Raw genomic sequence first — 129,288 nt, 5'->3', positions numbered from 1 at the left:
ATTCTGAATCCACTTGGCCAAACTTCCCTGGATCCCATGCCTTCTGACTTTCTGAATAATCCTACAGTGTGGAACCTTGTCAAATGCCTTACTAAAATCCATATAGATCACATCCACTGCACTACCCTCATCTACATGCCTGGTCACCTCCTCAAAGAACACGATCTGCCCTTCACAAAGCCATGATCACTGTCGCTGATCAGACCATGATTCTCTAAATGCCCAGATATCCTAACTCTAAGATCTTTTCCAACAGCTTTCCCGCCACAGGCGTAAGGCTCACTGGTCTATAATTACCCGGACTATCCCTACTACCTTTTTTGAACAAGGGGACAACATTCGCCTCCCTCCAATCCTTCAGTACCATTCCCGTGGAAAACGAGGACATAAAGATCCTATCCAGAGACTCAGCAATCTCTTCCCTCGCCTCGTGGAGCAGCCTGGGGAATATTCCGTCAGGCCCCGGGGACTTATCCGTCCTAATCTATTTTAACAATTCCAACACCTCCTCTCCCTTAATATCAACATGCTCCAGAACATCAACCTTACTCATATTGTCCTCTCCATCATCAAGTTCTCTCTCATTGGTGAATACCGAAGAGAAGTATTATTTGAGGAGCTCGCTCACTTCCACAGCCTCCAGGCACATCTTCCCACCTTTATCTCTGATCGGTCCTACCTTCACTCCTGTCATCCTTTTTTTCTTCACATAATTGAAGAATGCCTTGGGGTTTTCCTTTACCCTATCCGCCAAGGCCTTCTCATGCCCCCTTCTTGCTCTTCTCAGCCCTTTCTTAAGCTCCTTTCTTGCTTCCCTATATTCCTCAATAGACCCATCTGATCCTTGCTTCCTAAACCTAATGTATGCTGCCTTCTTCCACCTGACTAGATTTTCCACCTCACTTGTCACCCATGGTTCCTTCACCCTACCATTCTTTATCTTCCGTACGGGGACAAATTTATCCCTAACATCCTGCAAGAGATCTCTAAACATCGACCACATGTCTGTAGTACATTTGCCAGCAAAAACATCATCCCAATTCACACCCGCAAGTTCTAGCCTTATAGCCTCATAATTTGCCCTTCCCCAATTAAAGATTTTCTTGTCCACTCTGGTTCTATCCTTTTCCATGATAATGCTAAAGGTCAGGGAGCGGTGGTCACCCACTCCCAGATGCATACCCACTGAGAGATCTGTGACCTGACCCGGTTCATTACCTAGTACTAGATCTAGTATGGCATTCCCCCTAGTCAGCCTGTCCATACACTGTGACAGGAATCCGTCCTGGACACACTTAACAAACTCTGCCGAATCTAAATTCTTGGAACTAATCAGGTGCCAATCAATATTAGGGAAGGTAAAGTCACCCATGATAACAACCCTGTTATTTTTGCACATTTCTAAAATCTGCCTCCCAATCTGCCCCTCTGTATCTCTGCTGCTACCTGGGGGCCAATAGAATACCCCCAATAGAGTAACTGCTCCCTTCCTGTTCCTGACTTCCACCCATACTGACTCAAAAGAGAATCCTGCTACATTACCCATCCTTTCTGTAGCTGCAATAGTATCCCTGACCAGTAATGCCACCCCTCCTCCCCTTTTTCCGCCCTCTCTATCCCTTTTAAAGCACTGAAATCCAGGAATATTGAGAATCCATTCCTGCCCTGGTGTCAGCCAAGTCTCTGTAATGGCCACTACATCATACTTCCATGTATGTATCGAAGCATCACCTTTGTTCCTGATGCTTCTTGCATTGAGGTACACACAGTTTAGCCCTTCTACCTTACTCTCTTTACACCGTTTATTCTGTTTCTCTTTCCTCAAAGCCTCTCTGTAAGTTATATCTGGCTTTACTACATGCACTTCTTTCACTGCTCTATCATTCTGGGTCCCATCCCCCTTGCAAATTAGTTTAAACCCTCCCGATCCATGCCAGCGAACCTACATGCAAGAATAATGCTCTCCCTCGAGTTCAGGTGCAATCCATCCAATCTGTACAGGTCCCACCTTCCCCAGAAGAGATCCCAGTGATCCAATAATCTAAAACCCTGCTCCCTGCACCAACTCCTCAGCCAAGCATTCAACTGCCATCTCCTCCAATTCTTACCATCACTGTCACGTAGCACTGGTAGGAATCCTGAGAAGGCCACCCTTGAGGTCCTGTTCTTCAGCCTTCTGCCTAGTTCCCGAAACTCACACTTCAGGACCTCATCCCTCTTCTTGCCTATGTCGTTGGTCCCAACAGGTATCACGACTTCTGGTTGCTTTCCCTCTCGTACCAGGATGTCGTGCACCCAGTCAGAGACATCCCGGTCCCTGGCACCCGGGAGACAACAAACCGTACTGGTGTCCTTCTCACGTCCACAAAATCTCCTGTCTGCTCCCCTGACTATAGAGTCCCCAATGACGACAGCTCTCCTCTTCTCCGTCCCACCCTTCTGCACCACAGGATCAGACTCAGTGCTGGAGGCCCTGCCGCCGTGGCTCACACCTGATCAGTCGTCCCCGCCAACAGTATCCAGGACGGTAAACTTATTATTCAGGGGAATGGCTACAGGGGTGCTCTGCACTACCTGTGTTCTCACCTTCGCTTTCCCCCCCTCTGACTGTCACCCAACGACCTGCTTCCGACAGCCTAGGTGTGACTACCTTCCTGTAGCTCTCATCTATGACTGCCTCATTCTCCCTTATGAGTCGAAGCTCATCGAGCTGCTGTTCCAGATTCCTTCCACGGTCTTCCAGATCGCCCCGCCGTACGCACTTCTGGTAGATGTGACTCTGGGAGAGGGGCATTCCCGCAAGACTGCCACATCTCACATGACAGGCACATCACCGTTTCAGGAGACATTGTAAAGACCAACTGCGAGCTAGCTTGTCCTCTGCCTCTTCTTGTCGAAGCCTCTCAAGTTAAAGCCTCAAAGCTCCACTCCTTCACTGGCCCACTCACTCACTGGCCGCTTCGCTTGAGCTGTCTCTCCATTTATCTGTTTGAGCTTTTCAAAATGCTTGGTCACCTGACTTCGATTGCCCAATCAGCTGCTTTCTGCTGAGTCTGAGCTATTTAAATCTTGATTGTCTAATCAACGGCGTTCTGCTGATCTGTTCAAATCTTGATTGACCAACTGTCAAAACTGACAGAGTCTCTCGAGTCAAAGCCTCAAAGCTCCGCTACTTCACTGGCCCACTCACTCACTGGCCGCTTTCCACCTATCACCTATGTCACCTGGTTTCACTTTGTAGGAGATGTTAGAATTCAAGCCCCAGCTGTCGAGGAAGCTTCAACGAGTCAAATGTAGTGTGGAATGTCCACTTCGCACGTACGCTGGCTTTCCGGAGATCGTACCTGGATCTCTTGTATCTTACTTGGCCTCCAGAGCCGAATGTCGCTGATCTCGGCAGATTGCGGATTTCATGTTTCATCCAGGGCTTCTGGTTAGGGAAGACACTGATGGAATTTGAGGGTGCATCTCTTCTACAACCTAGGTATATTCATTCAGATCACAGATAACTCATTCAACACGGTGCAATCCTCCGACTCGAAGCAGATAACCATTTCATTGCCTCCCACGACCACTGGCAACAAACAAAGGCAGAACGTACGCCAAATTTAGTAGGAATCTATGGAGTGTTGCAGAGCTGAGGGTACTTTGGACATAAGTGGATAGAATCCTGAAAATGGCAGCGTCAGTTGACAGTGTGGATTTTGGGATGCTTGCCATCATTGCTGTGTCATTCTTTATAACAGTTGTGTCGTCAGGTTACAGCTTCTTCAAACATTGTCAGCGGTTTTAGTCCCCACATTATAGGAAGAATACGATTAAATTAGGAGGGAAAGAATGGTATATGGCGACAATGTTTACTACATGGATGGTTTGTCTGAGTTAAGTCGTCATTTACCGATGTGCACGTCTACCGTCAAACGAGACAACATCTCTCCGAAGCAGGGTTTAAAGCGCTTGAGTATACATATCACACATACATATAATACCTTATGAAAGCACAGATGGCATCTGCAGATGGATTGCACATAAATAAACAAACTCAAGTGCATAAATTAAATACTGTAAGGTACAGAGCAGATTAACCAGTGACATTTTGAATGCGATGCGGCAGAGAGTTCAGAAGCCTAATGGCCCGAGGGAAGAAAATGTTTCCGATGCTGACCGGTCTTTTATTCTGCATCGGAGTTTCCTGCCTAATTGTAGAAAGTCAAAGAGGATGCTGGATGGATAATAAGGAGCGCTGCGTACGCAGGCACCTAACACTAAGGGCCCTGTGTACGCAGCGCTCCTGATGCATTTCCTCTTTGGATGGCAGGGAGACCCCGATGATCCTCTCAGCCGTTCCCACAGTCCTTTACGGAGATTTCTGGTCCGATGCTCGGTTGCTCCCTTACGAGATGGAGATGCAACTAGTCAGTAAGAGAAATGATTTGGGAAGTTTTCAGTATCTGAGGGGATCTTTTTCAGACAGAGGACGGTTAGAAAATGGAGAGTACTGCCTGAAGAGTTGGTGGAGACAGGTACTTTAAGAAGCATCGAATACTTTAATCACCACAGCATAGAAGCCTTTGGACCAAATGCGGGTAAATGAGATCAGCGTAGCTATGCGCAACTGGTGGTTTTGACATATTGGGCCGAAAGGAAGATACGAGACAATGAGATTATTTCTGGTTACAGGATCTACAAGAACTAACGGAGTAATCAAACAATCGCCAGAGCAAATCACGGTTACTGAAGGGGGCACGGCGCAGCTGAATTGTAGTTATATCAGTAAAATAAACGATACAAGGAAGATGATCGGAGCCATCGCCTGGTACAAAGACGAGGAAAACCGTACCGTTTGCAACTGGTGCCGCGGGTTTCATGGTCGCGTAAGGACCAACAGTTCAATGGGCATTTTAAGCCAATCTGTACAACTCGTCGACGTCAGAAAGAACGATACAGGGAAGTATTACTGCAGAGCACATCTTCTCGGGAGGGGAGTTTATCTTGGAAAAGGGACACAAGTTACAGTCATACGTAAGTTAGTCTTATATTGCATTTATCTTCGACGTTCTATGCGTATTTCTCAACTTCTGCAATAAAGTGTACCTCAGTGCAAATTTAGACAAAGAAATTATGAATATCATTGACATAGTGATGGTGAATTACATGTTGATAAAATAGTGAAAGGTAAATTAACATTGCAATCGACATAATCAAGTTAATTCCCAGAATCAGTCACACACCACCAGAAAGAAATCAAATAAGCAAACAGAAGAAAATGCCGGGATTGCTCAGCATTATCTTGGAAACGGGCAGAAGTTTGCATTATCTTACCTTCACGTTCAGTGTTTTACCACCCTCATCAAAAAATCGTATTTAAGCGTCAGAGCTTTGGAATATATGACTATAAGACCATAAGATGTAGGAACAGAATTAGGCCATCTGGCAATCAATGCCTTTTATAAATCTGTATCAGATCTCGCCTTAGCCTTCATCGCTCCAGAGAACACAGCACAGATTTTCCAGCCTCTCGTTGTTCCAGATATCCTAGTCTAAGTCAAACAATATCCATATTTAGTTGAAAATGGCGTCGCAGATAGGGTAATCAGGGTGAATAGGGTAACTGCAAGCATGGTGAAAGGTGAAATATTTAAGGGGAATATAAGGGAAACATGAGGACCAGGAAAGTGTAGAACGAGTTACTAGCACAAGTGGTGCATATAAGCTCGATTCCAACGTTTAAGTGAAGTTCGGATGGTAGGGTTCTGGAGGGCAATGGACTGGCGCAGCTTGATGGGAGTAGGCCTATTAAATATGTCGACACGGGCGGAATGGCCTGTTTCTGTGCTGTACTTTTCTATGACTTCATACCGGAATTCCGGGATATCTCTCGTACACCATTTCCAAAGCCTCAACGTCCTTACCATAATCGGGCAAACAGACCTGTCTGGGATACTCCAGATGCGGCCTAACTAGAGTTTTGTGAAGTTACAACACAGCTTACTGACTTTTGAGCTCAATGCCCCGACTTGTAAGGACAATGCCTTCTCAACCACTGTTTGGAAAGCATTTGAAAGCAACTGATCAAAATCACAAACGTGAGACAATGAATTGGTGGCGAAGATGCTGACTAAAGAGGAAGGGCGCCAGGGAATCATAAAACCATTATGATAATTGTTACTTGTGGGCTAGATTTCCAAGGCCATTAAAGTAGATCCAGTGGGTTGAATTTCACCCCGGTAGTTGAACAATTTACTTTCGGACAGTTTAATATGAAGGAAATAAATTGCTACATGGTGCAAAATTTAAGACTTTCATGTCAGGTTAATTTTGCTTTATGCAACACACATCAAAGTTGCTGGTGAACGCAGCAGGCCAGGCAGCATCTCTAGGAAGAGGTACAGTCGACGTTTCGGGCCGAGACTCTTCGTCAGGACTAACTGAAGGAAGGGCTAGTAAGAGATTTATTTGCTTTATTGTTGTTTTCAACCCCGCTGCGCGAAAAACAGACTTAAACTGTAAGTCAATAAGGCATAGTAAGAGAATTAATCCTTCACCATTGCATCGTAGCTAATTGATTATCCCTCTCAAACCCATTCTACTGCGGAAAGTCAAACCCCATATATGATCCGGAATGAATAGCTGCTGCCCAAATGGAACAAAATTGTAAATTAAACGTTACAATAAAGCGTTACATCCACCCCGTGCGCAAGTGTATATCAATATCTCAATAGGTCCAATTCGTTAAGGTGGTGATTTGGGAACGGTATACTTTAACAAAAACAAACTGCTGGAGGAAGTTACAGGGATAGGCAGCATTTGTGTAGACATAGTGGATGGTGTGGGTTGAGGCCGTGTATTAGGACTCTAAACGTTTCTATATTTGGTATAGATGCATCCTACCACAATTCATGGCACTCTCCACCAGCCATAACTCCTTTCTGTGAAAGACAGGTCGCCTACAAATTCAATCAACCAATTTAACAGAATTCAGGGATGCAGCTGCCGATTGACCGTTCGCTGAGAAATCTGTAGATCAGGAATATTATTAACGGTTAATCCTCACAGAGTAGAAAGAGACAGATAAATCGAAAAATGAAAGATAGTTTGATAAGAGATGAGCAAATCAATGGCGGAATGTGGATATCTCACGATATTAGATGGCACGTGACCACATAACGGTATAACCAAATCAGCGAAGGCCTTCATGACGATTGTCTTTATTTCACTGCGTACAAGTTGCCTCCATTGTGTTGAACACTTGAATGGTAAATTGACTGAAAACTTTAAAAAGTAAACATTCAGTCGCCATGCTTATTCAGTTAAATATCAAAAGGACTCGATATTCACGAATAAAATTATAATACAATTGTAGAAGTCAAATCGTATCAAACTGGAGAAATAACTTATTCCACTTTGCATGGGATTAGCAAATTATAAAGGAAAACAAGGCAAAATGATACTTTTACACAGAGACCGAAAACATTTGATGCAAGTCTAAGCCTTTTAAAAGAGCAATCAATTTCCATACCAGCTTCTCTCTGTAACCTACTTTCTTCACATTTCCATCAACTCCACTACAGAGAAAGAGTGATTAATAGATGTCATTTGTCAAGGTCAGGGTGGAAAATGAAGCACCCGGAGCAAAGCCAGGCAGTAACAAAAAGAACGTGCGAACTCCGCACTGACGTCACCAAAACGAGGATTGAACACCCGCTGCTGGAACTGTGACACAGCATCTCCTCTAGCTGCACTGCTAGGCCTCCATAATAGTTAGCGATGATAGTACCTGTCTATTTAAACCAAAACAAGCAACATTTCCATGCACAAAACCGAGATGAAATCGATAGGACTTGGACGTGATTTGTTGGTGAATGTGATTTATTTTTATTCTCAACAGCTCGGAACCCAAGGAGCTTGCGTTGGCAGCTGACTGAAATAGGACTGAAACTTGCAGTGTTTGCTTTGATCAACATTGTAACAGTTTTCGGCATCTGCACCTGGGGGACATCTAGAGCTCTCATAGCAACAAACCTAGCCAACAGGCAAGTATTCATGGAAACACAGTTTAAAAAATTACCGACATGAATAGAAGTCTGCATTTGGCGCAGGATTTAAAAGTAATAGTTGTGCGCAACGTTTAATAGTTCAATACAGAAGTCTATTCTGGTCAATTAATACAATAAAACCAAAAGACATAGCAGTACAATTAGGCCAATCGGCCTATGGAGTCTGCTCCGCCATTCGATCATGGCTGATTTATTATCCCTCTCAACACCATTCTCCTGTCTTCTCCCCGTAACCTTTGCCGCTCTTACTAATCAAGATCCTATCAACCTCTGTTTTAAATAAACTCAATGAATGGGCCGCCACCACTGTCTGTGCCAATAAGCTCCAGAGATTCACAGGTTCTAGCTAAAGATGCTAAGATCTACTCTGCTCCGCAGTTTCGTGTGTCACAAACAATTCTCGAGAAACATATCTTAGGGGTGCTTTGCAGTTAATGGTGTTTATGTCTTGGTAATAATTATTTAAGACATTTTACTGAAAAATTGAACAGATAATAAATTTGAAAATCCTGCTTTGCCTGTCTGATCCATTATGGCTATTGGTAGTTGTTCAGCCAAGATACTCAAATCAAACTCTTCCTTTTCTTGTGGAAGAAATGTTTCGACGGACGGTGACAAACAAAAACCGTGACAGATAATCGGAAAACGAACAGAAAAAGCCATTGATTAGCCTTACCCCTAAAACGCTAATTGAATCTACACATTTCGCACGAATGAGTATGTAGCACTAAAATTTAAATGGGCATTCAAAATATAAACGTATTGAGAATGTCTGCTTACTTAACAAATTTCGCTTTAAAGAGAAATATTCTCCTAAGTTCCAATCTAATGTAATCTCTGATCATATTATAGTTATTTTCACGATCAAATGCTGTTTATGAAAGTGGTAACCGATCAATTATGATGGAATAAGTACGAAGGGCCATATGACCTATTGATACGTTAATATCTTATGCTCTTGGGGTTTTCAGGAGGATTGAGGGAAATATTCAACTTGTTTAGATATTAGTATTCACAGAAATGAGAAGATGGAGTTCACTATGCATTACCTTGCTCCATCTGGAATTACAAAAGCATGGAAATTTAGCACGGCTTTTTGATCAGCTATTTTGAATAAAAATGACACAGATGCTGGAAATGAAATAATAAAGAAAAAGAAATGCTGACTACATTCAATAGGGCAGGCAGCGCCAGTGCTTACAACACAGGATTATATTTGATAGCGAGGGAAATGCTTTGATTGTATTTAAACCTGAATCGGGGATGTTGGAAACGTCTGGTTTTCTGGCTTAAATTGTCCTGTTATGAAATCAAATGTCATCATTGCTCAATTTTCATGAAAAAAACATATAGGCATTCTATAAGTGTGGCGGAGAATAACAAAATTGCAGAAATAAAATGCAACTTCATTGTGAAAAATAGAATATTACTCACATTTGTAATAGGATAAGAGACTAAAACTTAAGGCAACATCCGAAATTCATTAATACATTATCTGATAGATTATTTCTCATTCATTGTCACTATGTTCAATCACGAGCCATACCTGCCTATCTTTATTCCTTATGTGGAGTTCTGATTCCAGCTCATAGAGTCTAATAAAGCAGTCGGTGCAGGTTAATATAATTTCACTCGTTATAAAAATGCTGGGCGGAAAGGTGATGTTGAGATGAATATTACAATCCAGTCTGAATACTGAGAGGTTACTCCTTTGCAAGTGCCCATTAACTGCTTCATAAATAGAATGGTGGTATTTGATTCTACTATCCTTTCTGTCAGCGAATTCTTTATCAGCACACCCGCCCAACACCCCTGACTATTTGGCTTAATAATATTAGCAACTTCACTGTACTTTTCGTGCCCATGACGCTATTCAATTCTGGCAGATACTTATTCAGTTGCTTAGGAAATGCAGGCTTCCAGTCTATCTTTTTTGGCCATCTCATAATTGCATACATACAGTGGCATGCAAAAGTTTGGGCACCCCTAGTCAAAATTTCTGCTACTGCGAATAACTAAGCGAGTAAAAGATGACCTGATTTCCAAAAGGGATAAAGTTAAAGATGACACATTTCTTTAATATTTTAATCAAGACTAATTTTTTTATTTCCATCTTTTACAGTTTCAAAATAACAAGAAAGGAAAAGGGTCCGAAGAAAAGTTTGGGCAACCTGCAAGGTCTGTACTTAGGAACACCCCCTTTGGCAAGTATCGCAGCTTGTAAACACTTCCTGTAGCCAGCTAAGAGACTTTCAATTCTTATTTGGGGGACTTTCGCCCATTCTTCCTTGCAAAAAGCTTCTAGTTCTGTAAGATTCTTCAGCCGTCTTGCATGCACTGCTCTTTTGAGGTCTATCCACAGATTCTCGATTATGTTTAGGTCGGGGGACTGTAAGGACCATGGCAAAACCTTCAGCTTGCGCCTCTTGGGGTAGTCCATTATGGATTTCGAGGTGTGTTTAGGATCATTATCGTGCTGTAGAAACCATCCCCTTTTCATTTTTTTACAGATGGTGTGATGTTTGCTTCCAGAATTTGCTGGTATTTAATTGAATTCATTCTTCCCTCTACGAGTGAAATGTTACCCGTGCCACTGGCTGCAACACAAGCCCAAAGCATGATAAATCCACCCCCGTGTTTAACAGTTGGAGAGGTGTTCTTTTCATGAAATTATGCACCTTTTCTCTCCAAACATACCTCTGCTCATTGCGGCCAAAAAGTTCTATTTCAACTTCATTAGTCCACAGGACTTGTCTCCAAAATGCATCAGGCATGTTTAGATGTTCCTTTGCAAACTTCTGACGATGAATTTTGTGGTAACGACGCAGGAAAGGTTTTCTTCTGATAACTCTTCCATGAAGGTCATATTTGTGCAGGTGTCGCTGCACAGTAGAACAGTGCGCCACCACTCCAGAGTCTGCTAAATTTTCCGGAAGGTCTTTTGCAGTCAAACGGGGGTTTTAATTTAACTTTCTAGCAATCCTACGAGCAGTTCTCTCGGAAAGTTTTCTTGGTCTTCCAGACCTCAACTTGACTTCCACCGTTCCTGTTAACTGCCATTTCTTAATTACATTACGAATTGAGGAAACGGCTACCTGAAAACGCTTTGCTGTCTTCTTATAGCCTTCTCCTGCTTTGTGGGCATCATTTATTTTAATTTTCAGAGTTCTAGGCAGCTGTTTAGAGGAGCCCATGGCTGCTGATTTTTGGGACAAGGTTAGAGGAGTCAGGGTATTTATAAAGCTTTGAAATTTGCATCACCTGGCCTTTCCTAACGATTGATGTGAACAAGCCAAAGCCCTAACAAGCTAATTAAGGTCTGAGACCTTGGTAAAAGTTATCTGAGAGCTCAAATCTCTTGGAGTGCCCAAACCTTTGCATGGTGCGCCTTTCCTTTTTTCACTCTAAAATTGTACAAAACAAAAATAATACACTAATCATGCTTAAAATGTTGAAAAGAATGTTTCATCTTTTACTTTTTGACTTTTGGAGATCAGTTCATCTTCTACTCACTTAACTATTCACAGTAACAGAAAATTTGACCAGGGGCCCAAACTTTTGCATGCCACTGTATCAGTTAAATTTCTCAGCTGTACCTAAAATGAAAACATACGCGGGCCAGCTAGAATTTTTCCTCATAATTATCACGTGACAGCGTTGGCACCATATTTGGTAGGCAGCAAATATGGAATGGAATAAAGTGTCAACGTTTTGAGCCAAGAGACTTTTGATTAGGACTGGAAGGAAGAGGGAAGCATCAGAATAATAAGATATGTAAGGGGGACGTGTACAAGCTAGAAGTTGATAGGTGAAGCCAGGTGAGAGGGATGGTAAGTCGGTGGGGGGAGTGGGGGCGTGAAGTAAGAGGTGGAAGATGAAAGGTGGAAGCGGTGAAGTCCGAAGGAGCCGGAATCTCTCAGAGGAGGTCGGTGGACCATGGAAGAATGGGAATAAGGAGGACACCAGCGGGTGACGGAGTATGGTAGGGCAGTTGAGTGGGCGATGGAAGGATGGCAATGAAAAGGGGCGCAAGAGGGAGATGCTAGGCAGGCGAAAAATTGTAATTGTAATTAATTTTGTTCCATGCTGCTTCCATTTGTTGCTGAATTAATTTATGTATTTTATTTTCTCAGCTAATAATACTGAAACTTTCCTGCGTGTTTGAATAAACACATCCAACAATTGGAAACCAAGAAGAACAAATACTTTGCTGAAGCTGTATTAGCAAGACATCAATATGTAGTCTCATATGCTTACAAAATCGATTCCTTATGACTGTTGATGATAGAGCAATTCGTTAAATGGTGAAATAATACAAAATCAACACCGTGTTCAGAGTTTGCTGATTCCTGGTCACATCAGATTGTAGTTATATTATCTAAGTTTCAGTAGCCTTGAAAGTGACTTTGGATGAACTGGTTATTATTACTTTCGTCTCAGGCTGTTTCCACATACGGCTGAAAGGCTTAAACTGGTAAATAAAAGCATAACAAGCTGGAAACACCTCACAGAATCAATGTTCTGAGAAAAGGTCAATCTTTGGTCTCCGGAAGGGTTCAGAGCATCTTCCAATTAAACAGTTTCTAGTTTATATATATATATATATATATATATATATACACACACACACACATACACACACACACACACACACACACACACACACACACACACACACACACACACACATTATATATATATATATATATACAGCCTAACTCAAATTTGCTGTTGTTATCGACATTTGCAACACCTGTATTTATTTACTATAGGTCTGGAAATGCGAACTCGCCATCCACTGATGCTGCCTGACCTGTTGGGTCTTTGGAGCATTTATGATTTTCTACATCACTCCAACTGACGCATGGGCCTCTGAAAGCAGCTCACCAGAGTCATCCGTTCTGATAATTCTTTCAAATTGTCCCCAGGTTTAGCCTGTCTTCGAAGATCCTTCCTCTCTTGGGATGAGGTCTTTGGAGTTTCTGTTGGCATAGAACTGAGTTTTGGCCACATACCAGACACGCCCACTATCGCCCATGTAGGAGTTAGGCTTTTTTCTTTAAATTACATAACATATTGTGGGCTATTACTGTGATCTTTGAAATATTAGAACTGTAGTTTATAGGGCGGAGCTTAAAAATAATCATATTTAATATTTCCGTTAATATCACCGGGCTTTTAAGTTGTTAGTAATGGTATTAACTGAAATACTGTTTATTCATGATTGAAGTAAAAGTTTTTCCAGAATAATAACTTCTATACATAACTTGCGCCCGCAAGATGCTGGAGGAACTTATCAGGTCAAGCAGCATCAATGGTGAAGAATATAATGACGTTGTTTTGGCCCGATTTTCTTCATCGGGAAGCCCCTTTATTCCTTTCCATAAATGCTGCCTGATCTGCTGACTTCCTCCAGCATTCCGTGTGTTACGCTGGATTTCCAGCGGCTGCAGAATCTCTTACCTGCTAGTGAAACGAACTCCGATTGGCAACTGTCCGCATTTATTACTTGAATTAGATAAAGGACCATCAGTCATTGAAAGTGCACATTAATCACACCATCAATGTTACAACATCAAAAGAGACACTATATTTCATATTTCGTTCACAGCATTTTAGTTTTTGTGGGTGACATACAAGATTTAATTTACCTTCGACACTCCAGTAAATTCAGTATACGTTTTGCGGCGAGCTTGAATACAGTGTTGGATGATATCCATACCGCTCAACACATAGAAACATAGAAGCACAGAAGACCTATAGAAGAATACAGGCCCTTGGGCCCACAATGATGTAATGAACATATACTTACTTTAGAAATTACCTCGGGTTACCCATAGCCATCTATTTTTCTAAGCTCCATGTACCTAATCAGGAGCCTCGTAAAAGACCCTAACGTAGTCACATCCACCACCGTCACCGGCAGCCCATTCCACACACTCACCACTTTCTGCATAAACAGCGTACCTCTGACATCTCCTCTGTACCTTAAAAGTGTTCCCTTTCGTGTTAGCCATTTCAGACCTGAAAAAAAACCTCTGACTATCCACACGATCAATGCCTCTTATCATCTTATACACCTCTATCAGGTCACCTCTCATCCTCCGTCGCTCCAAAGAGAAGAGATCGAGTTCACCTAATCTATTCTCATAAGGCTTGCTCAACAATCAAGGCAACATCCTTGTAAATCTTCTCTGCACCCTTTCTATTGTTTCCGCATCCTTCCTGTAGTGAGACGACCAGAACTGAGCACAGTACTCCAAGTGGGGTCTGACCAGGGTCCTATATAGCTGCAACATTATCTCTAGGCTTTTAAACTTTTGATGAAGATTGATGCACGGTTGATGAAGGCAAATGCACCATATGCCTTCTTAACCACAGGATCCATCTGCATAGCAGCTTTGAGTGTCCTATGGACTCGGACGCCAAGAACCCACTGATCCTCCACACTGCCAAGAGTCTTACCATTAATGCCATATTCTGCTATCATATTTGACCTACCAAAGTGAAACACCTCAGACTTATCTTCACAAGATCACAGGATCACAGGACAAAGGAGTAGAAGTAGGCCAATCGGCCCATCGAGTCTGCCCCGCAGCTCCCCCATGATCTAAACTATTCTCCCATCTCGTTCCAATTTCCGGCTTTTTCCCCATATCCCTTGATACCCTGACATCTTGGTTGAGCTTAATCTGCCACTTCTAAGCCCAGTTTTGCATCCTATCGATGTCCCGCTGTAAATTCTGACAACTCTACACGATATCCAAAACACCCCCAACTTTGGTGTCAGCAGAAAATTTACTAACCTATCCCTCCACTTCGTCATCCAGGTCATTTATAAAAATCTCGACGAGAAAGGGTCCCAGAATAGATCTCTGAGGCACACCTCTGGCTACTGACCTCCATACAGAATATGACCCATCTACAGCCATTCTTTTCCTTCTGTAGGCAAGCCTATTCTGGATCCACAAAGCAAGGGCCCCGTGGATCCCATGCTTCCTTACTTTCTCAATAAGCCTTGCATGGAGTACTGACAAATCAAGTTAGGGAACTGGAGCTGGAGCTGGATGAACTTCGGATCATTCGGGAGGCAGAGGCAGAAATAGAGAGGAGTTACAGGGAGATAGTCACCCCTAAGAATCAGGAGACAGGTAGCTGGGTGACTGTCAGGGGAGGGAAGAGGAAGGGACAGAATGAGCAGAGCACCACTGTGGCCTTTTCCACCAATAATAAATACATCTTTTTGGATACTGTTGGTGGTGCCGACCTACCAGGGACAAGTTGCAGTGGTTGCGTCTCTGGTACCGAGATGGGGTCCTCAACTCAGAAGGGAAAGAGCGAAAAGAGGAGAGCAGTAGTGATAGGGGATTCGATAGTTAGGGGGACAGATAAGAGGTTCTGTGGAAGAGATCGAGAATCGCGGATGGTCTGTTTCCTCCCTGGTGCCAAGGTCCGCGATATCGCGGATAGAGTTCTCGGTATTCTCAAGAGGGAGGGTGAGCAGCCGGACGTCGTGGTCCAATGACGTGGGTAGGAAGAGTGAGGAGGTCCTGAAAGGTGAGTTTAGGGAGTTATGTGCCAAGTTAAAGAACAGGACCTACAGGATAGCAATCTCAGGATTGCTACCAGTGCCACGTGCAGCCTGGTTTAGAAATAGTAAGATAGCGCAGATCAACACGTGGCTGAAGGCATGGTGCAGGAGGGAGGGCTTCAGATTTATAGATAATTGGGCAGTTTTCCAGGGAAGGTGGGACCTGTTCCGGCGGGACGGTCTACATCTGAACTGGAGGGGGACAAATATTCTTGCGGGTAGGTTTGCTGGAGAGGCCCCGGTGGATTTATACTAGATACGAGGGGGGAAGGGGAACCAGAGTGTAGGTACAGATGTAGAGAAGAAGGAAGAAAAAGAAAATAGTAGAACTGTTTCCAGATTTAGTGATAATCAGAGAATAAGATGTGGAAAATTTCTTAAATGCATTTATTTTAATGCTAGGAGCATTGTAAAAAAGGTGGATGAGCTTAAACCATGGATTGATACCTGGAAGTATGATGTGGTAGCTATTAGTGAAACATGGTTACAGGAGGGGTGAGACTGGCAACTAAAGATTCCTGGATTTAATTGCTTCAGGTGTGATAGAATCATAGAAACACAGAAACATAGAAAATAGGTGCAGGAGTAGGCCATTCTGCCCTTCGAGCCTGCACCGCCATTTATTATGATCATGGTTGATCATCCAACTCAGAACCCAGCCTTCCCTCCATACCCCCTGACCCCTGTAGCCACAAGGGCCATACCTAACTCCCTCTTAAGCATAGCCAATGAACTGGCCTCAACAGTTTGCTGTGGCAGAGAATTCCACAGATTCACCACTCTCTGTGTGAAGATGTTTTTCCTAATCTCGGTCCTAAAAGGCTTCCCCTCTATCCTCAAACTGTGACCCCTCGTTCTGGACCTCCCCAACATCGGGAACAATCTTCCCGCATCTAGTCTGTCCAATCCCTTTAGGATCTTATACGTTTCAATCAGATCCCCCCTCAATCTTCTAAATTCCAACGAGTACAAGCCCAGTTCATCCAGTCTTTCATCATATGAAAGACCTGCCATCCCAGGAATCAATCTGGTGAACCTTCTTTGTACTCCCTCTATGGCAAAGATGTCTTTCCTCAGATTAGGGGACCCAAAACTGCACACAATACTCCAGGTGTGGTCTCACCAAGGCCTTGTACAACTGCAGTAGTACCTCCCTGCTCCTGTACTCGAATCCTCTCGCTATAAATGCCAGCATACCGTTCGCCTTTTTCACCGCCTGCTGTACCTGCATGCCCACTTTCAATGACTGGTGTATAATGACACCCAGGTCTCGTTGCACCTCCCCTTTTCCTAATCGGCGACCATTCAGATAATAATCTGTTTTCCTATTTTTGCCACCAAAGTGGATAACTTCACATTTATCCACATTAAAATGCATCTGCCATGAGTTTGCCCACTCACCCAACCTATCCAAGTCACCCTGCATCCTCTTAGCATCCTCCTCACTGCTAACACTGCCACCCAGCTTCGTGTCATCCGCAAACTTGGAGATGCTGCATTTAATTCCCTCATCCAAGTCATTAATATATATTGTAAACAACTGGGGTCCCAGCACTGAGCCTTGCGGTACCCCACTAGTCACCGCCTGCCATTCTGAAAAGGTCCCGTTTATTCCCACTCTTTGCTTCCTGTCTGCTAACCAATTCTCCACCCACACCAATACCTTACCCCCAATACCGTGTGCTTTAAGTTTGCACACTAATCTCCTGTGTGGGACCTTGTCAAAAGCCTTTTGAAAATCCAAATATACCACATCCACTGGTTCTCCCCTATCCACTCTACTAGTTACATCCTCAAAAAATTCTATGAGATTCGTCAGACATGATTTTCCTTTCACAAATCCATGCTGACTTTGTCCGATCATTTCACCGCTTTCCAAATGTGCTGTTATCACATCCTTGATAACTGACTCCAGCAGTTTCCCCACCACCGACGTTAGGCTAACCGGCCTATAATTCCCCGGTTTCTCTCTCCCTCCTTTTTTAAAAAGTGGGGTTACATTAGCCACCCTCCAATCCTCAGGAACTAGTCCAGAATCTAACGAGTTTTGAAAAATTATCACTAATGCATCCACTATTTCTTGGGCTACTTCCTTAAGCACTCTAGGATGCAGACCATCTGGCCCTGGGGATTTATCTGCCTTCAATCCCTTCAATTTACCTAACACCACTTCCCTACTAACATGTATTTCACTCAGTTCCTCCATCTCACTCGACCCTCTGTCCCTTACTATTTCTGGAAGATTATTTATGTCCTCCTTAGTGAAGACAGAACCAAAGTAATTATTCAATTGGTCTGCCATGTCCTTGCTCCCCATAATCAATTCACCTGTTTCTGTCTGCAGGGGACCTACATTTGTCTTTACCAGTCTTTTCCTTTTTACATATCTATAAAAGCTTTTACAGTCAGTTTTTATGTTCATTGCCAGTTTTCTCTCATAATCTTTTTTCCCCTTCCTAATTAAGCCCTTTGTCCTCCTCTGCTGAACTCTGAATTTCTCCCAGTCCTCCGGTGAGCCACTTTCTCTGGCTAATTTGTATGCTACTTCTTTGGAATTGATACGATCCCAAATTTCTCTTGTCAGCCACGGGTGCACTACCTTCCTTGATTTATTCTTTTGCCAAACTGGGATGAACAATTGTTGTAGTTCATCCATGCAACCTTTAAATGCTTGCCATTGCATATCCACCGTCAATCCTTGAAGTGTCATTTGCCAGTCTATCTTAGCTAATTCACGTCTCATACCTTCAAAGTTACCCCTCTTTAAGTTCAGAACCTTTGTTTCTGAATTAACTATCTCACTCTCCATGTTAATGAAGAATTCCACCATATTATGGTCACTCTTACCCAAGGGGCCTCTCACGACAAGATCGCTAATTAACCCTTCCTCATTGCTCAAAACCCAGTCCAGAATATCCTGCTCTCTAGTTGGTTCCTCGACATGTTGGTTCAAAAAACCATCCTGCATACATTCCAAGAAATCCTCTTCCTCAGCACCTTTATCAATTTGGTTCACCCAGTCTACATGTAGATTGAAGTCACCCATTATAACTGCTGTTCCTTTATTGCACACATTTCTAATTTCCTGTTTAATACCATCTCCGACCTCACTACTACTGTTAGGTGGCCTGTACACAACTCCCACCAGCGTCTTCTGCCCCTTAGTGTTACGGAGCTCTACCCATATCGATTCCACATCTTCCCGGCTTATGTCCTTCCTTTCTATTGCGTTAATCTCTTTTTTAACCAGCAACGCCACCCCACCTCCCCTTCCTTCATGTCTATCCCTCCTGAATATTGAATATCCCTGAACGTTGAGCTCCCATCCCTGGTCACCCTGGAGCCATGTCTCTGTGATCCCAACTATATCATAATCATTAATAACAATCTGCACTTTCAATTCATCCACCTTATTACGAATGCTCCTTGCATTGGCACATAAAGCCTTCAGGCGCTCTTTTACAACTCTCTTAGCCCTTGTACAATTATGTTGAAAAGTGGCCCTTTTTAATGCTTGCCCTGGATTTGTCGGCCTGCCACTTTTACTTTTCTCCTTTGTACTTTTTGCTTCTACGCTCACTTTACACCCCTCTGTCTCTCTGCACTGGTTCCCTTCCCTCTGTTGTGAACTAACCTCCTCACGCCTAGCTTCTTTAATTTGATTCCCACCCCCCAACCATTCTAGTTTAAAGTCACCTCAGTAGCCCCCGCTAATCTCCCTGCCAGGATATTAGTCCCCCTAGGATTCAAGTGTAACCCGTCCTTTTTGTACAGGTCACGCCTGCGCCAAAAGAGGTCCCAATTATCCAAAAACTTGAATCCCTGCCCCCTGCTCCAATCCCTCAGCCACGCATTTATCCTCCACCTCATCGCATTCCTACTCTCACTGTCGCGTGGCACAGGCAGTAATCCCGAGATTACTACCTTTGCGGTCCTTTTTCTCAACTCCCTTCCTAGCTCCCTATATTCTCCTTTCAGGACCTCATCCCTTTTCCTACCTATGTCATTGGTACCTATATGGACAAAAGGGGTAGGGGTTGCATTGCTTGTCAGAGAAAATATTACAGCAGTGCTCTGGCGGGATAGATTAGAGGGCTTGTCCAGGGAGGCTATTCGGGTGGAATTGAGAAATGGGAAAGTTTAGTAACGCTTATGGGGGTGTATTATAGACCACCAAATGGGGTGCAAGAATTGGAGGAGGAAATTTGTAAGGAGATAGCAGATATTAGTCGTAGACATAAGGTTGTGATTGTGGGAGATTTTAATTTTCCACACATAGACTGGGAAGCCCATACCGTAAAAGGGCTGGAACATTCGGAGTTTGTAAAATGTGTGCAAGATAGTTTTTTTGCAGCAATACCTAGAGGTACCAACGAGAGAAGGGGCAGAGCTGGATCTCATGTTGAGGAATGACATAGGTCAGGTGACGGAGGTTTGTGATGGGGAGCACTTCGGGTCCAGTGGTCACAATGATATTAGTTTCAATATAATTATGGAAAAGGATAGGTCTGGACCCAGGATTGAGATTTTTGATTGGAGAAAGATTAACTTTGAGGAGATGCGAAAGGATTTAGAAGGAGTGGATTGGGACAATTTGTTTTATGGGAAGGATGTAATAGAGAAATGGAGGTCATTTAAAGGTGAATGTTTGAGAGTACAGGATCTTTATGTTCCTGTTAGGTTGAAGGGAAAGGTTAAAAGTTTAAGAGACCCATGGTTTTCAGAGGATATTGGAAACTTGGTTCAGGAAAAAATAGAGATCTACAATAAATATAAACAGCATGGAGTAAATGAGGTGCTCGAGGAATATAAAGAATGTAAAGAGAATCTTAAGAAAGAAATCAGAAAAGCTAAAAGAAGATATGAAGCTGCTTTGGCAAGTAAGATGAAAATAAATCCCAAAGGTTTCTACCGTTATATAAATAGCAAAAGGATAGTGAGGGATAAAATTGGTCCCTTAGAGAATCAGAGTGGACGGCTATGTGTGGAGCCAAAAGAGATGGGGGAGATTCTTAACAATTTCTTTTCTTCGGTATTCACTAAGGAGAAGGATATTGAATTGTTTAAGATAAGGAAAACGGTAGGGAAGTTATGGAAACTATGATGATTAAAGAAGAAGTAGTACTGGAGCTTTTAAGGAATATAAACGTGGATAAGTCTCCGGGTCCTGACAGGATATTCCCTAGGACATTGAGGGAAGTTATTGTGGAAGCAGCAGGGGCTCTGACAGAAATATTTCAAATGTCATTAGAAACGGAGATGGTGCCGGAGGATTGGCATATTGCTCATGTTGTTCCATTGTTTAAAAAGCGTTAAGAGTAAACCTAGCAATTATCGGCCTGTGAGTTTGACATCAGTGGTGAGTAAATTGATGGAAAGCATTCTTAGAGATGGTATATATAATTATCTGGATAGACAGGGTCTAATTAGGAACAGTCAACATGGATTTGTGCGTGGAAAGTCATGTTTGACAAATCTTATTGAATTTTTTGAAGAGGTCACGAGGAATGTTGACGAGGGTAAAGCGGTTGATGTTGTCTATATGTACTTCAGTAAGGCCTTTGTCAAGGTCCCACATGGAAAGTTAGTTAGTAAGATTCAATCGTTAGGTATTAATATTGAAGTAGCAAAATGGATTCAGCAGTGGCTAGATGGGAAACGCCAGAGAGTGGTGGTGGAAAACTGTTTGTGAGATTGGAGGCCGGTGACTAGTAGTGTGCCTCAGAGATCTGTACTGGGTCCAATGTTATTGGTCATATTCATTAATGGTCTGGATGATGGGGTGGTAAATTGGATGAGTAAGTATGCAGATGATACTATGATAGGTGGAGTTTTGGATAATGAAGTAGGTTTTCACAGCTTGCAGAGAGATTTAGGCCAGTTAGAAGAGTGGGCTGAAAGATGACAGATGGAGTTGAAAGCTGATAAATGTGAGGTGTTGCACTTTGGCAGGACTAATCAAATTACGACATACATGGTAAATGGTAGGGCATTGAAGAATGCAGTAGAACAGGGAGATCTAGTAATAATGGTGCATAGTTCCCTGAAGGTGAAATCTCATGTGGATAGGGTGGTGAAGAAAGCTTTTGTATGGTGGCCTTTATAAATCAAAGCATTCAGTATAGGAGTTGGGATGTAATGTTGAAATTGTACAAGGCATTGGTGAGGCCAAATTTGGAGTATTGTGTACGGTTTTGGTCACCAAATTATAGGAAAGATGTCAACAAAATAAAGAGAGTACAGGGAAGGTTTACTTGAATGGTACCTGCGTTTCATCACCAAAGTTACAGAGAAAGGTTGAACAAGTTGGGTCTTTATTCTTTGGAACGTAGAAGGTTGAGGGGGGACTTGATAGAGGTATTTTAGATTATGAGAGGGGTAGGTAGAGTTGACGTGGATAGGCTTTTTCCATTGAGAGTGGGGGAGATTCAAACAAGAGGACATGAGTTGAGAATTAAAGGGCTAAAGTTTAGGGGTACCATGAGGGGGAACTTCTTTACTCAGAGAGTGGTAGCTGTGTGGAACGAAGTTCCAGCAGAAGTGGTGAGGCAGGTTCGATGTTGTCGTTTAAAGTTAAACTGGACAGCTATATGGACAGGAAAGGAATGGAGGGTTATGGGCTGAGTGCAGGTCGGTGGAATTCGGTGAGAATAAGAGTTCGGCACGGGCTAGAAGGGCCGAGTTGACCTGTTTCTGTGCTGTAATTGTTGTATGGTTTCTATAGTTTATACCTTATTCAATGCCTAGCTGAAATCCGGATACTCTATATCTACTGCTCTATCTTCATCAATGTGTTTCACACAATGAGGTTGAAAAGTTGTTTATTACCATGAAAAAGACATCATCACGGACGCAGGCACGCGCACGCAGACGCACATGCAAAGACTCGCGCACACGCCAAAAAAAAAGAAGAAAGAAAGAAAAGTTGTTTATTAAATCTCATGCTGGTACAATCTCCGAAAGTGGGTTTGGAATTGTAAAGCAGGAGTGCAGCGCTCCGACGCAACTTGTGCATCTACAGGATACTTTTAATCTCTTAACATTGTTGTGCTAATACCATTTATGCGCTGTATGTGATATCTGTACTGTGTTTTTCACTGTGGTCCCAGAGGAACTTTGTTTTGCGTAGAAGTATACATGTGCGAAATTGGATAACAATAAATTTGAATTTGAACTTGAAAAACGACACCAGGGAAATATAAGCGAAACCTATAAAATTCTAGCTGATTCATAACTCCAACATTAGGAAGCAGCACCCTTGACAACGCTACCTGCAATAGCCTTACAAAACCGCCAGATGACCAGGCAAACTTCAAAGAATAAATACAGGCACCTACAACCTTGAATATAATCTTGTTTCCCGGATTGAGAATCATAATTGCGACGAGAATCATCTCGGATATTGTTGTAACTCATGACTATGATATGAGACTGGAGATAAAATGCTAACAGCTTAAAAGTAGTTTTATACAGCAATGCAACTGAGAGCTGGAAAGTATGGAACCAGGGGTCGTGGATATCAGATACGCCGTTTAGAATGGCAAATACGATAAATTTTACTTGTTATATTTTACTTAGAGATACAATACGGTAATCGGCGCTTAGGGCGCAGTGAATTCGCCCAACTACAGGAATCCTTCCCCAATGTTCATATCCCTGCCGGTTCAAGAAACTGATGGGCGGCATGGTAGCGTAGCGGCTAGCTTAATGCCATTGCAGCACCAGCGACACGGATGTGATTCCCGCAGTAATCAGTAAGGAGATTGTACGACGTGCCTGTGGCGATATGGGTTTCCTCCGGTTGCTCCGGTTTCCTTCAACATTCCTGCGGTTTAATAGGTTAATTGGTGACGTGGGTATAATTGGACTCCGCTGGCTTGCTGGGCCTGCAGGATCTATTGCTGTCAAAGTAAAGAAGGCTGCCTCACATACGCTACACATTCACGGCCGCATACACGATCTGCTCCTCTCTTCTGGGAGACTTCGTGGGCTTCGTTGACGCCCAATCATTTCTAGGCGATGCAGCTCTCACCTCGGCGTAGAGAATCGGATCTTCCCTTTTTCCCGCTTGGGAACTCCGTCCAGTCCGGCCTGACTCGCATGCAACGTAGTCCAATGGTCGAGTCCGTGGCGCTTTCCTCATATTTATTTCAGCATAGACTACAGATTTCTCTTTCTGGAATGGAACAGACCAGTTATTACAAGATTTTAAATATACAAAAAATTTGCAGTGGTTCAATACCAAATGTCTCTTATCGAGTGCGTTTTCTGAAAGGCGCGTGCTGTAAAATGCGGCATCAATTTTAGGCGTAACTCTCTCTATCTTTTGTTTTATAGTTCACCATCCCAACGTTAATAACGCGCCACCGCAAAGCTAACCACAGGGAGATAGCACTTTCATTGTTTCAAGTGCCTTACGTTACGCTGTCCACTGCTTTCAACAGAATGGGCCTCAGTTGAGGAAATGTTTGCCATATTATAAATAAAGAACCTACGGTGTCCTATTTCGCTTGCAGATTAAATGACCACTTAATTTGCAATGTTTACCCTGGACTTTTGACCTGAGTGAATAGTTTTCTGTTCCGCTGCCGACATTGCCAATCAGAATTCCTCACTAATGTCACAGTGGCCAAAAATAGCGTTTTGGGTTTTCCACCACATCCCTGAGAGTAGGAAATGTCAATAATGTTTTCCGCCTCGCAGCCCCTTTCCCAACTGTTAAGACACACCACTCACCTCAACGTTTTTCCTTCGACGTCTACCCAAATATTATGTCTATGACCGCAGACTGTTCAGGGTTCCCCTGTGTCCCTTCCCCACTGCAGCAAATATTTCCCTTTATATATCCTTGGGGGATGACCTAACAGGGCACAGCAGCAGAAGCCAGGTCAGTGGCACCGTGGCCAGTTCCTAGACACAGCAGGCAAGGGTAAAGTCAGGCAGAGCGATAGTGATGGGGAAATTGATAGTTAGGGGGAGGGGCAGAAGATTCGGTGGCCGCGAATGAGACGTCAAAAATGTACGCTGGCTCCTTAATATTGAGGAGAGTATGTAACTAGAGGTCATGATGCACATTGGCACCGAAGACTTAGGCAAAAATGGTGAAGAAATCCTGCCCAGTGAATATCGTGACTTAGGAAAGAGGCTGAATAACAAGACCTGTATTGTAGCTATTTCTGGACCACTCCCGGGGCCACGTCATAGAAAGTTCAGAAATAGTATTCTAGTACAGATGACTGAGTGGCTGAGAAACTGCTGAAAGGGGCAGAATTTCAGGCTCTTGGATAATTGGAAATGTTTCTAGAGAAGTGGCATCTCTTATAAGAGGGAACCGTTCACTTTAACTGGAAGGGAAACACTATCGTGGCTGGAACGCTCTGGTGCTACTCGCGAGGGTTTGAACTTGTTTGACAGGGCGGTGGGAATCAGAGCACCAGAGCAGAAAGTGGAAGGATAGACTGAGAAGTAAATGTCAGGGTCAGTAAAAACAAGTAGGAACAAAATAACAAATACAATGGGTCAGATAGTTTGAAGTGTTTGTTATTTTAGTGCAAGGAGTATTATGGAAAAGGGTGATTAACTTAGAGTGTGGATCAATACATGGAAACATGGAAGCTTTACAGAGACGGTTGAGAGAGGGACAGGAATAGTTTTAAATTTTCAGGGAAGATAGAAATGAAGGTAGAAGAGGAGCAGTTACACTATTCATCATGGACAATACAGAGGGGACGACTGAGTGTTAAGTAAGACCATAAGACTATAAGACATAGGAGCCGAATTAGGGCATTCAGCAGAGAGCGTCTGCTCCTCCATTCTATTATGGCTGATCCCGGTTCCCACTCAACCCCATACTCCAGCCTTCTCGCAAAATCCGTTGATGCCCTAACCGATCAGGAAATGATCAATATACGCACGGACCTAGTCTCTACCGCAGTCTACTCGCTGGCTACAAAAAAGTTCTTTCTTACCCCTGTCCTAAAGGGTCGCCCTCAATTTTGAGGCTCTGCCCTCTAGTTCTTGATACCCCCACGACAAGAAACATCCTTTCCACATCCTCCCTCTCTAGCCCTTTCAACATTCGATAGGTTTCAATGAGATGTCCAAGCATTTTCCTAAATTCCAGAAAGTACAGGCCCGAAGGTGCCAATCTCGCCTCATCAGAATCATCCTCGATGATCTCTTCTGTACTCCTTCCAATGACAGCACATCCTTTCTAAGATATGGGGCCCAAGGCTGTTGAGAATAATCCAAGTGTGGCTTGACTAGTGTCTTATAAAAGCTCAGCATTATCTCCTTGCTTTATATGATATTCTCCTTGATATAAATGCCAACATTGCATTTGCCTTTTTTTTTTTTACCACAGATTCAACCTGTAAATTAACCTTCTGGGAGTCTTCAATGAAGACTCTTAAGTCCCTCTGCACCTCTGATGAACTTTCTCGCATTTATATAATAGTCCGCACTATTGTTCCTTTTACCAAAGAATATCATCATGCATTTCCCAACACTGTATTCTATCTGCCAGGTTTTTGCCCATTCTTTCAATTTTTCCAAGTCTTGCTGCAATCGCATTGCTTTGTCAGCACTACCTACCCCTCCAGCTAATGTGAAAAGCAGTGGCCCCAATAGTAACCCCTGAGGAACACCACTAGTCACCGGCTGCCATCCAGAAAAGGCCCCGTTTATTCCCATTCGCTGCCTCCTTCATGTCAGCCATTACGTTATCCATGCCAGTATCTTTCCTGTAACGCTCTAGGGTTTTATCTTGTTAAGCAGCTTCATGTGATGCGCCTTACCAAACGCATTCTGAAAATCCAAATAAATGACATTCACCGTCTCCTTTGTCCACCCTGCTTGTTGCTTCCTCGAAGAGCTCAAACAGATTTGTCAGACAAGATTTCCCTTGACGGAAACCATGCGGACTTTGACTTATTTTATCATTAGTCTCCAAGTACCTCGAAACCTCATCCTCAATAATAGACTCCAACCCTTTCCTAAGCACTGAAGTTAGACTAACTGGCCCATCATTTCCTCAATAATAGACTCCAACCCTTTCCTAAGCACTGAAGTTAGACTAACTGGCCCATCATTTCCTTTCTTATGCCTTCCTTACTTTATAAAGAGTGGAGTGAAATTTGCAATCGTCCTGTCCTCCGGCACAATTTCAGAATCAAGTGATTCTTGAATGATCACGCCCAATCCGTCCACTATTTCTTTAGTAAGCTCTCTCAGTAATCTGCGATGTAGTCCACCTGGTCCAAGTGACTTACCCACCTGAAGATCTTTGAGTGTGCCTGGCACCTTTTCCTTTGTAATAGCAATGACACTCACTCCTGCTCTCTGACACTTACGGACGTCTGGCACACTGCACGTGTATTTCAGAGAATACAGCTATAACGTACCCATTAAGTTCTTCTGCGATTCCTTGTCCCCCATTACTACCCCACCAGCATCATTTTGCAGGCGTCCAATATCAACTCTCTCCTCCCTTTTACTATTTATATAACTGAAAAACTTTTGGTATTCTGCTTTATAGTTTTGGCTAGTTTGCCCTCATTCCATTTTCCCCAATTATAGCTTTTTAGTTGCCTTTTGATGGATTTTAAAAGCTTCCTAATCCAACTTCCCACTCACTTTTGCTACCTTATATGTCCTTTCCTTGGCTTTTATGCAGTCCTTAACTTGCATTGTCAGCCACAGTTGCTTACCCCTGCCATTTGAGAACTGCTTCTTCTGTGGGAGATAACTATCCTGCGCCTTGTGAACTATTCCCAGTAACCTCATCCATCTCTGATCTACCGTCATCCCCACCAGTATCCTCCTCCAATCCACCTTGGCAAGCTCCTCTCTTTTCCCTTTATTCCCTTTATTCCATTGTGATACTGATACATGTGACAATCTCAAATTTCAGTATGAACTCAATCATATTATGATCACTGCTTCGAAGGGTCCACTTACATTAAGCTCCCCAATAAGATCTAGGTTATTAAACAACACCCAATGTAAGATAACCTTTCTCCCTGTAGGTTGCACAAGCTGTACTAAAAGGCATTCAACGAATTCTCTCTCTTTATGTCAGACACCAACCTGATTTCCCCAAAGCCCCTGCATATTGAACTCTCCCGTTAAAATTGTGTCATCACCCTTATTCCACGTCCTTTCTAGTTCCCTTTGCAACCTCAGCCTATTATTTGGAGGCCTATATATGATTCCCATGATGTTTTTTACCCTTGCAGTTTCTTAAAAAATTCACATTCTTTGACCCTATGTCACCACTTTCTAAAGTTGTACTTCCATCTCTGACCAACAGAACCACACCACCGCCTATGCATTTCTGCCTGTTCTTTCGATATAAACACTCGATGATGTTAAGCGCCCCATTCTTGCTTTCTTTTAGTCACAACTCAGTGATGCCCACACCGCCATATATCGACCAACCTTTAATTACGCCTCAAATTCGTCCACCTTATTCTGAATGCTGTGCGCACCTTAATTCCTGCATTCTTCGCCCTTTTGCATTTTGCCTCTGTGATACAATTTAACTCTTTGCTCTGTCTGCATTTGTACCCAATCATTGGTTTGTCCTTCCTTCCATTCATGTGTACATCCATCATCTACTTGTAAACCTTCTGGCTCATCCTTGGCTCTAGCATACTGTTTTCCATCACATGACCGACAGTGGGTGCAAAGTTAGCGAGCAGTGACCACAACTCCTTAAGTTTTGATACCACTGTGGACCTCACAGGAGAGTATTAAATTGAAACAGGGAAATTAAGAGAGCATTATGCAAGAACTAGGGAGGATTAATAGGGAACAACTGTTTTTGCGCAAGGACAAATCTGACATGTGGAGGCTATTAAAAGACCAACTTCACAGAAGTCGCTTTCGGAATGGCAGGCGGTGACCAGTGGGGTACCGCGGGGTTCAGTGCTGGGACGGCAGCTGTTTACAATATACATTAATGATTTAGATGAAGGGATTAAAAGTAACATTAGCAAATTTGCAGATGACACAAAGCTGGGTGGCAGTGTGAGATGTGAGGAGGATGTTATGAAAATGCAGGGTGACTTGGACAGGCTGGGTGAGTGGGCAGATGCATGGCAGATGCAGTTTAATGTGGATAAATGTGAGGTTATCCACTTTGGTGGTAAGAACAGGAAAGCAGATTATTATCTAAATGGAGTCAAGTTGGGAAAAGGGCAAGTACAATGAGATCTAGGTGTTTTTGTACATCAGTCACTGAAAGCAAGCATGCAGGTACAGCAGGCAGTGAAGAATGCTAATGGCATCCTGGCCTTCATAACGAGGGGAATTGAGTATAGGAACAAAGAGGTCCTTCTGCAGCTGTACAGTGCCCTGGTGAGACCACACCTGGAGTATCGTGTGCAGTTTTGGTCTCCAAATTTGAGGAGGGATATTCTTGCTATTGAGAGAGTGTTGCGTAGGTTCACAAGGTTAATTCCCGGCATGGCGGGACTGTCATATGTTGAAAGAATCGAGCGACTGGGCTTGTATACATTGGAATTTAGAAGGGTGAGAGGGGTTCTGATTGTAACGTATAAGATTATTAAGCGATTGGACACGCTGGAGGCAGGAAGCATTTTTCCGCTGATGGGTGAGTCCAGAACCAGAGCCCACAGTTTAAGAATAAGGGGTAGGCCATTTAGAAGGGAGTTGAGGAAAAACCTCTTCATCCAGAGAGTTGTGGATCCGTGGAATACTCTGCCTCAGAAGGCAGTGGAGGCAAATTCTCTGGATGCTTTCAAGAAAGAGTTAGATAGAGCTCTTAAAGAGAGCGGAGTGAAGGGATATGGGGATAAGGCAGGAACTGGATACTGATTGTGGATGATCAACCATGATCACAGTGAATGGCGGTGCTGGCTCGAAGGGCCGAATGGTCTACTCCTGCACCTAATGTCTATTGTCTATTGCCTATAATACAGGACAGTTATGCTTCAGTCAGGAGGAAGGACAATTATGGCAAGGTAAGAGAACCTTGGTTGTTGAGAGAGGTGATGAATTTAGTAAAAAAGAAAAAGAAGAAAAGTATGTAAAGCTGAGGAAGCTAGAATCAAACAGAAAGCTTGTGGATTATAAAGAAGCCAGAAGATAACTCAGGAAGGGAATTAGGAAAACCAGGCGGGGTAATGAAAAGTCCTTAGGAGGTGGGATCAAAAAGAATCCTAAAGCACTCTATGCATACTTCCAGAGCAAGAGGATAACTATGGAGAATGTAGGACCGCTCAAGGATAAAGGCGGTGTTGGTACATTTTCTTGAATGCGGAGGATGTGGTTGAAGACCTTAATGAATACTTCACATCAGTATTTACAAAGGAGAAGGATGTGGAAGAGAGGGAGATCAGTGCCGAGCATATTGATATGCCAGGACATTTTGACCAGAGAACAATAGAACCATAGAACGCTACAGCACAGAAAACAGTCCATTCGGCACTTATTGACAGTGCCGAAACATTATTCCGCTAGTCCCATTGTCCTGTACCCAGTACATAATCATCCATGTACGTAAGGGGAAAAGTAGTGTCGGGACACTTAAAGAGCATTTAGGCGGATAGGTCTCCATGGCCTGATAGGACGTACCCCAGTGTTTTGAGGGAAGCAAGCTAAAGGATTTTATCAATATCTTCCTGTCCTCTCTAGCTAAAGGTGAGGTCCCGCAAGATTGAGTGGGGTGGGGCGGGTAGCTAATGTTCTTCCATTATATTATTACGGAACCAGGTTTAATCCTATGAACAATCGCCGGGGGCGTCTCGCGTCAGTAGTAGGTAGTTACATGAGATAGAAATTCCATCTTTAATATTCCTATTTACCCCTTTCAGGGACCTTCTGAAGACCCCTGACCTGGAGTTACACGCTGAATACGCTTCTTTACTGTCGGGGTTTCAGAACTGGTCGTTCTTTGGCACGCCAAGGTCTCGGCCTAAAAGTTCAGCTCGACTTTGGAGGCCTAGAATATCGGTGCTCTGGAGACACGACGTCGGTGTTACGGCAGGAGACGCGTGTATCCCCGGGGGAGCCGGAAGATCTACGGCTGTATGCCCAGAGTGTCGGGATCTTTGGGCACAGAGCTCGAAAAAAGCGACGTAACGGACTTCTAATGTCGTAAACCAGCGAGTTGTTCGTTATGTCTTCCAGCTCGCTGTGAAACGGAGGCATATCTTTCTCCCTGAGAGAGAGCCTGCGGCATGTCGAATGCCCAGTGAACAATGTAGTCTTTGGGGTAATTGCAAATCGATGTCTTTGCTGTTGCTTTGCTCACGTTCGCTGCTGGGTGCAGATGCTTTTCTTTTGCCGGTGGAGGAAGGTGGGATCGTGCTTCCTGCCGCTTACCCGCGGGAGGGAGGGGAGCTGTCGGGGCGGGGGGGGGCGGTCGTTAGTGTTCTAACACTTAAATGTCGTTCATTCTTTGGGGCACTCCACTGTTTTCGTAGATGTTAGCGAAGAAAAGGCATTTCAGGATGTATATTGTATACATTTCTCTGACATTAAATGTAACTGAAAGCTTTGAATCCTTTGAGAGAACTTTTAGGGATGACATTTATGAGTATCTGGCAAACTATTGTTTAATTAGGGAGAGCTAGCATTTCTTTGTGAGGGGCAAGAAGTGTCTTACAAACTTATTTGTGTTTTCTGACAAGGTGACAAGGGTGACTGATGGAGGTAGATTTGTGAATGTTGTTTACATGGATACTATCAAGGGGCTTGACAAGTTCCTTGGTAGGAGGCTCGTCCAGAAGTTTAAGATGGTGAATTATCTGCTTGGATTCAGAACTGGCTTGCACATGGAAGACAAAGAGTAGTGGGTGAATGGACTTATGCTAGCTTGAGCTCTGTTATTCATGGTGTTCTGCAGGGTTGTGTACTGGGATCTCTGTTGTTTATGGTGTTTATAACTGACCTGGATAAAAGTATGCAGTAGATGTATGGCTAAGTAAATTTGAAGATAACAGGGAGATTGGTAGTTGTGTGGTACCGTAGTAGACTGTCAAAGAACACAACGGGATCTCCATTAGTTGCAGATAACGGCGGACATAATGGCAGCTGTATTTTAACCCAGCCAATTGTGAAGTGTTGCACGTGGTAAGGCAAATATAAAGCAGAGAGATTGAAAAGCAGAGGCATCTTGGTGGTCCATGTTCATAGCTCCCTGAAAGCGGCAGAGAGGGTGGTTAAGAAGCAATATGGCATGCTTGCCTTTAGTTGTCTTGGAATTGAGCCAAAAACCCAGTTGAATATAAAACTCTAGTTAGGCCGCATCTGGAGTATTGCATACAGTTCTGCTCGCCCAATTTTCGGAAGGTTGTCGAGCCTTTTCAGAGGTTCACCAGGGTGCTGCCTGGATGAGAAGTCTTGAGCTATAACAAGAGGATGTAATGTGTGAAGGAAGAGAAGTGAGTGCAGTTGTTATTACAAGGGAGAAGGTGCTCAAAAAACTGATAGGTCTAAAGATACATAAGTCACATGGACCAGATGAACGGCACCCTAAGACTCTAAAAGAGTTAGCGTTAGAGATCGCGGCAGCATTAGCAAAGATCTTTCAAAAAATCATTGGACTCCTGCATGGTGCCAGAGGGCTGGAAAATTGCAAATGTCATTCCGCTCTTTAGGAAATGAGAAAGGCAGCAGAAAGAAAAATATAGACCAGTAAGCCTGACCTCAGTGATTTGGAAAATATTGGAGTCAATTTTTTAGGATGGCGTTATGGAGTAATTTGTGACACAGGACAAGAAAGTACAAAGAAAACATGGTTTCCTTAAGGGAAAATCCTGCCTCACGAACTTGCTGGAATTCTTTGAGGCGATTACAAATAAGATAGTTAAAGGAGATGCAGTAGATGTTGTATATTTGGACTTTCAGAAGGCATTTGACAAGGTGCCACACACGAAGCTGCTTACTAAGTTAGGAGCCTATGGTATTGCAGGAAAGTTACTTATATACTTATAGCATTGGCTGATTGGAGCAGCGAGTGGAAATAAAAGGATCTTTGTCAGGATGGCTGGCAGCGATTAGCAGTGTTCTACAGGGGTTGGCGTTGGGACCGCTTCTTTTTGTGTTGTATGTCAATGATTTAGATGATGGAATAGAGGGCTTTGTTGCCAGGTTTGCAGATGATGCAAAAATTGCTTCAAGGGGAGGTAGTATTAAGGAAACCTGTAGGCTGCAGAAGAACTTAGACAGATTAGAAGAATGGGCAAGAAAGTGGCAAATGCAATACATGTGTTTGAAAATGCATAGCCATACACTTTGGTAGTAGAAATAAATGTGCAGACTATTTTCTAAACGGTGAGAAAAATCCAAAAAAAATGAGATACATAGGGACTTGCGTGTCCTTGTGCAGAATACCTTAAAGGTTAACTTGCAGGTTGAGTCGATGCTGAGGAAGGCAACTGGAATGTTAGCATTCATTTCAAGAGGCATTGAATATAAGAGTATGGGTGTGAAGCTGTGGTTTTACAAGGCACTGCTGAGGTCTCGCCTACAGTATTGTGAACAGTTTTGGGCTCCTTATCTATGAAAAGATGTGCTGGCATTGGAGAGGGTCCAGAGGCGGTTCACATGGATAATTCCGGGAACGAAGTGGTTATCAAACGAGGAATTGTCTGATACATCTGGGTCTCTGCTGGATGGAATTTAGAAGGATGTTGGGGGGATGTGGTGTCTCATTGAAACCCTTTGAATGTTGAAAGGCCTTGACCGAGTAGATGTGGAAAAGATGATGCCCATGGTGGGGGACTCTTGGACAATAGGGCACGGCTTGAGGATAGAGGGACGCCCCTTTATAACACAGATAGGGAGAAATGTCTTTAGCCACAGGGTGCTGAATTTGTGGAATTTGCTGCTGTGGAAGACAGATCATTGGGGTATTTCAGGCAGAGATTGATAGGTCTTGATCAATCTTGATGCAGTCTTGATCGGACACTGCATCAAAGGTTACAGGGAGAAGTCCGGGAAATGGGGTTGAGAAGTGGAATAAAGCATCAGCAATGACTGAATGGCGGAGCAGAATTGATGGGCAAAATAGCCTAATTATGCTCCTATGTCTTACAGTCTTATGGTCTAAACTTGGGGTGATTTTGAGGAGAAATATGATAGAAGTTTTTAAGATTATGGGACGCATAGATTGAGTGGACAGTAGATATTTTTTTCCAAACGTTGAAATATCTAAGACCAGAAGGCCTGCTTTTACCGTGAGAGGGGTTAATGTCAAAAGAGATGTGAGGGGCAAGTTTTTTTTTACAGAAATTGCCGGATGCTTGGAATACGCTGCATGCTATGATGGCAGACGTAGAAACATTGGAAACATTTAGATAGACATATGAGCGTGAGGATTATATTAGGATATGGATAGATATTATGTAGGCAGAAGAGATTAGTTTAGTTAGCCATTTGACTACTAATTTATTTGGTTCAGCATAACCCTCCTCCTCTTCTATATTGTTCTATGTTCTATGACTCATTTCGTTTCCAATTTCAATTAACAAGGGTATGGCAGCAATCATGCTGCTAACTCACAGCTTCGTGAAAAGTGGTTCAATTCTGAATTTAGGAGCTGCCTGTGTGTAGCTTGGATGTCGCTCCGAGAATCCGCGGGCGGTACGGCAGCACAGCAGTTAGCATAACGCGATCAAAGCGCCGCGACGCAGGTTTGATTCACGCCGCTCTCTGTAAGAGGTTTTACCCAATAACCGTGTCGGATTCTTCAGGGTGTACCAGTTTCCTCCCATATTCCATGGATTATGGGATAATTGGTCACTCGGGTGTAATTGGGCAGCGCGTTCTTGTTGGGCCGGAAGGACGTGTTACCGTGCTGTATGAAATAAATGAACAAATGTGTCTTCGGTTTTCCTCCCACATCGCAAGAACCTGTTGATAGGTGACTCTGAGCAGAAGGGAAGTTTTACCGGTTGCGGGGCGGTAGGCAAATGGGGAATGTAGGAGATGCTCTCTTGATATGTTTGCTCTGTTGGGTGTTGAAATCTATCCCGTAGGCCGAATGGTCTCCTTTTGTAACGTAATAAGGGTGTAACTCAACCCTCCCACAGTGACGCTTTGTATTTAGCTGTTATAAGTGGGCTGGATTGTTTTAATTTGTCTCTTTTGCCATTGGTGGTATCCTGGGAAAAATCGGTTAGATGATATATGTGTGTTAATAAAATTACTTAGAGGATTCGCCGCCAGCTTCGAAACATTTCAATCTGTCACGACGACAGCAAGCCAACACACAATAGCCTTTTTCTATCACTGTATTACTGCTCTCTCTTACACAAGTTTGGCATAACGGGCTAAAAAGAGTTGTTGAGCTGCTTCATATAACCTGCTTGCTGGGCCTCTGAAGAACTATGTATAGTGGCTTCGGACACAATCCATCATGATCTAGAACAGTAAATATATTGCTTTTTATCAAACACCAAGTTAACAGGTACAGTGTCTTAATTTGATGTGTCTGGAGCCAAGGAGCTTGGATTATTCTAAAACAACAACTATCTCTGTTTATACCTCAATAATTCTCACATACAATGGCAAGTAATCACAGAGGAAAAACGTGATCAAAAACTTTAATTTTAATAAGATACGTACCTTAGGTACAGCTTGGGTTGTGGATTCTTTATCTATAAAACATTTCAAACAAATGATTTTTTTAACCGAATGCACAAATAAAATGAGAAAAAATTAAATCCTAGTTCCCTAACTATGAGAGCAAAATATACTTCGTCGTTAACGTATCTGAACCTTTATAAAATTAAACTATTTTTCAGTGTCAGTATGACGCTTTGCACGAAGTATTCGCATTAACAAATAAAATATTGAAACCGACTCTCGAATTCGATAATTGCTAATCCTAAGATTAATTAAATTTGACATTAAGACAATTAGTGTGTGTGTGTGTGTGGGGGGGGGGGGGTTACACATTTTCTACCTGCTGTATTTCTTTCTCTTCCTCCACGATCAGAACCAATACTCCTCTTACCTCCCTTTAAGAACCCTCTCAAAATCTATAGTCATTTTTTAGGGGCAAACAAATAGGCGAAAAGTGTGCTAATATTTTATAAAACAAAATCCGTGTTTTTTCAGCTTCAGATTCGTGCAATATACAGAATTCGTATAATACATTTCATTTTCTTGAATAAACTTTTGCATAAAATACGGGCGTTCTTCTGTTATTGACCAAACTGACGGACATTTAGCAATGAGAACTTTACATCTGGTGTTCGATGATATTAATATTATTCCCCCACGTACTGAATACAGAGTTATATCTGTCAGGGTACGGTAGGCTCCCTTCACTTCTGTGGACTGGACGACAGCAACTGTGATCTACTCTGTTTTTAAGGAGAGACAGAGTAAGGACATGACTGACCCGTCGGCATTAGGTAAAACACAGAATACACCAATGGAGCGCATAGGAAAGGATAAGGAGATTCAGAAGAGACAACACAGGTTAATGTAAAGAAGATCTCGTTTAACTAATCTGCTAGAATCTGGGGAAATAATCTGGGGAGCCAATTAATGTGATGGCTTTAGATTTTTAAAAAGGTTCCCATGAAATCCCATACAGCAAGCTGGTTAGAAAAAATGGAACTTGGTGTAATATACTGGAGTAGACTTGTTATCGGACCGAAAACAAAGAGTAGTAAGACGTACTGTAGATCTGCTCTGCCATTCAATCATGGCTGATCATTTTCCCCGTTCTTCAGCCCCACAGCCCGATGTCTCCCTGTAACTTTTGATGCCATGATCAATCAAGAATCAATCAAGCTCTGCTTTAAATACACTCAACGACCTGGCCTCTACAGTTGCCTGTGGTAATAGCTTCCACAAATTCACCACCCTCTCGCTAAAGAAAATTATCCGCATCACTGATTTAAATGGACACCCCTCTATGTGCCCTCTTGTCCTCCACTCTCCCCACCATGGGATACATATTTTCCTCATCTATCCTGTCTAGGCTTTTCAACATTCGAAAGGTTTCAATGAAATACCTCCCCCACCAATCCTTCTAAATTTCAGCGAGTACAGAGGGAACACAGACTGCAGAGGGACTTAGGAGTCGTCATGCAGGACTCCCAGAACGTTAAATTACAAGTTGAGTCTGTAGTAAAGAAGGCAAATGCAATGTTGGCATTTATTTCAAGGGGAATAGAGGATAATTGCAAGGAGATAATACTGAGCCTTTATAAGGCACTAGTCAAGCTGAACTTAGAGTATTGTCAACAGTTTTGGGAACCGTATCTCAGAAAGTATGTCATATCATTGGAGAGAGTCCAAAGGAGGTTCTCGAAAATGGTTGCTGGAATGAAAGGGTTAACATATGAGGAACGTTTGGCAGCTTTATGCCTGCACTTACTGTAATTTACAAGAATGCGGGGGTTATCATTGAAATCTGTGATGTGGTGAGGATGTATCCTATGGTGGAAATATCCAGAACTGGAAGGCACAGCCTCAAAAGTGATGGACGACTTCTTAGAACAGAGGTAAGGAGGGTTTTTTTCAGCCAGAGTGTATCTGTGGAATGCTCTGTCCCAGACTGCGATGGAGGCCAATTCCGTGCATATATTTAAGGTCAAGGCACCAAAGGATATGGCGAGAAGGCAGGTGTACAGGGTTGAGTGGGATCCGGAATCAGCCATGATGTAATGGCGAGACAGAGTCGATGGGTTGAATGGCCTAATTCTGCTCCTATGTCATGGTCTTATATCTATGAGGAGAGATTGAGTTGCCTGGGACTATACTCTCTGGAATTCTGAACAATGAGAGAGGATCTTATAGAAACATACAAAATTTTGAAAGGGATAGATAAGATATAAGTAGGAAAGTTGTATCCACTGGTAGGTGAGACTAGAACTAGGGGACATTGCCTCAAGATTCAGGGGAGAAGATTTAGGACGGAGATGAGGAGAAACTGTTTTTCCCAGTGTTACGGTCTGGACCATTGACTCCTCATTTCAGTTAATTTCATTTTTCCCGTGTTCCACTGGGCTCCTTGATTAGGGCACCTGACCCTCATTCGAACGGGTCAGCATAAAAACTCCGGCTTACATCTACTCATTGCTGGACCATTACCGGAAGACAGTCCGGCAATGCAGCTTCCGGGCTGTCGAGAAGTCTGGAACGTCAGCTGAGCGAGTGCGGTAATGCACGTTCTGGGCCACCAGGAATCGTGAATTCTGCCTTTGTGCCTAGGCTGCTTTGAGACTTCTGTCGTTTTCGTGTCCTGCTGAGTGTTTCTGGCCAGTTGCCCCCACTTCGAGTGAAGGTGCTGGTTTTCTGCTGAGGTTTTGTTTAGTCTTCTCGTTTCCAGCTGACTGTGTCCGGCCGTTTGCCACCGCTCCGAGTTGGGAATTCTGCTCTTCGTGTCCAGCGGAGTGATTGCCGGCCGTTTGCCGCTTCATGAGCTACTCTGTGTCAAGATTCGAACTATCTGTTGTTGTTTGGTTTAGTCGTCTCGTTTCTAGCTGAGTAGGTTCGGCCGTTTGCCGCTACTTCGAGTTGAGAATCCTGTCTCTCCATGTCCGAGTCCAAGTGGTGTCCATGTCCGAGTCCAAGTGGTGTCCAAGTCCGAGTCCAAGTGGTGTCCAAGTCCGAGTCCAAGTCTAAATCCAGGCTCCGTGTCCAAGTCCAAGTCTAAGTCCAGATTCCGTATCTGCTTCCGGGTCCAAGTCCGGGTTCTGCGTCCGAATCCAGACTCCATGGCCAAGTCCAAGTTCAGGTTGCTCTGGTCTGTTGTCCAAAGTTTACGTTCATGTAAGCACCTAATCCTCGCTCTCCGACCTTCCTGGCAACTACTAATAAACATACTTCTGTTAATGCTACTTCCGTGCCTGTGTCCAGCTCTTGGGTCCGCTTCCAACGCCCCCATGCAACACCCAGAGTGTGGTGAATCTGTGGAATTCTCTACACTGGGAAGCAGTTGAGGCTTCTTCACTAAATATATTTAAGATACAGTTAGATAGATTTTTACATAATATGAGAATCAAGGGTTATGGGGAAAAGGCAGGTAGATGGAGCTGAGTTTAAGGACAGACTCTTATTGAATGCGGGGCAGGCTCGATGGGCCGGATGACCTACTCCTGATCCTATTTCTTATGTTCCTATGTCCTTATGGTCTTATGGCCTGCAGCCCTAGAGCTAACAAGCGTACCTTTTATTCCCCGAATCATCCTTGAAAACCTCTTTTGAACCCTCTCCAATGCCAGCTCTTCTTTCTTATATGAGGAGCCAAAATCTGCTCGTGATACTGAAGGTGAAGCCTCACCAGTGCCTTATAAATCCTCAGCATCACATCCCTGCTCATGTATTCTAGACCTCTTGAAATGAATGCTAACGTTGGATTTGCCTTTCTCATCACCAACACAACCTGCAAGTTAACCTCAAGTCCGTTTACATCTCAGATTTTTGGATTTTTACCCGTGTAGAAAATAGTCTGCACATTTATTTCTACTACCAAAGTGGATGACCATGCATTTTCCTGCATTGTATTCCAGCTGAGAGTCTCTTGCTCATTCCCCTAATCTGTTGAAGTCCTTCTGCAGCCTACCTGTTTCCTCAAAGCTATCTGCCCCTCCACCAATCTTCGTGTCCTTTGCAAACTTGGCAACAAAGCCATCTATTCCGTCATCTAAATCATTGACATACAACTTAAAAAGAAGCGGCCCTGATACCGACCCCTGCAGAACACCAGTAATTCACTGGCAGCCAGCCAGAAAATGATCCTTTTATTCCGACACGCTGCCTCCTTCCAATCAGCCAATAGTTTATCCATGCTAGTAACTTTTCCGTAATACAGTAGGCTCTTAACTTGGTAAGCAGCCCCATGTGTGGCACCTTGGCAAAGGCATTCTGAGTCCAAATATACAACATCCACTGAATCATCTTTATCTATCCTACGGGTAATCCCAAAAAATTCCAATAGGTTCGTCAGGCCAGATGTTTCCTTAAGGAAATAATGCTAACTCTGTCCTACCTTGTCTTGTGTCACCAAGTATTCCATAACCTCATTCCTGACATCCATAATATTATTCATTCGACGTGAGTCTCCGGAATTCATTACTCCAGGGAGCTCTGGAGCCTAACTCGCTGAAAGCATTTTAATGTAATGGCAGATAAAGTTTTGAAAGAGTTCTGAATTTTTTTAAAGAGGCAGTGAGGATCTGAAACCAAGTAGGAAGGTCTGGATTGATTATTCTAAATGGTCAAGTATAGATCAGCCGTAATCATATCGAAGGATCGTGATTACCTGAGGGCCCAAGTGGCCAGCTTTCATTTCTGTTATGCGGACTAGGAGTAAATCTGTAATTACCTGTCGATCGGGCACAACGTTTCCTGTAAATGATGATGATGATCAGCGCCAGGGCGAGGAGCACAGAAACCAGGAGTGGAGACACATACAAAACGATTTTCCTTTCGTTCGGAAACAATTCAGCAACCACTGATGATGAATAGAGTTATATCGGTTAGCCGGAAATCTGTGGAATTCTCTGCCACAGGAAACAGTTGAGGCCAGTTCATTGGCTATATTTAAGAGGGAGTTAGATATGGCCCTTGTGGCTACGGGGATCAGGGAGTATGGAGGGAAGGCTGGTGCAGGGTTCTGAGTTGGATGATCAGCCATGATCATAATAAATGGCGGTGCAGGCTCGAAGGGCCGAATGGCCTATTCCTGCACCTATTTTCTATGTTTCTATGTTTCCCTTCTCGTTTACCGTTCTTACATCGATTGATAGTTTTGACCTGAGGTTTAGTCGAAAATCCTAAATGGCAGCGTTGACTATTCTGCGTTGCTCCAACATGATCAATAAGTAGACTGGAGGTAACATTTGACTATGTCTATATTTTTCTGCCTGATAGTTTTCGTTATAATTTGGGTGGGTGTAAACCTCTTCCACAAATTATAGATTGAAAATGTTGAACAGATAAAACCACAAGAGTATCTTGCATGTGGGATTCATTTCTAAAAGCAAACACGGAGGTGGAGGTAGGGCGAGGTAAGAGAGCATTCATATATACAGATATCTTTGTCTGAAATGGAAAAATAAAACTAGTACATGCTGAAACTTCAAGGTAGAACGGGCAGCGTTCTGTAGTGAGACAAACTGTACGGATGGTTCATTAAGAACTTTGTAATCAAAGGTTATCACCACTAACTGGTGAAGAACTTCTGCCACATTGTTGATTGGACAGCAGCACTTTCGTAGTGATAGAGGATGGGACGAACGAGATTGTTTTCTCCAGAAGGAAAAGGCTGAGGAATGGCGGCTGTAATATCAAAGTTCAATGTAAACTTATTATCAAAGTATGTACATGTCACCATATTTTACGCAGAGTTTCATTTTCTTGCTGGCATTTGCAGTAGAACAAAGTCATACAATATAATAAATGAATAGCAACACATAAAGACTGTCAAACAACCGAAGTGCAACAGAAGACAAACTGTACAAGTACAAAAAAGACTAATAATAATAAATAAGTAAATCAATAATATAGAGAACGTGTTGTAGAGTAATTTAAAGTGTAGCCGTATATAATCATGTGATTCACTTTATTGTGGGCATATTTAATAAATAGATGATGAATAACAACTATAATAGAATTAACAATAGACCCCACCAAATTGGCTTTCAACCAGTGTGAAAAAGACAACAAATTGTGCAAATGCAAAAAGAAAGGAAGAAATAATAATAATAATAATAACAACAATTAAAATAATAATAAACTAGCAATAAATATCGAGAACATAAGATAAAGAGTCCCCAGAAGTGAGTACATAGGTTGTGAGAAGTTTTCAATGATGGGGCAAGTAAAGCTGAATGAAGATATCCACTTTGGTTCAAGAACCGGAAGGATGAGGGGTTGCAAAACATGGTGTTGTGAGTCCTGAGGCTCACGTCCCTCATTCCCGATGGCAGCAGGGAGAAGAGAGCATAACCTAGCTAGCGGGGGTCCTTGATGGTGGATGCTGGTTTTCTGCGACAAAGCTTCGTGTAGATGTGCTTAATAGTGGGGAGGGCTTTATCTGTGATGGACTGGGCCGTATGCAAAAATTATTGTAGGATTTTGAAGGGCTTTGAAGGGCATTGGTGTTTTCATATCAGACTGTGATACAGCCAGCCAATATACTCCCCACTACACACCTACACAGAAGTTTTTCAAATGTTTACATGTTATGAATGTAAGAATGTTAAAAAAAAGTTTTAAAAGTTCAGTGTTGGGAGGAATATTGATCATTATCAAGGGTGTAGATAGTTCAGATAGAGCGTACCTTTAATATCTGAGGAAAAACGAATTTCACAAATAACGTAGTAGGGGCCCGGACCTCATTGCCTGAGTAAGTACTGGAGGCAGCACACCTTGCGAAATTTAAAACTGGTCGAGGTGTGCATGTTAAGCGCTGTGAACTGAGGGTTTGCCGATCTGGTAACTGATTGGGGATTTGGTTGTTCAGGTTTCTTTTACCCACCGTCTAGGATGCCTCTTTCTGTACCGTAGTTGTTCTAATGCTGTATCAAAACTCTATCTGCTTGTTGTCTGACTAATTCCAGCATCTTTCACCCGTCTTATTCTTTGATTTGTTTCTGGTTGTATGTGACCGGTTCCACCAGTTTCCTGGGGACAGATTGTTTAAAAACAAGACCTTCGCGGGGCGTTCGGGCATGGCATCAAATCAGTCGAAAGATATGACATAGGATGGGAAGATATTAAATCCTTGTGGATTGTGGAAAGAAACTGCAAGGGTAAAAGGACCCGGATGACAGTTATATACAGGATTCCCTGCTGGAAGTGGACCACAGATTGCAACGGGAAATGGAAAAGACGGGTCAAAAGGGCAATTTTATGATAATCGTGGAAGATGTCATCAGGCAGGTCGATTGGGAAAATCAAGTTGGTATAAATCTCAAGTGCGTGAGTTTGTTGAATATGCTCACCCCCCCCCTCTGCTTCACAATTTCCTATTTCCTTTTCCCTCTCCCACCTTATCTCCTTGTCCGCCCATCGGCCCCTCTGGTGCTCCCTCCTTCCCCTTTTTCTTTCTTCCATGGCCTTCTGTCTCTTTCACTAATTTGCTTCCCAGCTCTTTACTTCATCCTTCCCCCTTCAGGTTTCACCCATCACCTTCCGTTTCTGTCTCCTCTCCCCAACTTTTAAATCCACTCCTCAGCTTTTTATTTCGGCCCGAAAGGTCGACTGTTTTATTGTCCCAGATGCTGCCTTCCCTGCTGAGTTTATCCAGCATTTTGTGTGTTTTCCTCGGAATTCCAGCATCTGCAGATTTTCTCTTATTTGAAAGTTCCTACGATATGGCTTTTTAGTGCGGTTTGTCGTTGAGGCGATTAGGGGAATCACCTGTACTGGATTGGTATTATGTAATGAGCCTGAGGTGATTAAGGAGGTTAAGGTAAAAGAATCCTTAGGAGGCAGTGATCACAATATGATTGAGTTCAATTTCAAATTTGATCGGGAGAAAGTAAAGTCCGACGTAGCAGTATTTCAGCGGAGTGAAGGATATTACAGTGGTATGAGAAACGATTTGGCAGAAGTAAATTGTAAGGCGATGCTTGCAGCGATGACAGCAGAGCAGCAATGGCTTCAGTTTCTGGGGAAAAAAGGAAAGTGCAGGATAGATATATTCCCAAAAACGTACTCAAATAGCTAAATAGTACAACCGTGGCTGACAAAGCTAATGGAAAAGCAAAGGAGAGGGCACAGAACAAAACAAAAATGACTGGGAAGATCGAGGATTAGGAAGCTTTTAAAAACCTACTGAGAACACAAGTAAAAGAATCATTAGGAGGGAAACGATGAAATATGAAAGTGAGATTCCAAACAATATCAAAGTGGGTGGTCAAAGCTCTTTCAGGAATGTAAAAAGTAAAACAGAGGTGAGGGTGGGTTGTAGCCCTAGAAAATGAGCTAGGAAAAATAATAGCGGGGGACATGGAGAAAGCAGATGAACTAAATACACCAGTCCTCACTGTGGAAGACACTAGCAGCGTGTCAGATGTTGAAGAGGGTGAAGGAAGAGAAGCGAGTGCAGTTACTATTGCAAAGGCGAGTGTGCTCAAAATTCTGAAAGAATTAGAGGTAGTAGTTTCTGGATTGTTGCCTGTGCCACGCTGGGTAGAAACAGAACGATTTGGCAGACTAATCCGTGGCTGAGAAGCTGGCGCAGGGGGCAGGGCATTGGGATCTCTTTTGGGTGGGGGGGGGGGGGTGGTATGACCTGTTAAAAAGTGACGGGTTGCGCCTGAACCAGAAAGGGACCAATATTATCGCGGCAAGGTTTATTAGAGCTGTTGGTGAGGGTATAAACTAATTTGGCAGGGGGTAGGAACCGGAGTTAAGGGACTCAGTATAGTACGGATGGTAAAAAAGCAAAAATAGTTCACAGTCAGACTGTCAAGAAGGCAGCAGATGATAGGACAAAATTGTAGATAGCAGGGTGATTATCATTGTTTTAGGGATGCAGAGTTAAAAAATGGTAGCAACTTCAGTACTCAAAGTGTTATATCTCAATGCACGGAGTATAGGAAATGAGGTAGATGATCTTGTTGCAATATTACAGATTGGCAGGTATGATGTTGTGGTCATCACTGAATTGTGGCTGAAGGATGGTTATAGTTGGAAACCGGTTGCCCAAGGTTAGACGTCCTATTGGAGGGATAGGACGGTAGGTAGAAGTGGTGGCGTGGCTCTGGTGGTAAAGAAATAGAAAGATGTGATATAGGATCGAAGATATTGAATCCTTTTAGGTTGGAGAGACCCAGGGTAAAAGGTCTCTGGTAGTAGATATATATACCAGCCTCCCACTGTAGCTGGGATGTGGACCACAGATTACAACCGGCTATAGAAAAGGTGTATCAAAAAGGAAATGTTATGATAGTCATGGGAGATTTCAACAAGCAGGTCAATTGGGAAAATCAGGTTGTTAATGGACTTCAAGAGAGTGAGTTCGTTGGATGCCTACGAGATGGCTTTTTAGAGCAGTTTGTCACTGAGCCTGCTAACGGATAAGATATATTGGATTGGGTGGTATGCAATAATGCGGAATTGACTTAGGGAGCTGAAGGTAAAATAACCCTTTGGAGGTAGTGATCACAATATGATTGAGTTGAACTTGAACTTTGATAAGGAGAAAGCGAAGTTTGAGGTTGCAGTATTTAAGTGGAGTAAAGGAATTTACGGTGGTATGAGAGAGGAGCTGAGCAAAATAAATTGTAAGGAGCTGCTGATAGGAACTTCAGCAGAACAACAATTGTGTGAGCTTCTGGGAAAATGAGGAAGGTGCAGGATAGATGTACTCGGAAAAAAATACTCAAAAGGCAAAATAGTACAACTATGGCTGACAAACGCAGTCAAAGCTATCGTAAAAGCATACGAGAGGGCACACAACAAAGCAAAAATTAATGGTAAAGCAGAGGATTGTAACTCTTTTAAAAACCTACGGAAAACAACTACAAGAAAGATTAGGAGGGAAAAGATGAAATATGAAAGCAAGGTAGCAAACAATATCAAAGTGGATAGTGAATGCTCTTTGAAGAATGTATAAAATAAAAGAGAGATGAGAATGGATTTTTACCGCTAGAAAATGAGCCCGCAGAAATAATAATGGGGGACAAGGAGATGGCATGTGAAATAAATGTGTATTTTGCATCAGTATTTATTGTGGAAGACACTAGCAGTGTGCCAGATGTTGAAGGATTCGAATAAAGAGTGGTGAGTGCAGTTACTATGAAAAGGGAGAAGGTGCTCAAAAAGCTGAAAGATCCAAGGGTACTTAAGTCACCCGGACCTGATGAACTGCACCCAGGTCTTCCGAAAAAGGTAGCGGTAGAGATTGTGGAGGCATTAGTATGATTTTTCAAGAATCATTGGACTCTGGCATGATTCCGGACAACTGGAAAGTTGCAAATGTCACTCCAGTTTTTAGGAAAAGAGGAGGTCGGCAGAAAGGAATTTATAAATCAGTTAAGCTGACCTCAGTGGTTGGGAAAGTGTTAAAGTCAATTGTTAAGGATGAGGTTGTGGAGTACCTGGTGATACTGCACAACATAGGACAAAGTCAGCATGGTTTCCTTAAAGGAAATTCGTGCCTGACGAACCTGTTTGAAGTCTTTGAGCAGATTACAATTAGGATAAATAAAGGGGATGCCATGGATATTGTACTTTTGGGCTCAGGAGGCATTTGCCAAGGTACCACACATGTGGCTGTTTGCAAAGTTAAGAGCCCCTGGTATTACAGGAACGTTACTGGCATGGTTAGAGAGTTGGCCGATTGGTAGGAGGCAGCGAGTGAGGATAAAAGGATCCTTTCTGATGGGCTGCCTGTAACTAGTGGTGTTCCGCAGACGTCAGTTCTGGGACCGTTCTATTTTATGCTGTACTGTATGTCAATGAGTTAAATGATGAAATTGGTGGCTTTGTTGCCAGGTTTGCAGACGATTCGAATATTGGTACAGGGACAGGTAGTGTTGAGGAAACAGGTAGGCTGCAGCGGGTCTTAGACAGATTAGGAGAATGGGCAAGAAAATGTGAAATGAAATACAATGTTGGAAATTGCATTGTGTTGCACTTCGGAAGAAAATAACAAATGTGCAGACTATTTTCTAAATGGGGGAAAAATTGAAATATATACGATGCAAAAAGACTTGAGAGTCCTTGTGCACAACACCCTGAATATTAACTCGCTGTTAGGGTCGGTGGTGAGGAAGGCAAATGCAATGTTAGCATTCATTTCAAGAGGTCTAGAATACAAGAGCAGGGATGTAATGCTGGGACTTTATAAGGCATTTATGAGGCCTCACCTTGAGTGCTGTGAACATTTCTGGTCTTCCTATAAGTAAAGGTGTGTTCGCATTGGACTGGGTTCAGAGATGGTCCACAATGATGTTTCCGGGAATGGAAGGGTTATAAGAGGAACGTTTGATAGATCTGGGTCCGTACTCCCTGGAATTTGGATGAATGAGGGCATTTAAACCATTCGATTGTTGATATGCTTAGACAGAGTAGATGTGTAAAGAATATTTCACATGGTGAGAGAGTCTAGGACAAGAGAGCGCAGCCTCAGGATAGAGGGGCGTCCATTGAAAACAGATGCGGAGAAATTTCGTTAGCCATAGCGTGGTATATTTGTGCAACTTATTACCAGAGGCAGCTGTGGAGGCCAAATCGTTAGGTGCATTTAAGGCAGAGCTTTATGAACTTCTTATGGTCCAGACCAGTTAAACTGACCTCAGCGGTTAGGAAGACGTTAGAGTCAATTGTTAAGACCATTAGACTAGAAGACCCGAAGACATAGGATCAGAATTAGGTCATTCAGCCGATTGGGTCTCATCCACTATTCTTTCATAGCTGATCCCGGATCCCATTCACCACATATACCTGCCTTCCTTTTATTCCCTGACCATCCAGGAAACGATCAACTTTCGCCTTGGATAAATGCACAGACTTGGCCTCAACCACTGTCTGTGGCAGAGCATTCCACAGCTTTACTACTCTCTGGCTGAAAGAAATTCCTCCTTATCTCTGTTCTAAAGGGTCGCCCTTCAATTATGAGGCTGTTGATAAAGCTAGAGCTGTAGATGTAGTGTATATGGAGGCATGGGATCGAAGGGGACATTGCTTTGTGGATCCAGAACTGGCTTGCCTACAAAAGGCAAAGATTGGTTGTAGATGGGTCATATTCTGCATGGAGGTCGGCGAGCAGTGGTGTGCCTCAAGGATTTGTTCTGGGGCCCCTACTCTTTGTGATTTTTATAAACGACCTGGATAAGGAAGTGGAGGGATGGGTTAGTAAATTTGCTGATGCCACAAAGTTGAGGGTGTTGTGGATAGTGTGGAGGGCTGTCGGAGGTTACAGTGGGACATTCATAGGATGCAAAACTAGGTTGAGAAGTGACAGATGGAGTTCAACCCAGATACGTGTGAGGCGGTTCATTTTGGTGGGTCAAATATCAGGGCAGAATACAGCATTAATAGTAAGACTCTTGGCAGTGTGGAGGATCAGAAGGGTCTTGGGGTCTGAGTCTATAAGACACTCAAAACTGCTACGCAGGTTGACTCTGTAGTTAAGAAGGCATATGGTGCATTGGCTTTCATCAACTGTGGGGTTGAGATTAAGAGCCGAGAGGTAATGTTGCAGCTATATAGGACCCTGGTCAGATCCCACTTGGAGTACTGTGCTCAATTCAGGAAGGGCGTGGAAACCATAGAAAGGGTGCATAAGAGATTTACAAGGATGTTGTCTGGTTTGGGGAGCATGCCTTATGAAAACAGGTTGAGTGAACTCTGCCTTTTCTCCTTGGAGCGATGGAGAATGAGAGGTGACCTGATCGAGGTGTACAGGATAATGAGAGGCATTGATCGTGTGGTTAATCAGAGGCTTTTTCCTAGGGCCGAAAGGGCTAGTACGAGAGGGCACAGTTTTAAGGTGCTTGGAAGCAGATACAGAGATGGCAGGGGTAAGTTTTTTACGCAGAGAGGGGTGGGTGCTTTGAATGGGCTGCTGGTGACGGTGGTGGAGCCGGAAACAATAGAGTCTTTTAAGAGACTCCTGGATAAGTACATGGAGTTTAGAAAAATTGAGGGCTATGGGTTAAGCCTTGGTAGTTCTAGGGTAAGGACATGTTGGGCACAGTTTTGTGGGCCGAAGGGCCTGTATTGTGTTGTAAGTTCTACTCGGAAGGCTTCAATAGGATACCATAGTATTCTTCTAAATTGCAGTGAGTACAGGCCCAAAGCTGCCAATCGCTCCTCATATGTTAACCCCTTCATTCCAGGAATAATCCTCACGACCTCCTCTGAACTCTCTTCAATGACAAAACAACCTTTCTGCGATATGGTGCCCAGAATTAGTGCCTTATAAAGGCCCAACATTACCGCCTTGCTCTTATGTTCTGTTCCTTTGAAATAAATACCAATTTTGTATTTCTCATCTTTACCACAGACTCGGCCTGTAAATTAATGTTTTGGGAGTCTTGCACGAGGACTCCTAAGTCCCTCTGCACCTCTGCTGTTTGAACTTTTTCACCATTTCGATAATAGTCCGCACCATTGTTCCTTTTACCAAAATGGATTATCATATATCTCCCAACACTGTATTCTATTTGCGAGTTTTTTTCCCATTCTTCCAAAGTGTGTAAGTTCAGCTGCAATCGCCTTGCTTCCTCGGCACTACCTACCCCGCCCCCCCCCAACCCCGCCACCTATATTTCTATCATCCGCAAACTTTGCCACAAAGCCAACAATTCCATTACGTAAAAAATAGACAAACAATGTGAAAAGCAGCGGTCCCAGTACTACACTCTGAGGAGAACCACTAGTCACCGGCAGCCAAGCAGAGAAGGCGCCACTCGCTGCCTCCAGCCTGTCAGCCATCCCACTGTTCATGTCAGTATCTTTCCCATAACACCATAACATTTTGTCTTGTAAGGATGACATTATGGAATATTTGGTGACACAGGACAAGATATGACAGCATGGTTTTCTTAAGGTAAAATCTTGCCTGACGAACCTGTTGAAATTCTTTGAGAAGATTACACCTAGGATAGATAAAGGGATGCAGTGGATGTTGTATATTTGGACTTTCAGAAGGCCTTTGACAAGGTGCCATACATGAAGCTGCTTATCAAGTTAAGAGCCTTTAGTTTTATAGGAAAGTTACTGGCATGGTTAGTGCATCGGCTGATTGGAAAGACGCAGCGAAAGAGAATAAAATAATCCTTTTCCGGTTGGCTGCCAGTGACTATGGTATTTTGCACGGAACGCATCTCTTCATGCTGCAAATTAATGACTAAAATGATAGAATAGTTGGCTTTGTTACCAAGTTTGCGGATGACTGGTGGAGGGGAAAGTAATGCTGAGAAAACACGTAGGCTGCAGAAGGACTTAGATGAATTCGGGGAACGGGCAGAAAATGGCAAGTGAAAGGCCATGTTGTACATTTGAATGGCGGAGCGTTCTCGATGAGCCAAATAGCCTCTTTTTGCTTCCATGTCTTATGGAGTTAGGCACAGATTGGATTAACTCTCCTGTAAATGTTCATTTGATTATGGCAATTGCAATTTTAATTGATTTTTCATTATTTTGTCAACATGTACTTCACCATCAATATGTCAACGACATCCCGAATTTCTGTGTCTAAATTTGTATCGAGGTACACTTTATTGCAGAAGTTGAGAAATGCGCATCAAACATCGAATATAAATGCAAAATAATACGAACTTACTTGTGACTTGAACCTCTGTCCCTTTGCCAAGATAACTTCCCTTGTCGAAAATTTGTACTTTGCAGTAATACTTTCCTGTATCGTTCATTCTGACGTTGACGATTTGTAAAGTTTGGTTAAGAAAGCCTTGTGAACTGTTAGTCGTTACGCGACCATGAAACCCACTGCACTTGTTGCAAACGGTACCGTTTTCCTCGTCTTTGTACCAGGTAAGGGATCCGACCCACTTCTTTGTAACGTTTATATTACTGATGTAAGCACAATTCAGCTGCGCCGTGCCCCCTTCAGTAACCGTGATCCGCTCCGGCCATTGGTGGCTTATTCCGTTAGCTCTGGCAGCTCCTGTAACCGGAAATAATCTCGAAGTCTCATACCTTCCTTTCGGCCCGACATATCGAACCCACGAGTTGTACAGAACTACGCTGATCTCATTTACCCACATCTTGTCCATAGACTTCTCTGCTGTGGCGATTCAAGTATTCGATGCCTTTATAAATATCGCGACAGTACCTGTCTCCACCACCTCGTCAGACAGTACATCCCAATCCACCACTTCGTCAGACAGTACCTCCCAGTTTTAAACCACCACCTGTCTGAAAGGAATCCCTATAGGTTTTCGAATTTCCCATCTCTCACAGTAAAATTATGTCATTGTTTCTCAACACACCGGTCATGGAATAAAGATTGTCGCCATCTACAAATCTTCACTTTCTAATTTAATCAGCTGCAACTGCATCCTGTCAGCTCAATAACATTCTTCCTATAATGTAGGGGCTAAATCCGCTGACGATAACCGAGATGAGGTCTACCTAATGTTTTAAGAAGTTGTAAACTAACGTGCCAATTATTAGTAATAGTGACACGGCAATGAAGGCAGACATTCGAATATCCACTTTATCCACTGCTGCTGTCACTTTGAGTATTCTACAGACTTACAACCTGAGGTCCCTCAGCTCACTAATACTCAGCAGAGGCCTCCCAGATATTGCGTGCGTTCTGCTATGGTTTGCTTCCCCAAATGTCATTTGCCATTGCCTGTTGCTGTTGACAACAGCGCCCATTATCAATAATAATCACAAATCTCATTTTTCATCGCCGGACCTTGGAAACTTTCCCTCGTCACTGAGCATCAGAAAATTGATTCGTTACGTTTTCATTGAATCAAACATGGAAGGCGATTTTTCTTTAATCTGTACGCTGCAAGTGAGAGATGTGTATTTACAATATAAATAACCTTCTCTGTAATATTTTGTTCAGTCACCAAATTTATCCCAGAACTTTTATATAATTGATGCTTACGTAATTGAACCTTCTGTCAGGGAAATGCAAAGCTGAAAATCCACCGATCCATCCATACATTCAGGTCAGTCATGACCTGATTATACTATGGAGGGACGTCCATTTAGAACAGAGATGAGGTGGAATTTCTTTAACCACAGTGTGCTGAACCTGTGGAATTCGTTGCCATAGGCGGCCGTGAAGGCTGGGTCACTGGGTGCACTGAAGGTGGAGGTTAATAAGTTCTTGATTAGATAGGATGTGAACGGTTATTGGGAGAAGGCAGGAGAATGGGTTGGAGAAAAAAATGGATCAGACATGATGAAAAGGCAGAGAGAATTCAAAAGGCCAAATGAATTAATTCTGCGCCCATGTCTAATGGTTATATCACAGTGATGACTTGGTTCATAGCAGAATGAGGACAGATTAAACAGAATGGAGTTATTTTCTCTACTGTTTGAACGAATGACCGGTGATCTAAATGATGCACACAAAGATAATGCGTCGTTTAACAAGCTAAATGGCAGATTAATATTCCCTGCTCAGACGTTTAGAATGCAAGTAATTAATAAAAATATTGAAAAAGAAAGAATGAAGTTTTACGGTCTTAAAAAAGATTACTACTCGTTCGGGGGAGAAATGAGAAGAAATATCATCACCCCTGGGCTGGTAAATCTCTGAAATTCTCTCGCCAAGGAGATCAAGGAGCTTCACTTACTGAACATATTTATAGAAGACATTGATGCATGTTTAGCTATTAAGAGAACTTACAGATTCAGTGCACAGAGGTGGTACTGAAGCAAAGCCTCTGTGCTGGGGAGAGCCGCTAACATTGCAAAATGCCAAATACGCGCTTCTTCCAAATACGATCTAATTGCCACGATGGAACGAATCGGCTGATTCTTTTTGTTATGTCATTGCGTTTTCATTCTCGGGTGTCCTAATTAACTGCACAACAGCTGTGCCACCGTGACCCCATCCTAAATTTTGCCCATGTCGCCTCACTGGATGCCCTTCCAAGATGTTCTCTCTAATTGCAGATGTTTAGTAATGCGCATTTAATAATGCGGCTCCACCGACTCTTTTACCCCCTCTCTGTACCGTTTGGAACATTAAAGCACTAAAACTTTGCTTTCCTTGTCCTGCCTGCAAGACAATGAATCTCAGATTAGTATATAGTGATATATACTGTATGTTCTCTGATAATAAATTTTACTTTGAACTTGCTCTTCCCTCAAAAAAGGACTGAATTGTTTCACTAACGAATAATATGTGAGCATGAGCAATTAGGCCTTAGATTAGTGATAATCTAAGTGATTGTCAAAATAATCTTGAGGAGAACACTAACACCTTAATGCTCCCAATATTCTTCTATCCCCCTCTCTCATTCTCCTCATTCTCTGTTTCTCTTTTTGCTCTTGTGTGTGTGTGTCTGTGTGTGTGTGTGTGTGTGTGTGTGTGTGTGTCTGTGTGTGTGTGTGTGTGTCTATCTGTGTCTGTGTGTGTGTGTCTGTCTGTGTCTGTGTGTGTGTGTGTGTGTGTGTCTGTGTGTGTGTGTGTCTGTATGTGTGTGTGTGTGTGTCTGTGTGTGTGTCTGTGTGTGTCTGTGTGTGTGTGTGTGTGTGTGTCTGTGTGTGTGTGTGTGTCTGTGTGTGTGTCTGTGTGTGTGTGTCTGTGTGTGTGTGTGTGTGTGTGTGTGTGTATGTGTCTGTGTGTGTCTGTGTGTGTGTGTGTGTGTGTGTGTGTGTGTGTGTGTCTGTGTGTGTGTGTGTGTGTGTGTGTGTGTGTGTGTGTGTGTGTGTACGTCCTCGTTCGCAGCACTTACCAGAGAACAACAGCAATAAACATACGAACTCATACCACGTCATAGTTCGGCGGATGCCTATAGAAAAAGAGAAGCAAATGAACATAAGTATTGTAAATATTGTAAAAAATAGAAATACAATCTAAAGTCCGTATGTCGGAAGTCTGAAATAGAAATATAAAAGAATGCCCAAAGAAAATCTTTCACCAAAGAAATAGTCGTCTTCGGGACTTAGTGTTATTTTCAGTAATTTCATACAAATGGCTTTCGTTTTTATTTTATTTACTGAAGCTTTTCCCCCCACCAACACTACCTCATCTCATTGGCATGTCCTACAGCTCTGAGCTGCATTTTGCAACTTTTACGTCAGTTTCCTTGTTTCATCTCCAGAAAATGGTTTCATTAATAACTTGTCGCTGCAGCTACCCTCTTAGAAAAAATATTCCCTTTATCCTACCGAATCCTTCCGTGCATTCTCTGCAACTTAAAGCTAGCAGATTTCCTCTTTTTTCCCAGTTTTTCTGAATGTCTTTGACCTGAAGCGTGGTGTTCCTTGTCTGATTTTGCAGATGGTTGTGCTTGATTTTGCAGTTGTGGGTTAGACTTAACGGATAAATACTGAATGTTAAAACATAAGTAATCTGATTAAAATATCGTGCACCTGTCTGAATTGTACCTGATCAAAGATGAATAGAATCACGTACTGCATTTTACACAGCGGACAAAAGCAAGTCACAAAGAACTTAATGCTATTCGATGTCATTTAACGAAGTAGCAGGAGGTCGTCTTGTCGTACCTGATCTAGGACAGAAGATGTTCTTCCTTTGATGGTAATAATGAAAAAAAAGCTTCAGATTTTTTTAATCATCGCAACTCATTTCTACATTTTTTTGTTTCATCAGCAAAACTTAAGGAAGTTTGAGCCCTTGGGACAATTTAACTATCATCATTTAGCAACTGAAGTTTGGTATCTATTTCCCTTTTTGTACAGGCAATGTTCAGACAATGTTTTAAAAATACTGCCGGGAGCTTTTGGTATAGACCTTACTCTTAAGCTACTCTTGAAACTTTTGGTATAGACCTTACTATTAAGCAACTCTTAGAAACACAGGGATTTCTGCAGATCACAAACAGGGGAAAATCTGCAGATACTGCAAATCCAAGCAACAGACACAAAATGCTGAGAACTCAGCAGCCAAGGCAGCATCTATGGAAAAGACTACACTTCATCAGGACTGATTAAAGGGTCTCGACCCGAAACTGCGAGTGCACTCTGGTCCATAGATTCTACATGGAAATCCAGAGAAAGGCGCACAAGATGCTGGAGGGACTCAGACAGCATTCTTGGAGGGGAACAAGTTGTCGCTATCTCAGGTCGAGACCGTTTATCAAGACTGTAAAGGAAGGGGGCAGATGCCAGAATGCTGAAAATTAATGTCGGATGTGCAGCTAATATAGAAAAGAAACCGAACTATGCAAATACAAAAACAAAATCAGAAATAAATAAGTAAATAAATAATACCGTGTACATGTTATAGTTCTTGAAAATGAGTCCATGCTTGTAGAATCCTTTCAGAATTGAGGTGAGTGAAGTTACTCTCGCTAGTTTAAAAGCCTGATGGTTAAAGGATACTATCTGTTCGTGAATGTGGTGGTGTGGGAGTTCAGATTCCATTCAGGCCATAGTGTCTCACCTAGCTATCAGAGTAATCCCCACCCCACCCCTCCAGCCAACAGAATGCTCATTGTCGCTCTTATGAACGAAGTAGAGGTGTTCTGACATGCGACCAACTTTGTATTTTCTTCTCTGCTACATACCCATCAACTTCACCCATTACAACATCCCCAATCGCTCTCAACCCGAGTACAATAAACCCCAAATTATACTAACCAATTAACAATCAGGGCATGGGAACGCACGGGGACAAATAACGATGCCACGTGGGCAAGCTCCAGACTGGAAGCATCGAAACAGATCCCCCGGTTCCAGCGTTAGCGCCACATCACCACGTCGAGACAGTTAATCAGCAATGCTCGAAAGAAAGTTAAATTTATACGAATCTATGGTTATGAAATAACGAATATTTTTACTTCTGAACATGATTTTTCCTTGGCTGTTTTCGCTTCTCAAGAAGCAGTCGTGGAGGTTAGGCCAAAGTCAGATTGATACTCAAACTTCGTCAAATTGTGACCATAGAAAATAAGATTTCAAGAGTCACCAAGATTTTGTTTTCTGCTATTTTGAGATTCTTAAGTTGCATTCTAATTGCCGTTAAGGTGTTGAAGTTACAACACTTTTACTTTCCTTCTGCCTTGACATTTTCAGAAACACACCCACATACTAAAGGGAAAATACTGTATGATGAACCTATTGGAATTGTTTGAGGAAATTGCGTTAGGATAGATAAAGGGAATGTAGTGGATATTGTATATTTGGATTTTCAAAAGACCGTTCACAAGGTGCCACACATGAAACTGCTTACCAAGTTATGAACCCATTGATTGGAGGCAGCGAGTAGGAATAAAATGATCCTTTCTGGTTGGCTGCCAGTGAGTAGTGGTGTTCGGCAGGGGTCAGTGTTGTCACCGCTGTTTTTTATGCTGTATATCAATGAGTCAGATGATGGACTAGATGGCCTTGTTGCCGTTTAGAGATGATACGAAGACTTGTGGAGGGATAGGCAGTATTGAGGAAACAGGAAGGCTTCAGAAGGACTTAGACAGATTAGAAAAATGGGCAAGGAAGTGGAAAAGGAAATACAGTGTTGGAATATGGATGACCATTCACTTTGGGAGTAGAAGTAAATGTGCAGACTGTTTTCTAAACAGGGAGAAAAACTAAAAATCTGAGATGCAAGGAGACTGTGGAGTCCTTGTGCAAAACACCCTGAAAGATAACTTGCAGGTAGATTCGCTGTTGAGGAAGGCAAATGCAAAGTTAGCATTCATTTCAAGAGGTCTAGAATATAAAAAAAATGATGTGATGCTGAGGCTTTGTAAGGCACTGGTGAGATATCACCTTGAGTATTGTGAACAATTTGGGCTCCTCATCTACGAATGTAATGATGCAGCTCTATAAAACTCTGGTTAGGCCACACTTGGAGTACTGTGTCCAGTTCTGGTCACCTCACTATAGGAAGGATGTGGAAGCATTGGAAAAGGTACAGAGGAGATTTACCAGGATGCTGCCTGGTTTAGAAAGTATGCATTATGATCAGAGATTAAGGGAGCTAAGGCTTTACTCTTTAGAGAGAAGGAGGATGAGAGGAGACATGATAGAGGTGTACAAGATAATAAGAGGATTAGATAGAGTGGAAAGCCAGCGCCTCTTCCTCAGGGCACCACTGCTGTATACAAGAGGACATGGCTTTAAGGTAAAGGGTGGGAAGTTCATGGGGGATATTAGAGGACGGTTTTTTACTCAGAGAGTGGTTGGTGCGTAGAATGCACTGCCTGAGTCAGTGGTGGAGGCAGATACACTAGTGAAGTTTAAGAGACTACTAGACAGGTATATGGAGGAATTTAAGGTGGGGTCTTATATGGGAGGCAGGATTTGTGGGTCGGCAAAACATTGTGGGCCGAAGGGCCTGTACTGTGCTGTACTATTCTATGTTCTATGAAAAGGTGTACTAGCATTGGAGAGGATTCACAGGAAGTTCACAAGGATAATTGCGGGAATGAAAGGTTATCATACGAGGAACGTTTGATGGCTCTGATACCGTACTCATTGGAATTTAGAAGGATGAAAGGGGCTCTCATTGAAATCTTTCGAAGATAATAGAAAGAGTAGATTTGGAAAGGATGTATGCCATTGCGGGGGAGTCTAGAACAAGAGGGCAGAGCCTCAGAATAGATGGGCATCCATTTAAAATGGATACACGGAGCAACTGCTTTAGCCAGAGGGTGGAGAATTTGTGGAATTTGTTACCACAGGCAGCTGTGGGGGCAAGCTCTTTGGGTATATTTAACGCGGAGATTGCTAGGTTCTTGATTGGCCGCGGCATCAAAGGTTTCGTGGAGAAGGCCGGAGATTAGTCCTGAGACGGGGAAAAATAAGGATCATCATGATTGAACGGCGGAGCAGACTCGAGGGGCAAAAGGCCTAATGCTGTACCGATATCTTCTGGTCTAAGAAGAAGCATTCTCAAGGCAGGATGACGCGGACAAGAAAAGTGAAAGCCAACATAAAATCCAAAAGCAGGGCCTATACCAGAGCAAAATTTATTTATTGAGATATAGCGCCAAACAGGCCCTTCCAACCCAGCAATTCCCCCGATTTAATCGGAGTCTAATCACGGGGCAATTTCCAAAGACTAAGTAAACTGCCCACGGGTACGTCTTTGGACTGTGCGAGGGTACTGGAGCATCCGGTGCAAACCCACACAGCCACGGAGTGTACGTACAATCGGCAGACAGGACAACGGCGGGAAGTGAACCCGAGTTGTCTGCACTGTAAAGTTTAGTGCTAAACACTACACTCTCGCGAGGAGTTACTAGGATGGACAGAGGATTGGTTGATTGACAGGAAGCAACGACTGGGAACAACAGGCGCCTTTTTTCACTTGGCTACTTGTGAGTAGTGGTGTTTCACAGCAGTTTGTGCTGCGGCCGCTTCTTTTTATGTTATACTTCAATGCTTGGATGCTGAAATTTGTGGCTTTGCGGCCAAGTTTGAGGATGATACGAAGACAGGTGGAGGGCCGTCCAATTAGAACGGAGATGAGGAGGAATTTCTGTATCCAAAGAGTAGTGAATGCATGGGATTCGTTACCACATGCGGCTGTGGAGATCAGGCGCACGAAGAATGTTACCCAGGTTTTCTGCCTTTTGGATATGGACATGGACTACAGACTTTTATATTTCAGACTTATAGTGTTTTTCAGTTATGTACTTTCTTTCTCGATTTTTGTGTCGTGGGATGGGGTATTTGAGGGTCGATGTACTTATTCCATTTTTGTTTGATTTTTCAGTGCTGGGAGGAGTAATTTGGGGGTTAATGAGCGTACTGCTTTACTTCTCTTTCTTGTTTTCCTGGCTATTTGGAGTAGAAGAATTTCAAAGTTGTGTATTTTGATAATAAATAACCTTTGAATCTTTGAAGTCATTGGGCATGTTTAAGGCAGAGGTTAATAGATTCTTGATAAATCAGGGAGTGAAGGGATATGAGGAAAAGGTAGGAGATTGGGCTCAGATGGGAATGGATCAGTTATAATGAAATGGCAGAGTAGTTTCGATGGGCCAAATGGCTTAATTCTGCTCCTATGTCTTATCGTTTTACAGTCCCTAGGAAAGTCCCCGTCATCTCTGTTCTAAAAGGATGTCCTTTTATTATGAGGCTGTGCCATCTGGTCCGAGACTCACCCAGAACAGACCACATCCTCTCCATGTCCACTCTAGATAAAGACATCGATGTGCTTCACAGGCCAGTTTTACAGGAATTTCAGCGGCAAAGCCGCGCTCTAAAAACAGCCAGGCTGCAGGGCCACTGAAGAATTACACTGAATTTCATTTTCCTTCACTCAGTGAGGCGAACGAACAGTGAACATATGTCGTCATTACTCATTGAACTGTAGACCACTGAAGGCGAATTGGTACAAAGGATGGGACTGATTTAGACAGGGGCAGGGTAATGGGCTGCGTTGCGGAAGGAAACAGCAACCTTCAGCTCGGCTCAGGAATAGTCATCCTCCCGGAAGCACAAATAAAAAGCCATCTGCTGGTGGAAGTCGGCGGGTCGAGTAACAGCCACCTGGAAGAGAGGATTTCTGACGTTTTGGATCGAAAGCTCACATCAGGACTGAGAATGGAGTGGTAAAATAGCCAGTATAACTAGGAAGGGGGAAGTAGTGAGACAGGGGCCAGAATGTGATAGGGACCAAAGAGGGATGAAAGATCAGGGGCAGATCTAACGATCTGGGCAGGGGCATTGCTGGAAATGAGAAATACTGTACTAGCAGATAGATGATAGATGCAAGTTGACAAAGGGGGAAATATTAAAGGCAGACGAGGGCGTGTGGGGGAAGAAAGGCTGAAGGTGGAGACCGGTGCCGGGGTATGGGGTGGGGGGTGGGGGGTAGCGATGAGCGGGCAAACGTTTCCTAGCAGTGCTGGAATCTAATAATTACGGTCATGCTGGGAACCATTAAGGGAGCGGTTGAAGATATATGCGAAGGGAATCCGGTGGCAGAGATATATGAGTCGGCTCAGTTTTGTCCCCTTCGCCATCCTGGTTAATACCACATATTAACCACATGCTTCATGAGCCGGAGTCCCTCCTCCATATCATTCCATCTGCCTCTAACTGCCCATCCCACCATCAATGGTTCACGCTGTCGCTTTGCTTACATTAACCCCAAGCACTGGTAGCCATTGTGTTCCAGCCAATCACCTTCCAGCAGCTGCCTCCGCTTTCACCCTCTCCTCGGGGGAGAGGCAATCTCATCCCTTTGCCTGTTTCCACCCATCACTCACCTGCCTCTGTCTCCCATCTATATTACTCCTTTGAAAACTGGCTCTATCTGCCTCTTATCCTTCTCGTCTCCATGTCTATCAACTGCCATATCCTGCCTTTACCACGCTCCCTCCCCTCTTTATTCCGGCTGTTACTTCACCTTGGCCAGTCCCGATACAGGATCGACCCTCCACTTCACCCGCCCGCCCCCCCGCCCCCGTACAGAGGTTGCTTGACCCACTGAGTACTTCCAGCAGTTTGTTTCTCATTAGAATGCAGCATCTGCCCTCTCTTGTGTCTTCCCCAAGCCACCGCTCAAGCCCCACGCAGCTTCACCAAAGCCCATCCAGACACACTCGCCCTACTAACTGCCAGTCCCAGAGCCACTGAATCTAAAATCTGACCCAAGGACTCTCCAGAAGCCGGAAACCCACTCTTCCCGAATCCCAGGTTTGGAACTCTTTCCCAAAATTTGGCTCGGGAAATTTATCCGCCCCAAAGTCCTCAGAGCCCGCTTCAAGGAAGGTCAGCCTCATGGACACCAGGCTCAGAGACATTCACCCCCTTCAAAGCCCGATTCAACGACAAACGATCTCTTAAGACCCTGCCTAACGCCATTAGATTTCCCCAATACTCGGTGAAGGAGCACTTACCGTTCTCAAAATCGCTGCCGAATCTAAATCCTTCCGTGGACGTCTTAAGCCCAAGCTTTGTACCACAAAGCACAGACGTTATGCACACAACCGAATCTTAGTTTTATTTAAAGCACTTCCGGTTTCCTTATATAGTAATGTGCATGTTGCGCATAACCGTTGGTTACAGCACAAAGCACACTTCTCGTTTCCCAATCCTTTGGTGAGATAAACCATCTATGAGATTGAAAAGCTGTAAAATAAAACGGAAACGTGTTGGAAAATGTCCAGCGGCTCATCGACACCTGTGTGAAAACATGAAAGGTTTCGGGTAGACGTTATCTAAATAACCTCTCTCTCTCTCTCTCTCTCTCTACACGCACACACACACAGACTCTCTCTTTTTCCTTCCCTCTCTCTCTTTCTCTTTCTCCATATCTCTCTCTCTTTCTCTTCCCCCCCCCCTAAATATTATCAGCAACTGAGGAACTGGATCTGCAGTTCAGAATGCAGAATAATCGATGTCATTCTCATCGAAAATGCTCAACGAGTCAAAAAGTAGCTGAGGAGAGTACATTCCCTCTTGAGAGAATCGCAACAGTTAAAAACTGAAACATAACTTTGCAAAGAAGCCGAAAGTGATTAAAAAATTATCACTTTGGCATGATGGAGAACACGTGGGATAGGAATACACCTATAGTGGATGTGCCAGCTAACATATCAGTGAAGCATCCACACACCCCCGGTAGAGAGAATTCCAAAGTAGAGAATAATACGCAGAGCTACAAATACAAAATGCTGGAGGAACTCAGCAGGTCAGGCAGCATCTATGGAGAGGAGTAAATAGTCGACGTTTTGAGCTGAGACCCTTCATCAGGACAGCCAATTTAGCTAAAATTGGTTTAGGAGGAGGAAACGAAAGTAGGCGACAAGTATAAGTAGAAGAGAATAAAAATAAAACACTAGGAAATAAAATTACACCCTTGTTAACCTAAAACAAAGGAGATCTCTGTAAAACACGTACCCACACACATGCGCGCATAAAGGATCAGAGAGCATCAGGGAGGGAGGGGAGGGGAGGGGAAAGCAAAGTTAATCTTACAACAGATCAATTTTCATCAAAAGCCGCGCTTCGAATACAGAAGGAATTCCTTTTGAAGGAATTACTGAATTTTCTTTTCAGTCCTGACTAGTGCAATGAACCCAGACAGAAGGTGCGGAACTCACTCAAGAAACTTTATTGGATAGTATCAGTGGCCAAAAGAAGAGAGCCCAGAGTGGCAGTGGGTGGAGAATTATTATGTCAGACAACAAAAAGCTTAGGGTCGCTCGGTGAACTATACGGAGGTGCTTTGCCATCACGTCACTCAAATGTATTTGGTTTCTCCAACGTAGAAGAAACAACCCTGTTATGCAGCACTCCGAATTAGAAGTATAGTGAGTAGCTACGTCATCTGGGCGGGTTTTCAGTCTCGGCATAAGAAGTTCTCTACCTACATTCTATGACAAGAATGGCGTCAATGACCACCTCTCAGAGAATTCGGGACGGTCGTTGAAACGCTGCAACTACTTCAGTGGGTCATTTCTGAAGTAAGCATCATCTCTTCAGTATTAATCAATGAGCTTCAAGGCCTCGGTACCTCCCCCTGCAACTGGTCCTCAACTTCCTAATCGGGAATTTACAGTTAATACGAAACAGAAGCAACATCTCCTTCTTGCTAACAGATCAATACCTCAACGATGCGTATGTAGCCCCCTACTCTATTCTCTCTGCACTCATGACCGTGTAACTCGACACAGCGCAAACACCATCTATAAATTCGCCGATGACGCAGCCTTTGGCGGAATCTTTGACAGCGACGAAGAGGTGAACAGAAGTGAGGTACATCGGCTGATTCACTGCTGTCACAACAACAACCTTGCACTTAACGTCAAGACTAAGAACAATTGTGGACTGACTTCGAGAAGGAAAAGTCGAGGGAATAAAAATTAGTGCATATCGAGGCGTCAGCAGCGGGAAGGTCGAGTAGTTTTAAGTTCCTCGGTGCGAACATTTCTGAAGATCTACACATGTGGACCCAACATATTAATAACATTACTACGAGTGCATGCCTAAGGCTATATTTCAGTGGGAGTTTAATGAAATTTGATATGTCACCGAACGCTCTCCAAATTTCTACAGATGTACTTTGGAGAGTATTATAACTGGTTGCATCGCCGCTTGTTATTTTTCTGCATACCATCGGAAAGATCTACAGAAGGTTGTACGATCAGACAGCCTCGTCATGGACTAACCTTCCCACCATTGAGGACATTTTCAAAAGGCTATGCCAAAGTGGTGGCATCCATCATTAAAGACGCCTGGCAACCAGGACACGCCTTGTTCTTATTATTACCATTAGAGGTACAAGGCCTGAAACGCAGTCCGTGTTTTCAGAACAGCGTAGCAACAGCTTCCTTTCTTCAGCCATCAGATTTCAAAACCGACTGTGAACTAACCCACGAACACTCCTTCACCATTTTTGCCCTCTTTTTGCGCTCCTTTCTCTCTCTCTCTCTCTCTCTCTCTCTCTCTCTCTCTCTCTCTCTCTCTCTCTCCCTCCACCCCCCCCCCCTTATATTGCATGCATTGCACCGTACTGGTGCCGTAAAACAATAAATTTTACTACATACGTCAGTGTTCATACACTTGATCCTGATTTTTTTTCCTCTGTTAACTTTAGGTTACGATCACAACCAGGCGAAATACAGAGAATATCTTGTTGATGCGGATCTCAGTGGGTTTCTTGAGAAACAACCACGATGGAACACTTCTGCTGATGTTGCCGTCAGCAGGAGAAACTGCGAAATGTTTCACAATGTGGGAAATTTAACTTAGCAACAATATGACGCTCCCAAAATTGGTCAATTGTCTCAGAAAGTTACCAGTGTAACGGAGAATGGGAAGCGAAAACAGACCAGTACAAACCAACAAAAATAACCGTCTTCTCAGACGATGAACTCTGCTGAGATATTCATAGATTGTCGAAATGAGGAAGTCCGAGATTAGTCAAAATCAGATGATCGTAATACTGGCTTCCCGCTCTGTCACGGAAAAAACTGCTGAATCTTGAAACATAGTACACTATTTAGTTGTTGAGTCGAGGGTCCGTATTTGACTAATCAGCTTCCAGAGCAGACACGAGTTAGAACAACAATGTAATTCATTCGAAAACTGTGAAATAAGTGCTTACAGATTAATTATTTCACGTTATCTCTGTTATTTCTTCAGCAGCTTGAACGGGGCACGACTACGCAAGCGCGTGGAGGTCGGCCAGTGTAAACAGCAGGAAGAGTTTAAAAGGAGACAGCTTTACAGAGGCGGCGTCCGAGGAGCGGGCGTCAGAGAAGTGGGAGACAGCGTAAGAAGGCTTTGGCTCAACGGGGCTTAGGCGATAACGGGTCGAGGCGAAGTAGATTATCTGTTTAGAATGCAGACATAAAGAAAGCGTGGAGGCCGGTTTTCTGTGCTCGGTGTCAGATGTGGGATGTCCTGGAGACTCCCAGCCTCCCGGAAGCTGCAGCTGCTTTGAGACCACGTTAGGGAACTGGAGCTGCAGCTCGATGACCTTTGTCTGGTCAGGGAGAGTGAGGAGGTGATAGAGAGGAGCGATAGGCAGGTAGTCATCCCGGGACCACAGGAGACAGAGAAGTGAGTAACAGTCAGGAGAGGGAAGGGCAAGAAGCAGGTACTAGAGAGTACCCCAGTGGCTGTTCCCCCTAACAATAAGTACACCTGCTTGAGTTCTGCTGGGGGAGACGGCCTACTTGCGGGAAGCAACAGCGGTCGCGCCTCTGGCACAGTGTCTAGCCCTGTGGCTCAGAAGGGTAGGGAAAGGAAGAGGATGGCAGCAGTAATAGGCGACTCTATAGTTAGGGATCAGATAGGCAATTCTGTGGACGCAGGAAGGAAACACAGATGGTAGTTTGCCTCCCAGGTGCCAGGGTACAGGATGTTTCTGATCGTGTGCACGAGACCTTGAAGTGGGAAGGAGAACAGCCAGAGGTCGTGGTACATATTAGTACTAACGACATAGCTAGAAGAAGGCAAGAGGTCCTGAAAACAGACTACAGGGAGTTAGGAAAGAAGTTGCGAGGCAGGACCTCAAAGGTCATAATCTCGGGATTACTACCTGTGCCACATGACAGTGAGTATAGGAATAGAATGAGGTGGAGGATAATGCATGGCTGAGGGATTGGAGCAGGAGTCAAGGATTCAGATTTCTGGATCGCTGGGACCTCTTCTGGGGCAGGTGTGACCTTCACAAAAAGGATAGGTTGCACTTGAATCAGGGTAGGACCAATATCTTAGCGGGGAGGTTTGCTAAACTATTGGGGAGAGTTTAAACTAGAACTGCTCGGGGGAGGGAACCGAACTGAAGTGACGGAGGAAAGGGAGGTTGGCTCAAAAATAGAGAAAGCTTGGGGACAGTGTGAAAGGGAGGATAGGCAGGTGATAGAGAACGGACGCGCTCAGACCAATGGCTTGAGATGTGTCTATTTTAATGCGAGGAGTATTATGAATAAAGCAGATGAGCTTAGAGCGTGGATCAGCTCTTGGAGCTGTGATGTTGTGAGCATTACAGAGACTTGGATGGTGCAGGGGCAGAAATGGCTACTTCAATTGCCAGGCTTTAGATGTTTCAGAAAGGATAGGGTGGGAGGCAAATGAGGTGGAAGCGTGGCACTGTTGATCCGAGACAGTGTTACAGCTGCAGAAAAGGAACAAGTCATGGAGGAGTTGTCTGCGGAGTCTCTGTGGGTGGTAGTTAAGAATAGGAAGGGATCAATAACTCTACTGGGTGTTTTTTATAGACCACCCAATAGTAACAGGGACAGCGAGGACAGATTCTGGAAAGGAGTAAAAATAATAGGCTTACTATGGTGGGAGATTTTAATTTCCAAAATATTGATTGGCATCTCCCTACAGTGAGAGGTTTAGATGGGGTAGAGTTCATTAGGTGTGTTCAGGCAGGTTTCCTGACACAATATGTAGATAAGCCTACAAGAGGAGAGGATGTACTTGATCTGGTATTGGGAAATGAACCTGGTTAGATGTCAGGTGTCTTAGTAGGAGAGCATTTTGGAGATAGTGATCACGATTCTAACTCCTTTACCATAGCTTTGGAGAGGGATAGGAATAGACTAGCTAGGAAAGCATTTAGTTGGAGTAGGTGGAAATATGAAGCTGTCATGCAAGGACTTGGAAGCATAAATTGGAAACGGATGTTCTCAGGGAAACGTACGGAAGAAATGTGGCAAATGTTCAGGAGATATTTGCGTGGGGTACTGAGATAGTACGTTCCAATGAGACATGGAAAGGATGGTAGGGTACAAGATCCATGGTGTACAAAGGCTGTTGTAAATCTAGTCAAGAAGAAAAGAAGAGCTTACGAAGGGTTCAAAAAACTAGGTAATAACAGGAATCTAGAAGATTATAAGGCTAGCAGGACGGAGCTTAAGAATGAAAATAGGAGAGGCAGAAGGGGCCATGAGAAGGCCTTGGCGGATAGGATGAAGGAAAACCCCGAGGCATTCTACAAGTATGTGAAGAGCAAGAGGAAAAGACGTCCGAGAATAGAACCAATCATGTGTGACAGTGGATAAGTGTGCATGGAACCGGAGGAGGCACAGGTACTACATGAATATTTTGCTTCAGTATTCGCTACGCAAAAGGATCTTGGCGGTTGTAGGGATGATTTGCGGTGGACTGAAAGGCTTGAGCATGTAGATATTAAGGGAGAGGATGTGTTGGAGCTTTTGAAAAGCAATAAGTTGGTTTGTTCACCGGGAACAGACGGCGTGTACCCCAGGTTACTGTGAGAAGAGAGGGAGAAGATTGCTGAGCCTCTGGCAATAATCTTTGCATCATCAATGAGGACGGGAGAGGTTCCAGAGGATTGGAGGTTTGCAGATGTTGTTCCCTTATTCAAGAGAAGGAGTAGGCATAGCCCAGGAAATTATAGGCCAGTGAGTCTTACTTCAGTAGTTGGTAAGTTGATGGAGAATATCCTGAGAGGCAGGATTTATGAACATTTGTAGAGGCATAATATGATTATGAATAGTCAACATGGCTTCGTGAAAGGCAGGTCGTGCCTTACGAGCCTGATTGAATTTTTTGAGGATGTGACTAAACACATTGATGGAGGAAGAGCAGTAGATGCCCTGTATATGGATTTCAGCAAGGTACCCCATGCAAGGCTTATTGAGAAAGTAAAGAGGCATGGGATCCAAGGGGACATTGCTTTGTGGATTCAGAATTGCCTTGCACACAGAAGACAAACAGTGGTTGAGGACGGGTCATATTCTGCATGGAGTCCGGTGACCAGTAGTGTGCCTCAGGGATCTGTTCTGGGACCCCTACTCTTTGTGATTTTTTTAATAAATAACCTGGCGAGGAAGCGTGGGGATGAGTTAGTAAATTCGATGATGACACAAAGATTGGGGGTGTTGTGGATAGTGTGGAGTGCTTTCAGACGTTACAGCAGCATACTGATAGGTTGCAAAACTGGGCTAAGAAGTGGCAGATGGAGTTCAAACCAGATAAGTGTGAGGTGGTTCATTCTGGTAGGTCAAATATGATGGCAGAACATACCATTAATAATAAGACTCTTGGCAGTGTGGACGGTGAGAAGGATCTTGGGGTCTAAGTCCATCGGACACGCAAAGCTGCTACGCAGACAACAGGAATTCCAGCAGCTACGCAGGTTCACTCTGTGGTCAAGAAGGCATACGGTGTATTGGCCTTCATCAAACGTGGGACTGAGTTTAGGAGCCGAAAGGTAATGTTGCAGCTATATAGGACGCTGGTGAGACCCTACGTGGAGCACTGTGCTCAGTTCTGATCGCCTCACTGCAGAAAGGACGGGAAACCCATAGAAAGGGTGCAGAGGAGATTTACAAGGCTGTTGCCTGGATTGGGAAGCATGCCTTATGAGAATAGGTTGAGTGAACTCGGCCTTTCCTCCTTGGAGCGATGGAGGATGACAGGTGACCTGATAGAGGTGTATAAGATGATGAGAGGCATCGATCGTGTGGATAGTCAAAGGCTTTTTCCCAGGGCTGAAATGGCTAGCACGAGAGGACATATTTTAAGGTGCTTGGAAGTAGGTACAGAGAGGATATCTGTGGTTAGTATTTTAAGCAGAGAGTAGTGAGTGCGTGGAACGGGCTGCCAGCGATGATGGTGGAGGCAGAAACGATAGGGTGTTTTAAGATACTCCTGGATGGATACATGCTTAGGAAATTAGAGGGCTATCGGTAATCCTAGGTAGTTCTAAGGTAAGGACATGTTCGGCACAGCTTTGTGGGCCAAAGGGCCTGTATTGGGCTGTAGGTTTTCTATGTTTCTGTGTTTCTATGTTATATACTTTGCCCTGAAATGTTTTGATCGAATTGTGTTCTTTCTTGTAACGGTATGCTTAACTTAAAAGACCAAAAGAAATAACGTTTTTGCCCATCAAACCTACTCCGCCATTTCACCATTGCTGATCTGTTTTCCCTCTTAGCCCCAGTCTCCTGCCTTGTTTCCGATTTGGAGCGGATTCGATGCGGAAAAGTTTCGTTCTTCGTCCACCTAACCAGGTGTAAGGTTGGATGATTCCAAGCGCCAAGCTGGTCGAGAATAGCTTCGGGCTCGGCAGCCAAACTGTGTTGCTTCGCCGGGGTCTGGGTCCTAGAACAAGGCCCTATCCGGTGTTTGGACAATTGAAACGCCAGTTCGGATAGACTGGAAAGCCAAGTATTCCCCTTAATAAAATTACATGACATAGATTTTGGGTAAGGAGTAAGAAATCCGAGGAGGACCTTTTTTTTTTTTTTACCCAGAATGTGGCTAATACTTGTAATTCAAAGGCAGTGTCACTGTTAGAAGCATAGTAACCTAGAACATTAAGAAGTGCTTAGGTGAGCACTGTAATCAGCTTTGAAGGCTCTGGGCGAATGCTGGGCAATGAGATCAAGGACAATGGGAGCCCACTGGTTGGCCTGGGTTAGTTGGGAGGAAATACTATCTGAAGTTTATGAAAGGCCAACCAATCGATTAAAGTGTGAATTGGGTGACAGAGTAGCAGTTACAAACATATAGAAACATAGAAAACCTACAGCACAATACAGGCTCTTCGGCCCACAAATACTTACCCCTGACAAGTTACAAACGTATAGAAACATAGAAAACCTACATCACAATTCAGGCTCTTCGGCCCACAAATACTTACCCCTGACATCTCCTCTGCACCTACTTCCAAGCACCTTAAAACCATAGCCCTCTCGTGTTAGCCATTTCAGCCCTGGGGAAAAGCCTCTGACTATCCACACTATCAATGCCTCTCATCATCTTGTACACCTCAGAAAAAGTTCTCAGTTCTCAGAAAAAAAGAAAAAGCCACAAGTTAACTGAAACATATGAAACCACAATTGATACAGCGTATAAACCAATTGCAAGTTTTATTCAAAGCAACACACACAACTGGATTTCAAGCATGGCAGAATCTCTTGTGTTTATGGCCTGCTTTATTGATGAGCTCTAAGAAGCGCAGGAGCCGGGATAACTTACTGATGTATAAAAACTTGGAATGTTTGAACATTTCATTTCTATGCGTAGTTTGAAATTTCGAATATGCATGTTGACGAATGCTGAAATTAAATTTAAGATTACAAAATGCCCACTATGATTCTCATAAAAATTGCAGCTGCATCTTTCGTATATAAACTCTGTCCTCCAGCTGTGCCATGGCTAGAATGCAGTTCTTGTTATATGATAAAGAACAGTCCTGGAGAGGGTTTGGATAGGTTAATGCAAATCCGTAACATATCCTACTGACATGTTAAGAGCAAAAGGATTACGAGGGGGAATATTGGTCCTCTAGAACATCAGACTGGTAATCCATGTGTGGATTCAAAAGAGACGACGAGATTTTAAATGTAGATTTTATATTTGCATCCGTATTTACTCAGGAGACGAACACAGAGTCTGTAGAAGTAAGACAAACAGCGAGGCCATATACCCCATACAGATTACAGAGGAGAAAGTGCTTGCTGGCTCAGGGTGGATAAATCTCCAGACCTAACAAGCTGTTCCCTCGGACCTACTGGGAGGCAAATGCAGAAATTGCTGGGGCCCGAATGAAATACTTAAAAGACTGTCTTCTCCTATCATTTTGGATCTCCCCCTCCCCCTCCCACTTTCAAATCGCATACTAGCTCTTCTTTCAGTTAGTCCTGATGAAGGGTCTCGGCCCGAAACGTCGACTGTACCTCTTCCTAGAGATGCTGCCTGGCCTGCTGCGTTCACTACCAACTTTGATGTGTGTTCCTTGAATTTCCAGCATCTGCAGAATTCCTCTTGTTAGTGAGCAGAGGGGATGGGATGTAATATTGAAGATATATAAGACGTTGATGAGGCCTAATTTGGAGTATTGTGTGCAGCTTTGGTCACTAATCAAGGGCAACGATGTAGATATGGTTGAAAGAGTATAGAGACAATTTACAAGGATGTTTACAGGTACAATTTACAAGGTACAGAGGAGATGTCAGGGATAAGCTTTTTACGCAGAGAATGGTGAGTGCGTGGAATGGGCTGCCGGCAACGGTGGTGGAGGCGGATATGAAAGGCTCTTTTAAGAGACTTTTAGATAGGTACATGGAGCTTAGTAAAATAGAGGGTTATAGGTCAGCCTAGTAATTTCTAAAGTAGGGGCATGTTGGGCACAACTCTGTGGGCCAAAGGGCCTGTATTGCGCTGTAGATTTCCTACGTTTCCATGTTTCTATGTTTCTATGTTGTCGGGACTGGAGGACCTGAATTATAAGGAAAGATTGAGTCGGTAAGGACTTCATTCCTTTCAACGTAAAAGTGAGAGGAGATTTGGTAGAGGTGTACAAAATTACGAAGGATAGGGCAAATTCAAGCAGGCTTTTTCCACTGAATTTGAGTGGGACTACAACTAGAGATCGTGGGTTAAGCGTGGAACGTGAAACGTTTACGGGGAAAGTAAGGGAACACTTCTTCACTCAGGGTCTCGTAAGAGTGTTGAACGAGCCACTAGCGCAAGTAATGCATGTGAGCTCAATTTCAGCAATTTATTGCTCTAACCGATTTAATCTTTTAACAAATTATATTCGGTATCTGGTTCTACAATCTGTTGCCCGTTTACCTCCTGAGAACCCTGCTGCGCCGAGGCTTAGCGTACAATAGGTCTACGATTTAAAGATTGCATGGATGAACTACAACAATTGTTCATCCCAGTTTGGCAAAAGAATAAATCAAGGAAGGTAGTGCACTCGTGGCTGACAAGAGAAATTAGGGATAGTATCAATTCCAAAGAAGTAGCATACAAATTAGCCAGAAAAAGTGGCTCACCTGAGGACTGGGAGAAAGTCAGAGTTCAGCAGAGGAGGACAAAGGGCTTAATTAGGAAGGGGAAAAAAGATTATGAGAGAAAACTGGCAGGGGACATAAAAACTGACTGTAAAAGCTTTTCTAGATATGTAAAAAGGAAAAGACTGGTAAAGACAAATGTAGGTCCCCTACAGACAGAAACAGGTGAATTGATTATGGGGAGCAAGGACATGGCAGACCAATTGAATAATTACTTTGGTTCTGTCTTCACTGAGGAGGACATAAATAATCTTCCAGAAATAGTAGGGGACAGAGGGTCCAGTGAGATGGAGGAACTGAGCGAAATACATGTTAGTAGGGAAGTGGTGTTAGGTAAATTGAAGGGATTAAAGGCAGATAAATCCCCAGGGCCAGATGGTCTGCATCCCAGAGTGCTTAAAGAAGTAGCCCAAGAAATAGTGGATGCATTAGTGATAATTTTTCAAAACTCGTTAGATTCTGGACTAGTTCCTGAGGATTGGAGGGTGGCTAATGTAACCCCACTTTTTGAAAAAGAAGGGAGAGAGAAACCGGGAAATTATAGACCGGTTAGCCTAACGTCGGTGGTGGGGAAACTGCTGAAGTCAGTTATCAAAGATGAGATAACAACACATTTGGAAAGCGGAGAAATCATCGGACAAAGTCAGCATGGATTTGTGAAAGGAAAATCATGTCTGACGAATCTCATAGAATTTTTTGAGGATGTAACTAGTAGAGTGGATAGGGGAGAACCAGTGGATGTGGTATATTTGGATTTTCAAAAGGCTATTGACAAGGTACCACACAGGAGATTAGTGTGCAAACTTAAAGCACACGGTATTGGGGGTAAGGTATTGATGTGGATAGAGAATTGGTTAGCAGACAGGAAGCAAAGAGTGGGAATAAACGGGACCTTTTCAGAATGGCAGGCAGTGACTAGTGGGGTACCGCAAGGCTCAGTGCTGGGACCCCAGTTGTTTACAATATATATTAATGACTTGGATGAGGGAATTAAATGCAGCATCTCCGAGTTTGCGGATGACACGAAGCTGGGCGGCAGTGTTAGCTGTGAAGAGGATGCTAAGAGGATGCAGGGTGACTTGGATAGGTTGGGAGAGTGGGCAAATTCATGGCATATGCAATTTAATGTGGATAAATGTGAAGTTATCCACTTTGGTGGCAAAAATAGGAAAACAGATTATTATCTGAATGGTGGCCGATTAGGAAAAGGGGAGGTGCAACGAGACCTGGGTGTCATTATACACCAGTCATTGAAATTGGGCATACAGGTACAGCAGGCGGTGAAAAAGGCGAATGGTATGCTGGCATTTATAGCGAGAGGATTCGAGTACAGGAGCAGGGAGGTACTACTGCAGTTGTGCAAGGCCTTGGTGAGACCACACCTGGAGTATTGTGTGCAGTTTTGGTCCCCTAATCTGAGGAAAGACATCCTTGCCATAGAGGGAGTACAAAGAAGGTTCACCAGATTGATTCCTGGGATGGCAGGACTTTCATATGAAGAAAGACTGGATGAACTAGGCTTGTACTCGTTGGAATTTAGAAGATTGAGGGGGGATCTGATTGAAACGTATAAAATCCTAAAGGGATTGGACAGGCCAGATGCAGGAAGATTGTTCCCGATGTTGGGGAAGTCCAGAACGAGTGGTCACAGTTTGAGGATAAAGGGGAAGCCTTTTAGGACCGAGATTAGGAAAAACTTCTTCACACAGAGAGTGGTGAATCTGTGGAATTCTCTGCCACAGGAAACAGTTGAGGCCAGTTCATTGGCTGTATTTAAGAGGGAGTTAGATATTGCCCTTGTGGCTACGGGGATCAGCGGGTATGGAGGGAAGGCTGGTGCAGGGTTCTGAGTTGGATGATCAGCCATGATCATAATAAATGGCGGTGCAGGCTCGAAGGGCCGAATGGCCTACTCCTGCACCTATTTTCTATGTTTCTATGTTTTTATGTTTCTATGATACCAAGACACGGAATTAGCAAGGTTGGGTCAGTATAGCAACCGAGTTCAAGTGTGATGCCAACGCTTACAAACTACTAATCATGAGGACAATGGGTAACCCGAGATAATTTCTAAAGTAAGTACATGTTCGGTACAGGATTGTGGGCCGAAGGGCCTGCATTGTACTGTAGTTTTTCTATGTTCTATGTTACTAGGTTTCTGTGAGTAGAGATTAGCTGGTATATGCTTTAGTAAAAATCTTCGCTGAGATGTGGAAAAGTAAGGAATAACTAGAGGTCACATATATAGGAAATAACTCTTTCACATCAGCGAAAAAAAACTACCAGACATTGATATGAAGTAATAGTATTTATGGATTACGGAGAAGGGGCATTTTTTCAACTGCAATTCTAAGACACGTTGCCTGGAAACATAGTGAAAGTGGATGGCATCATATTTTCAAGGTATTTGATGAGCACGGAGAGGAGTGTCTTTTCAGGTTAAGGATTTGTTGTGGGATTTGTTTGGACTAAATCCTTTTCGATCAGAATAGAACATCGCTCACTACAGCATAGAATGGGGGATGATGTGGAATTGCAATGTAACACTGGGACTAATGACCAGATGTATCTCACTCAAGAAGCGCCAGTGACTGCATCAAATTGAACGTGGCGAAAATGTATGAATTAAGTTCTGAAAAAAATCTAGAAACTCAACTTTGTTTCCTTGTCTCCAAGTGAGCCTGACGTGTTAAGTGTTTCAAACCTTTTATTTAATTTTCTTTTTTAACTACAGACGTTGCGGCTGATTTAAGTGTACTGTGCTCTAGTTTTTGTATTGCTCTCTTTCTGCGGTGGACTGTAGATGAGATCTGGCGACACCTAGAGGCTGCACAGCGTGACTCAAATTCGTCACAACATGTAGACCTGCTTGTTAATGTAAATATCTTAGCAGCCAAGGACGCCATGGTATCGTAGTTGTCAGCGAGACGCTATTACAGCTGCAGGCGTCGGAATTCGGAGCGCAATGCCAACGTAGTCTGTCAGGAGTGTGTCCGTTTCTCCCCATGAATGCATGAATTTCCGCTGGATGCTCTGGTTTCCTCCCACAGTTGAAAAACATACCGACTAGTAGGTTAACTCGTCATTGTAAACTGCCCTGTGATTAGTCTAGGGTTAAATAGGTGGGTCGCTAGGTGGTGCGGCTCAGTGGGACTGTTCCGCGTTGTATCCATCAGTAATTAATAAATGAATGAATGAATGAATAATAGATAGATAAATAAATAGCGGACAGATAGGCAGAAAAATAAATAAATAGATAGATAGACAGACAAATAGACAGTCTCTAGAGTTCAGAGGATGGTGCATAAAACAACAACAACAAAATAAAACATCCAGTGAGCGGCAGTTCTGTGGGTGAAATCGCCTTGGTAATGAAAGGGATGAGAGAAGAATGGTTTAGCTAGTTGAAGCTAACAGGAAGGGGACAGTCGAGCTTTGAAGTGGATGTGCTACAGTTGTCATGGTCCGGTCCGTGCAGTCCGTATTCCAGTTCACGGTCCGGTCCATCGACCCTTGCTCCAGATTTTTCTGTCTACCCTGTTTCTGTTCTTGTTGAGCTTTAATTGAGGCAGCTGATGCTCGTTGGGGCTGGCTGCTTAAATACCTTCAGAGACCAGGGCGTGGCCGTTGGATTGTTCTCGTCCTTACTCCTTGTATCCCTTCCTCTGCCTTCTGTTTCCTCGCCTGAAGCCCTGCCTTGTCTTGCCGGTAACTCTCGCCTCGCCTGAAGTTCTCGTCTCGCCTTGCATTGCTTGAAGCCTTGCCTTGTCTTGCTGGTAACTCTCACCTCGTCTCGCCTGCACTCTTGTCCTGGAGCATCCTGTACCTAGCTCCCTTCCTGTCCCTTGCCTCCGCCCAGGTAAGCCAGGCCGTCTTGCCGTTACCTGTGGTTGGTTCTGTCCCTTCCTGTACCTTGTCTCCGTCGGGTAATCCAGGACCTCTTGCCGTTACCTGCGGTTAGTTCTGTCCCTTCCTGTCCCTTGCCTCCGTCGGGTAAGCCACGCCATCTTGCCGTTACCTGCGGTTGGTTCTGTCCCTTCCTGTCCCATGCCTCTGTCGGGTGCTGATCCACGCCCTGCCCAGGTGTACGGCGCCCTGCCCAGGTGAACCGTGCCCTGCCCAGGAGCAGCCTGCCTAACCTCAAGCCTGAAGACTCCAGCTTCGTCCTGCCTGCCTGCCAAGACTCGTCCTTGCCTAGTTCTGGGGTCCGAGCCAGAGGCAAGACCCATGTACTGGGCCCTTGTCCAGTCTCTGGCTCGGAGTCCAAGCCCGGGCTGCTAGCTCTCTTGTCCAATCCTGTTCCGGGTTCCCGGTTTTCATGTCCATGTCCTTGCCCTCACCCTGTATCCTAGTCCTGTCCCTAGTAATTCAGTGTCTGTGTCTTGCACTCTGGTCGGTTCCCAGCCACCGCCTTATGACAACAGTAGCAGAAATTCATGATTGTACACATACAGGAGACACCTTCTCAAGAGGCCACTGAGGGTATAGGTGTGTGTGTATATATATATATATATATATATATATATATAGTCATTTCAGTGGATATTAGCACTTCATTGAATCGAAAATTGCACGACGTCTCTTGTTAGTGATGTACACACACAACGGTTGAAAATTACACGTTAGATTAAAGTTTTATTGATTTCCATGTCTAGAGACCAATAAATGGCTGTCGATTGTTTCCCGTTATTTCCGTGGTTACTTTTTTCCCTGTTGCTGCTCAACAAGTCGTTCTCTTCCCGCAAGATGGAAGGTTTTGGTTTTTATTCGGTACGACTGCCATTAACCATCGCGGTCAGTCAGAATAAACTGGATAATCATATTTAGTAACATACAGCTTTCAGTAAGATATCATATAAGTATGTCATATGTGGTTAATATCTGTCATGGCCTTCCACAGAAGACAAGAGAGGCAGATATAATTATGATATTTATACGTAGTTTCGGCAGTCGATAAGAAATGCGTGGAGGTATTCGGGCCTAAAGCGGCATATGGGATTAATATATATTGACGTGATCTTTTGATGCTATCGTTGGATGTAATATATTTATCTGAAAAATACCCATGTGCTGTGTTACAGAGCAATATTCTGAAAGGCAATAAAATACACAGTCCTTTTCTGTATTTAATAATTAGATATGCAGTTATTCTCACTCATTAGCAATAAACACAACATCAAAAGCAGTCTACTATTCCGTTTGGAAATTCCATGTTAGATTAATTTGTTCCTGTTGACAATTCCACGAGACCTCTGGGAACGGATGAAGAGAACCGTTACAATGTTGATCACAAGAAATATTATAAGTTTCACTCCCATTTCAAGTAGCTGCCAACATAAGCTCCTTCCGCCGCTTTTTGTTGCCTTCCTGCCTGCTGATAACAAAACAATCAGAATCACTAACTACGTTTCTGAGGCCTACATCTTTCTACATAAACGAAAATACTAACATAAATCAAGAGTGTTAGAAGCAGCGTATCTAGCACAGCTACTATCCCGGGCAGACCATTCGGCCCTTCCAGTCTATCCGCTATCTCTTCATGGAAAATTTATTATCCCTCTGCACCACATATTTCGTACAGACCAAGATCTCTGTTACAGCATGGGTTTCTTCCCAGTTGTGCCAATTTCCTCTTTCATGCCAAAGACGCGGATTTGTAAGTTAGTTCAAAATCAATATGTCAACGACATCCCGAATTTCTGTGTCTAAATTTGTATCGAGGTACACTTTATTGCAGAAGTTGAGAACTGCGCATCAAACATCGAATATAAATGCAAAATAATACGAACTTACTTGTGACTTGAACTTCTGTCCCTTTGCCAAGATAACTTCCCTTGTCGAAAATTTGTACTTTGCAGTAATACTTTCCTGTATCGTTCATTCTGACGTTAACGATTTGTAAAGTTTGGTGAAGAAAGCCTCCTGAACTGTTCGTCGTTACGCGACCATGAAACCCACTGCACTTGTTGCAAACGGTACCGCGTTCCTCGTCTTTGTACCAGGTAAGGGATCCGACCCACTTCTTTGCAACGTTTATATTACTGATGTAAGCACAACTCAGCTGCGCCGTGCCCCCTTCAGTAACCATGATCCGCTCCGGCCATTGGTGGCTTATTCCGTTAGCTCTGGCAGCTCCTGTAACCGGAAATAATCTCATAGTCTCATACCTTCCTTTCGGCCCGACATATCAAACCCACGAGTTGTACAGAACTACGCTGATCTCATTTACCCACATCTTGTCCATAGACTTCTCTGCTGTGGCGATTCAAGTATTCGATGCCTTTATAAATATCGCGACAGTACCTGTCTCCACCACCTCGTCAGACAGTACATCCCAATCCACCACTTCGTCAGACAGTACCTCCCAGTTTTAAACCACCACCTGTCTGAAAGGAATCCCTATAGGTTCTCGAACTTCCCATCTCTCACAGTAAAATTATGTCATTGTTTCTCAACACACCGGTCATGGAATAAAGATTGTCGCCATCTACAAATCATCACTTTCTAACTTAATCAGCTGCAACTGCATCCTGTCAGCTCAATAACATTCTTCCTATAATGTAGGGGCCAAATCCGCTGACGATAACCGAGATGAGGTCTACCTAATGTTTTAAGAAGCTGTAAACTAACGTCCCAATTATTACTAATAATGACACGGCAATGAAGGCAGACATTCGAATATCCACTTTATCCACTTCTGCTGTCACTTTGAGTATTCTACAGACTTACAGCCTGACGTCCCTCAGCTCACTAATACTCAGCAGAGGCCTCCCAGATATTGCGTGCGTTCTGCTATGGTTTGCTTCCCCAAATGTCATTTGCCATTGCCTGTTGCTGTTGACAACAGCGCCCATTATCAATAATAATCACAAATCTCATTTTTCATCGCCGGACCTTGGAAACTTTCCCTCGTCACTGAGCATCAGAAAATTGATTCGTTACGTTTTCATTGAATCAAACATGGAAGGCGATTTTTCTTTAATCTGTATGCTGCAAGTGAGAGATGTGTATTTACAATATAAATAACCTTCTCTGTAATATTTTGTTCAGTCACCAAATCTATCCCAGAACTTTTATATAATTGATGCTTACGTAATTGAACCTTCTGTCAGGGAAATGCAAAGCTGAAAATCCACCGATCCATCCATACATTCAGGTCAGTCATGACCTGATTATACTATGGAGGGACGTCCATTTAGAACAGAGATGAGGTGGAATTTCTTTAACCACAGTGTGCTGAACCTGTGGAATTCGTTGCCATAGGCGGCCGTGGAGGCTGGGTAACTGGGTGCACTGAAGGTGGAGGTTAATAAGTTCTTGATTAGATAGGATGTGAACGGTTATTGGGAGAAGGCAGGAGAATGGGTTGGAGAAAAAAAATGGATCAGACATGATGAAAAGGCAGAGAGAATTCAAAAGGCCAAATGAATTAATTCTGCGCCCATGTCTAATGGTTATATCACAGTGATGTCTTGGGGCACTGTTTCTCTTTTGTATTATCTTGGACACTCGGTACCGCACTTTTTCTGCATTAGATAGAGCACTGGAGAGTTTGATTTTGGAACTTCTGAAAGAGTCCCGGCTCCCGAACATAGCAGAATGAGGACAGATTAAACAGAATGGAGTTATTCTCTCTACTGTTTGAACGAATGACCGGTGATCTAAATGATGCACACAAAGATAATGCGTCGTTTAGCAAGCTAAATGGCAGATTAATATTCCCTGCTCAGAAGTTTAGAATGCAAGTAATTAATAAAAATATTGAAAAAGAAAGAATGAAGTTTTACGGTCTTAAAAAAGATTACTACTCGTTCGGGGGAGAAATGAGAAGAAATATCATCTCCCCTGGGCTGGTAAATCTCTGAAATTCTCTCGCCAAGGAGATCAAGGAGCTTCACTTACTGAACATATTTATAGAAGACATTGATGCATGTTTAGCTATTAAGAGAACTTACAGATTCAGTGCACAGAGGTGGTACTGAAGCAAAGCCTCTGTGCTGGGGAGAGCCGCTAACATTGCAAAATGCCAAATACGCGCTTCTTCCAAAATACGATCTAATTGCCACGATGGAACGAATCGGCTGATTCTTTTTGTTACGTCATTGCGTTTTCATTCTTGGGTGCTCTAATTAACTACACAACAGCTGTGCCACCGTGACCCCATCCTAAATTTTGCCCAAGTCGCCTCACTGGATGCCCTTCCAAGATGATCTCTCTAATTGCAGATGTTTAGTCATGCGCTTTTAATAATGCGGCTCCACCGACTCTTTTACCCCCTCTCTGTACCGTTTGGAACATTAAAGCACTAAAACTTTGCTTTCCTTGTCCTGCCTGCAAGACAATGAATCTCAGATTAGTATATAGTGATATATACTGTATGTTCTCTGATAACAAATTTTACTTTGAACTTGCCCTTCCCTCAAAAAAGGACTGAATTGTTTCACTAACGAATAATATGTGAGCATGAGCAATTAGGCCTTAGATTAGTGATAATCTAAGTGATTGTCAAAATAATCTTGAGGAGAACCCTAACACCTTAATGCTTCCAATATTCTTCTATCCCCCTCTCTCATTCTCCTCATTCTCTGTTTCTTTTTGCTCTTGTGTGTGTGTGTCTGTGTGTGTGTGTGTGTGTGTGTGTCTGTGTGTGTGTGTGTGTGTGTGTGTGTGTGTCTGTGTGTGTCTGTGTGTGTGTGTGTGTGTGTCTGTGTGTGTGTGTGTGTGTGTGTCTGTGTCTGTGTGTGTGTGTGTGTGTGTGTCTGTGTGTGCGTGTGCGTCTGTGTCTGTGTGTGTGTGTGTGTGTGTGTGTGTCTGTGTGTGTCTGTGTGTGTGTGTGTGTGTGTGTGTGTGTGTGTGTGTGTGTGTGTGTGTGTGTGTGTCTGTGTCTGTGTGTGTGTGTGTGTGTGTGTCTGTGTCTGTGTGTGTGTGTGTCTCTGTGTGTGTGTCTGTGTGTGTGTGTGTGTGTCTGTGTGTGTGTGTCTGTGTGTGTCTGTGTGTGTGTCTGTGTGTGTGTGTGTGTCTGTGTGTGTGTGTCTGTGTGTGTGTGTGTGTGTGTGTGTGTCTGTGTGTCTGTGTGTGAGTGTGTGTGTGTGTGTGTCTGTGTGTGTGTGTGTGTGTGTGTGTGTGTGTGTGTGTACGTCCTCGTTCGCAGCACTTACCAGAGAACAACAGCAATAAACATACGAACTCATACCACGTCATAGTTCGGCGGATGCCTATAGAAAAAAGAGATGCAAATGAACATAAATATTGTAAATATTGTAAAAAAAAATAGAAATACAGTCTGAAGTCCTTATGCCGGAAGTCTGAAATAGAAAAGAATGCCCAAAGAAAATCTTTCACCAAAGAAATAGTCGTCTTCGGGACTGAGTGTCATCTTCAGTAATTTCATACAAATGGCTTTCGTTTTTATTTTATTTACTGAAGCTTTCCCCCCACCAACACTGCCTAATCTGATTGGCATGTCCTACAGCTCTGAGCTGCATTTTGCAACTTTTACGTCAGTTTCCTTGTTTCATCTCCAGAAAATGGTTTCATTAATAACTTGTCGCTGCAGCTACCCTCTTAGAAAAAATATTCCCTTTATCCTACCGAATCCTTCCGTGCATTCTCTGCAACTTAAAGCTAGCAGATTTCCTCTTTGTTCCCAGTTTTTCTGAATGTCTTTGACCTGAAGCGTGGTGTTCCTTGTCTGATTTTGCAGATGGTTGTGCTTGATCTTGCAGTTGTGGGTTAGACTTAACGGATAAATACTGAATGTTAAAACATAAGTAATCTGATTAAAATATCGTGCACCTGTCTGAATTGTACCTGATCAAAGATGAATAGAATCACGTACTGCATTTTACACAGCGGACAAAAGCAAGTCACAATGAACTTAATGCTATTCGATGTCATTTAACGAAGTAGCAGGAGGTTCGTCTTGTCGTACCTGATCTAGGACAGAAGATGTTCTTCCTTTGATGGTAATAATGAAAAAAAAAATAGCTTCCGAATTTTAAATATCGCAACTCATTTCTACATTTTTTTGTTTCATCAGCAAAACTTAAAGAAGTTTGAGCCCTTGGGACAATTTAACTATCATCATTTAGCAACTGAAGTTTGGTATCTATTTCCCTTTTTGTATAGGCAATGTTCAGACAATGTTTTAAAAATACTGCCGGGAGCTTTTGGTATAGACCTTACTCTTAAGCTACTCTTGAAACTTTTGGTATAGACCTTACTATTAAGCAACTCTTAGAAACACAGGGATTTCTGCAGATCACAAACAGGGGAAAATCTGCAGATACTGCAAATCCAAGCAACAGACACAAAATGCTGAGAACTCAGCAGCCAAGGCAGCATCTATGGAAAAGACTACACTTCATCAGGACTGATTAAAGGGTCTCGACCCGAAACTGCGAGTGCACTCTGGTCCATAGATTCTACATGGAAATCCAGAGAAAGGCGCACAAGATGCTGGAGGGACTCAGACAGCATTCTTGGAGGGGAACAAGTTGTCGCTATCTCAGGTCGAGACCGTTTATCAAGACTGTAAAGGAAGGGGGCAGATGCCAGAATGCTGAAAATTAATGTCGGATGTGCAGCTAATATAGAAAAGAAACCGAACTATGCAAATACAAAAACAAAATCAGAAATAAATAAGTAAATAAATAATACCGAGAACATGTTATCGTTCTTGAAAGTGAGTCCATGGCTTGTAGAATCATTTCAGAATTGAGGCGAGTGAAGTTACTCTCGCTAGTTTAAAAGCCTGATGGTTAAAGGATACTATCTGTTCGTGAATGTGGTGGTGTGGGAGTTCAGATTCCATTCAGGCCATAGTATCTCACCTAGCTATCAGAGTAATCCCCACCCCACCCCTCCAGCCAACAGAATGCTCATTGTCGCTCTTATGAACGAAGTAGAGGTGTTCTGACATGCGATCAACTTTGTATTTTCTTCTCTGCTACATACCCATCAACTTCACCCATTACAACATCCCCAATCGCTCTCAACCCGAGTACAATAAACCGAAATTATACTAACCAATTAACAATCAGGGCATGGGAACGCACGGGGACAAATAACGATGCCACGTGGGCAAGCTCCAGACTGGAAGCATCGAAACAGATCCCCCGGTTCCAGCGTTAGCGCCACATCACCACGTCGAGACAGTTAATCAGCAATGCTAGAAAGAAAGTTAAATTTATACGAATCTATGGTTATGAAATAACGAATATTTTTACTTCTGAACATGATTTTTCCTTGGCTGTTTTCGCTTCTCAAGAAGCAGTCATGGAGGTTAGGCCAAAGTCAAATTGATACTTAAACTTCGTCAAATTGTGACCATAGAAAATAAGATTTGAAGAGTCACCAAGATTTTGTTTTCTGCTATTTTGAGATCCTTAAGTTGCATTCTAATTGCCGTTAAGGTGTTGAAGTTACAACACTTTTACTTTCCTTCTGCCTTGACATTTTTAGAAACACACCCACATACTAAAGGGAAAATACTGTATGATGAACCTATTGGAATTGTTTGAGGAAATTGCAGTTAGGATAGATAAAGGGAATGTAGTGGATATTGTATATTTGGATTTTCAAAAGACCGTTCACAAGGTGCCACACATGAAACTGCTTACCAAGTTATGAACCCATTGATTGGAGGCAGCGAGTAGGAATAAAATGATCCTTTCTGGTTGGCTGCCAGTGAATAGTGGTGTTCGGAAGGGGTCAGTGTTGTCATCGCTGCTTTTTATGCTGTATATCAATGAGTCAGATGATGGACTAGATGGCCTTGTTGCCATTTAGAGATGATACGAAGACTTGTGGAGGGATAGGCAGTATTGAGGAAACAGGAAGGCTTCAGAAGGACTTAGACAGATTAGAAAACTGGGCAAGAAAGTGGAAAAGGAAATACGGTGTTGGAATATGGATGACCATGCACTTTGGGAGTAGAAGTAAATGTGCAGACTGTTTTCTAAACAGGGAGAAAAACTAAGAATCTGAGATGCAAGGAGACTGTGGAGTCCTTGTGCAAAACACCCTGAAAGATAACTTGCAGGTAGATTCGCTGTTGAGGAAGGCAAATGCAAAGTTAGCATTCATTTCAAGAGGTCTAGAATATTAAAAAAAAGTGATGTGATGCTGAGGCTTTGTAAGGCACTGGTGAGATATCACCTTGAGTATTGTGAACAATTTTGGGCTCCTCATCTACGAATGTAATGATGCAGCTCTATAAAACTCTGGTTAGGCCACACTTGGAGTACTGTGTCCAGTTCTGGTCACCTCACTATAGGAAGGATGTGGAAGCATTGGAAAAGGTACAGAGGAGATTTACCAGGATGCTGCCTGGTTTAGAAAGTATGCATTATGATCAGAGATTAAGGAAGCTAGGGCTTTACTCTTTAGAGAGAAGGAGGATGAGAGGAGACATGATAGAGGTGTACAAGATAATAAGAGGATTAGATAGAGTGGAAAGCCAGCGCCTCTTCCTCAGGGGACCACTGCTGTACACAAGAGGGCATGGCTTTAAGGTAAAGGGTGGGAAGTTCATGGGGGATATTAGAGGACGGTTTTTTACTCAGAGAGTGGTTGGTGCGTAGAATGCACTGCCTGAGTCAGTGGTGGAGGCAGATACACTAGTGAAGTTCAAGAGACTACTAGACAGGTATATGGAGGAATTTAAGGTGGGGGCTTATATGGGAGGCAGGGTTTGATGGTCGGCACAACATTGTGGGCTGAAGGGCCTGTACTGTGCTGTACTATTCTATGTTCTATGAAAAGATGTACTAGCATTGGAGAGGATTCACAGGACGTTCACAAGGATAATTGCGGGAAGGAAGACTGATCATAGAGGAACGTTTGATGGCTCTGACACCGTAATCATTGGAATTTAGAAGGATGAGAGGGGATCTCATTGAAATCTTTCGAAGGTAATAGAAAGAGTAGATTCGAAAGGATGTATCGCATTGCGGGGTAGTCTAGGACAAGAGGGCACAGCCTCAGAATGGATGGGCATCCATTTAAAATGGATACACGGAGCAACTGCTTTAGCCAGAGGGTGGAGAATTTGTGGAATTTGTTACCACAGGCAGCTGTGGGGGCAAGCTCTTTGGGTGTATTTAACGCGGAGATTGCTAGGTTCTTGATTGGCCACGGCATCAAAGGTTTCATGGAGAATGCCGGAGAGTAGTCCTGAGACGGGGAAAAATAAGGATCATCATGATTGAACGGCGGAGCAGACTCGAGGGGCAAAAGGCCTAATGCTGTACCGATATCTTCTGGTCTAAGAAGAAGCATTCTCAAGGCAGGATGACGCGGACAAGAAAAGTGAAAGCCAACATAAAATCCAAAAGGAGGGCCTATACCAGAGCAAAATTTATTTATTGAGATACAGCGCCAAACTGGCCCTTCCAACCCAGCAATTCCCGCGATTTAATCGGAGTCTAATCACGGGGCAATTTCCAAAGACTAAGTAAACTGCCCACGGCTACGTCTTTGGACTGTGCGAGGGTACTGGAGCATCCGGTGCAAACCCACACAGCCACGGAGTGTACGTACAATCGGCAGACAGGACAACGGCGGGAAATAAACCCGAGTTGTCTGCACTGTAAAGTTTAGTGCTAAACACTACACTCTCGCGAGAAGTTAGAGGATTGGGAACATTTTAAATATCAACAGAAGGCGATTAAAACGTCATAAAGAATGGGAAGATAGAACACCAGAGGTAGGTCAGCCAATCGTATTAAAGAGAGAAAAATGTTTCTTCATATACTGTATGCAACGTAAAAGAAAGCGAGAGTTGATATCGAACTGCTGGAAAAGATGCTAGAGAGGTAGTAATGGTGGCAACGAAATGGCGGACGAACTGACTACGTATTTTGCATCATTCGTCACTGTGGAAGACACTAGCAGTATGCAGTTGTTCGAGACTGTTAACGGAAGAATTGTGTGATGCTTTAGGGAAGTGGAAGGTGTGCAGGCAGAGCGGTCACCTGGTCTGGACAGTCCACACTGCAGGGTTCTGAAAGAGGTGACTGAAGAGATTGTGGAGGCATTCGTAATGTTCCTTCAAAACTCAGTGGATTCTAGCACTGTTTCGGAGGTCTGGAAAATTGCAGATGTGACTACACTCTTCAAGAAGGGAGAACAAATTACAGGCCCATTAGTGGGACTTCAGTGCTGTGAAGATGTTGGAGTCGATTGCTAAGGATGTGGTTTCGGGCGACTTAGAGGCACACGATTGAATGGTCCATAGCCTCTGGCTTCCTTATGGGAAAAGGAGCCAATGCTATTACAGGGAAGATACTAGGATGGACAGAGGATTGGTTGATTGACAGGAAGCAACGACTGGGAACAACAGGCGCCTTTTTTCACTTGGCTACTTGTGAGTAGTGGTGTTTCACAGCAGTTTGTGCTGCGGCCGCTTCTTTTTATGTTATACTTCAATGCTTGGATGCTGAAATTTGTGGCTTTGCGGCCAAGTTTGCGGATGATACGAAGACAGGTGGAGGGCCGTCCAATTAGAACGGAGATGAGGAGGAATTTCTGTATCCAAAGAGTAGTGAATGCATGGGACTCGTTACCACATGCGGCTGTGGAGATCAGGTGCACGAAGAATGTTACCCAGGTTTTCTGCATTTTGGATATGGACATGGACTACAGACTTTTATATTTCAGACTTAAGTGTTTTTCAGTTATGTGTTTTCTTTCTTGATTTTTGTGTCGTGGGTTGGGGTATTTGAGGGTCGATGTACTTATTCCATTTTTGTTTGATTTTTCAGTGCTGTGAGGAGTACTTTGGGGGTTAATGAGCGTACTGCTTTACTTCTCTTTCTTGTTTTCCTGGCTATTTGGAGTAGAAGAATTTCAAAGTTGTATATTTTGGTAATAAATAACCTTTGAACCTTTGAAGTCCTTGGGTATGTTTAAGGCAGAGGTTGATAGATTCTTGATAAATCAGGGAGTAAAGGGATATGGGGAAAAGGTAGGAGATTGGGCTCAGATGGGAATGGATCAGTTATGATGAAGTGGCAGAGTAGTTTCGATGGGCCAAATGGCTTAATTCTGCTCCTATATCTTATCGTTTTACAGTCCCTAGGAAAGTCCCCGTCATCTCTGTTCTAAAAGGATGTCCTTTTATTATGAGGCTGTGCCATCTGGTCCGAGACTCACCCAGAACAGACCACATCCTCTCCATGTCCACTCTAGGTAAAGACATCGATGTGCTTCATGGGCCAGTTTTACAGGAATTTCAGCGGCAAAGCCGCGCTCTAAAAACAGCCAGGCTGCAGGGCCACTGAAGAATTACACTGAATTTCATTTTCCTTCACTCAGTGAGGCGAACGAACAGTGAACATATGTCGTCATTACTCATTGAACTGTAGACCACTGAAGGCGAATTGGTACAAAGGATGGGACTGATTTAGACAGGGGCAGGGTAATGGGCTGCGTTGCGGAAGGAAACAGCAACCTTCAGCTCGGCTCAGGAATAGTCATCCTCCCGGAAGCTCAAACAAAAAGCCATCTGCTGGTGGAAGTCGGCGGGTCGAGTAACAGCCACCTGGAAGAGAGGATTTCTGACGTTTTGGATCGAAAGCTCACCATAGGACTGAGACTGGAGTGGTAAAATAGCCAGTATAACTAGGAAAGGGGAAGTAGTGAGACAGGGGCCAGAATGTGATAGGGACCAAAGAGGGATGAAAGATCAGGGGCAGATCTAACGATCTGGGCAGGGACATTGCTGGAAATGAGAAATACTGTACTAGCAGATAGATGATAGATGCAAGTTGACAAAGGGGGAAATAATAAAGGCAGACGAGGGCGTGTGGGGGAAGAATGTTGAAAGTGGAGACCGGTGCCAGGGGATGGGGTGGGGTGGGGGGGGCGATGAGCGGGAAAACGATTCCGAGCAGTGCTGGAATCTAATAATTACGGCCATGCTGGGAACCATTAAGGGAGCGGTTGAAGATATATGAGAAGGGAATCCGGTGGCAGAGATATATGAGTCGGCTCATTTTTGCCCCCTTCGCCATCCTGGTTAATACCACATATTAACCACATGCTTCATGAGCCGGAGTCCCTCCTCCATATCATTCCATCTGCCTCTAACTGCCCATCCCACCATCAATGGTTCACGCTGTCGCTTTGCTTACATTAACCCCAAGCACTGGTAGCCATTGTGTTCCAGCCAATCACCTTCCAGCAGCTGCCTCCGCTTTCACCCTCCCCTCGGGGGAGGGGCAATCTCATCCCTTTGCCTGTTTCCACCCATCACTCACCTGCCTCTGTCTCCCATCTATATTACTCCTTTGAAAATTGGCTCTATCTGCCCCTTATCCTTCGCGTCTCCTTGCCTATCAACTGCTATATCATGTCTTTACCGCGCTCCCTCCTCTCTTTATTCCGGCTCTTACTTCACCTTGGCCAGTCCCGATACAGGATCGACCCTCCACTTCACCCGCCCCCCCCCCCCCGCCCCCGTACAGAGGTTGCTCGACCCGCTGAGTACTTCCAGCAGTTTGTTTTTATTCAGAATGCAGCATCTGCCCTCTCTTGTGTCTTCCCCAAGCCACCGCTCAAGCCCCACGCAGCTTCACCGAAGCCCGGCCAGACACACTCGCCCTACTAACTGCCAGGCTCAGAGCCACTGAATCTAAAATCTGACCCAAGGACTCTCCAGAAGCTGGAAACCCACTCTTCCCGAATCCCAGGTTTGGAACTCTTTCCCAAAATTTGGATCGGGAAATTTATCCGCCCCAAAGTCCTCAGAGCCCGCTTCAAGTAAGGTCAGAGTCACGGACACCAGGCTCAGAGACATTCACCCCCTTCAAAGCCCGGTTCAACGACAAACGATCTCTTAAGACCCTGCCTAACGCCATTAGATTTCCCCAATACTCGGTGAAGGAGCACTTACCGTTCTCAAAATCGCTGCCGAATCTAAATCCTTCCGTGGTTTCTTAAGCCCAAGCTTTGTACCACAAAGCACAGACGTTATGCACACAACCTAATCTTAGTTTTACTTATAGCACTTCCGGTTTCCTTATATAGTAATGTGCATGTTGCGCATAACCGTTGGTTACAGCACAAAGCACACTTCTCGTTTCCCAAGCCTTTGGTGAGATAAACCATCTGTGATTTTAAAGAGCTGTAAAATAAAACAGAAAAATGTTGGAAAATGTCCAGCGGCTCATCGACACCTGTGTGAAAACATGAAAGGTTTCGGGTAGACGTTATCTAAATAATCTGTCTCTCTGTCTCTCTGTCTCTCTGTCTCTCTGTCTCTCTGTCTCTCTGTCTCTCTGTCTCCCTGTCTCTCTGTCTCTCGGTCTCTCGGTCTCTCTCTCTACACACACACTCTCTCTCTGTTTCATTCCCCCTCTCTCTCCCTCCCTCTCTCTCTTTCTTTCCCTCTCTATCTCTCTCTCTCTCACAGACACACACACACTCACACAGACTCTCTCTCTCTTTCCCTCCTTCTCTCTCTCTTTCTCTTTCTGCATATCTCTCTCCCTTTCTCCCCCCTCCCTCTCTAAATGTTATCAGCAACTGAGGAACTGGATCTGCAGTTCAGAATGCAGAATAATCGATGTCATTCTCATCGAAAATGCTCAACGAGTCAAAAAGTAGCTGAGGAGAGTACATTCCCTCTTGAGAGAATCGCAACAGTTAAAAACTGAAACATAACTTTGCAAAGAAGCCGAAAGTGATTAAAAAATTATCACTTTGGCATGATGGAGAACACGTGGGATAGGAATACACCTATAGTGGATGTGCCAGCTAACATATCAGTGAAGCATCCACACACCCCCGGTACAGAGAATTCCAAAGTAGAGAATAATACGCAGAGCTACAAATACAAAATGCTGGAGGAACTCAGCAGGTCAGGCAGCATCTATGGAGAGGAGTAAATAGTCGACGTTTTGAGCTGAGACCCTTCATCAGGACAGCCAATTTAGCTAAAATTGGTTTAGGCAGAGGCAACGAAAGTAGGCGACAAGTATAAGTAGAAGAGAATAAAAATAAAACACTAGGAAATAAAATTGCACCCTTGTTAACCTAAAACAAAGGAGATCTCTGTAAAACACGTACCCACACACGCGCGCGCATAAAGGTTCAGAGAGCATCAGGGAGGGAGGGGAGGGGAGGGGAAAGCAAAGTTAATCTTACAACAGATCAATTTTCATCAAAAGCTGCGCTTCAAATGCAGACGGAATTCCTTTTGACGGAATTACTGAATTTTCTTTTCAGTCCTGAATAGTGCAATGAACCCAGACAGAAGGTGCGGAACTCACTCAAGAAACTTTATTGGATAGTATCAGTGGCCAAAAGAAGAGAGCCCAGAGTGGCAGTGGGTGGAGAATTATTATGTCAGACAACAAAAAGCTTAGGGTCGCTCGGTGAACTATACGGAGGTGCTTTGCCATCATGTCACTCAAATGTATCTGGTTTCTCCAACGTAGAAGAAACAACCCTGTTATGCAGCACTCCGAATTAGAAGTATAGTGAGTAGCTACGTCATCTGGGCGGGTTTTCAGTCTCGGTATAAGAAGTTCTCTACCTACATTCTATGACAAGAATGGCGTCAATGACCACCTCTCAGAGAATTCGGGACGGTCGTTGAAACGCTGCAACTACTTCAGTGGGTCATTTCTGAAGTAAGCATCATCTCTTCAGTATTAATCAATGAGCTTCAAGGCCTCGGTACCTCCCCCTGCAACTGGTCCTCAACTTCCTAATCGGGAATTTACAGTTAATACGAAACAGAAGCAACATCTCCTTCTTGCTAACAGATCAATACCTCAACGATGCGTATGTAGCCCCCTCCTCTATTCTCTCTGCACTCATGACCGTGTAACTCGACACAGCGCAAACACCATCTATAAATTCGCCGATGACGCAGCCTTTGGCGGAATCTTTGACAGCGACGAAGAGGTGAACAGAAGTGAGGTACATCGGCTGATTCACTGCTGTCACAACAACAACCTTGCACTTAACGTCAAGACTAAGAACAATTGTGGACTGACTTCGAGAAGGAAAAGTCGAGGGAATAAAAATTAGTGCATATCGAGGCGTCAGCAGCGGGAAGGTCGAGTAGTTTCAAATTCCTCGGTGCGAACATTTCTGAAGATCTACACATGTGGACCCAACATATTAATAACATTACTACGAGTGCATGCCTAAGGCTATATTTCAGTGGGAGTTTAATGAAATTTGTTATGTCACCGAACGCTCTCCAAATTTCTACAGATGTACTTTGGAGAGTATTATAACTGGTTGCATCGCCGCTTGTTATTTTTCTGCATACCATCGGAAACATCTACAGAAGGTTGTACGATCAGACAACTCCGTCATGGACTAACCTTCCCACCATTGAGGACATTTTCAAAAGGCTATGCCAAAGTGGCACCCATCATTAAAGACGCCTGGCAACCAGGACACGCCTTGTTCTTATTATTACCATTAGAGGTACAAGGCCTGAAACGCAGTCCGTGTTTTCAGAACAGCTTAGCAACAGCTTCCTTTCTTCAGCCATCAGATTTCAAAACCGACTGTGAACTAACCCACGAACACACCCTCACCATTTTTGCCCTCTTTTTGCGCTCCTTTCTCTCTCTCTCTGTCCACCCCCCCCCCCCCCCCGTCTCAGGGGAGTGAGAAGGGGGAGGAGGAGGCCGGCTGAATTGGCTCGACTGGATGCTGGCTGTGTTTTGCTTGATGCGTGAATGTGGTTTGGAACCTGTTGAGGGAAAGAGAGTGGGGAAGGAACGGAAATTGCTGGGAGGGGGTCGTGTGGGTCCGGTAACGGCGGACAAGATAAGAGGTGGGGTTGAGGGAAAGAAAGTGGAGAAGGAGAGGGATAGAGACTTGGGACCAGAGGTAGGCAGCTGGGGAGCGGTGAATTATTGTGAAGGGAGAAATAAAGGGAATGAGGAGGTAGTGAGGGGTCGGATGAATAAAAACCAAGACAAAGGGAATAAAAGAATAAGAAATGATAGTGGAGAAAGCTCTGAAAGTGAGGAAGATGAACAAGCTCAGAGAGGAGGTGTTGTCATTATTAGGTTTAATGAGAAGGCTCAGGGACATATGAAGAAAATTAACCCGTTTGTGCTAACAACAACTCTGACAAATAAGGTAGGGGAAATAGTATTTGCAAAAGTCCTTAATGATGGCAACTTATTGGTAAGATGTGCGAATGAGGAACAACTTGAGAAAGCACTCAAGCTAAAAGAGATAGGAAAATGCAAGTTGGAATACACTGGGAGGGTGGGAGCACAAAACAGTGGTTGTAAAGGAGTGATCACAGGGATACTAATGAGTATAAATATGGAGGAGATAAAGAGGAATATCAAAGGAGGGAAAGTAATGAATGTTCAAAGACTGAAAACAACAAAGGAAGGAGTGAAAAAGCAAAGTGAATCAGTATTGATTGAATTTGAAGAGAAAGAGTGCCAAGGAAGGTGTTCCTGGGTTTCATGAGTTACCCAGTAAGGGTGTATGTGCCAAAGCCATTGAGGTGCTATAATTGTCAAAGGTTTGGACACATAGCTAAAAACTGTAAAAGGCAGAGGAGATGTGCTAGATGTGGGGGTGATCATGAATATGGAAAGTGCGGAACAGGAGTTCAACCAAAATATTGCAATTGTGGAGGAGCTCATAATGTTGCATATAGTGGGTGTGAGGTTGTCAGACGGGAGACTAAAATTCAAGAAATAAGAGTGAAAAGAAAGATCACTTATGCAGAAGCTGTAAGAATGTCAGGAGAACAGAATAATGTTCCTAATGAACAGGGAGCAATAGGGATACGAGAGATGCAACAAAGAACAAATGACAGGATTTATGTAGACAAAAAGGCTCTAGTAACATTCATTGCAGGAGTGATTAATAGTATGGCTGAGGTAAAGTCAAAAAGTGACAAAATTCAGCTGGTGGTAAAAGCAGCAGTAAACCATTTAGGGTTAGTAGGACTGACATGGGAGGAAGTGAGGGAGAACCTCAGTAATCAGTCAAGCCAGGAAGTGTCATGTGTTGGTTAATACTAATTATGGTGATTCTTTTACAATGGAATGCAAGGAGCTTACTGGCCAATAGCCAGGAATTCAAGCACTTTACTAAAGAAATGGTTGTAAAACCGGATGTAGTGTGTAATCAGGAAACTTGGTTAAAACCAACTTTAGACTTTGTGGTATATGGGTATACAATGATAAGGAAAGATAGAAATCTAGGGGGAGGAGGGGGTTGTGCTATGTTAATCAAGCAAGGTATACCATATAGGGTACTGGAAAAAGGAGATGATCAGGAATACATAGTGGTGGAAGTGTGGGAGAGAGGGGAGGGAGTGGTTATAATTAACTACTACAATCCATGTAAAAGGTTGGATTTGGACAGCCTATTAAAGATACAAGGACAAAACAGACATAAAGTAGTGTGGTGTGCAGATTTCAATGCTCATAGCACAATATGCGGGGGGGGGGGGGGATCAGATTACAGATCCAAATGGAAAGGTAATTGAAGATTTGATGGAAGAAAGGGATTTGGTTTGTATGAATGATGGTAGCGGCACAAGGGTAGATATAACAACAGGAACTGAGTCAGTGTTAGATATTACGTTAGTGTCTAATACCTTGGCTGGCATTAGTAACTGGGGAGTTTGGACTGCTTCAACAGTTGGCAGTGATCACTACCCAGTTTTGTGTTCAGTGGGTGAAAGAGTTGAAGTAAGACCAGGTGGCGGAACCCCAATGTGGGTGTTTGAAAAAGCTGATTGGGGTAAGTTCCAGAAGTTGAGTGAAGAAGGGTTGACAAAGATTGATATTTCTGGAAATGTAGATGAATTAAACAGTCAGGTGACTTCAGCAATTATCATGGCAGCAGAAGGATCTATACCTAGGAGTAAAAATAGGATGAATAGAAAACTGGTACCATGGTGGACAGAGGAATGTTGTCAGGCTGTAAAAAACAGAAATAGAGCATTCAGGCTAGTTAAAAGAACCCATAATATGCAGCATTTGGTTCAATATAAGAAAGCACAGGCAGTGGTGAGAAGAACTATATGTCAAGCTAAAAGGGCAAGTTGGAGGAGATTTTGCGACAAGGTAGGAAGAACAACACCTGTGGGAGAGATACGGGGAATGATTAAGAGGATGGGAGGAGATAGAAGGGAATGGGAATATCCAATAATGATATCTGAGGAGGAAACTGCTGTCTCCAGTAGGGATAAGGCTGAGGTCATGGCCAAGTCACTTGTACTGATACACAGTTCAGAAAATTTGTCTGAAGAAGAGAGAAGAAGAAGGGAAAGAATAATGAGCCAACACCCAGGTGTGTTAAGCAGGAGGGGAGGAACAGATGATATAATTGATGATCCATTTACATTAGCAGAAATGGTGAGAGCAATAAAGAGATCGAGACCAACCTCCCCAGGGAAAGATCTGATATGCTCTGTGATGCTAAAAAAAATCTAGGAGAAGGTGCGCTCTTGAAGTTGCTGCATTTTTATAACAGAGTGTGGGAGGAGGGAAGATTACCAAGTGCATGGAAAGAAGCAGTAGTAATTCCAATAAGGAAGCCTGGCAAAGATCTGTCAAAACCCACTAGCTACAGACCAATTGCATTAACATCAAGTATATGTAAGATAATGGAAAGGATGATAACAGAAAGGTTATCATATGAGCTTGAGAAAAGGGGAATGCTGGCAAGTTATCAGAGTGGTTTTAGAAAGGGAAGGAATTCCATGGACTCAGTGATTATGTTAGAGACTGAAATAAGGAAGGCCCAGGCAAATAGAGAGTCAGTAGTGGCAGTGTTCTTTGACATTGAAAAAGCCTATGATATGATGTGGAAGGAAGGATTATTAATTAAACTGCACAAGATGGGGGTTGGTGGGAGAGTTTTTAATTGGATTAAAGATTTTTTGTTTGGTAGAAAAATTCAAGTTCAGATTGGATCAGAATTATCAAAACAGTACATAGTGGAAAATGGCACACCTCAAGGTAGTGTGATTAGCCCGTTACTTTTCATCATTATGATCAATGATGTCTTCACAAAGGTACCAGTGGATATAGGTAGGTCACTGTTTGCGGATGATGGGGCCTTGTGGAAAAGAGGCAGGAACATGGACCATATAATCAGGAAACTACAAGAAGCAATTGATGAAGTGGTGGATTGGGGTTATGATTGAGGATGTAGATTTTCAGTAGACAAAACTCAAACTATACTTTTTACCAGGAAAAGGGTTGAGGTAGGGAAGAAGTTAAGGATGTATGGGGTTGAATTAGAAAGGGTTGCATCATTTAAATTTCTGGGAGTTATATTTGATTCACGATTAACATGGGCAGACCATATCAGGAAAGTTGAGGAGAAATGTAAAAAAGTAATAAATGTGATGAGATGTTTGACTGGTAAGGAATGTGGAGCAAGTTGTTCAGCTTTGAAGAGAATGTATGTGGCTTTAGTAAGATCTGTATTGGATTATGGAAATATAGTATATGGATCAGCAGCTAGGTCTCTTATAAGGAAACTGGATGTGATTCAGGCTCAGGCCTTGAGAGTGTGCAGTGGGGCTTTTAAAACGTCACCAGTGTCAGCACTACAGGTAGAAATGGGAATAATGCCTTTGGAACTAAGAAGGATGCAACTGATGGCAAACTACTGGGCTAACTTGCAGGGGCACAATGATTCTCACCCTACTAAAGGAGTGTTGCAGGAGTGCTGGGAAAATGGGAGGTTTCAGAGGGATACCTTTAGTCGGGTAGGGAATGATATCGCGAAAGAATGTGGAGTATTTGATCTGAGGATAAGTCCTTCAGTAGTTTATCCGGTTGTAGCTCCATGGAAGCTTGTATGGCCTGACATAGACTGGCATTTGTTAGAGGTAAAAAGGAAAGAAAGATATAAAACAGATTTGGTAAATGCATTTAACTGTCATGTGATGGAAAAGTATAGTGATTATACTCACATTTATACGGATGGTGCGAAGGAACCTGAAACAGGAGTGACAGGGTTTGGGGTGGTAATACCAGCAAAAGAAATTAGAATCAGCAGAAGAACATCTAATAAGTTAGGGGTGTTTACAGTGGAGATGCTGCCAGTGTTGGTTGCGTTGCGATGGGTGCAGAAAGCCAGACAAGCCAAAGCATTGATATGTTCAGATTCATCCTCAGTTCTAGCAAGTTTAAGGTCTTTTCACACAAACAGTCGGCAAGATGTACTTTATGAAGTCCTTCAGTTAGTTACAAGAATTGCAAATCAGGGAGGTCAGGTAAAATTTCTATGGGTTCCAGCACATGTAGGGGTGAAGCGGAATGAGAGGGTGGATGAGTTGGCAAAGAGGGCATTAAAGAAAGAAAATGTGGAAATGCACATTAGTATCAGTAAAGCAGAGGTTAAGTGTGTAATCTGGGAAAAAGTCAACCGAATGTGGCAAGAAAGATGGGACAGGGAGGGGAAAGGGGGGCATTTATATCAAATACAAAAGAGTGTTGCAGTTACTAGGGTAGGTAATGGAAACAGAAGAGAGGAAATTGTGTGGACTAGGTTAAGGCTGGGGCATTGTGCATTAAACAAAACATTGAAAATGATAAGGAAACACCAGACAGGATTGTGTGAGGAATGTCAGGAAGAGGGGTCAGTAGACCATGTAGTTTTGTGTTGCAGGAAGTATGGGATACAGAGCGAGATGATGAGAAATAAATTAAGGGAGTTGGGGATGCAGGAATTCACATTAAAAGGGTTGCTGGGCACACGTGAGAGAGCACAAGTCCGGGTATTTTTAGCATTTTTAAGGGGTACAGGGGTTTTTTATAGAATATGATGAATAAACAGGAATAGGATACTAGGATGGTCAAAGATGGGAGGGTGAAGTGTAGGTTTGTGTGTGTGTGTGTGTGTGTGTGTGTGTGTGTGATGGGTGAAGGGATTTAGAATGTATGTCTCGTGCACATTCTGGAGCAGAGGGTGGCGGTAATGCACCATTAAGCTGGATGCCAACCGCCGTAAAACAAGGTACAGACAGAGAGACAGACTCCCCCCCCACTCTCTCTCTCCCTCCCCCCTCCCTTATATTGCATGCATTGCACCGTACTGGTGCCGTAAAACAATAAATTTTACTACATACGTCAGTGTTCATACACTTGATCCTGATTTTTTTTTCCTCTGTTAACTTTAGGTTAAGATCACAACCAGGCGAAATACAGACAATATCTTGTTGATGCAGAACTCAGGGGGTTTCTTGAGAAACAACTACGATGGAACACTTCTGCTGATGTTGCCGTCAGCAGGAGGAACTGTGAAATGTTTCACAATATGGGAAATTTAACTTAGAAACAAAATGACGCTCCCAAAATTGTTCAATGGTCTCAGAACGTTACCAGTGTAACAGAGAATGGGAAGTGAAAACAGACCAGTACAAGAGGAGAAGCTGTACTTGATCTGGTATTGGGAAGTTAACCTGGTCAGATGTCAGGTCTCTCAGTAGGAGAGCATTTTGGAGATACAGATCACAATTCTAACTCCTTTACCATAGCTTCGGAGAGGGATAGGAACAGACAAGTTAGGGAAGCGTTTAATTGGAGTAAGTGGAAATATGAAGCTGCCAGGCAGGAACTTGGAAGCATAAATTGGAAACAGATGTTCTCAGGGAAACGTACGGAAGAAATGTGGCAAATGTTCAGGGGATATTTGCGTGGGGTTCTGGGTATTGGGGATATGGTCTTGATGTGGATCGAGAATTGGTTGGCAGAAAGGAAGCAAAGAGTGGGAATAAACGGGACCTTTTTAGAATGGCAGGCAGCGACTAGTGGGGTACCGCAGGGCTCAGTGCTGGGACCCAATTGTTTACAATATATATTAATGACTTAGACGAGAGAATTAAATGCAGCACCTCCAAGCTTGCGGATGACACGAAACTGGGCGGCAGTGTTAGCTGTGAGGAGGATGCTAAGAGGATGCAGGGTGACTTGGATAGGTTAGGTGAGTGGGCAAATTCATGGCAGATGCAATTTAATGTGGATAAGTGTGAGGTTATCCATTTTGGTGGCAAGACCAGGAAAACAGATTATTATCTGAATGGTGGCAGATTAGGAAAAGGGGAGGTGCAACGAGACCTGGGTGTCATTATACACCAGTCATTGAAAGTGAGCATGCAGGTACAGCAGGCGGTGAGAAAGCCGAATGGTATGCTGGCATTCATAGCAAGAGGACTGGAGTACAGGAGCAGGGAGGTTCTACTGCAGTTGTACAAGGCCTTGGTGAGACCACACCTGGAGTATTGTGTGCAGTTTTGTTCCCCTAATCTGAGGAAAGACATTCTTGCTATGGAGGGAGCACAAAGAATGTTCACCAGATTGATTCCTAGGATGGCAGGACTGTCATATGAAGAAAGACTGGATCGACTAGGCTTATACTCGCTGGAATTTAGAAGATTGAGGGGGAATCTTATTGAAACGTATAAAATTCTAAAGGGATTGGCCAGGCTAGATTCAGGAAGATTGTTCCCGATGTTGGGGAAGTCCAGAACGAGAGGTCACAGTTTAAGGAGAAAGGGGAAGCCTTTTAGGACCAAGATGAGGTAAAACTTCTTCACACAGAGAGTGGTGAATCTGTAGAATTCTCTGCCACAGGAAACAGTTGAGGCCAGTTCATTGGCTGTATTTAAGAGGGAGTTAGATATGGCTCCTGTGGCTAATGGGATTGGGGGGTATGGAGAGGAGGCAGGTACAGGGTTCTGAGTTGGATGATCAGCCATGATCATACTGAATGGTGATGTAGGCTCGAAGGGCCGAATGGCCTACTGCTGCACCTATTTTCTATGCTTCTATGTTTCTATAAGTCACAGGGACAGGAAGAGATATACCCCAGGCTTATGTGGGAGGCGAGGGAAGAGATTACTGAGCCTTTGGCGATGATCTTTGCAACACCAATGAGGACGGGAGAGGTTCCGGAGGATTGGAGGGTTGCGTTGTTGTTCCCCTGTTCAAGAAAGGGAGTAGAGATAGCCCAGGAAATTATACACCAGTGAGTCTTACTGTAGTGGTTGGTAAGTTGATGGAGAAGATTCTGAGAGGAAGGATTTATGAACATTTAGAGAGTTATAATATGATTAGTAATAGTTAGCATAGCTTTGTCAAGGGCAGATCATGCCTTACGAGCCTGATTTAATTTTCTGAGGATGTGACTAAACACATTGTTGAAGGAAGAACAGTAAATATAGTGTATATGGATTTCAGCAAGGCACTTGACAAGGTACCCCAAGCAAGGCTTATTGAGAAAGTAAGGAGGCATGGGATCCATGGGGACATTGTTTTGTGGATCCAGAACTGGCTTGCACACAGAAGGCAAAGAGTGGTTGTAGATGGGTCATATTCTGCATGGAAGTCGCTGACCAGTCATATGCCTCAGGGATCTGTTCTGGGACCCCTTCTCTTTGTGATTTTTATAAATGACGTGGATGAAGAAGTGGAGGGATGGGTTAGTAAATTTCCTGATGACACAAAGGTTGCGGGTGTTGTAGATAGTGTGGAGGGCTGTCAGAGGTTACAGTGGGACATTGATAGGATGCAAAACTGGGCTGAGAAGTGGCAGATGGAGTTCAACCCAGATAAGTGTGAAGTTGTTCATTTTGGTAGGTCAAATATAATGGCAGAATATAGTATTAATGGTAAGACTCTTGGCAGTGTGGAGGATCAGAGGGATTTTGAGGTCCGAGTCCACAGGACGCTCAAAGCAGCTGTGCAGGTTGACTCTGTGGTTAAGAAGGCATATGGTATATTGGCCTTCATCAATCGTGGAATTGAATTTAGGAGCTGGGAGGTAATGTTGCAGCTATATAGGACCCTGGTTGTAGGGGCATAGGTTTAAGGTGCTTAGGAGCAGGTACAGAGGAGATGTCAGAGGTAAGTTTTTTACTCAGAAAGTGGTGCGTGCATGGAGTGGGCTGCTGGCAATGGTGGTGGAGGTGGATACGATAGGGTCTTTAAGGAGACTTTTGGATAGGTACATGGAGCTTAGGAAAATAGAGGGCTATAGGTAAGCCTAGTAATTTCTAAGGTAGGAACATGTTCGGCACAACTTTGTGGGCCGAAGGGCCTGTATTGTGCTGTAGGTTTTCTATGTTTTCTATGTTTTTCTGTATAGACCAATAAATGATCGATATCTTTGAGAGAAGCACGTGTCACTGGGCTGGAACAAGTAATTGATGCTAAGTAGCTGTTACCCCTCTAAATGACAAAACATCTGTGGATAGTAAATAGCCAACTGTTTCTTTGATTCATTTTACTGTCATGTGAGGTTCACAGGATACCCGTGGGATTGATTTCATTTTCAAAAATGAAATAGAGGAAGTGCTTTAAAAATGACACTTTCCTGTTCTTTGCTCACAACACGCTGGAGGAACTCAACAGGTCGGGCAGCATCCGTGGAAACGATCAGTCAATGTTTCGGGCCGGAACCCTTTGTCAGGATGGAAGAGGGAAGGGGCAGAGGCCCTATAAAGAAGGTGGGGGGAAGGTGGGAAGGAGAAGGTTGGTAGGTTCCAGGTGAAAAACCAGTAAGGGGAAAGATAAAGGGGTGGGGGAGGGGAAGCAGGGAGGGGATAGGCAGGAAAGGTGAAGAAGGAATAAGGGAAAACACAATGGGTAGTAGAAGGAGGCGGAACCATGAGGGAGGTGATAGGCAGCTGGGGGAGGGGGCAGAGTGACATAGGGATAGGGGAAGGGAGGGGTTCGGAATTAGCAGAAGTTGGAGAATTCTATGTTCATACAAAGGGGCTGAAGACTACCTGGACCGTATTTGAGGTGTTGCTCCTCCAACCTGAGTTTAGCCTCATCATGGCAGTAGAGGAGGCCATGTATGGACATATCCGAATGGGAATGGGAAGAAGAGTTCAAGTGGGTGGCAACCGGGAGATTCTGTCTGTTGTGGCGGACGGAGCGGAGGTGCTCGACCTGGGCATGTCCTGCATTATGAAGGTCCTTAATGATTAGAAAACATTGGAACATTGGAAAGATTTTGACAATTTTTGAAAGTTTTCTTCAGCGATTTGAACAGGGCACAACTGCGCAAGCGCGTGAAGGTCGGCCAGTGAGAACAGCGGGAAAAGTTTAAAAAGAAGACAGATTTACAGAGCAGTCGTCGGAGGAGCGGGCGAAGGAGTCGTGGGAGACTGAGTAGGAACGCTTTGGCTCAATGGGGCTTAAGCGTTAACGGGTCGAGGAGAGGTAGGTTATCTGTTTAGAATGCTGACAGAGCGAATGTGTGTGAGGCCGGTGTTCTGTGCTCGGTGTCAGATGGAGAAGGTCCTGGAGACTCCCAGCCTCCCGGACGGCCACATCTGCACCAGATGTATCGAGCTGCAGCTCCTTAGGGACCGCGTTGGGGAACTGGAGATGCTGCTCGATGACCTTCGTCTGGTCAAGGAGAGTGATGAGCTGATAGAGAGGAACTATAGGCAGGTAGTCACTCCAGGGCCTGGGGAGACAGATAAGTGGGTAACAGTCTGGAGAGGGAAGGGCAAGGTGCTAGACAGTACCCCAGTCCTGTTTAACTACTGTTGGGGGAGACGGCCTACCCGGAGAAAGTAACAGTGGCCGTGTGGCTCAGATGGGTAGGGAAAGGAAGAGGATGGCAGCAGTGATAGGGGACTCTATAGTTAGGGGGTCAGACAGATGCTTCTGTGGACGCAGGAAAGAAACGCGGATGGAAGTTTGCCTCCCAGGTGCCAGGGTCCGGGATGTTTCTGATCGTGTCCGCAATATCCTGAACTGGTAAGGAGAACAGCCAGAGGTCGCGGTAAGTATTGGTACCAATGACATAGGTAGGAAAAGGAAGAAGCTCCTGAAAGCAGACTGCAGGGAGTTAGGAAGGAATTTGAGAAGCAGGACCTCAAAGGTAGTATTCTCGGGATTACTGCCTGTGCCACGTGACAGTAAGTATAGGTATAGAATGAGGTGGAGGATAAATGCGTGGCTGAGGGATTGGAGGAGAGGGCAGGGATTCAGATTTTGGGATCATTGGGACCTCGTCTGGGGCAGGTGTGACTTGTACAAAAAGGATGGGTTGCACTTGAATGTGAGGGGAACTAATATCTCGGCGGGGAGGTTTGTAAAGGCTATTGGGGAGAGTTTAAGCTAGAATTGCTGGCGGGTGGGAACCAAACTGAAGTGACGGAGGAAAGGGTGGTTGGCTTGCAAATAGAGAAAGCTTGGAGACAATGCAAAAGGGAGGATAGGCAGGTGATAGAGAAGGGATGCACTCATACCGTTTGACATGTGTCTATTTTAATGCAAGGAGTATTATGAATAAAGCAGATGAGCTTAGAGCGTGGATCAGCACTTGCAGCTATGATGTTGTGGCCATTACAGAGACTTGGATGGTGCAGGTGGCAGGAATGGCTACTTCAAGTGTCAGGCTTTAGATGTTTCAAAAAGGACAGGGAGGGAGGCAAAAGAGGTTGGGGCGTGGCACTGTTGATCAGAGATAGTGTCACAGCTGCGGAGAAAGAGAAAGTCATGGAGAGGTTGTCGACGGAGTCTCTGTGGGTGGAATTCAGTAATAGGAAGAGGACAACAACTCTGCTGGGTGTTCTTTACAGACCGCCCAACAGTAACAGGGAATTTTCAGGAGCAGATAGGGAGACAGATTCTGGAAAAGTGTAATAGTAACAGGGTTGTTGTGGTGGGAGAGTTTAATTTCCCAAATATTGATTGGCATTTCCCTAGAGTGAGGGATTTAGAAGGGCTGGAGTTTGCTAGGTATGTTCAGGAAGGTTTCTTGACACGATATGTAAATAAGCCTACAAGAAGAGAAGCTGTACTTGATCTGATATTGGGAAATGAACCTGGTCAAGTGTCGGGTTTCTCAGTAGGAGAGCATTTTGAAGATAGTGATTACAATTCTATCTCCTTCACCATAGCATAAGGGATGGATAGGAACAGACAGGTTACGGAAACTTTTAATTGGAGTAAGGGGAAATATGATGCTATCAGGCAGGAACTTGGAAGCATAAATTGGAAACAGATGTTCTCAGGGAAACGTTCGGAAGAAATGTGGCAAATGTTCAGGGGATATTTCCGTGGGGTTCTGAGATAGTACGTTCCAATGAAACATGGAAAGAATGGTAGGGTACAAGATCCATGGTGTACAAAGGCTGTTGTAAATCCAGTCAAGAAGAAAAGAAGAGCTTACGAAACTAGGTAACGATAGGAATCTAGAAGTTTATAAGGCTAGCAGGAAGGAGCTTAAGAATGAAATTAGGAGAGGTACAAGGGGCCATGAGAAGGCCTTGGGGATAAGATTAAGGAAAACCCCGAGGCATTCTACAAGTATGTGAAGAGCAAGAGGATAAGATGTCAGAGAATGGAACCAATCAAGTGTAACTGTGGATAAGTGTGCATGGAACCGGAGGAGGCACAGGTACTAAATGAATATTTTGCTTCAGTATTCGCTACGCAAAAGTATCTTGGCAGTTGTAGGGATGATTTGTGGTGGACTGAAAAGCTTGAGCATGTACCTATTAAGTGAGAGGATGTGTTGGAGCTTTTGAAAAGCAATAAGTTGGTTTGGTCACCGGGATCAGACGGGGTGTACCCCAGGTTACTGTGAGAAGCAAGGGAGGAGATTGCTGAGGCTCTGGCAATAATCTTTGCATCATCAATGAGGATGGAAGAGGTTCTGGAGGATGGGAGGGTTGCAGATGTTGTTCCCTTATTCACGAGAAGGAGTAGGCATAGCCCAGGAAATTATAGGCCAGTGAGTCTTACTTCAGTAGTTGGTAAGTTGATGGAGAAGATCTGGAGAGGCAGGATTTATGAACATTTGTAGAGGCATAGTATGATTATGAATAGTCAACATGGCTTCGTGAAAGGCAGGTCGTGCCTTACGAGCCTGATTGAATTTTTTGAGGATGTGACTAAACACATTGATGGAGGAAGAGCAGTAAATGTCGTGTATATGGATTTCAGCAAGGCATTTGGTAAGGTGCCCCATGCAAGGCTTATTGAGAAAGTAAAGAGGCATGGGATCCAAGGGGACATTGTTTTGTGGATCCAGAACTGCCTTGCCCACAGAAGACAAAGACTGGTTGTAGATGGGTCATATTCTGCATGGAGTCCCGTGACCAGGGGTGTGCCTCAGGGATCTGCCTCAGGGATCTGTTCTGGGACCCCTACTCTTTGTGATTTTCTATAAATAACCTAGTGAGGAAGTGTGGGGATGGGATAGTAAATTTGATGATGACACAAAGATTGGGGGTGTTGTGGATAGTGTGGAGTGCTCTCAGAGGTTACAGCAGGATATCGATAGATTGCAAAACTGGGCTGAGAAGTGGCAGATGGAGTTCAAACCAGGTAAGCGTGAGGTGGTTCATTTTGGTAGGTCAAATATGATGGCAGAACATACCATTAATGGTAAGACTCTTGGCAGTGTGGAGAATCAGAAGGATCTTGGGGTCCAAGTCCATCAGACACTCAAAGCTGCTACGCAGGTTCACTCTGTGGTCAAGAAGGCATACGGTGTATTGGCCTTTATCAACCGTGGGATTGAGTTTAGGAGCCAAGAGGTAATGTTGCAGCTGTATAGGACACTGGTGAGACCCCACGTGGAACACTGTGCTCAGTTCTGGTCAACTCACTGCAGAAAGGACGGGAAAACAATAGAAAGGGTGCAGAGGAGATTTACAAGGATGTTGCCTGGATTGGGAAGCATGCCATATGAGAAAAGGTTGAGTGAACTCGTCCTTTCCCTCTTGGAGCGACGGAGGATGAGAGGTGACCTGATAGAGTTGTATAGGATAATGAGAGGCATTGATCGTGTGGATAGTCAAAGGCTTTTTCCCAGGGCTGAAATGGCTTGCACGAGAGGACATAGTTTAAGCTGCTTGGAAGTAGGTACAGGGAAGATATCTGTGGTAAGTTTTTTACGCAGAGAGTGGTGAGTGCGTGGAATGGGCTGCCAGCAATGATGGTGGAGGTGGAAATGATAGGGTGTTTTAAAATACTCCTGGATGGATACATGGAACTTAGAAAAATAGAGGGCTATAGGTAATCCTAGGTAGTTCTAAGGTAAGGACATGTTCAGCACAGCTTTGTGGGCCGAAATGCCTGTATTGGGCTGTAGGCTTTCTATGTTTCTGTGTTTCTATGTTATATACTTTGCCCTGAAATGTTCTGATCGAATTGTGTTCTTTCTTGTAACGGTATGATTAACTTAAAAGACCAAAAGAAATAAGCCATTTGTCCATCAAACCTACTCCCCATTTCGCCATGGCTGATCTGTTTTCCCTCTTAGCCCCAGTCTCCCTCCTTGTTTCCGATTTGGAGCGTATTCGATGAGGAAAAGTTTCGTTGTTCGTCCACCTAACCCAGGTGTAAGGTTGGATCATTCCAAGCGCCAAGCCAATCGAGAACGGCTTCGGGCTGGGCAGCCAAACTGTGTTGCTTCGCCGGGGTCTGGGTCCTAGAGCAAGGCCCTATCCGGTGTTTGGACAATTGAAACGTCAGTTCAGATAGACTGGAAAGCCAAGTATTCCCCTTATTAAAAATACAGACATAGATGTTGGGTAAGGAGTAAGAAATCCAAGGAGGACCTTTTTTTACCCTGAATGTGGCTAGTACTTGTAATTCAATGGCAGTGTCACTATTAGAAGCATAGTAACCTAGAACATTAAGAAGTGCTCAGATGAGCACTGTAATCAGCTTTGAAAACTCTGGGCAGATGCTGGGCAATGAGATCAAGGCCAATGGGAGCCCACTGGTTGGCCTGGGTTAGTTGGGCGGAAATACTATCTGAAGTTTATGAAAGGCCAACCAATCGATTAAAGTGTGAATTGGGTGACAGAGTAGCAGTTACAAACATATAGAAACATAGAAAACCTACAGCACAATACAGGCTCTTCGGCCCACAAAGCTGTGCTGAACCTGTCCCTACCTTAGAAGTACCTAGGCTTTACCCTCAGCCCTCTATATTTCTAAGCTCCATGTAGCCATCCAGGAGTCTCTTAAGAGACTCTATCGTTTCTGCCTCCACCACCGCCGCCGGCAACCCATTCCACGCACTCACCACTCTCAGCGTAAGAAATTTACCCCTGACATCTCCTCTGTACCTACTTCCAAGCACCTTAAAACTGTGCCCTCTCGTGTTAGCCATTTCAGCCCTGGGGAAAAGCCCCTGACTATCCACATGATCAATGCCTCTCATTACCTTGTACACATCAGAAAAAGTTCTCAGTTCTCAGATAAAAAGAAAAAGAGCCACAAGTTAACTGAAACATATGAAACCACAATTGAGTTAGCGTATAAACCAGTTGAAAGTTTTATTAAAAGCAACACACACAACTGGATTTCAAGTGTGGCAGAATCTCTTGTGTTTATGGCCTGCTTTATTGATGAGCTCTAAGAAGCGCAGAGGCCGGGATAACTTACTGATGTATAAAAACTTGGAATGTTTGAACATTTCATTTCTATGCGTAGTTTGAAATTTCGAATATGCATGTTGACAAATGCTGAAATTAAATTTAAGATTACAAGATGCCCACTATGATTCTCATAAAAATTGCGGCTACATCTTTCATATCTAAACCCTGTCCTCCAGCTGTGCCACGGCTAGAATGCAGTTCTTGTTATATGATAAAGAGCAGTACTGGAGAGGGTGTGGATAGGCTGTCTGAACTTCCACATGTTTGCTAAGGAGAACACAATAAACAAATTATAAGGGCTAACACAAGGCATAAGCCTGCCCTAACAGACAAAGTAAAGTCAAATCCTAAGAGAATCGTTAACATATCCTACTGACGTGTTAGAGCAAAAGGATTACAAGGGGGAATATTGGTCCTCTAGAAGATCAGACTGGTAATCCATGTGTGGAGTCAAAAGAGATGACGAGATTTTAAATGTAGATTTTATATTTGCATCTGTATTTACTCAGGAGACGAACACAGAGTCTGTAGAATTAAGACAAACAGCGAGGCCATATACCCCATACAGATTACAGAGGAGGAAGTCCTTGCTGGCTCAGGGTGGATAAATCTCCAGGCCTAACAAGGTGTTCCCTCGGACCTGCTGGGAGGCAAGTGCAGAAATTGCTGGTGCCCTAATGAAACTGTCTTCTCCTATCATTTTGGATCTCCACCTCCCCCTTTCAAATAGCTTACTAGCTCTTCTTTCAGTTAGTCCTGACGAAGGGTCTCGGCCCGAAACGTTGACTGTACTTCTTCTTTGTGATGCTGCCTGGCCTGCTGTGTTCACCACCAACTTTGATGTGTGTTGCTTGAATTTCCAGCATCTGCAGAATTCCTCTTGTTAGTGAGCAGAGGGGATGCAATGTAATATTGAAGATATATAAGACGTTGATGAGGCCTAATTTGGAGTATTGTGTGCAGTTTTGGTCACTAATCAAGGGGAAAGGGGTAGATATGGTTGAAAGAGTATAGAGACAATTTACAAGGATGTTTACAGGTACAATTTACAAGGTACAGATGATTCAAGATTCAAGATTCAGAAAACTTTATTGTCATTCTAACCGTACATCAGCTCTGCAGGGCAGAATGAGACAGCGTTTCTCAGGGGCAGTGCAATCATAACATAACAAACGCAACACTAAATAATAAACATGACAATAAATAGTAAAACACAACAGCCACATGTCAGTTAAAATCAAGTTATAAGTGTCCAGTGCAAGTTAAAAGTGTCCAAAGCAGAGTCAGGTGGAGCAGCTATTTAGCAGTCTGACTGCCTGTGGGAGGAAGCTGTTTAGTAGCCTTATGGTTTTAGTTTTGATGCTCCTGTAACGTTTGCCTGATGGCAGAAGAACAAACAGTTCATGTAGAGGGTGTGAGGGGTCTTTAATGATGTATCGTGTCTTCTGGAGGCATCGACTCTGAAAGAGGTCTTGGACAGAAGGTAGGGAGACCCCAATAACCTTCTCTGCTCCCCTAACCACCCTCTGCAAGGCTTTTTTGTCGACATCACTACAGCTGGAGTACCAAGTTGTGATGCAAAAGGTCAGCACACTCTCAACCACGCCTCTGTAGAATGTAGTTAAGATGTTAGTGGGGAGTGATGCTTGTTTAAGCTTCCTCAGAAAGTGCAATCTCTGCTGGGCCCGTTTCACAATTCCAGTGGTGTTCCTGGACAAGGTGAGATTGTCCGAGATCTGCACCCCAAGGAACTTGATGTTTTCCACTCCCTCCACTGTGGAGCGACTGATGCTGAGGGGTGTGTGCTCAGGCTGAGACCGTCTGAAATCGAGGATCATCTCCTTGGTTTTGGTGACATTAAGCATCAAGTTGTTATCCCTGCACCAGCTCGCTAGGTGTTTGACCTCCTCCCTGTACATAGTTTCATCATTTTTGCTGATGAGCCCCACCACTGTGGTATCATCTGCAAATTTAATGATCAGATTCTCCTTGAATCTGGCTGCACAGTCATGTGTTAGCAGTGTAAACAGCAATGGGCTAAGCACACAGCCTTGTGGGGATCCAGTGCTCAGTGTGATGGAGTCAGAGATGTTCCTGCCAACACGGACTGACTGTGGTCTCTCCGTCAAGAAATCCAGAATCCAGCGACACATGGCAGTGCTCAGGCCAAGCAGCGACAGTTTCTCCACTAGTCTCTGCGGGATGATGGATGATGGAGATGTCAGGGGTAAGTTTTTTACGCAGAGAATGGTGAGTGCGTGGAATGGGCTGCCAGCAACGATGGTGGAGGCGGATATGATAGGGTCTTTTAAGTGACTTTTAGATAGGTACATGGAGCTTAGTAAAATAGAGGGTTATAGGTCAGCCTAGTAATTTCTAAAGTAGGGGCATGTTGGGCACAACTCTGTGGGCCAAAGGGCCTGTATTGCGCTGTAGATTTCCTACGTTTCCATGTTTCTATGTTTCTATGTTGTCTGGACTGGAGGACCTGCATTATAAGGAAAGATTGAGTCGGTAAGGACTTCATTCCTTTCAACGTAAAAGTGAGAGGAGATTTGGTAGAGGTGTACAAAATTATGAAGGATAGGGCAAATGCAAGCAGGCTTTTTCCACTGAATTTGAGTGGGACTACAACTAGAGATCATGGGTTAAGCGTGGAACGTGAAATGTTTACGGGGAAAGTAAGGGAACACTTCTTCACTCAGGGTCTCGTAAGAGTGTTGAACGAGCCACTAGCGTAAGTAATGCATGTGAGCTCAATTTCAGCAATTTATTGCTCTAACCGATTTAATCTTTTCACAAATTATTTTCAATGTCTGGTTCTACAATCTGAGGCCCATTTACCTCCTGAGAACCCTGCTGCGCCGAGGCTTAGCGTACAATAGGTCTACGATACCAAGACACGGAATTAGCAAGGTTGGGTCAGTATAGTAACCGAGTTCAAGTGTGATGCCAACACTTACAAACTACTAATCATGAGGACAATGGGTAACCCTGGATAATTTCTAAAGTAAGTACATGTTCGGCACAGGATTGTGGGCCAAAGGGCCTGCATTGTGCTGTAGGTTTTCTATGTTCTACGTTACTAGGTTTCTGTGAGAAGAGATTAGCTGGTATGTGCTTTAGTAAAAATCTTCGCTGAGATGTGGAAAAGTAAGGGATAACTAGAGGTCACATATATAGGAAATAAATCTTTCACATCAGCGAAACAAAACTACCAGACATTGATACGAAGTAATAGTATTTATGGATTACGGAGAAGGGGCATTTTTTCAACTGCAATTCTAAGACACGTTGCCTGGAAACATAGTGAAAGTGAATGGCATCATATTTTCAAAGTATTTGATGAGCACGGAGAGGAGTGTCTTTTCAGGTTAAGGATTTGTTGTGGATTTAAAGATGCAAACAACAGGAATTCTGCAGATGCTGGAAATTCAAGCAACACACATCAAAGTTGCTGGTGAATGGAGCAGGCCAGGCAGCATCTGTAGGAAGAGGCGCAGTCGACATTTCAGGCCGAGACCCTTCATCAGGACTAACTGAAGAAAGAGTGAGTAAGAGATTTGAAAGTGGGAGGGGGAGTGGGAGATCCAAAATGATAGGAGAAGACAGGAGGGGGAGGGATGGAGCCAAAAGCTGGACAGGTGATTGGCAAAAGGGATACGAGAGGATCATGGGACAGGAGGTCCGGGAAGAAAGACGTTGGGGGGGGGGAATCCAGAGGATGGGCAAGGGGTATATTCAGAGGGACAGAGGGAGAAAAAAGAGAGTGAGAGAAAGAATGTGTGTAAATAAAAGTAACAGATGGGGTACGAGGGGGAGGTGGGGCCTTAGCGGAAGTTAGAGAAGTCGATGTTCATGCCATCAGGTTGGAGGCTACCCAGACGGAATATAAGGTGTTGTTCCTCCAACCTGAGTGTGGCTTCATCTTTACAGTAGAGGAGGCCATGGATAGACATGTCAGAATGGGAATGGGATGTGGAATTAAAATGTGTGGCCACTGGGAGATTCTGCTTTCTCTGGAGGACAGAGCATAGGTGTTCAGCAAAGCAGTCTCCCAGTCTGCGTCGGGTCTCGCCAATATATAAGAGGCCACATCGGGAGCACCGGACGCAGTATATCACCCCAGCCGACTCACAGGTGAAGTGTCGCCTCACCTGGAAGGACTGTTTGGGGCCCTGAATGGTGGTAGGGGAGGAAGTGTAAGGGCATGTGTAGCACTTGTTCCGCTTACACGGATAAGTGCCAGGAGGGAGATCAGTCGGGAGGGATGGGGGAGACGAATGGACAAGGGAGTCACGTAGGGAGCGATCCCTGCAGAAAGCAGAGAGAGAGTGGGGGAGGGAAAGGTGTGCTTAGTTGGAGGTGGCGGAAGTTACGGAGAATAATATGTTGGACCCGGAGGCTGGTGGGGTGGTAGGTGAGGACCAGGGGAACCCTATTCCTAGTGGGGTGGTGGGAGGATGGAGTGAGAGCAGATGTATGTGAAATGGGGGAGATGAGTTCAAGAGCAGAGTTGATGGTGGAGGAAGGGAAGCCCCTTTCTTTAAAAAAGGAGGACACCTCCCTCGTCCTAGAATGAAAAGCTTCATCCTGAGAGCAGATGCGGCGGAGACGGAGGAATTGTGCGAAGGGGATGGCGTTTTTGCAAGAGACAGGGTGAGAAGAGGAATAGTCCAGATAGCTGTGAGAGTCAGTAGGCTTATAGTAGACATCAGTGCATAAGCTGTCTCCAGAGACAGAGACAGAAAGATCTAGAAAGGGGAGGGAGGTGTCCGAAATGGACCAAGTAAACGAGGGCAGAGTGAAAGTTGGAGGCAAAACTTGAGGGCAGGGTGAAAGGATTTGTTTGGACCAAATCCTTATGGATCAGATTAGAACATCGCTCACTACAGCATAGAATGGGGGATGATGTGGAATTGCAATGAAACACTGGGACTAATGACCAGATGTATCTCACTCAAGAAGCGCCAGTGACTGCATCAAATTGAACGTGGCGAAAATATATGAATTAAGTTCTGAAAAAAATCTAGAAACTCAACTTTGTTTCCTTGTCTCCAAATGAGCCTGACGTGTTAAGTGTTTCAAAGCTTTTATTTAATTTTCTTTTTTAATTGCAGACGTTGCGGCTGATTTATGTGTACTGTGCTCTAGTTTTTGTATTGCTCTATTTCTGCAGTGGACTGTAGATGAGATCTGGCGACACCTAGAGGCTGCACGGCGTGACTCAAATCCGTGCAGAAGTGAATTGCTGTGCGGTCACTGGGCGCTATCGCGTTTGACTACATTAATGCCTATTAATTTAGAAAAAATGCACAGTGAAACTGCACTCAGTGACCACTTTATTAGGGTACACATGTAGACCTGCTTGTTAATGTAAATATCTTACCAGCCATGGTAGCGTAGTTGTCAGCGCGACGCTATTATAGCTGCAGGCTCGGAATTCGGAGTGCAATGCCGACGTCGTCTGTCAGAAGTGTGTCCGTTTCTCCCCGTGAATGCATGAGTTTCCTCTGGATGTTCTGGTTTCCTCCCACAGTTGAAAGACAAAACGACTAGTAGGTTAACTCGTCATTGTAAACTGTCCTGTGATTAGTCCAGGGTTAAATAGGTGGGTCGCTAGGTGGTGCGGCTCAGTGGGACTATTCCGCGTTGTACCCATCAGTAATTAATAAATGAATGAATAATAGATAGATCAATAAATAGTGGACAGATGGGCAGAAAAATAAATAAATAGATAGATAGACAGACAAATAGACAGTCTCTAGAGTTTAGAGGATGGTGCATGAAACAACAACAACAAAACAAAACATCCAGTGAGCGGCAGTTCTGTGGGTGAAATCGCCTTGGTAATGAAAGGGGTGAGAGGAGAATGGTTTAGCTGGTTGAAGCTAACAGGAAGGGGACAGTCGAGCTTTGAAGTGGATGTGCTACAGTTGTTATGGTCCGGTCCGTGCAGTCCGTATTCCGGTTCACGGTCCGGACCCTCTATCCTTGCTCCAGGTTTTCCTGTCTACCCTGTTTCTGTTCTTGTTGAGCTTTAATTGAGGCAGCTGATGCTCGTTGGGGCTGGCTGCATAAATACCTCCAGAGACCAGGGCGTGGCTGCTGGATTGTTCTTGTCCTTACTCCTTGTATCCCTTCCTCTGCCTTCTGTTTCCTCGCCTGCAGCCCTGCCTTGTCTTGCCGGTAACTCTCGCCTCACCTGAAGTTCTCGTTTCGCCTTGCATTGCCTGAAGCCTTGCCTTGTCTTGCTGGTAACTCTCACCTCGTCTCGCCTGCAGTCTTGTCCTGGAGACACCCTGTAACTAGCTCTCTTCCTGTCCCTTGTCTCCGTCAGGTAAGCCAGGCCGTCTCGCCGTTACCTGCGGTTGGTTCTGTCCCTTCCTGTCCCATGCCTCCATCGGGTGGTGATCCGCACCCTGCCCAGGAGTACCGCGTCCTGTCCAGGTGAACCGTGCCCTGGCCAAGAGGAGCCTGCCTAGCCTCAAGCCTGAAGACTTCAGCTTCGTCCTGCCTGCCTGCCAAGTCTCGTCCTTGCCTAGTTCTGGGGTCCGAGCCAGAGGCAAGACCGAGGTACTGGGTTCTTGTCCAGTCTCTGGCTCGGAGTCCAAGCCCGGGCTGCTAGCTCTCTTGTCCAGTCCTGTTCCGGGTTTCCGGTTTTCGTGTCCATGTCCTTCACCTCACCCTGTATCCTAGTCCTGTCCCTAGTACTTCAGTGTCTGTGTCTTGCACTTGGGTCCGTTCCGAGCCACCGCCCTTATGACAACAGTAGCAGAAATTCATGATTGTACACATACAGGAGGCACCTTCTCGAAGCCACTGAGGGCATATATATATTGTCATTTCGGTGGATATTAGCATTTTATTGAATCGAAAATTGCACGCTATCTCTTGTTAGTGATATACACACACACAACCGTTTAAAATTACACGTTAGATTAAAGTTTTATTGATTTCCAAGTCTGGGCTGTCCAGGCTGTCGATTGTTTCCCGTTATTTCCGTGGTTATTTTTTTCCCTGTTGCTGCTCAACAAGTAATTCTCTTCCCTCAAGATGGAAGGTTTTGGTTTTTATTCGGTACGACTGCCATTAACCATCGCGGTCAGTCAGAATAAACTGGATAATCATATTTAGTAAAATACAGCTTTTAGTAAGATATCATATAAGCATGTCATATGTGGTTAATATCTGTCATGGCCTTCCAGAGAAGACAATAGAGGCAGATATAATTACGATATTCATACGTAGTTTCGGCAGTCGATAGGAAATGCGTGGAGGTATTCGGGCCTAAAGCGGCATATGGGATTAATATATATTGACGTGATCTTTTGATGCTATCGTTGGATGTAATATATTTATCTGAAAAATACCCATGTGCTGTGTTACAGAGCAATATTCTGAAAGGCAATAAAATACACAGTCCTTTTCTGTATTTAATAATTAGATATGCAGTTATTCTCACTCATTAGCAATAAACACAACATCAAAAGCAGTCTACTATTCCGTTTGGAAATTCCATGTTAGATTAATTTGTTCCTGTTGACAATTCCACGAGACCTCTGGGAACGGATGAAGAGAACCGTTATAATGTTGATCACAAGAAATATTATAAGTTTCACTCCCATTTCAAGTAGCTGCCAACATAAGCTCCTTCCACCGCTGTTTGTTGCCTTCATGCCTGCTGATAACAAAACAATCAGAATCACTAACTACGTTTCTGAGGCCTACATCTTTCTACATAAACGAAAATACTAACACAGATCAAGAGCGTGGGAAGCAGCGTATCTAGCACAGCTACTATCCCTGGAAGACCATTCGGCCCTTCCAGTCTATCCCCCATTTCACCATGGCAAATTTATTATCCCTCTCCACCCCATTTTTCGTACAGACTAAGATCTCTGTTACAGCATGGGTTTCTTCCCAGTTGTGCCAGTTTCCTCTTTCATGCCAAGGACGCGGATTTGTAAGTTAGTTCACAACTGCATATTACCTATAGTGTGAAGCATAATTAATAGGAATATGGAAGAGTCGGTTTCAGGAGGATTTAGTGAAAAATGGTCTAGTCCGTGGGCCAGCATAGAACATATAAACCAAGTGGCTTCCGTCTATGTTGTATAGGAACACGGGACTTTTCCATATTAGGGTTGGTGTAAGTCTGCTCAGGTTTTGCAACCTGTTTCTCTCCCCTGATTAATAGTACTTTCATATTCACATTTTTTATTATTTTCCAAAACATTTCCACAGCATCCATGTTTTGTGCAGCAACAACGAATAGTTATGACTTCCGATTTGACAAGTGTTCATTCTATGAGATAAGACAACATTTTGAAATGTCCTGTTTTAATTTTCTAGTAAATTTATTGATTGAATATTGAATACAATTAAAGCAATTTTTCTCTATCGAGATTAGTAATTGAGTTTTTATTGTACTGATTATTTAATCTTGTGGTCATTTATCGTTCTATGGCGCATTTGACAGCTAATGACGTAGGATACACATTGCCCGACCCCTGTCTTATCTATCCATTTTCTTTTCTTCTCTCTCTCCCTCTCTCTCGCTCTCTCTCTTGCTCTCTGTATATGCCTGTCTGCCTGTTCCCTACACTTCTCTCTGCTCTTGCTTTTGAGCTCCCTGCCAAGTACTCTGCTTATACGACAGACTTTCACTGAACATTTCGAACCATAATTATTCCCCATTTACTTCCGGACTGTTAATTTGATTGTTTGAAATTAAAGATGACATGTCTATCATAGAAAGGAAAAGCAGTCTTATCTCTGATCACCGGCATATTGCGTTGTTTTGCAATCAGATTGACCGCAGATGGACGCGTGATGTTGTATGCCTAATTAAAGAAGCGCTTGTCACATTGCATTCCAAAAATATTTTATGCACGTCGAGTCATTAAAAATATTTCTCAGCTAGTGCTAACCCCTTCATACAAACGTTTTATTTGCTATTTTCAGAATTGTCTATTCGCAGAATTTGATTGTGCGCGCAACAGGGAGACACAAGTGGAGCAAATTCAACCTAATGTGCACCGCTAAACATACACTCAGCAGCCACTTTATTAGTCACCCCTATACAACTGCTCGTCCATACAAGTATCTAATCAGCCAATCGTGTGAAAGCAACTTAATGCATATATGCATGGAGGCATGGTCAAGAGGTGCAATTGTTGTTCAGACCAAACATCAGAATGGAGGAAAATGTGATTTAAAAGACTTTGACCGTGGAATGATTGTTGGTGCCAGACAGGTGGTTTGAGTATCATAGTAACTTCTAATAAAGGGAGACGTACATTGTAGTATGCAACAGTGGACTATAGCCATTTCATCCAGATGCAGTTAACTACCTGGACGTAACTTCCCCAGATGTCATATTCTGCCATTTACTCTGCCTCAATTGCCCTGAAAAACTCGCCCACAAAAAACGGCTGTCATGCTAGTTTTAATGCTCCGGAGACCCATGTATTTTTTTTTGCACGGTATCTTTACGATTATGTCCTTACGTTTGTTCTTGCGACTCTGTTTTAAATTCCTAATAGGAGGATATGACTTTAGAAAGCAACCATTAGTTTGGTAAGGATTACTGCAATTTCAGCAGCCACATGCTCCAATAACCAGAATAAATAGCTTCCTATGTTTGAAATGACGATCAAATCTTAATAAGGGCTGTAAGGTGATATCAAGCTCCTAGACCAAGCAGAGTATTGTTCAATATCTACTTTTATGAACCAACATGCATGTGGCTTTCTTACTTTAATCTAAAAACTATCGAAAAACTTGCGGGATCAGAATATTGACGTCTTTCTCAACATTATAGTTATTACCTCTATTGTAAAATTGTGTCGTGTGTTGTGCGATTCCGTCTGTTGCCTAGTTAGAAAGTTCGGGTAAAACATTCCCCACTGACAAATTGTCCAATATATTGCAACAACACACCAATGTTCCTAAGGCAGCACCTTCCAGATCAACAACTAGTACCATCTAGAAGGACGAGAACAACAGATACTTGGGAACACCACCACTTTGAATTCCACCCCCCAAGTCACTCACCATCCTGACTTGGAAACATATCGCCATTCTTTAATTGTCGCTGGGTCAAAATCATGGAATTCCCTCCCTAAGATCACCGTGGGTGTACCCACACCTCAGGGACTGCAGCGGTTCAAGACGACAGCCCATCATCTCCTTCTCAAGGTCAACTGGGGACAGGCAATAAATGTTGGTTGAGGTGGCGATACCCACATCCCGTAAATTAATAAATAATTTGAAAAAGGTGGTAATGCCAGTCTCTATTCAATTTGTCATTACCAGTAGCACGATAACCTCGTCCAAGTGAACATCTAGCTCACTTTGTGAACAGTAGTAACCACCTTTAAATATTAATTATATTCCAAATATCTGTCGCTTATTTTTAAATTGATGCAGCTGTTTTTCATCTTGTGGGAGAACGATATTGGTGGGTAGAACTATGGAAATGAAGACAAATTATTGCAAACTTACGTATGACTGTGACTTCCGTCCCGTTTCCAAAATGTTTTCCTTCCAATAATATATCCACTTGGCAGTAATACCTTCCTGTATCTGTCACCGTGAGGTCGCTTATTTCGATAGTTGCGCTTGGAATGCCAAATGAAGTGTTTTCCAGAACGCGACCACTATACTCACTGCACATGTTGCAAACGGATCGGCTTTTCACGTCTTTGTACCAACTGATGGCTCCGATTAGTCTGCGTCCCGAATGGACTGTATTCTGGCTGAAGGTACAATTCAATTTAGCCGTCTCCCCTTCAGTAACAGTGACCCACAGAGGCCACTGCCTGACTGTTATTGGGACTCCGACGTTTCCTGGAAGTAAAAACAATCACAATTTGAATGCCAATGTTTGGTGGCTGTCTTCGTCATGAATTATCAGAATGTTGCACTATAAGGTTCTCAAATGAGTTAAACATGAATGTAGATTAATAGCTGCGTTTCCCACGCCGGGTTACGGCAATGGCCTTCCATAGAAGTGGAGTAAACAGCAAGCATAACTCTACATCATCTCATTTGTCATAAACATTGCCTGGCCTTCGGATTAGATTCTGTCCTATTTATAAATAATACCTCTGTCCTAGTTCAATTTATGCACTCATATCTACAGATTAAACAAGCATAGCTGTTATGTCGGCTTTATTGTTTATTTAGGTATATGAAATTAATAGTGATCAGACAGAGTGAATGGGGCAAACTTGTTTCCATAGGAAATCAGTCCATAGTTTGCGGATAATAAATGTACTTTTAGACAGCACGGAAACTAGCCCTTCCTGGTCAACAAGCCCGAGTCGGCCAATTACACCTATGTCTTCAGTGTTTCGATCAAGACTCTTCAAGAGGACTGAAAGATACAGAAGACATAGCCAGTATAAAAAGGAAGGGAGAAGCAAGAACTTGCATCTCTGTCCTAATGGGATATATGGGATATTCCTCTACTCCGAGGCTGTACCCTCTGGTCCTAGACGCCAATACTATAGGAAACATCTTCTCCACATCCACTCTATCTAGTCTGTTCAATATTCAATAGGTTTCAATGAGACACCCTACCCCCCCCACTCCCACCGTTCTTCTAAACCCCTGTGCGTACAGGACAGAATCATCGAACGCTCTTCATACGTTAACCCTATCATTCTGCCATAAGCATTATCCTGCTTTCTGAACGAATTCAATACCATTTGGCTTTAATTCAGGTTTAAATCATAAGGAGTAATAATTTATGCACTTTAAGGCATCTGTTAGTCTTGCGAGACCATGGATCTGTGCCTGGAAAGTCCTCACTCTCCAGGGCGCAGGCCTGGGCAAGGTTGTATGGAAGACAGGCAGTTGCCCATGCTGCAAGTCTCCTCTCTCCACGACACCGATGTTGCCCAAGGGAAGGGCATTAGGACCCACACAGCTTGGCACCAGTGTCGTCGCAGAGAAACGCGTGGTTAAGTGCCTTGCTCAAGGGCACAACACACTGCCTCGGCTGGGCTCGAACTCACGACCTTCAGGTCGCTAGTCCAATGCCTTAACCACTTGGCCACGTGCCCACACAATTTATGCACTTATATCTATAAATAAAATAAGCTCAACCGATGTCGGTTTTACAGCTGGTTTAGGTGCATACTGTTGACAGGAGCGACATAAGGAGTGAAGGAAGACCTTATTACAATTAGTGGAAAAGTTATAATTTGGGGATACATGAGTACAAAGGCAATTACTAGGACATTTTTTTCATGTTAATTGTGTCGGTGTCAGCACACTACGAAATTAACTCTTTGGAGGCAGAAGCATGAACCCTGTCTACAAAGTACCTCGCTGGACATTTCATGCGTGGTTATCTGCGACGATGGAACCGAGATAAAGTATAGTTGTAAATATATTTAGACAAGGGACGGTAATGGTCTCCCACACACAAAATTCTGAAGTAACTTTGCAGGGCAGGCAGCATCTATGGAAGTGAGTTGTGGAAAAGGGGGTTGAATTGTGAAGCTGGGGAGTGATACGTGGACAGTAGTGGTCGACATTCAGAACAGCCTGAATCTGATGGGACAACTTCTGATGCTGGTAGGTAGAACATTGTACCTGACGGCAAGATTGCAGTTCCATTTCCGTTTCCGAACAGAATAAAAAACGCAACCATTATACCCGCTGCATGTGTTGCAAAAGGAATGGCTTTCCACTTCGTTTTACAGGCTGACATTTATAATTGTTCTCCCCCCCTCCCCGCACCACCCCTCCCGAAGGTCTTGCAGTCCAACTGAGAGAGCAAGTCAGCTGCACAGCCCCCACACCCTTCACGCCTACAGTAACCCATTGAGGTGATTGCCTGATAGTTCTTCGCACACCACCAGTTCCTGAATCCCGACATAATGTCAATTTCAATATCAAAGCTGTTCGGCTGTGCTCCTCGTGAACCGCACCTAAAAAGTGCCCGGACGAATACTTTTAATGTTGTAACCCGCAGATATGGGACCGGCAGGGAGGGTGACCGAAAATACGCACTCAGCGGCACTTTGCTAGATATCTCCTGTACCTAACGAGGTGGCCACTAAGCTTACGTTCATAAACTTCTGTTTTTGTAGCCCATTGATTTGAAGGCTCGTCTTCGTACTGTACGTTCAGAGATGCTCTTTGGAAATACTGTAACGCGTGATTATTTGAGTTACTGTTGTCTTCCTGTCGGCTTGAACCATTCTGGCCATTCTCCTATGTTCCCTTTCATTAACAACGCGCTTAGATACAGAGAAGTGCCGCTTACTTTTTTAAGATTTGTTCGCCATTCTCTGTGAACTCTAGAAGCAGTGGCGAGGGAAATTTTCAGGAGATCCACACTTTCTGAGATATCAAACAACTCCGCCTGGCACTAACAATAATTTTACAGTTAAAATCACTTATGTCACATTTCTTCCCCACGGTTAAGTGAACCACTTGACTGTGTCTCCATTGAGTTGCTGCCACTTGATTGGCTGATTAGATATTTGCATTAAGTAGCAGGTGTACAGGTGTAAAAGATCCACTGAGTATGTTTCCTTTAGCAGAAAGGTCATAACCTTGGGGAACATGGATGCAAAGTTAATTGATACGACACTTAACGTTAATTGTACTAGTAACAAAACGTTATTTCAAAGGTAGTTCAAGGCCGAAACACCAAGAAAGAATCAGCGGTTGAAACAAGACAATTATTTAAACCCTCTTCATAATTTCTTTTCGCCGAGATGCTTGAACTATCACTGAACTACGCAAGAAAGAGTTTCAGGCTACTGTAATTATCTTTCTCTCTGGATTTCAACTTGCAATCCAGAAATTAACAGTAGTGCCTGGCAGAGTAATCCTGGTGTTATAACGTACGGAAGTGGGACCCAAAGCGAGGATGGATGAAAATATATTTTGTAGTTGTGTTTCTACCACGGCATGAACCCGACTGGGCAAATTCTGATAATGGTGGGTAAAGCACAGAACCCGAAGGTAACATCGCGTAAACTTACGTATGACTGTGACTCCTGACCCGTTTCCAAGATATGTTCCACCAAGGGAAACATTCAGTTGGCAGTAATACACTCCCGAATCGTTCATTCTGAGATGGGTGATTCTGATAGATGACCTTTGAAAATCCGGAAAATTGTTTTGCTGAACGCGACCTTTATACCCTCTGCATGTGCAGCAATCGGAACGGTCTTCCACGTCTTTGTACCAACTCAATGTTCCAGTCACACTTCCCCTGAAGTGGGTTGCATTTCGGATATAAGTACAATATAGTTCCACCGTCTCTCCTTCGGCAACGGTAACACGCTGCGGCGATTGCCTGATTGTTATTGGGATGCCGGCGGTTCCTAAAACTAGATACAGAGTCATGGAATGATAGAATATTACAGCAGAAAGCAGGCCCTTCGGCCTATCTAGTCCGTGCAGAACCATTTAAACCGTCTAGTCCCATCGACCTGCACCCGGACCATTGCCATTAATACCTCTACTATCCACGTACCTATCCAAACCGCTCTTAAACGTTGAAATCGAGCTCGCATGCGCCACCTACGCTGACAACACATTTCAGACTCTCACGATCTCTGCGTGAAGAAGTTTCCCCTCATGTACCAATTAACCTTTAACCAACGACTTGTTGTAGTCCCACTCACCCTCAGTGGAAAACGCCAACTTGCATTTACCCGATCCATATCCCTCATCATTTTGTACACAGCTATCAAATCTCCCCCCAATCTTCTACGTTCCGAGAAATAACGTCCTAACCTATTCAATCTTTCCTTATAATTCAGGCCCTCCAGTCCCGGCAACATTCTGTGAAATTTTCTCTGTACTCTTTCAATCTTGTTTACACCTCTCCTATAGGTAAGTGCACACAATACTCCTAATTAGGCCTCATCAACATCAAGTACAATTTCAATATAACATCCCATCTCCTGTACTCAATACTGTCATTTATGAAGGCCAACGTGGCAAAAGCTTTCTTTATGACCCTATCTTCCCGTGACGCCAATTTAATTAATCTATAGACCTGTATTCCCTGATCCCTTTGTTCTACTGAACTCTTTCACAGTGTAAGACCCGCATTGGGTGGTCCCACCAAAGTGCAACGCCTCGCACTTGTCTCCATTTTTCAGCCCATACTTCCAGCTGGTCCGAATCCTATTTCAAGCACTAAAAGTCTCCTGAGCTGTCCACTACACTCCCAATCTAGGTGCCACCCGTAAATCTGCTGATCCAATTAACCACGTTATCATCCAGATCATTGATATAGATGACAAAAAACAGTGGACCCAACACTGATCCCTGTGACACCCCTAATGATGGGCCTCCAGTTGGTGAAGCAATTATTTACTACCACTCTCTGGCTTCTCCCACAAAGACAATGTCTAATCCAATTTACTACCTTATTGTGAATACCAAGCGTCCGAACGTTTCCAAACTCCCATGTGGAATCTTTCCAAGTGCCTTGCTGAAGTCCATGTCGGCTGCATCCATCGTCTTACCTTCATTAACTTTTCTGGTTACGTCCTCGGGAAAAACTATAAGATTGGTTAGGTAGGACATACCACAGACAACGCCATGCTGACCATCACTAATTCCTCTTTTTCTTTCCAAATATATATATATCTGTTTCTCTAGGATACCTTCCAATAACGTTCATTACTGATGTCAGGTTCACCGCCTTATAATTTCCTGATTTATTGTGAAAGCCTTACCTAGGCAGCGGAACAAGAAAGGTATCCTCCAAAAGTTCGGTCCCTCGCCTGTCGCTAATAGTCACAATTTCAGCGCCATGATACTCTGCGCCCAGCTAAGCACGAATGGGGATAAAAGGTTGCGTTTTCCAAGCCAGGTTACTGTGATAGTACAAAAAAAATAGATGCTGCTCTTTCAACTGCTGCATCTATCTGACGTGGGGGAGGACACATTCAGCGATATAAAATCGCCAAGCTGCTTATTTAAGATTAAGATTAATTACAAGATATTCTTTAATTGGGCAATAGCAGTTGCAATAACACAATTAGCTAAACCCCCTTCTTTGAAACTTTTCATCGAGTTGTCTGGACTACTACTGAACCGTGCATAGAACAGCTTAAGGCTTTTACACTAGATTTCAACTTGTCATCCAGGTATCAACAGTAACAAAACTTTCCATGGAGTGGTTATTGTAAAGCGGCCAGTTGATACCTTCTGTTTGTGATTAAGATACAATTGTCATACGTATATTGAAACATACAGAGAACTACGTCATTCGAGTTAACGGCTAACCCACACCAGGACTTGCGGGGGAATTGCCCGTCAGTGTCACCACACACTCCAGCGCTAATAGCATGTCCACCATGCTGAGGCGAACAACACAAAACAGGACAAACAGAACATGACAAGGGATAAAGCAACAGCAGCAGTACAAGCCACGTTCCTCCTTCCCTTCTCCCTGCCACTTATATGCCTTAACCCCAGGACTGCAGTCTCCTGTGGACTCGTGGATTCGCAGCCTCAGGCTTCGATTTCCCAAGTCCATATATTCCTTTGATCTGTCTAAAGTAAAGGAACACCGGACGAGTTCTCCCGACATCTCCTCCCAAGCACATGTTCTAGCGCGTAAAGGGCAATGCTGACCTACTAACATATGTTGCTAAACAAAAACTGACTATAAGTTCGTAATTTTACTATTACCCTGTTGCTATTTGGCGCCAAGGAAACCATACCTATTTAGCTTCTGTGTTGCTTAGTCAAATCACATCCTACTTGCTGTCTGTGCATCAGGAAGAATCTATAGCGGCGTGAATCTGATGTACTTTGCTGTGAACATATTTATTTCTTATTTGTAACTCCAGGGTTACAGCTGAAACGTCTCAACCCAAGCAAGGCTGCAGGACCGGATGGTGTCAGCACCAGGGTGCTCAAAGCCTGTGCCCCTCAGCTATGTGGAGTACTTCGCCATGTATTCACCCTGAGCCTGAGGCTCCCGAGGGTTCCTGTAATGCGGAAGACGTCCTGCTTCGTCCCTGTGCCGAAGACGCCACGCCCCAGCGGCCTCAATGACTACAGACCGGTGGCATTGACCTCCCACATCGTGAAGACCCTGGAGAGACTTGTTCTGGAGCTGGTCCGGCCTATGTTCAGACCACACTTAGATCCCCTCCAGTTCGCCTACCAGCCCTGACTAGGAGTTGAGGATGCCATCGTCTACCTGCTGAACCGTGTCTACGCCCACCTGGACAAGCCAGCGAGCACTGTGAGGGTCATGTTTTTTGACTTCTCCAGTGCGTTCAACACCATCCACCCTGCTCTGCTGGAGGAGAAGCTGACTGCGATGCAGGTGGATGCTTCTCTGGTGTCATGGATTCTTGATTACCTGACTGGCAGACCACAGTACGTGTGCTAGCAACACTGTGTGTCCGACAGAGTGATCAGCAGCACTGGGGCTCCACAGGGGACTGTCTTGTCTCCCTTTCTCTTCACCATTTACACCCCGGACTTCAACTACTGCACAGAGTCTTGTCATCTTCAGAAGTTTTCTGATGACTCTGCCATAGTTGGATGCATCAGCAAGGGAGATGAGGCTGAGTACAGGGCTACGGTAGGAAACTTTGTCACATGGTGTGAGCAGAATTATCTGCAGTTTAATGTGAAAAAGACTAAAGAGCTGGAGGTAGACCTGAGGAGATCTAAGGCACCAGTGACCCCTGTTTCCATTCAGGGGGTCAGTGTGGACATGCTGGAGGATTACAAATACCGGGGATATGAATTGACAATAAACTGGACTGGTCAAAGAACACTGAGGCTGTCTGCAAGAAGGGTCAGAGCCGTCTCTATTTCCTGAGGAGACTGAGGTCCTTTCACATCTGCCGGACGATGCTGAGGCTGTTCTACGAGTCTGTGGTGACCAGTGCTATCATGTTTGCTGTTGTGTGCTGGGGCAGCAGGCTGAGACACCAACAGAATCAACAAACTCATTCGTAAGGCCAGTGATGTTGTGGGGATGGAACTGGACTCTCTGATGGTGGTGTCTGAAAAGAGGTTGCTGTCCAAGTTGCATGCCATCTTGGTCAATGTCTCCCATCCACTACATAATGTACTGGGTGGGCACAGGAGTACATTCAGCCAGAGACTCATTCCACCGAGATGCAGCACTGAGCATCATAGGAAGTAATTCCTGCCTGTGGCCATCAAACTTTACAACTCCTCCCTTGGAGGGTCAGACACCCTGAGCCAACAGGGTGGTCCTGGACTTATTTCATAATTGACTGGCATAATTTACGTATTCCTATTTAACTATTTATGGTTCTATTACTATTTATTATTTATGGAGCAACTGTAACGAAAACCAATTTCCCCCGGGATTAATAAAGTATGACTATGACTAACTGCGATAACACTTTTAATTGTTACACACCTGCAATTAAAAGCAGGGGGAGATTGGTCAATCCAAACAATATCTTATATCCCAGCAACATGAATTACCTGAAGGCTGCAGAAGTTAATTCTAAGTCCTGTATAATTGCATTGTCTCTGCCCACCGCACCCCGCCCCCGCCCCATCCCACCCGACCGTTTTAGTAGAAAGAGTTAAAATCTGAAATCAAGTTACAGGGTACTGAATTTATTCCTAGCCAGTCGCTTCTGAACCAACTCTGGAGAACCGGTATGTGCATAGCCTTTTTTGATAACATAGCAACAAAGAAAACCTACAACACAATAGAGGTCCTTCGGCCCACAAAGCTGTGCCGAACAGGACTTACTTAGAATTTTTCACCTAAGGTTACTCATACCCTCTGCTTTTCTAAGCTCCATGTTCCTGTCCAGGAATCTCTGAAAGGACCCTATAGTATCCACCTCCACCACCGTCGCTGGCAGCCCATTCCATGCACTCACCTCTCTCTGCCTAAAAAACTTACCCCTGACAACTCCTCTGTACCTACTTCCAAGCACCTTAAAACTGTGCCCTCTCGTATTAGCCATTTCAGCCCTGAGAAAACGCCTCTCACTATCCACACGGTCAATGTTTCACATCATCTTATCACATCTATCAGGTCACCTCTCATCCTCCATCACTCCAAGGAGAAAAGGCCGAGTTCACTCAACCTATTCTCAAAAGGCATGCTCCCCATTCTAGGCAACATCCTTGTAAATCTCCTCTGCACCCTTTCTATGGCTTCCACATCCTTCCTGTAGTGAGGCGACCAGAACTGAGAACAGTACTCCAAGTGGGGTCTGACCAGGGTCCTATATAGCTGCATCATTACCTCTCAGCTATTAAACTCAATCCCACGATTGATGAAGTCCAATGAACCGTATGCCTTCTTAACCATAGAGTCAACCTGCACAGCAGCTTTGAGTGTCCTATGGATTCGGACCCCAAGATCCCTCTGATCCTCCACACTGCCAAGAGTCTTACCATTAATAATATATTCTGCCATCGTATTTGACCTACCAAAATGAACCTCTTCAACGTATCTGGGTTGCACTCCATCTGCCACTTCTGAGCCCAGTTTTGCAACCTATCGATGTCCCGCTGTAACCTCTAACAGCCCTCCACACTATACACAACACACCCAACCTTTGCGTCATCAGCAAATTTGCTAACCCGTCCCTCCACTTCCCCATCCAGGTCATTCATAAACTTCACGAAAAGAAGGAGTCCCAGAACAGATCCCTGAGGCACACCAATGGTCATCGACTTGCATGCAGAATATGACCCGTCTACAACCACTTTTTGCCTTCTGCGATCAAGCCAATTCTGGATCTGCAAAACAATGTTCACTTGGATCCCATGCCTCCTTACTTTCTCAATAAGCCTTGCATGGGGGAACTTATCAAATGCCTTGCTGAAATCCATATTCAGTACATCTACGGCTCTACCATCATCTATGTGCTTACTCACATCCTCAAGAAATTCAATCAGGCTCGTAAGGTACGACCTAATTTTGACAAAGCCATGCTGACTATTCCTAATCATATTATGCCTCTCCAAATGTTCATAAATCCTACCTCTCAGGATCTTTTCCATCAACCTACCAACCACTGAAGTAAGACTCGCTGGTCTATAATTTCCTGAGCTATCTTTACTCACTTTCTTGAATAAGGGAACAACAACTGCAATCCTTCAATCCTCCAAAACCTCTCCTGTCCCCATTGATGATGTAAAGATCCTTGCAAGAGGCTCAGCAATCTCCTTCCTCGCCTCCCACAGTAGCTTGTGGTACATCTCTTCCGTTCCCAGAGACTTATTCAACTTGCTGATTTCCAAAAGCCCTCTGCACATCCACGTTTTTTAATATCTACATGCTCAAGCTTTTCAGTCCGCTGTAAGTCATCCCTACAATCGCCAAGATCCTTTTCCGTAGTGAATACTGAAGCAAAGTACTCATTAAGTATCTCTGCAATCTGTTCGGTTCCATACACACTTTTCCACTGTCACACTTGATTGATCCTATTCTCTCACATCTTATCCTCTTGCTCTTCACATACTTGTAGAATGCCTTGGAGATTTCCTTAATCCTGTCCGCCAAGGTCTTTCCTGAGCTCCTTCTTGCTAGTCTTTTAATCTTCTAGCTCTGTATCATTACCCAGCTTTTTGAACCTTTCATAAGCTTTCCTTTACTTCTTGACCAGATTTGCAACATCCTTTGTACACTACAGTTCAAATAGGTATCACTTCTTAATATGTAACGTCACTGTTCGATACTCATGGAAATACGGGGCTCTTTGTGAAAATACTGGCTAATAACTGATATTTACAAAACTAAACAAGCGAGTCGCAGCAGATTATAATACTTTAACTGGGCGTCATGTAGCGTGCTTGATATGGAAATTATGTACCTGCTATCTGTTATTACTCGTGTGTGTGTGTGTGTATACAGTATACATATTCTTATTTTTATATTCGCTCGTTTACTTGGAGATACATCGTTGAACAGGCCGTTCTGGCCCAACGAGCCGCGACGCTCAACAGCTTACCAATTCAACCCTGGGCTAATCACAAGTCAATTAAAAATGGCCATCTAACGTACTAACCAATATGTCTTTGCAATGTGGGAAGAGACTCGGTGATATCATTACTTACTGTTGAACAACAGCACTGACAAAACAATCGTACTCCACAGCATGGTTTGGCGGCCACCTGTAAATGAAGACTGAAGATCATCACTTGGCCACACATTAATGTAGTTCACTAAATAATATGATTGTGTTGTTGAAGATTACCAATCTTCTTCGTAACTCCACTCACATTAAAGCACTTTAAACTATTGCATAGAATTTTATAGACGGTGGCTGGTTGTATGAGCAGCTGGTGCATATCACAAGTCCTGAAAAGTATTGATAATGGCTGGGTTCACTTGTCTTGAAAAGGCACATCACAGAAGATGGCAGTGGCAAACCACTTCTGTAGAATTTGCCAAGAACAATCATGGCCATAGACCATGATCACCCACGTCATTCGACACGGCACGTAATGATGCTGATGATAGTTTTTAAAAGTCCCCTCCCCCGTCCTGTAACTCTGTAACGGAAAATTTACAATTTATTGATTCACCATTTCATGAAAAATCTGGTCGTCACGTTAAAATCCGAACTTCTTCTGCCCAAATATATAGATCCGTATTTGTATATGGACCAGTATATTTGGACACAATAAATCCGGCGCCCAAATAAGTCCATGTACAAACCACAATATGTAGTATACAAGGTGCATATGCAAATCTGCCCCCAACCCACTGAGATCTGGACTGGTGGGTGAAAGGCAGTGGGTTAAAGGCAGAGAAAAGGAACAAAGCTAACCTAATCATACAGATACATTCTAGGCTGGTCAAAAAGATATAGTATATTTAGAAATCTTCTGGAATTGTGCCAATTCCATAAAAATGGCCCAGGGAAGTATGGGTGAATGGGAAATTCAGATCTTGATGATACTGTAACAAGTATACCGGATAACATAGAAACCATAGAAAAGCTACAGCACAGAAACAGGCCTTTTGGCCCCTCTTGGTTGTGCTGAACCATTTTCTGCCTAGTCCCACTGACCTGCACACGGTCCATATCCCTCCATACACCTCCCATCCACGTATCCATCCAATTTATTCTTAAATGTTAAAAAAAGAACCCGCATTTACCACCTCGTCTGGCAGCTCATTCCACACTCCCACCACTCTGTGTGAAGAAGCCCCCCGCCCACAATGTTCCCTTTAAACTTTTCCCCCTTCATCCTTAACCCATGTCCTCTGGTTTTTTTCTTCCTTTGCCTCAGTGGTAAAAGCCTGCTTGCAGTCACTCTATCTATACCCATCATAATTTTATATACCTCTATCAAAACTCCCCTAATTCTTCTACGCTCCAGGAAATAAAGTCCTAACCTACTCAACCTTTCTCTGTAACTGAATTTTTCAAGTCCCGGCAACATCCTTGTAAACCTTCTCTGCACTCTTTCAACCTTATTTATATCCTTCCTGTAATTTGGTGACCAAAACTGAACACAATACTCCAGATTCGGCCTCACTAATGCCTTATACAACCTCATCATAACATTCCAGCTCTCATACTCCATACTTTGATTAATAAAGGCCAATGTAGAAAAAGCTCTCTTTACAACCCTATCTACCTGTGACAACACTCTTAGGGAATTTTGTATCTGTATTCCCAGATCTCTCTGTTCTACTGCACTCCTCAGTGCCTTATCATTTACTCTGTATTTTCTACCTTGGTTTGTCCTTCCAAAGTGCAATACCTCACACTTGTCTGTATTAAACTCCATCTGCCATTTTTAGCCAATTTTTCCAGCTGGTCCAAATCCCTCTGCAAGCTTTGAAAGCCTTCCTCACTGTTCACTACACCTCCAATCTTTGTATCATCAGCAATTTTGCTGATCCAATTTACCACATTATCATCCAGATCATTGATATAGGTGACAAATAACAATGGACCCAGCACTGATCCCTGTGGCACACCACTAGTCACAGGCCTCCACTCTGAGAAGCAATCCTCTACTACCACTCTTTGGCTTCTTCCATTGAGCCAATGTCTAATCCAAATTACCACCTCTCCATGTATACCTAGCGACTGAATTTTCCTAACTAACCTCCCATGCGGGATCTTGTCAAAGGCCTTACTGAAGTCCATGTAGACAACATCCACTGCCTTCCCTTCATCCACTTTCCTGGTAACCTCCTCGAAAAACTCCAATAGATTGGTTAAACATGACCTACCACGCACAAAGCCATGTTGACTCTCGTTAATAAGTCCCTGTCTATCCAAATGCTTATAGATTCTGTCTCTTAATACTCCCTCCAATAACTTACCCACGACTGACGTCAAACTTACCGGTGTATAATTTCCCGGATTACTTTTTGATCCTTTTTAAATAACGGAACAACATGAGCCATTCTCCAATCCTCCGGCACCTCACCAGTAGACACCGACATTTTAAATAAATCTGCCAGGGCCCCTGAAAATTTCAACACTAGTGTCCTTCAGGGTCCGAGGGAATACTCTGTCAGATCCTGGGGACTTATCCACTTTAATTTGCCTCAAATAGCAAGCACCTCCTTCTTTTCAATCTGTACAGTTTCCAAGATCTCACTACTTGTTTCCCTTAATTCCATAGACTTCATACAGTAATTTTTAAATGCTAAGTTTTATTTTCCTTCGCCAAATTTTAAATTGCTTGGATTTGAATTAACAAAGAAAAGAAACTTACACCTCAATTCACTAACATGATATCAAAATAGCCCCACGCCACTCATGTAGCTGTGTCATCTTGTACAGACGAGATATTTTCTCTGGCAGGCTGGTGAGTGGCATAGGTTGTGGAATCAGTTTAGATTGAGACGATTGAAGCTGTCCACGTTGGTTCAGGAGCCTGGTGTTTGAAGGGTAATAACTGTTCCGTAGGAGCCTTATGTGCTGTTGGACCTAAGGCTCTGGTACATCCTTTCCGATTGCAACAGGGATAAGAGAGCCTGGCCTGGATGATGAGGGCCCTTGATGACAGATGATGCTTTCTTCTGGCAGTGATCCTTGTTGATGTGCTCAATGGTGGGAAGGGCTTTGACTGTGATGGACCGGCCTGTATCACCAGTTTGAGGAGAGTAGCTACCTCTCCATAAGATATTTTATCAATTAGTCTAACTCTACGGCTCTGATACCGTTCTTAAATACTTCGCATTTACTCCAGCTAATAATAATTTATATGGCTGAAGTAAATACCTTTTAAGTATCCTCTGTTAAAAGGAGAGGGGGACAATGTTTCCTCACAACTACTTATTTCCAATGCCAGAAACGTTGTTAAGCCCTTCTAACTATTCTCAGTTTTATCGCATCTTTCACGTACTGTGTTGAAGTGAATGCTCCTGTAATTCAATGGTTCATTGGTTCATTTTAATGTCAGAGAATGTATACAGTATACAACCTGAAATCTCTCCCTTCG

At 43.7% G+C, this 129,288-nt stretch overlaps 2 protein-coding genes across 6 annotated transcripts; both read right to left on the bottom strand.

The window, feature by feature from the left end:
* Positions 1-22,387: 22,387 nt before the first annotated feature.
* Positions 22,388-62,869, bottom strand: LOC134346121 (T-cell immunoreceptor with Ig and ITIM domains-like). Of its 3 annotated transcripts, XM_063047423.1 has the most exons (8): positions 62,724-62,869; positions 60,072-60,303; positions 54,859-55,000; positions 52,989-53,045; positions 49,886-50,227; positions 39,965-40,093; positions 35,245-35,276; positions 22,388-23,824 (listed from the first exon to the last, which is right to left on the bottom strand). In XM_063047423.1, the coding sequence occupies exons 4-8, from the start codon at positions 53,029-53,031 to the stop codon at positions 23,582-23,584; spliced, it is 789 nt and encodes a 262-aa protein (XP_062903493.1). In that variant the 5' UTR covers positions 53,032-53,045; positions 54,859-55,000; positions 60,072-60,303; positions 62,724-62,869; the 3' UTR covers positions 22,388-23,581. The 3 variants fall into 3 exon arrangements, with proteins under 3 accessions (XP_062903493.1, XP_062903491.1, XP_062903494.1); XM_063047421.1 differs by lacking the exon at positions 54,859-55,000; XM_063047424.1 differs by lacking the exons at positions 39,965-40,093; positions 54,859-55,000.
* Positions 62,870-75,123: 12,254 nt separating this feature from the next.
* Positions 75,124-87,483, bottom strand: LOC134346120 (T-cell immunoreceptor with Ig and ITIM domains-like). 3 transcript variants are annotated; one of them, XM_063047418.1, is made up of 5 exons: positions 87,364-87,483; positions 81,495-81,636; positions 79,625-79,681; positions 76,260-76,601; positions 75,124-75,840 (listed from the first exon to the last, which is right to left on the bottom strand). In XM_063047418.1, exons 3-5 carry the CDS (start codon positions 79,665-79,667, stop codon positions 75,680-75,682), a joined length of 546 nt encoding a protein of 181 aa, XP_062903488.1. In that variant the 5' UTR covers positions 79,668-79,681; positions 81,495-81,636; positions 87,364-87,483; the 3' UTR covers positions 75,124-75,679. The 3 variants fall into 3 exon arrangements, with proteins under 3 accessions (XP_062903488.1, XP_062903490.1, XP_062903489.1); XM_063047420.1 differs by having other exon boundaries at positions 75,124-75,837; XM_063047419.1 differs by lacking the exon at positions 81,495-81,636 and having other exon boundaries at positions 87,364-87,452.
* Positions 87,484-129,288: the final 41,805 nt, after the last annotated feature.

This window comes from Mobula hypostoma, chromosome 5 (genome assembly GCF_963921235.1).
Source record: "Mobula hypostoma chromosome 5, sMobHyp1.1, whole genome shotgun sequence".
Taxonomy (NCBI): Eukaryota; Metazoa; Chordata; class Chondrichthyes; order Myliobatiformes; family Myliobatidae; genus Mobula; species Mobula hypostoma.
This window is presented reverse-complemented; position numbering and strand designations above follow the sequence as displayed.

What these genes read in the sequence shown, in the direction of transcription:
- LOC134346121 (XM_063047423.1), bottom strand. Translation starts at nt 53,031, where the DNA reads ATGACGTGGTATGAGTTCGTATGTTTATTGCTGTTGTTCTCTG. An exon ending in GACAGAGGTTCAAGTCACAA is followed by an intron (nt 40,094 to 49,885) that starts GTAAGTTCGTAT and finishes ATTCATCATCAG; the next exon opens with TGGTTGCTGAATTGTTTCCG. An exon ending in CAACCCAAGCTGTACCTAAG is followed by an intron (nt 23,825 to 35,244) that starts GTACGTATCTTA and finishes GTTCCATTCCAG; the next exon opens with AAAGAGAAATCTGTAGTCTA.
- LOC134346120 (XM_063047418.1), bottom strand. Translation starts at nt 79,667, where the DNA reads ATGACGTGGTATGAGTTCGTATGTTTATTGCTGTTGTTCTCTG. An exon ending in TTTATTGCTGTTGTTCTCTG is followed by an intron (nt 76,602 to 79,624) that starts GTAAGTGCTGCG and finishes TTCCGGTTACAG; the next exon opens with GAGCTGCCAGAGCTAACGGA. An exon ending in GACAGAAGTTCAAGTCACAA is followed by an intron (nt 75,841 to 76,259) that starts GTAAGTTCGTAT and finishes TTTTGTTATCAG; the next exon opens with CAGGCAGGAAGGCAACAAAA.